At 42.5% G+C, this 113,999-nt stretch overlaps 2 protein-coding genes and 1 pseudogene across 8 annotated transcripts; 1 reads left to right on the plus strand and 2 right to left on the minus strand.

Annotated features, from left to right (window-relative positions):
• The first annotated feature begins 33,930 nt into the window (after window positions 1–33,930).
• Window positions 33,931–52,027, plus strand: LOC110521928 (homeobox protein Dlx4a). Its single transcript, XM_021599902.2, has 3 exons — window positions 33,931–34,490; window positions 37,696–37,892; window positions 51,369–52,027. Exons 1-3 carry the CDS (start codon window positions 34,154–34,156, stop codon window positions 51,618–51,620), a joined length of 786 nt encoding a protein of 261 aa, XP_021455577.2. The 5' UTR covers window positions 33,931–34,153; the 3' UTR covers window positions 51,621–52,027.
• A 12,724-nt stretch (window positions 52,028–64,751) lies between these two features.
• LOC110521929 lies at window positions 64,752–75,293 on the minus strand (annotated as a pseudogene).
• Window positions 75,294–79,640: 4,347 nt separating this feature from the next.
• LOC110521930 (26S proteasome non-ATPase regulatory subunit 11) lies at window positions 79,641–103,164 on the minus strand. 7 transcript variants are annotated; one of them, XR_005040925.1, is made up of 11 exons: window positions 103,050–103,164; window positions 92,914–93,015; window positions 84,341–84,591; window positions 84,015–84,072; window positions 83,569–83,763; window positions 83,026–83,167; window positions 82,705–82,828; window positions 82,364–82,489; window positions 81,230–81,281; window positions 80,763–80,956; window positions 79,641–80,571 (listed from the first exon to the last, which is right to left on the minus strand). XR_005040925.1 is itself a non-coding variant. In XM_021599903.2 (11 exons), the coding sequence occupies exons 1-10, from the start codon at window positions 103,138–103,140 to the stop codon at window positions 80,814–80,816; spliced, it is 1,218 nt and encodes a 405-aa protein (XP_021455578.1). In that variant the 5' UTR covers window positions 103,141–103,164; the 3' UTR covers window positions 79,641–80,571. The 7 variants fall into 7 exon arrangements, 5 of the variants coding, with proteins under 5 accessions (XP_021455578.1, XP_036824955.1, XP_036824956.1 ...); XR_005040926.1 differs by having other exon boundaries at window positions 80,741–80,956; XM_021599903.2 differs by having other exon boundaries at window positions 80,814–80,956; window positions 84,407–84,591.
• Between the last annotated feature and the right edge of the window lie 10,835 nt (window positions 103,165–113,999).

Genomic DNA, 113,999 nt, shown 5'->3' on the forward strand with positions numbered 1-113,999 from the left:
GATCGTGATATTCCTCCGGCACCCCTGTCAAATCACCAGGCTCCTCCTGTGAAGAAGAGACAGAGGAAACAGGAGGGATAGCAGACATTAAACATTTCACATGACAAGAGACGTTCCAGGAGAGGATAGAATTACTAGACCAATTAATGGAAGGATTATGACAAACTAGCCAGGGATGGCCCAAAACAACAGGTGTAAAAGGTGAACGAAAAATTAAAAAAGAAATGGTTTCGCTATGATTACCAGAAACAGTGAGGGTTAAAGGTAGCGTCTCACGCTGAATCCTGGGGAGAGGACTACCATCCAGGGCGAACAAGGCCGTGGACTCCCTTAACTGTCTGAGAGGAATGTCATGTTCCCGAGCCCAGGTCTCGTCCATAAAACAGCCCTCCGCCCCAGAGTCTATTAAGGCACTGCAGGAAGCTGACGAACCGGTCCAGCGTAGATGGACCGACAAGGTAGTGCAGAATCTTGAAGGAGAGACAGGAGTAGTAGCGCTCACCAGTAGCCCTCCGCTTACTGATGAGCTCTGGCTTTTACTGGACATGAAGTGACAAAATGACCAGTGACAAAATGGTGATTCTCCGTTCCCTCTCCTTAGTCGAGATGCGGATACCTCCCAGCTGCATAGGCTCAGCTCCCGAGCCGGCAGAGGAAGATGGTAGTGATGCGGAGAGGGGGGCAACGGAGAACGCGAGCTCCTTTCCACGAGCTCGGTGACGAAGATCAACCCGTCGCTCAATGCGAATAGCGAGTTCAATCAAGGAATCCACGCTGGAAGGAACCTCCCGGGAGAGAATCTCATCCTTTACCTCTGCGCGGAGACCCTCCAGAAGACGAGCGAGCAAAGCCGGCTCGTTCCAGCCACTGGAGGCAGCAAGAGTGCGAAACTCAATAGAGTAGTCTGTTATGGATCGATTGCCTTGACATAGGGAAGACAGGGCCCTGGAAGCCTCCTCCCCAAAAACAGATCGATCAAAAACCCGTATCATCTCCTCCTTAAAGTCCTGATACTGGTTAGTACACTCAGCCCTTGCCTCCCAGATTGCCGTGCCCCACTCACGAGCCCGTCCAGTAAGGAGAGATATGACGTAGGCGACACGAGCAGTGCTCCTGGCGTAAGTGTTGGGCTGGAGAGAAAACACAATATCACACTGGGTGAGGAACGAGCGGCATTCAGTGGGCTCCCCAGAGTAACACGGCGGGTTATTGATTCTGGGCTCCGGAGATTCGAAAGCCCTGGAAGTGGCCGGTGGATCGAGGCGGAGACGGTGAACCTGTTCTGTGAGGTTGGAGACTTGGGTGGCCAGGGTCTCAACGGCATGTCGAGCAGCAGACAATTCCTGCTCGTGTCTGCCTAGCATCGCTCCCTGGATCTCGACGGCTGAGTGGAGAGGATCCGAAGTCGCTGGGTCCATTCTTGGTCGGATTCTTCTGTCAGGTGCGTGAATGAGGACCCAAAAGCGAATTAACAAACAGAGTTTCTTTAATGATGAACACACGTGGGCTCAGATGGACAGGTAGATTCCGACAGGACAGGACAAGGTTGCAGCAAACACGATGATAGTCTGGTTCAGGCATGAGACACACAAACAAGAATCCGACAAAGACAGGAGCAGAAACAGAGAGAGATATAGGGACCTAATCAGAGGGAAAAAGGGAACAGGTGGGAAAAGGGGTGAATGAGGTAGTCAGAGAAGACAAGGAACAGCTGGGGGAAAGAGGGACAGAAACGGTAACCTAGTACGACCAGCAGAGGGAGACAGGGTGAAAGGAAAGGACAGAAAGACACAACATGACAATACATGACAAATACAGGTTGACATGATTACAAATCCTACAGTAAATGTTTGATACTATATGCATTAATTCCATGAACTGGGAAATATATCGATATCAAATTCCAATTCAATTCCAAAGATGAAATGTTTTCCCAATTCCAATTCAATTCCTACTCTAAAAGTCAAAACAGTTTAATTCCAATTCAATTCCAATTCCATAACCTGAAGACTTAAAAACAAATCTAATTTAATTCAACGTAAATTCTCTACTTCCTGCGGGAATTCAAGAATAGAAATGTCAAATTAAATTGGAATTGACCCCAACCCTGCATCAGGCTATCCTCCAATAGCAAATGCTGACTAGTGCTGTGTTCACTAGTCGGAAGTAGAAAACGTTTACATTTTTAACTGGTTGTAGTTATACACATGTCACATTCAATCAGTTAGTCGGAAATGTACAAGTTTCCTAGTTTGATGGATTTGTTGAATTTCTAAGACAAAATATAAATGAACGAGGGTGCTCCAGCTGGTGACGCCTCCACATACAATTTAAGAAAGCAATCAAGGATAACAAAATAAAGCTTGAAAGCATATTTCCATTGTAGTCCTTTTGGAGAGAGGCTGCTGGCTGGTGAACATTAGATCAATGTTCACCAGCCACAGTCAGCCCAGAACTTCCTTGATTTACAATTTATTTAAAAACACATGTTGTATTTCACAATGATTTTGCATTGTGAGTGGTGAAACTGTCTAAATACACCTGTCATTGCTTTTTAGCCCTGATCAAGTTTGAAGGGGATTTCTTAGGATACTCCTCTAACGATACGATGCATGCCCTTGGAGAGCATAAAACCTCATGACCAATTATAGTTCAACCGAGCTTTACCAGCCAAGGTGTTATGGTGGTGATGTCTATGCTCTCGGGCCAATTAGTCACCATGGCAAACAACGATTTGTTTAGTGCTTGTGTTAAATGGTGAAAGCGACACCATTGATGGGAAGAGCATCTAACTGTGCTGCCCTTGTGACCCTGTTCCTCCGTACCGCTTCAGGTGTTTCTGGCCGTGGGCTTCATCAAAGGGCTTGCCCCTGTGTGTGTGTGTGTGTGTGTGTGTGTGTGGGGGGGGGTGTGGGGGGGTGTGCGTGCGTGTGTGTGTGTGTGTCTGAGTGTGTGTGCATCTACAGTATGTAAGTGTGTGTGGTGGGGTTAGGCTGTGTTAAAATCAGCTCCAGGGAGTTAGTTGGTGAGTTGGTTGGGGGCAGAGTTAGGCGCTGCCTGCCTGCTTGGGGATTGGCCAGGTCGGTCGGCTGACTAGACCGACAGACAGACAGATTTTCTCCTGCTGTCTGACGGCTACCAAGCCTAGCGACTTCAAAGACAACCAAGCAATTTGGGCTCGCCTCATCTTTGAACCTCACCTGATTGAGGCGTTCCCTTACAACCTTCCCCTAACCTCCCCCCCATCTCCCTTCCCCCAACATCCCAATCTCCTGGGCTGACATCTGGGAGCAGGCACTGGCAAGCCTGGGTAATGCCTGGCGGTGGGTACTGACAAGAGGAGTGGTGGCAGGCCCTACCCTCCAACCAGGCGGAATCTTAGGCGCTTAAGACCAGTTAACCCTTGAGAACAGACTCATTTTCAGTATAGGGAGGCACACAATATCAAAACGTTTTTCAAACAAAAACAAGCGTTTCTTGTTGAACAATAAGAAGGTCTCCGGTTCAGAATGTTACATTCCGTTTTGTGTCTACTGAACATGACCCAGGATGTTTGATTGGCTGTGAGGGATGATGGGAAATTCCCTATTGCTTAAAAAGCTGAGTGGATACGGACAGCGTGTTGAATTTCATTGTGTTGCTGGTACACAGAGTGCTATGTGAGAACTGACACAGGAGTGGTAGTGTTTAACAACATAGTGGTGTGTAAGGTCATTGCTCAGCTCAGTTTTCTCTAATTCAAGTTTCAGTACTATGTGCTCATAGAAGCTTTCCTAACGTTATCGGTCATAGAAGCTAACCTTATTGGATCTAGCTGGGCACAAGTATAGACACATTTATTTAAAATACTTTCTGCTGTGAATTGCTGACTTTAATTATTGAAACATTTCACAAAGACTGGAATATGAACATGATTTTTGATTTAATAATCATGATTTCCTTGGTTTAATAATCATATGTGGAGGAGGCAATAACGTTCAGACATATATTATTTGCTCTTAAAGGGCCAATCTGCAGTTCAAACAATAACAAACAATAACAGAGCAAACACCCCACCACTATTTTGGTAAACAGCTGGGGGATGGGGCTGACATTGTTTACAAACAGTGGAGTAAAACATGTTTATTATGGGTTCTGATGCGGTAGGACAGATGAACTAAGCTTGTCAGTTATTAGATATATTCTTCAAAAATCATTGATTTCATTCATCAGAGATTTGCCCTTTACAATGGCCCTGAGCTGAGTGATTGATGACAGTGATTAGTGCTTTCTTATTATTAACGTTGTTCTTCATTGGCTAAGACGGAATTTATCATCTCCCACCAGGAACGGAGAGAAGGAGAGAGAGACAGAGAAAGAAAGAGAGAGAAAATAAGATCTATCCTCCCTGGTTTTACTCTGTACTGTTGCTTTTGGCTGAATGTCTTTGACTCTGGTCGATTGAGGAGGGATTTGTATTCTTTCTCCTCCTTAAAGTAAAGGGGAGGGACTATAGTTTAGAAACAAAAAGAGGGTTGGGATAGAAAAAGAGACAGGACATTTATCATTAGACTCTCTGTGTTGGAATAAGTAGGTTACACACACATACACCGACTCCCAACCTCCTGTCCTATATTTTACACACTGTGTGTATTTTGTCTGTGGACTATATTGTTAGGACTAGCTGCTCAATAAAGGCAAGGATTGTTCTTTTTAAAGATGGTTGACAAGCATAGGACGTTGTGTGACTGCAGGTTAACATTATCCCCTAAATCTTGGGAGAAGTGAACAACGCACGCACGCACACACACACACACACACACACACACACACACACACACACACACACACACACACACACACACACACACACACACACGTTCGCTCGGCTCAGGAATGTTTTCTCGCTCTCCAGACCAATTAGGCCAAAGTGGGTGCGTCTTCAGGCAACCAAGAGGAGGCTTAGTCCCGATGAGGCATCCCTTTGCACCAAAATACTCAGAGATTAGTTTGACAAAAGACTAAGGTGCATTTCCACACCTGTGCCGAAGGGGAACCTAATCCTTCAGCCTTTACAGCACTCTGTAGATACCTAGTAAACACATAGACACGCACCCACCCACATACACACACACCACTTTTAACAACCCACACCAGCTAACTGAGAATGCTACTCAACTGATCAGATCTGTGAGTTTCTCTGTCCGTTCTCCCACCAAACCTCAATTAATATATCATTTACAGTGCCTTTAGAAAGTATTCACACAACTTGACTTTTTCCACATTTTGTTGTGTTACAGCCTGAATTTAAATGGATTCAATTGAGATTGTTTGTCACTGGCCTACACACAATACCCTATAATGTCAAAGTGGAATTGTGTTTTTAGAAATGTTTACAAATTCATTAAAAATGGAAAGTTGAAATATCTTGAGTCAATAAGTATTTAACCCCTTTGTTATGACAAGCCTAAATAACTTCAGGAGTAAAATGTGCTTAACAAGTCACATAATCAGTTGTATGTTTTCACTCTCCTTATGCAATAATAGCGTTTAACATTATTTTTGAATGACTACCTCATCTCTGTATACCACAAATACAATTATCTGTAAGGTTCCTCAGTCGAGCAATGAATTTCAAACACAGATTCAACCACAAAGACCAGGGAGGTTTTACAATTCCTCGCAAAGAATGTCATCTATTGATAATTGTAAAAAAATATATATAAAAAACAGACATTGAATGTTCTTTTGAGCATGGTGAAGTTATTAATTACACTTTGAATGGTGTCCACCCAGTCACTACAAAGATACAGGCCTTCTTCCTTATTCTGTTGCTGGAGAGGAAGGAAACTCCTCAGGGATTTCACCATGAGGCCAATGTTGACTTTAAAACAGTTACAGAGTTTAATGGCTGAGATAGGGGAAATCTGAGGATAGATCAACATCATTGTAGTTACTCCACAATGTTAAACTCAATGACAGAGTGAAAAGAAGAAAGCCTGTATAGAATAAAAACGTTATCTCCTGAAGACAAAGTGTTATTATAGGGGCAAATCCAACACAGCACATTACTGAGTACCATTCTTGTATGCTTGTCATTGGCAAGGACTAGGGAGTTTTCCTCTAGGAAAAATTATAGAGGAAAACCAGGTTCAGTCTGCTTTCCAACAGACACTGGGAGAAAATTTCACTTTTCAGCAGGACAATAACCTAAAACACAAGGAAAAATATACACTGGAGTTTCTTACCAAGATGAGTGGCCTAGTTACAGCTTTGACTTAAATTGGCTTGAAAATCTATGGCTTGAAGACTTGAAAATGGCTGTCTAGCAATTATCAACAACTTGACAGAGCTTGAAGAATTTTTTAAATAATAATGTGCAAATATTGTACAATACAGGTGTGCAAAGCTCTTAGAGACTTACCCACGAAAGACTCACAGCTGTAATCACTGCCAAAGGTGACTCTAACATGCATTAACTCTAACATGCATTAATGGGTGTGAATACTTCCGTAAATTAGATATTTCTGTATTTCCTTATCAATACATTTGCGAATATCGTTAAAAGCATGTTTCACTGTTATTATGGGGTATTGTGTGTCCATGGGTGAGAAAAATATATATTTATTCCATTTTGAATTCAGGCTGTAGAACAACAAAATGTGCAATAACTCATAGGGTATGAAGGGGTATGACTACTTTCATACCCTTTGATTACAACTAGGACAAATGTGTCAAAACAGAAACTGTACTTATATGAAGGTGACATAACATCAAAGAGAGAGTGAAGAGACCAAAGCTGTGTAACGTTATTCACCCTATGTGACCCAGCCTTGAAGGCCAGTGTAAGAAGCTCTTCTTGCCCCTAACCACAGATATGGGGTCAGTTTACTTCAGCCCACTGCAAGTCTACACATCTTGGAGCTAGTATATGAAACTGACCTTAAATCAGCAAAGGTTGGCAAATTCAACCAAAACAGCCCCCATTCAATTTTGTTCCCCCTTCATTTTAGAAAGACACCGAAACACAATGTTTCTACCAAAAGTCATGGGATATACAGTGGCTTACGAACGTATTCATCCCCCTTGGCATTTTTCCTATTTTGTTGCCTTACAACCTGGAATTAAAATAGATTTTGGGGGGTTTGTATCATTTGATTTACACAACACTTTGAAGATGCAATAGTTTTTTTATTGTGAAACAAACAAGGGAAAAAAAGAAAACTTGAACGTGCATAACTATTCACCCACTCAAAATCAATACTTGGTAGGGCCACCTGTTGCAGCAATTACAGCTGCAAGCTTGGCACATCTAGCCACTGGGATTTTTGCCCATTCTTCAACGTAAAACTGCTCCAACTCCTTCAAGTTGGATTGGTTCCACTGGTGTACTGCAATCTTTAAGTCATACCACTTATTCTCAATTGGATTGAGGTCTAAGCTTTGACTAGGTCATTCCAAGACATTTAAATGTTTCCCCTTAAACCACTCGAGTGTTGCTTTAGCAGTATGCTTAGGGTCATTGTCCTGCTGGAAGGTGAACCTCCATCTCTGGAATCTCAAATCTCTGGAAGATTGAAACAGGCTTCCCTCAAGAATTTCCATGTACAGTATTTAGCGCCATCCATCATTCCTTCATTTCTGACAAGTTTCCCAGTCCCTGCAGATGGAAAACATCCTCACAACATGATTCTGCCACCACCATGCTTCACTGTGGGGATGGTACTCTTGGGGTGATGAGAGGTGTTGGGTTTGCACCAGACATGGCATTTTCCATAATGGCCAAAAAGCTCAATTTTAGTCTCATCTGACCAGAGTACCTTCTTCCATATGTTTGGGGAGTCTCCCACATGCCTTTTGGCGAACACCAAACGTGTTTGCTTATTTTTTTCTTTAAGCAAAGACCTTTTTTCTGGCCACTCTTCCGCAAAGCCCAGTTCTGTGGAGAGTATGGCTTAAAGTGGTCCTATGGACCAATACTCCAATCTCCGCTGTGGAGCTTTGCAGATCCTTCAGGGTTATCTTTGGTCTCTTTGTTACCTCTCTGATTAATTCCCTCCTTGCCTGGTCTGTGAGTTTTTGTGGGCAGCCCTCTCTTGGCTGGTTTGATGTGGTGCCGTATAATTTATATTTTTTAATAATGGATTTAATGGTGCTCCGTGGGATGTTCAAAGTTTCTGATATTTTTTATTACCCAACCCTGATCTGTACTTCTCCACAACTTTGCCCCTGACCTGTTTGGAGAGCTCCTTGGTCTTCATGGTGCCGCTTGCTTGGTGGTGCCCCTTTCTTAGTGGTGTTGCAGACTCTGGGGCCTTTCAGAAATGGTGTATATATACTGAGATCATGTGACACTTAGGTTGCACACAGGTGGACTTTATTTAACTAATTATGTGACTTCGGAAGGTAATTGGTTGCACCAGATCTTATTTGGGGGCTTTATAGCAACGGGGGTGAATACAGTGCCTTGCGAAAGTATTCGGCCCCCTTGAACTTTGCGACCTTTTGCCACATTTCAGGCTTCAAACATAAAGATATAAAACTGTATTTTTTTGTGAAGAATCAACAACAAGTGGGACACAATCATGAAGTGGAACGACATTTATTGGATATTTCAAACTTTTTTAACAAATCAAAAACTGAAAAATTGGGCGTGCAAAATTATTCAGCCCCCTTAAGTTAATACTTTGTAGCGCCACCTTTTGCTGCGATTACAGCTGTAAGTCGCTTGGGGTATGTCTCTATCAGTTTTGCACATCGAGAGACTGACATTTTTTCCCATTCCTCCTTGCAAAACAGCTCGAGCTCAGTGAGGTTGGATGGAGAGCATTTGTGAACAGCAGTTTTCAGTTCTTTCCACAGATTCTCGATTGGATTCAGGTCTGGACTTTGACTTGGCCATTCTAACACCTTGATATGTTTATTTTTGAACCATTCCATTGTAGATTTTGCTTTATGTTTTGGATCATTGTCTTGTTGGAAGACAAATCTCCGTCCCAGTCTCAGGTCTTTTGCAGACTCCATCAGGTTTTCTTCCAGAATGGTCCTGTATTTGGCTCCATCCATCTTCCCATCAATTTTAACCATCTTCCCTGTTCCTGCTGAAGAAAAGCAGGCCCAAACCATGATGCTGCCACCACCATGTTTGACAGTGGGGATGGTGTGTTCAGCTGTGTTGCTTTTACGCTAAACATAACGTTTTGCATTGTTGCCAAAAAGTTACATTTTGGTTTCATCTGACCAGAGCACCTTCTTCCACATGTTTGGTGTGTCTCCCATGTGGCTTGTGGCAAACTTTAAACAACACTTTTTATGGATATCTTTAAGAAATGGCTTTCTTCTTGCCACTCTTCCATAAAGGCCAGATTTGTGCAATATTCAACTGATTGTTGTCCTATGGACAGAGTCTCCCACCTCAGCTGTAGATCTCTGCAGTTCATCCAGAGTGATCATGGGCCTCTTGGCTGCATCTCTGATCAGTCTTCTCCTTGTATGAGCTGAAAGTTTAGAGGGACGGCCAGGTCTTGGTAGATTTGCAGTGGTCTGATACTCCTTCCATTTCAATATTATCGCTTGCACAGTGCTCCTTGGGATGTTTAAAGCTTGGGAAATCTTTTTGTATCCAAATCCGGCTTTCAACTTCTTCACAACAGTATCTTGGACCTGCCTGGTGTGTTCCTTGTTCTTCATGATGCTCTCTGCGCTTTTAACGGACCTCTGAGACTATCACAGTGCAGGTGCATTTATACGGAGACTTGATTACACACAGGTGGATTGTATTTATCATCATTAGTCATTTAGGTCAACATTGGATCATTCAGAGATCCTCACTGAACTTCTGGAGAGAGTTTGCTGCACTGAAAGTAAAGGGGGTGAATAATTTTGCACGCCCAATTTTTCAGTTTTTGATTTGTTAAAAAAGTTTGAAATATCCAATAAATGTCGTTCCACTTCATGATTGTGTCCCACTTGTTGTTGATTCTTCACAAAAAAATACAGTTTTATATCTTTATGTTTGAAGCCTGAAATGTGGCAAAAGGTCGCAAAGTTCAAGGGGGCCGAATACTTTCGCAAAGCACTGTACATATGCATGCACCACTTTTCCCTTCTTTTAAACCTTTTTTTGAAGCTATTTAGTTATTTATTTCATTTCACTTCACCAATTTGGACTATTTTGTGTATGTCCATTACGTGAAATCCAAATAAACATCCATTGAAATTACAGGTTGTAATGCAACAAATAGGAAAAATGCCTAACGGGGATGAATACTTTTGCAAGGCACTGTATAGTGAGCTCTGAAATTATTGACACCCTTGACAAAGATGGGCAATAATGACTATAAAATATATAACTCAAATACTGAGCTATATTGTATGCAAAACAAATGATTTACTGTATTATTTTATACTAATACAATTGCTTCGAGTCAAATATGCATGGCTACTACAGCATTCTGTCCAAATTTGCAATTTTTGGTTCCAATCGCCGTGTCTTTGTGCGACGCAGACTAGGTTATCTCCACATGTGTGGTTCCCACCGTGAAGCATGGAGGAGGAGGTGTGATGTTGTGGGGGTGTTTTGAGGGTGACACTGTCAGTCAAGGCAAACTTAACCAGCATGGCTACAACAGTATTCTGCAGAGATACGCCATCCCGTCTGGTTTGCGCTTAATGGGACTATCATTTGTTTTTCAACAGGACAATGACCCAACACACTGCTAGGCTGTATAAAGGCTATTTGACCAAGACGAAGAGTAATGGAGTGCTGCATCAGATGACCTGACTTCCACAATCACCTGACCTCAACCCAATTGAGATGGTTTGGGATGAGTTGGACCGCACAGTGAAGGAAAAGCAGCCAACAAGTGCTCAGCATATATGGGAACTCCTTCAAGACTTTTGGAAATGCATTCCAGGTGAAGCTGATTGAGATAATGCCAAGAGTGTGCAAAGCTGTCATCAAGGCAAAGGGTGGCTACTTTGAAGAATCTCAAATATAAAATATATTTTCATTAGTTTAACATTTGTTTGGTTACTACATCATTCCATATGTGTTATTTCATAGTTTTGATGTATTCACTATTATTCTACATTGCAGAAAATAGTTTAAAAAATAAACAAAAACTCTGGAATGATGAGTAGGTTTGACTAAAACTTTTGACTGGTACTGTACTTATATACAGTATATATTTTATATAACATTTTTTTTGTCTGTTTTGCATGTTATTTTGGCATTAATATGTGTCACATATCAGTTTGCAAACAATGTAAAAAATTTAAAAAAAGTAATTGAGTTAATAAAGCCTCATGCAAACATGGTTTATTTTTTGTTTTCTTGAGTAAGGCAGGTACAAAATGCAGGTGTTACATCCTAGCTCAGTGCTTTCTGTGGTGGTAGGCGCAACCAGCGTAAGGGTTGGTAATGTTCTCTAGCTGAGCCGTGATTTGCTCAGTGTTCTGTCACTCATGGGGACACTACGCCGCCACAAAAATTTACAAGGGGGAGCTCAAGCATTTAAGCTACTTGGGTGCTGCTATGGCTTTACATTAGAAGTTCCCATCCAAGAAGGCTCACAGTTATTGGCCACAGATAAAATTACGTAAAATCACGTTATATCTACCGTAGCTTTGATTGAACTGATCATGTCAAATCAAATCAAATAAAAAAAAAATCAACATCATACTTTCAAAATCTTAGCTAGCAAGCAAGACAAGCAGTCATCATCATGAATCAAGTCGACAGTCTACTAGCAAATAATTTTCAATCCTTGTCATATGATGAGAAATTATAGATAAAACTCATTGGTGCTCATCGACCATTGGACATAAACATTACACAACATGATTGAAATCACAAATTCAACAATGAGTGTGTCATGGCGTTGGCCTGGGGGGTAGGTTTATGACAGTCATAAATACCTCTTCCCCCCTTTTTCCTCTCTCTACCCTACTGGGGTTACATTTGCAAAACCCTTGGTTAACATAGAGTTTCTGGGAACATCAGAAGGTGGGGGAAAATTAACTATATTCTGGTAATCTGACCAATGGAACATATGCGGTGGTACTTAATGAATGTGATGTCAGTTCGGTTGTCATCTGAGACATTCTCATCAATGACAAGATGACATAAACTCTACAGTGGAAAGTCTACACATCAGAGTTATCTGATTCACATGAAATTGTTAAATTTACATATTTGAATATGAAATTATTCGTGATGGGATGAAATGTGAATTTAGCTTCTAAAATGTGAGGTTTGGGTTTTCATAAGAGAGGGCTCTGCTCAATCAGTGGCCCGCCCCTGTGAAGGGACATGGGATATAAAACTTTTCAAACACGCCCTCCTCTCCCTTCCTATATAAAGCCCTTGACGACAATATAACCTCCTGTTCCGAGGATGTAGGACGACGGTCCGATGTCAGAATGGTTCAGATAATAACTACAGAATGAGAGTCAGAGTATCCCGTCTACCACACAACGACGTTACTACAATGTATTCAATTGACAACCAGAGACATTCTTCAAAGGACTCGGTTGGGCAACACGGCCTTCCATCTACCACCAACCTACCGAAGCGCAGCTCATAGTAAATATTTTTTGCATTTTCCTTTTCCAAATGGCCGGTAATTTAGAATGCATAAGATACTGTATTTACGATAGCACAACTTCTGCCTTTGTTCCTCAGTCTTCCCGCTCCTTCACTCAAACCCAGACCCTTTTCTTTTGTGTAACAAGCTGTCATATCTGTTCCACCCACTGGGGACGTTTTCCTTTATGACGTAATTTCTAATGAAGTTATGATTTAATTATGTGTATGTGTAATTCTGTGTGATTAGTTAGGTATTTAAGAAATAAATGATTAAACCCAATTTTGTATTGCTGATTCAAATTGTTAGCCAGGGTTTGTGCAGATAACCAATAATTTAAAACTATTCAGATGAGACTGATTTAAGATGACAATTAATATTGACTGCTATTGATGTAAAATATTACTAGGTCTTTAAGAGATTATTCGGAAGATAACAGCTCTATAAATATTATTTTGTGGAGCCCGACTCTCTAGTTAATTACATTTACATGATTAGCTCAATCAGGTAATATTAATTACGGAGAAATGATTTTATAGAATAGCATGTCATATCACTTAATCCGGCATAGCCAAAGACACGACAAGTGGTTTAGAAGGAATCAGTTGCTAACTGCAAGAGTTGCAAAGCAATCACTAACCTGCTATTCAGTGGCGTGTGTGTGTGGTCTGGGTTTAAGGGTCTCTTTTCCAAGCTTAAAAAAATATAACATTCACAAGCAACACCATGGGCTGGAAAAGGTTGAGTACATTGGCCATGCTGTCAATCCAGCATGACTTCTGCCGCTTTCCAAACAACTGGAAACTCGGAACTGTGAAATCTCAGACTTTCAGTGAGTTCAAGACACCTGGAAAGTTTGATAAAACCGAGCTCCAATCGGGAAAATACGTTTTGAAGGATCATCCAACTCGGAATTCCACGTCGGGAACTCGGGCCTCTTTCTAGAGATCCGACCTGAAGATCACTGACATCATGATTCGACCTTGTTTTTTCTTGGTTCCCAGTTGTCTTGAAAGCACCATAAATCCAGAGAATGCTAGACTTTGATAACAAAGTTTAATGACAAATATTTTCCACAAGAATGACCACCGTTTCACCTTCCTGTTCAAGTGAGCGCAGCACAATGAGGTGAGTCCAAAAATGTATTGTATGCTGCTACATAAATGATGTAATATGCCAGGGAGATATGTATACTGTAGCTAAGAAAGTAATACTAAGTGTATGTTGTGTAGTAAGCTGTTAGTAGCCCATGTGCCTCACCTTAATAATTGTGTCCCTTTCTCCCTCATGACTTAGCCTGCTGTTCTCATTTAGTGGTATACATGTAGCCCATTTTAGGGAAATATCATCTTTGAATATTGTAAGAGCTTTCATTGTCTGCTTATATGCCCCCTTTATGTATCCTACATTTCTGAATTGGTGTACAGAGAGAATACTGTAACAACGGCCCATGTTCTGAAATCTGTCGCTGTACATTTCAAAAGTGCTGACAAATAGTTATATTGACTACGTTAGTCCTAGCTTGCACATTAAAGTCTTAATCGAAATTAAGGATTGCCTCTTATTCGCTCATCGTTCCCTTATGTCATAGTTTGTACATCTCAATTGTCAGTAGAAACCACATTTGTTTAAGCAAGTCAGCTATATCAGCTATGTGTTTTAAAAGGGAAGCACATGAAGCTGAATGAACTGTTTTGCTGCCAGACAATGCTCCGCTGATAGCCAGGTGTAGCGGTGGTAAGGATTGACTCTATGGTGCTGAAAAGAAAGCTATACTGTTGGGACAGCTTTATGTAGGCCTTAACAGTTTGTGGGCAACCCCACCAAGATTTACATGCTATAATCACCACTGGAATAGTTCCAGTGTTGGATAGCCATAGCCAGCTAGCTAACATAGCATCCCTCTCTGTTTAAGCAAGGTGGTTAAGTAGGCTAAACTAGCTAGCTGAATTTGAAGCTAAATAAGTAAGTGAAAGTGAAAAATAATATATTAGGAAATACAGCTAGTTCGCTCTCTCTCTCTCTCTGTCAAGGCTCAGGAGAAGACCAAGATGCAGACAGTTTCGCAGTAACAAAAGTGTATTGCTCAAACTTGGGGGCAGGCAAACGACAGGTCAAAGGCAGGCAGAGGTCAGTAGTCCAGAGCAAAAAGTCCAAAAGGTACAGAACGGCAGGTAGGCTCAGGGTCAGGGCAGGCAGAATGGTCAAAACCGGGAAAGCTAGAAAACAGGAACTAGAGACAGCCAGGAGCATGGGAAAAAACGCTGGTAGGCTTGATGAAACAAAACAAACTGTCAACAGACAAACAGAGAACACAGGTACAAGTACACTGGGGATAATGGGGAAGATGGACAACACCTAGAGGGGGATGGAGACAAGCACAAAGACAAGTGAAACATATCATGGTGTAACACTCTCTTAATTTGTTCATGTTCAACTATTGTCTTTCTATCTCTTTGAATCAACTACTCAACACATTTTATGCACTGCATTGCTAGCTAGCTGTATCTTATTATTTCAGTGCTAGGTTAATTCTCTGATCCTTTAATTGGTGGACAACATATCAGTTCATCCTGATTCATCCTGATAGGTTGGAGGAAGTCCTCCGGAAGTTGTCATAATTAATGTGTAAGTATATGGAAGTGGGTGAGAATCATGAGCTATTTTGTATTGTCAATTTTTTTTGTTGTAATTATTTTGTAAGTCAATGTACCCAGAGGAGGACAGAAGCTGGCTGTCCTCCGGCTACACCATGGTGCTACCTACAGAGTTCTGCTGAGGCTAGTGTAGATCTTCATTGCAAAACAGTGTGTTTTAACCAATTATTTGGTGAGGTGAATATATTTAGTATAGTTTTATCTAAAAGGGACCATTTTTTAAAATGTTTCACCATTTTTTTTCTTCTGAAATGTATGGGGAAGATGGTCCTTTCCTTCCTCCTCTGAGGAGCCTCCACTGGTGTTGTAACTGTTACCAAATAATGACATTAACATATATTGCTAAGAATGGTGACACTTCTAACAGGTCTCAAACCCAGGCCACCAGCACCAATGACAAACACCCTAACCACTGTCCCGATAAATCAAATCCAAATCAAATCAAATCAAATTTTATTTGTCACATACACATGGTTAGCAGATGTTAATGCGAGTGTAGTTCCGACAATGCAGTAATAACCAACAAGTAATCTAACTAACAATTCCAAAACTACTGTCTTATACACAGTGTAAGGGGATAAAGAATATATACATAAGGATATATGAATGAGTGATGGTACAGAGCAGCATAGGCAGGATACAGTAGATGGTATCGAGTACAGTATATACATGAGGTGAGTATGTAAACAAAGTGGCATAGTTAAAGTGGCTAGTGATACATGTATTACATAAGGATGCAGTCGATGATATAGAGTACAGTATATACGTATGCATATGAGATGAATAATGTAGGGTAAGTAACATTATATAAGGTAGCATTGTTTAAAGTGGCTAGTGATATATTTACATCATTTCCCATCAATTCCCATTATTAAAGTGGCTGGAGTTGAGTCAGTGTCAGTGTCAGTGTGTTGGCAGCAGCCACTCAATGTTAGTGGTGGCTGTTTAACAGTCTGATGGCCTTGAGATAGAAGCTGTTTTTCAGTCTCTCTGTCCCAGCTTTGATGGACCTGTACTGACCTCGCCTTCTGGATGATAGCGGGGTGAACAGGCAGTGGCTTGGGTGGTTGATGTCCTTGATGATCTTTATGGCCTTCCTGTAACATCGGGTGGTGTAGGTGTACTGGAGGGCAGGTAGTTTGCCCCCGGTGATGCGTTGTGCAGACCTCACTACCCTCTGGAGAGCCTTACGGTTGTGGGCGGAGCAGTTGCCGTACCAGGCGGTGATACAGCCCGCCAGGATGCTCTCGATTGTGCATCTGTAGAAGTTTGTGAGTGCTTTTGGTGACAAACCAAATTTCTTCAGCCTCCTGAGGTTGAAGAGGCGCTGCTGCGCCTTCTTCACGATGCTGTCTGTGTGAGTGGACCAATTCAGTTTGTCTGTGATGTGTATTCCCGAGGAACTTAAAACTTGCTACCCTCTCCACTACTGTTCCATCGATGTGGATAGGGGGGTGTTCCCTCTGCTGTTTCCTGAAGTCCACAATCATCTCCTTAGTTTTGTTGACGTTGAGTGTGAGGTTATTTTCCTGACACCACACTCCGAGGGCCCTCACCTCCTCCCTGTAGGCCGTCTCGTCGTTGTTGGTAATCAAGCCTACCACTGTTGTGTCGTCCGCAAACTTGATGATTGAGTTGGAGGCGTGCGTGGCCACGCAGTCGTGGGTGAACAGGGAGTACAGGAGAGGGCTCAGAACGCACCCTTGTGGGGCCCCAGTGTTGAGGATCAGCGGGGTGGAGATGTTGTTGCCTACCCTCACCACCTGGGGGCGGCCCGTCAGGAAGTCCAGTACCCAGTTGCACAGGGCGGGGTCGAGACCCAGGGTCTCGAGCTTGATGACGAGCTTGGAGGGTACTATGGTGTTGAATGCCGAGCTATAGTCGATGAACAGCATTCTCACATAGGTATTCCTCTTGTCCAGATGGGTTAGCGCAGTGTGCAGTGTGGTTGAGATTGCATCGTCTGTGGACCTATTTGGGCGGTAAGCAAATTGGAGTGGGTCTAGGGTGTCGGGTAGGGTGGAGGTGATATGGTCCTTGACTAGTCTCTCAAAGCACTTCATGATGACGGAAGTGAGTGCTACGGGGCGGTAGTCGTTTAGCTCAGTTACCTTAGCTTTCTTGGGAACAGGAACAATGGTGGCCCTCTTGAAGCGTGTGGGAACAGCAGACTGGTATAGGGATTGATTGATAACGGATATCTCTAAGGCATGTGCTTATTGGGTCAGTATAGTTAGGCCCTGTCCAGAACAAACCCTAACCCCTCCTCCCTAGGCACTTGTGTAGATCTGAAACAACTTGATAGGTGCAGGCAATAAGGTGAGTGCGCTCCATAGTACATCTCAGCTCTGTTAAAAGTACATTCAAGAAAATCCTTGTGATTCAGGAGTATCATTAAAACAGGTTAATATGCCACCAACATTTTGTTTTGTGTATGTTGGTGGGACATTGATGGAATATTCTCCTAACCCACAGAAAACTGGACACATTAATGTTTTTGCCACGTTCCCAGCATACAAGTCTGGAACATTCACATTTTATGTTCTGAGAATATGGCAACCATGTTCTGTGTATTTTTGGTGGGATGTTAATGGAATATTCTCCTAAAAGGTGCTACATGGCCAATCAGACATCTGCTTTGGTCGTGTAGCATTTACGTTGGTACAGCCTCTGCAGCAGTCAGGGCATTCATACTCCTTGCGCTTCACAGAGCAGCTCAGAGCTGTTGAGCAGAGCTGTTGTGAAGGAAGTTGAGTTTGTGTTTGTACAGGTACTCCCTCCCCCACCTACTGTCAACCAATCATGTCAATGACATGTCATGTCAATATATGGAGACATTGTTAAAAATATGTGAGGCACATGGCAATGCGGTATGGAACTCAATTTGGCCTCTGCATGCTTCCGGAGGCTTCGCATTTGGATCAAGCATAAATTGGCTTTTACACTCCAAAAACCAGATACATTAATGTTCTTGTAACATTCCCACGAAATGTGTCTAAAATATTTATATCTTGTATTCTGAGAACATGCCAACCATGATCTGTGTATGTTTGGTGGGACGTTGATGGAATAGTCTCCTAACCCACGGAAAACTTGACACATAATGTTTACGTTATGTTGCCATGAAACGTGTCTAGAACATTAATATCTAATGTTCTGAGAACATGGCAACCATGTTCTGTGTATGTCTGGTGAGACGTTGATGGAATATTCTCCTAACCAACAAAAAACTGGAAACAAATGGTTTTGCCACGTTCCCATAAAACATTCTGAGAACATGGTAACCATGTTCTGGGTAAGTTCTATTTGACATTAAAGGAATGGTCTCTTGGAAACATTTATTTTACTTCACAGGAATATTCATATGAAAACATTAGTTAATGACCTAATGAGACTCTGAAGGGAAAGTTGTGGGAATGTTTGCTTTTGGGTAGGATGATAATTTGGCTGATATTAACTGTGTGTGGTTGGCATTGATTAAGGACTGTTAGGGATTGGGGCATGGCCAGCAGGAGCTTTACAGAACTTGTGAGGGTGACTTCAGGTTACTTAGAAGTTATTTAGAGTGTAGATAGGTCATATGACTAAGAAGCGTTGGTTGTGAGGGACATAGCATAGCTCCACACACATATACATTTAGATCCCTGGTCTATTGATGGAAAGTTAAAGGGGTGCAGAGGAGGTGGAGCTGATCAATTATGGTGCACAAAGACCACTACAGTCAATCCCCAGCCACCATAAACAATCACATACAGCAAGCTTTACCATCCTATGGTGCCTCTTGTTTGCTTTATAGACATTGGGATTACAGCACAGTTTCCCAGATTAAGGCATGAGTCACTCCAGCATGAGCGCTAATTCTTCATTTCAGGTGTCACATGGGCTGGCAAGCCATGGTTGTTAGCCAAATAAATAAACTCAGCAAAAGAAGAAACGTCCCTTTTTCAGGACCCTGTCTTTCAAAGATAATTCATAAAAGTCCAAATAACTTCACAGATCTTCATTGTAAAGGGTTTAAACACAGTTTTCCATGCTTGTACAATTAATCATAAACAATTAATGAACATGCACATGTGGAACGGTCGTTAAAGACACTAACATCTTACAGACGGTAGGGAATTAAAATCACAGTTATGAAAACTTAGGACACGAAAGAGGTCTTTCTAAGGACTCTGAAAACACCAGTAGAAAGATGCCCAGGGTCCCTGCTCCTCTGCGTGAACGTGCCTTAGGTATGCTACAAGGAGGCATGAGGACTGCAGATGTGGCCAGGACAATAAATTGCAATGTCCGTACTGTGAGACGTCTAAGACAGTGCTACAGGGAGACAGGACGGACAGCTGATCGTCTTTGCAGTGGCAGACACGTGGTCACGGATCATTACATCCGAACATCACACAATCAAATCAAATCAAATCAAATTTATTTATATAGCCCTTCGTACATCAGCTGATATCTCAAAGTGCTGTACAGAAACCCAGCCGAAAACCCCAAACAGCAAGCAATGCAGGTGTAGAAGCACGGTGGCTAGGAAAAACTCCCTAGAAAGGCCAAAACCTAGGAAGAAACCTAGAGAGGAACCAGGCTATGTGGGGTGGCCAGTCCTCTTCTGGCTGTGCCGGGTGGAGATTATAACAGAACATGGCCAAGATGTTCAAATGTTCATAAATGACCAGCATGGTCCAATAATAATAAGGCAGAATAGTTGAAACTGGAGCAGCAGCACAGTCAGGTGGACTGGGGACAGCAAGGAGTCATCATGTCAGGTATTCCTGGGGGGGGGGGGGAACGCCCACCCAGACAGGATGACCACATCAGTGACTCAACCCACTCAGGTGACGCACTCCCTCCAGGGACGGCATGAGAGATCCCCAGTAAAGCCAGTGACTCAGCCCCTGTAATAGGGTTAGAGGCAGAGAATCCCAGTGGAAAGAGGGGAACCGGCCAGGCAGAGACAGCAAGGGTGGTTCGTTGCTCCAGAGCCTTTCCGTTCACCCTCCCACTCCTGGGCCAGACTACACTCAATCATATGACCCACTGAAGAGATGAGTCTTCAGTAGAGACTTAAAGGTTGAGACCGAGTTTGCGTCTCTGACATGGGTAGGCAGACCGTTCCATAAAAATGGAGCTCTATAGGAGAAAGCCCTGCCTCCAGCTGTTTGCTTAAAAATTATAGGGACAATTAGGAGGCCTGCGTCTTGTGACCGTAGCGTACGTGTAGGTATGTACGGCAGGACCAAATCAGAGAGATAGGTAGGAGCAAGCCCATGTAATGCTTTGTAGGTTAGCAGTAAGAGGTTCCAGAAAGAGGGCCAATTATCTACAAATTCTATATTTTGGGAGGGGCAGAAAACAGTTTTCAACCAGCGATTGAGTTGTGAGACTCTGCTCTAGAGCTCATCACTCCCCCTAACTGGGAGGGGGCCAGAGACAATTACTCGATGCCGACACATCTTTCTAGCTGATTTACACGCAGAAGCTATGTTGCGCTTGGTGATCTCTGACTGTTTCATCCTAACATCGTTGGTGCTGACGTGGATAACAATATCTCTATACTCTCTACACTCGCCAGTTTTAGCTTTAGCCAGCACCATCTTCAGATTAGCCTTAACGTCGTTAGCCCTGCCACCCGGTAAACAGTGTATGATCGCTGGATGATTCGTTTTAAGTCTAATACTGCGGGTAATGGAGTCGCCAATGACTAGAGTTTTCAATTTGTCAGAGCTAATGGTGGGAAGCTTCGGCGTCTCAGACCCCGTAACGGGAGGAGTAGAGACCAGAGAAGACTCGGCCTCTGACTCCGACCCGCTGCTTAATGGGGAAAACCGGTTGAAAGTTTCTGTCGGCTGAATGAGCGACACCGGTTGAGCGTTCCTACAGCATTTCCTTCCAGAAACCGTGAGAAAGTTGTCCGGCTGCGGGGACTGTGCCAGGGGATTTATACTACTATCTGTACTTACTGGTTGCACAGACGCTGTTCATCCTTTCCTACACTGAAATTACCCTTGCCTAGCGATTGCGTCTGAAGCTGGGCTTGTAGCACAGCTATCCTCGCCGTAAGGCGAGTACAGCGACTGCAATTAGAAGGCATCATGTTAATGTTACTACTTAGCTTCGGCTGTTGGAGGTCCTGACGAACCGTGTCCAGATAAAGCGTCCGGAGTGAAAAAGTTGAGTAGGAAAAAACAAAAGTATAAACGGTAATTAAAAAGTAAAAACCGTAAATTTGTCAGGTAGCAAAACAGGTTGGCAACAAAACGCACAGCAACTCAAAAACAAGTCTGCAAGTCGTGACCGGAAATGACGTCCAATGATATTGGATGATACCACCCACCCACCAATAACATGGATCACACAATAACACGGATCATTACATCCGAACATCACACCTGCGGGACAGGTTTGTTTTAGTTAGTGATTACTGTCTTATTTCACTGTAGAGCCTCCAGCCCAGCTCAATATGCCTTAGCTAGCCCTTCTGTTCCACCCCCACACATGAGGTGACCTCACCTGGCTTAAATGGTGCCTCTAGAGACAAAACCACTCTCACAGTCAGTCAATGCCTTGGTTTGTGCCTTGAATCTATTTTTCTGCGCCTTCGAAATCTCTTCCGAACACACACGGCGACAAGTTCTTATAGCCTTTAGCCGTACCCTTATCCTACTCCTCCTCTGTTCCTCTGGTGATGTAGAGGTTAACTCAGGCTGTGCAGCCCCTAGCTCCACTCCCATTACCCAGGCGCTCTCATTTGTTGACTTTTGTAACTGTAAAAGCCTTGATTTCATGCATGTTAACATTAGAAGCCTCCTCCCTAATTTTGTTTTATTCACTGCTTTAGCACACTCTGCCAACCCGGATGTCCTAGCCATGTCTGACTCCTGGCTTAGGAAGGCCACCAAAAACCCTGAAATTTCCATCCCCAACTATAACATTTTCCGACAAGATAGAACTGCCCAAAGGGGGCGGAGTTGCAATCTACTGCAGAGATAGCCTGCAGAGTTCCGTCATACTATCCAGGTCTGTGCCCAAACAATTCTAGCTTCTACTTTTAAAAATCCACCTTTCCAGAAACAAGTCTCTCACTGTTGCCGCTTGTTATAGACCCCCTTCAGCCCCCAGCTGTGCCCTGAACACCATATGTGAATTGATTGCCCCCCCATCTATCTTCAGAGTTCGTACTGTTAGGTGACCTAAACTGGAACATGCTTAACACCCCGGCCGTCCTACAATCTAAGCTAGACGCCCGCAATCTCATACAAATGATCAATGAACCTACCAGGTACAACCCTTAATCCGTAACCATGGGCACCCTCTTAGATATCATCCTGACCAACTTGCCCTCTAAATACACCTCTGCTGTCTTCAACCAGGATCTCAGCGATCATTGCCTCATTGCCTGCGTGCGTAATGGGTCAAACGACCACCCCTCATCACTGTCAAACGCTCCCTAAAACCCTTCAGCGAGCAGGCCTTTCTAATAGACCTCGCCCAGGTATCCTGGAAGGATATTGACCTCATCCCGTCAGTGAAGGGTGCCTGGTTGCTCTTTAAAAGTGCTTTCCTAACTATCTTAAATAAGCATGCCCCATTCAAAAAATGTAGAACTAAGAACATATATAGCCCTTGGTTCACCCCAGACTTGACTGCCCTTGACCAGCACAAAAACATCCTGTGGCGTTCTGCATTAGCATCGAATAGCCCGCGCGATATGCAACTTTTCAGGGAAGTCAGGAATCAATATACTCAGTCAATTAGGAAAGCTAAGGCTAGCTTTTTCAAACAGAAATTTGCATCCTGTAGTTTAGTTCAATAAAGTTTTGGGACACTGTAAAGTCCATGGAGAATAAGAGCACCTCCTCCCAGCTGCCCACTGCACTGAGGATAGGAAACACTGTCACCACCGATAAATCTATGATAATCCCTCATTTCAATAAGCATTTTTCTATGGCTGGCCATGCTTTCCACCTGGCTACCCCTACCCCGGCCAACATCTCAGCACCCCCTGAAGCAACTTGTCCAAGCACCCCCCTCCCTCCCGCTTCTCCTTCACCCAAATCCAGATAGCTGATGTTCTGAAAGAGCTGTCTAGACAATCTGGACCCTCTCTCTCTAAGATTATCTGCCGACATTGTTTCAAACCCTATTACTAGCCTATTTAGCCTCTTTTTCGTATCGTCTGAGATCCCCAAAGATTGGAAAGCTGCCGCAGTCATCCCCCTCTTCAAAGGAGGGGGCACCCTAGACCCAAACTGTTTTAGACGTATATCCATCCTGCCCTGCCTTTCTTAAATATTCGAAAGCCAAGTTAGCAAACAGATCTCCGACCATCTTGAATCCCACCGTACCTTCTCCACTATGCAATCTGGTCACGGGTGCACCTCAGCCACGCTCAAGGTCCTAAACGATATCATAACGCCATCAATAATAGACAGTACTGTGCAGCCATATTCATAAACCTGGCCAAGGCGTTTGACTCTGTCAATCACTGCATTCTTATTGGCAGATTCAATAGCCTTGATATAACTGCTTCGCCTGGTTCACCAACTACTTCTTCAGAGTTCATAGAGATAAGAGTTCATCAAATCGGAGGGCCTGTTGTCCGGACCTTTGACATTCTCTATGGGGGTGCCACAGGGTTCAATTCTCGGGCCGACTCTCTTCTCTGTATATATCAATGATGTCGCTCTTGCTGCTGATGATTCTCTGATCCACCTCTTCACAGACAACACCATTCTGTATACATCTGGTCCTTCTTTGGACACTGTGCTAATAAAACGATCTGCTAATAAAACGAGCTTCAATACTCCTTCCGAGGCCTCCAAAGGCTTTTAAATGCAAGTAAAACTAAGTGCATGATCTTCAACCGATTGCTGCATCACTACTCTAGATGGTTCTGACTTAGAATATGTGGACAACTACAAATACCTAGGTGTCTGGTAATACTGTAAACTCTCCTGCCAGACTCACATTAAGCATCTCCAATCCAAAATTAAATCTAGAATCGGCTTCCAATTTCGCAACAAAACCTACTTCACTCATGCTGCCAAACATACCCTCGTAAAACTGACTATCCTACCGATACTTGACTTTTAGAGTCACTGAAAGCCTTGTATAGGCAACTACAATATTTTTAACTGTTAACAATACTCTTTCTAGTAATAAATCTGGCTTTAGACCTAAATACAGTACTATTACGGCCACTCTACGTGTTGTAAATGATATTACTAATGACCTATATAATAGAAGCTGTCGTCAATAGGACTGGGACTGGATGCCTGTCGTTGGTTTCATGACTATCTAAAGGATAGAAGTCAGGCTGTTAGAGTCGACGGCATCCAGTCAGAGCCATTGGAGTTGGTTAAGGGGTCCCACAAGGTTCTATGCTTGGTCCATTACTGTTCACTCTACATAAACAATATCGGTGATGAGATAAGAAAGTGTCAAATTCATATAAATGCTGATGACACTGTCATGTACTCTATCGCTTCAACGGCTGACCAAGCATTATCACTATTGGAGACAGATTTTAAGATATTACAAGGGTCTTTTATACAGCTGAAACTTGTTTTAAATATAAAGAAAACACATTTTATGATTTTTAATAGGTTCAAAAAGTTGGTTGAAAATACACTTGCACTTACGAGCTTAGATGGTTCTCTAATTAATCAGGTCTATGCATATAAATACTTAGGGATATGGTTGGATGATAAACTGTCTTTTAAAATGAATATTGATGAACTTTGTAAACGGCTAAAAATCAAGCTAGGCTTTCTCTATAGAAACAGGACATGCTTGTCCTTTTCAAATAGAAGATAAATTGTGTAAGCTACTTTTATGTCTGTTATAGATTATGGTGATATTATTTACATGCATGCTACTGCATCAACACCTAAATCGCTGGATGCTACTTATCATTGCGCACTTAGGTTTATTACGGGTGCTAGCTACAGAACTCACCACTGTGTTTAATGAAGTCCACAATAAATTACATGGAGAGACAGCACACCAAAAGCATGGCTTAAATAGGCAAATCCATTGATTAATGAAGACTAATTGCTGATGCTTTTGGTTGCCTGTGGTGTGACTCACACACCTCAGTCACTCTAACTGATGCACAGGCACACTTTCAATGTTCTTATTTTGCCCACTTGATCTGTCAGCATGGGGTTTAAAAAACACAACAACAACAAAAACACGAAATGCCTGTAAAGTAGAAACTGCATGAGAAAAATCAACATTTGTGGTCCCTACAGGTGTAGCCATAATAAAACATAATCTGTACCAGGAGCCCTCATTCTGTAACACCATTGTGGTTATGGCCAGGCTGTGGCTGATTACTCTATATGGCACAAGTATTAGTCTCATGTTACATTTGCCTTGGTAGAGAGGAGCCCTGAGGAGCTCCAATGTTTCTTCTATTTTATTCAACTTCATTATCAATTGCATCGAACAAAGCTAATTGGCCACCAGCGAACTAAACCATGTAGAATAACCCTTTTTCTAAAACAGAGATTAATTCCATCCCAGAATAGACCTGAGATTGGGTCCAAACCTTAAACCGAAAGGAAATTATATCCAGGTCTACATTTTCAGACTGACTCCAATTGTGTATGAAGACAGATTTTATATACTGTAAAGTGTAGCTCTTTCCTTGTATCATATATCATTGTATCTCTGTGCACACACACACACACACACACACACACACACACATGTGGGAGCGGAGACGCCAAGCAGTCTGGGCTGAGTTGAGAAGTATTGTTATTAACTTTTTTTCTCCAGTGTGAATAAAAGCCACAGTAAGGGCACATCCCTGCTCCATAGCTGCAGGGCCTGGCTTTGTTCTCCTCCATAATGCACACATAATTACAGTCTTAACGAGAGGCTGAGTCTCCCCTGCTCACTCTCTTTCTCTCTCTCTCATCTGTCCCTCACCTTGCACAGCTATGACAAGTGTCCACGACTCCACCTAGCTACCTACACATGCCCCAAAACAATTGCTTGGTACCAGGTCACCAGTTTGGTAACCCTGCTATCACTTGCTCCCAGCAATGTCCATCCCTCTATCGTTAGAGCATTTTTGCCCTTTCATCCCTCAATCTGTATCCTTTCATCGGAAATACCTCTCAATTTAATTTCACTCTCATCAATCTCTCCAATCCTCATCAATACCTCTGTTAGGTATTTGCACTAACTGTAAGTCGCTCTGGATAAGAGCGTCTGTTAAATGACTAAAATGTAAATGTATATAAGAAAGGACATCGTTTTCATACTGTTGAGCTGAGGAAAGTTGGTAGTAGCTTTCATCCCAGAGTCAAGGTGATGTGTGCATCATCAGCAACATGAGTGTAGAGATATTATATACCAGATAATGATATGACCCTTGGGGAACAGCTAAACAGAAAATAGGCCTAGAACTGAACCCTGTGGGACACCACAGTCTTGAATCTACATCCTGAACTTACAAGCCTGTCAACCAAAGGGTGATATCTATTCCATGCTCTTAGGGAGTACAAGACAAATCACCTTTAATACATTTTGTTTGTTGCCCTGTGGCAAATTACATTCTAATATTCACAATGCCAGTGAATAGCATATGGTGTTAGATTCTTGAGTTTGTGCATGGTGATTGATGACTTGTGGTTGATGTATACTGGGCCACACTGAGTCAAGAGGGGTGGTATACTAATGCAGAGGCATGGCCTTACAGAATCTGTGGAGGCCCTGCAAAACAAAATAAGAATACTGTTTTAATGAGTAGACATGAAGACAGCTTAGTGAGAAAATGTCCATGTAGATTCAGTCAATCCCCACTGGCCTTAAATTTGAGGCTGATGAACAGACTGACACACAAGATGTGTCACAATGTGTGAACCCATGATTTCAACTCAAACACATAGTGGACTAATATATCATGACTCATGACATTTCTATTTTACATTGTGCATCTATCCATGCTAGACTTCAAGATTAGCATGATGTGGTGATAGAAATGCTACTACGGGGGGTTCAAGGTTTAGGGGTGACATACAAATCAACACATTGAACCCCCCCCCCCCCAAAAAGGACATTTTACAGCCAAACATTATATTATAAATGTGATATTAATTACTGATTATTTTCTCAACGCTATTGGCACAGTGAGCATGGTCCCAGTGTAGTTCAATTAACCTTCCGGCTTGTCTTCGATAAAAACCCACGAGCTGGCAACATAGAGGTAAAATGACATGGTTCATGCGAGGGGGAGGGCGTGTCCGGCGATTACTGAGGTGAAATCAGAGCACGAATGTTGATGCGAGATGAAAGTGCAGGAATCGATCATTCTCGACACGTCATTTTTTGGCGTAATAACACCGGTCCTTCGGCAGAAGACAACAAACATGAACTTCTGAAGTCGAGAGAGGCATTACTGTAGGCTTTTTCTTGGAACTCAGCACAGGGATAAAAGTACAATGTGAATTTCACAATGGAACCTGTTACGACGTCTTATCTTCAGAAGACCAATATTTATCGTTCAGACTAATTATTTTCAGTAGGCTATATAGACCTAGCTTTTTTGCAATAGCCTATACAAAGACTGCATACAAACTAATAGTACATTTACTAAGATCAATTAGCCTAAATTTGGCCTATGCAATTTAAAACAACAGGGCATCATGTCCATAGAACAAACATATTCTTGATTTGTGCAGCAATCCAAGTAAACACTAAATTACACTACTTTAAGGTGCATGTAGCCTATTGAGTTAGGCTTTCCATTGGGTTCCAATTCTATTATAGGCTACAAATTGACATTTGGTGAATCTAAATGTGCAAACGTGTTGGCTCATTGCATGGTAACGTGGTTACATTGTTGGCCCCTTGCCAGCCAAGTGGATATTGCGATTTGTTTTCACTTCAAAGTGCTTTAGTTTGTTAAACTCCAAATCTATATTGCATGAAGAAACAACCAGTCATTCATCACAAACTTTGTGAATATCTGGGTTTTCATAATGCAGAAAGACTGCATTTAATCAGTGAATGCCACTCATTTTATTACAGCTCACCTGTCATATTTGTTTTCTTTACTAAAGTAAAGGTTTATTATTGTTAAAGGTACTGCATAGGTTTAAAAATAATTGTTTTAGCTAGAGATAGCACTTGTATAGCCTAAGAAAGTAGAAGAAATGTGCAGAAACTAGTTTTGAATGCATTTTATTTAAGGGAAACAATAACACTCTTGAACTTTTTTGGCAAAATAGTGATAGTCTTATGATGACATATATTTTGTGAAGTGCACCAGTCCCTCCTGCAGCAAAGCACGCCCACAACATGATGCTGCCCACCCCCTTGCTTCACGGTTGGGATGGTGTTCTTCGACTTGCAAGCCTGCCCCTTTTTCCTCCAAACATAACGATTGACAAACAGTTATATTTTTGTTTCATCAGACCAGAGGACATTTCTCCAAAAAGTACCATCTTTGTCCCCATGTGCAATTGCAAACTGTAGTCTGGCTTTAATGCGGTTTTGGAGCAGTGGCATCTTCCTTGCTGAGCAGCCTTTCAGGTTATGTGAATATAGGACTCAATTTACTGTGGATATAGATACTTTTGTACTTGTTTCTTCCAGCATCTTCACAAGGTCCTTTGCTGTTGTTCCGAGATTGATTTTCACTTTTTGCACCAAAGTACGTTCATCTCTAGGAGACAGAACACGTCTCCTTCCTGAGCGGTATGATGGCTGTGTGGTCCCATGGTGTTTATACTTGCGTACTATTGTTTGTACAGAGGAACGTGGTACCTTCAGGCGTTTGGAAATTGTTCCCAAGGATGACCCAGGCTTGTGGAGGTCTACAATTTTTTTCTGAGGTCTTGGCTGATTTATTTTGATTTGCCCATGATGTAAAGAAAAGAGGCACTGAGTTTGAAGATAGTGCTTGAAATACATCCACAGGTACACATCCAATTCACTCAAATTATGCCAATTAGACTATCAGAAGCTTCTAAAGCCATTCTGTAAACAATTTTAGAAAAAATGACTTGTGTCATGCACAAAGTAGATGTCCTAACCGACTTGCCAAAAGTATAGTTTGTTAACAAGAAATTTGTGGAGTGGTTGAAAAATGAGTTTTAATGATTCCAACCTAAGTGTATGTAAACTTCCGACTTCAACTGTGTATACTGTACAATGAGGAATTCAACAAACAAAATACTAGTCTTCTTCCATTTTTTTAATCATTGCCCAAACCCACAAGGTGTATAAACAACAACAATAAATAACAATAAAATAATATAATAGATACAAAACATAAACGTGAAGAACATAAATCAATCAACTCTAATTAGCATATGAGGAAGTGTTTGTGCAAGTGTGTGTGCATGGCCTTTGCAGATGTATTTCTCACATATGCAGCACATAGTATTTGTTTTACAGTCCTTCTTTGGTGTGCAGAATTGGCATCTCCTCCTCTTGCCTGCCCCAGCTGCAATCTCAGGTGGATCAGGACAAGATTCAGCCCCCAGAAAATCTTTCACAAGCGCTGCAGAGGCTGATGTGCGGGGGAGGCACTCCCTTCTTTGAATGTGTGGGGTTACAAGTGCCTTTCCCAGCTGCTCCAGGAACACCCTCCTCTTGTTTCGCTTATCAGGCATCCAGGTAGGGTTGATCTTCGTGATCTCCATATCACGAAGGAATTGTATGAGGACACATCAATTATGTTATGGAAGATGACTAGGGGCCAGCGGGCAGTCATCCACCTACAGCTGTAAGTTCCAATCACCTTGTCCAGGTTGTCCACGCCTCCTTTGTTGTGGTTGTAGTCCAGGATGATGGCTGGTTTCCTGTCCTCACGATCACTGATCTCAGCCGTGTTTTGTGCAGTGTGCTCAGGAGGACCACATTCTTGTTCCTCCTGGATATCTGAAAAAATCTGATCTGCGACCTGTTGGGCACTGAAACGTGCACTCATGGCCTCAGCAAAGAGAGAACTGGGGGGACTGTCATCTGCAGCACCTTTACAGCCTCTGACTGCATTCCCCATTAGTAAACAATGCTTTCAAGAAAATTGTATTTTGTCTGAAATGCTGTTTATTTTGTCTGAAATGGTTTTTATTTTGTCTGTGAGTCATGTGTGGAGTCATGGAGGGTAAATGCTTCACATGCACAAGAAGGTTTTAGTTTTGTCTGAGTTCAATCAGTAGCACACATAATCTCAATTTCTCATAGTGTGTGTGTGTGTGTGTGTGTGTGTGTGTGTGTGTGTGTGTGTGTGTGTGTTTCTGTTTTTTGTGGTGTGTAAATTATTTTATAACTGCTGGGTCAAAAATGACCCTAAGACAGTCTTTGTGCCCTGGTGGTGTACAGCTTTCATGGAAATATGAACAAAGGTGATGTTTCACTTTTTCTAATGTTGGGGTCATTCTCGGAAAAGTCATCACATTTCAAGTTGAAAAAATATAATTTAATTTGCTGTTAAAATTAGTGGAGGGCAATTTTTTACGATTAAGAAAACACAAGGGTTAAGCCTACTCTGCATTTGTATCCTCCTAAAACAGGTGTGTTATCATGCATTTTCATGTATTTCCTGCAATAAACAGATTGTCATGATCATTGGTTGAATTAATGGACCAAGGAGCAGCGTGCATAGAGTTCCACATGTTTATTAGATGAAACTCACAGAAAACAATAAAGCGCAAAACGAAACGTGAAACTAATGTAGTGCTCGCAGGCAACTAGACATAGACAAGATCCCACAAAAACCCAGTGGGAAAAGGCTGCCTAAATACACCGCTCAAAAAAATAAAGGGAACACTTAAACAACACAATGTAACTCCAAGTCAATCACACTTCTGTGAAATCAAACTGTCCACTTAGGAAGCAACACTGATTGACAATACATTTCACATGCTGTTGTGCAAATGGAATAGACAACAGGTGGAAATTATAGGCAATTAGCAAGACACCCCCAATAAAGGAGTGGTTCTGCAGGTGATGACCACAGACCACTTCTCAGTTCCTATGCTTCCTGGCTGATGTTTTGGTCACTTTTGAATGCTGGCGGTGCTTTCACTCTAGTGGTAGCATGAGACGGAGTCTACAACCCACACAAGTGGCTCAGGTAGTGCAGCTCATCCAGGATGGCACATCAATGCAAGCTGTGGCAAGAAGGTTTGCTGTGTCTGTCAGCGTAGTGTCCAGAGCATGGAGGCGCTACCAGGAGACAGGCCAGTACATCAGGAGATGTGGAGGAGGCCGTAGGAGGGCAACAACCCAGCAGCAGGACCGCTACCTCTGCCTTTGTGCAAGGAAGGAGGAGCAGGCGGAGCACCGCCAGAGCCCTGCAAAATGACCTCCAGCAGGCCACAAATGTGCATGTGTCTGCTCAAACGGTCAGAAACAGACTCCATGAGGGTGGTATGAGGGCCCGACGTCCACAGGTGGGGGTTGAGCTTAAAGCCCAACACCGTGCAGGACGTTTGGCATTTGCCAGAGAACACCAAGATCGGCAAATTCGCCACTGGCGCCCTGTGCTCTTCACAGATGAAAGCAGGTTCACACTGAGCACATGTGACAGACGTGACAGTCTGGAGACGCCGTGGAGAACGTTCTGCTGCCAGCAACGTCCTCCAGCATGACCGGTTTGGCGGTGGGTTAGTCATGGTGTGGGGTGGCATTTCTTTGGGGGGCCGCACAGCCCTCCATGTGCTCGCCAGAGGTAGCCTGACTGCCATTAGGTACCGAGATGAGATCCTCAGACCCCTTGTGAGACCATATGCAGGCCCTGGGTTCCTCCTAATGCAAGACAATGCTAGACCTCATGTGGCTGGAGTGTGTCAGCAGTTCCTGCAAGAGGAAGGCATTGATGCTATGGACTGGCCCGCCCGTTCCCCAGACCTGAATCCAATTGAGCACATCTGGGACATCATGTCTCGCTCCATCCACCAACCACAGACTGTCCAGGAGTTGGCGGATGCTTTAGTCCATGTCTGGGAGGAGATCCCTCAGGAGACCATCCACCACCTCATCAGGAGCATGCCCAGGTATTGTAGGGAGGTCATACAGGCACGTGAAGGCCACACACACTACTGAGCCTCATTTTGACTTGTTTTAAGGACATTACATCAAAGTTGGATCAGCCTGTAGTGTGGTTTTCCACTTTAATTTTGAGTGTGACTCCAAATCCAGACCTCCATAGGTTGATAAACTATGTAAAGAATTTAATAAGAATATTTCATTTATTCAGATCTAGGATGTGTTCCCTTTATTTTTTTGAGCAGTGTATGATCCCCAATCAGAGACTACGATAGACAGTTGCCTCTGATTGGGAACCATACCAGGCCATCATAGAAATGAAAAAAACTAGACTACCCACCCTAGTCACACCCTGACCTAACCAAAATATAGAATAAAAATGATCTCTAAAGTCAGGGCGTGACACAAATAGTGAAAATGATTGTGTTACACAAATATGAATATGGCAAACCAATTGATATGCCAACATTCGTTATAGACTAAATGTTTCAATATTATTTGAAAGAAATATAAGCCATCATTATGGGATAGGCCTATTTATTTCCACCGAATAGCAGGCGTTGGAACATGATTACATAGTCTACAATATGAGGATGAATGGTCTACCATAACGACTACAGTATTATTTTTATTTTCTTATTACTGTGTAGGCTAGTGTAGTGTAGGCTAGTGTAGGCTAATAGTCAGGCTATCAAAATGATTCAGGGAGTCTCTGTCCTGAAACGTTAGCTTCTGCGCGTTGCTCAATTGTTACCAAAAGCAGCATAGGCTAGAGCTCTGGCATAGGCTATGTTCCTACACGTTGACAGCACCTGTGTCATTTAGACTTGTGACTGAATTACATAAAGTGACAACTCTAAATGTGCCATTTAGGCCTAATGATTTAGAGCGTTCATCACGGACAAGGTTGATAGATAGGGGCAGCCTCTCTTCCTTCTTCAGAAACTATCAGTAATTACAACTTGTCCTCTCACCAAGCACAACCTCCTAAAGAATGGTTTCCCATTTGTTGCATTTTTGTTTAAAAAACATGAATCTTGTATGTTGTGCGTTATACATGTGCTGGGAAATAATATATGTGTGTGTGTGTGTGCGTGTGCGTATTTGATGTTTTATCTTGATGTGCATCTGAGCGTTTTGATTAAGTCACATTTATAGCCACTGTGTTGAGCTTCTGTGCCCTCCCTTGAGTCTAGGTATGCATAGGCTAAATCACGCATTGGCGCCAGGTGTAAATTAAATGTATAGGCTTATCATGTAGCTATGTGTATTGCGTATTAATTAGGCAGGTATACATATATAATAATTGATTATCCTTTGGTCTAATTTGCGCGCAAAAGGTTTGTCCTTACGTAAAAACATCGCTGGCAAAGTTGTCAAGTTTGTTGACAATCTTTGCAAACGCTAAAAGGCTACATAACAAAATCTAAACATACTTGACATTAGATTAGCCTAGTTAATATCTGTTACAGTAGGCCTATCTTCTCATTTAGCATACATTGTTTCCAAATTCTGCTGCATTGAAATGTCATTACTGCCCAAACTGGAAGACGGACTTCTTGTAGTTTATATTAATCTTGTATGGTTTGGCCTCCGGGCAGGATGACATGATTAGCCACCGCAACCAATGAGCAGGCGCGCTCGTGTATGCCAAGCGAGGTAGCAACAAGTTTAAACCATATGCACAAAGTGTTCAGAGAAACAGTGAAGGTTTTCCTCTTCTCTTTTTTAGAGACGATAAAATAAAGGGACTGCATAATTTAGAATCTGGAGACAAACGGAAGGATTTAGGAAATAACGTCGTCACCTTAGCTTCGTGCTCTTGGTGTTTTTGTTAGGTAGCCTAACTTCCCTTCTCAGTGGATATGCATCGGTCCCATCTGTAGCACTCTATGGTGCCCTTAACTGCGCCTCGAGTTTATGGAACTCCGCTCAATGATGACAATGAGTTCATTGTCGGACAGTCTGGTTTCTTCTGATCCCTCAAAATCGGCCTTTCTGGAGTTCGGACACGGCTATCCCGGGCACCAGCAGCATCCCCCCGGCTTATCCCACAACATCTATCCAGTGCACGACTTGCATCCCGTCGGACCCTCGCAGCACGACAGCTCCTTTTCTTCCAGCGCGTCATCCTATGGCCGCACGCTAGCCTACCCCTACCACAGCACTGTAAACGCACACCACCCAAGTACCTACCTGCCATACCAGCACAGTAGCCACAACAACGGTCTGGGACGCACGAGAATAGAGGAAACAGGTACGTTTTAAAAACATCGGTGTTGACATTATGGAGTTTATTCAATGTTTGTTGCCATTTTCAAGATGTAGTTACAGTGGCGAAGGCTATACGGACGCGAGGGACTTCAAAATTAGAATTGGGCACTTATATAGCCTACCTAAACCCTATCAGAAGTCTACAAATAAACCACTAATGAAATATAGGGAATGCATAACATATAGCAGGCAGCGTTACGGAAACAGTGTTCTGACCTAAAGTTATTAATTAATAGGATAGTAATTTGTAATGCAAAACGCCCTTGTTCCCATGTCACATATGTAGTCTATAACACCTGAGCACGTTTGAAAATATTTTATTTTTAAGAGTCAATAGTTTACAGGCTACTGAACTTCAAGATACATGCATGGATAAAGCAAGGGACTGTTCTCGTCTCAAATTGAAATGAGAATCCATTTTCATAAGATTTCACATTACCTAGGGCTAATGTGTAGCCTATTTCACCATTTTAATTAATAGTCTAATCTGATATTAGGACAGACCTAAGGGTAGGCTACTACTGGTCAGTTTGCATTTATATTATTGGGCCGCGATACAGGTCGGTTGATTGCCACAATAATTAGCCTACTCTGGGTGATGATACAGGTCACATGCAGCCGACATGGGAGGGAAAAACCGAGCCACTAAACATTTTATCCTGTGGTCTCCCACAAAGCACAGGGCCCAAACAAAACATGTAATCTGAAAACCATTTACCTTTGATGACGTTATTGCTTCTGTGATCCTACATTACTTAATTGATATGTTAAAATACAGATAGCCGCATAGGACTAATGAAAGAGTTACATCATTTTACCTCGTTTTAAAAAAAAATCAAAACGTTAAACAAAATACATACAGCATTAATTCCAAGTAGTCTAATGTCAATGATCAAAATAACCCTGTCTCCAGGCCTATACATAAAATCAAGTTGTTTAGAATGGCTAGTCCTATTTGAAGTATGAAGCTGTTTGGGACTAAAAACTCGAAGACATTCAGATAGGAATCAACCTCTCAACAACAACAAAAAAATATGATGAGTGAGCTCGCTTAGCAGCCTATTTATATTTACACAACATCAAAAACCTGTGCAGTAATTGGCAGGGAATGTCATCCATCTATCGTCGACTGACTGTGACATCTCCACTGCACTGTTGTCTATTGCCATGTTCATCAACTCTATCCAGGTAAGTCAGTTAAGAACAAATGCTTATTTACAATAAAGGCCTACCGGGGAGTAGTGGTTTAACTGCCTTGTTCAGGGGCAGAATGGCAGATTTTGACCTTGTCAGCTCGGGGATTCGATTCAGCAAACTTTCGGTTATTGGTCTAACGATCTAACCACTCGGCTACCTGCCGCCCCAATGCAATCTCACAGGCATTTCGTGTGTTGGCCATGTTAGAAAGTCAATAAGTTTTTAAGGCCCCAGACATTATAAACATTGCAGTCCTCTTGAACATTAACAGATTCATTATGTTATTCTTAGTTCTGATTAAAAGCTGGTCATTGTTCTGAACAATGTATTATAATTATTTTTATGATGATAATATAACCATGTAATGATTAGTTTAATTCCTACCAATGACAATATAATGGCCCAATAATAATAAAGGAAACTATTGCAACAAATGTTATATCAACATTGATTACCATTTGTATGTTGCAATTATTTTTTGGAATGCATAGTTTTAGTTTTAGTGATTTTAAAGGTGCTACACGGGATTTTTATTTTTGCATTGTAATTTCAAAAAATATCCATAACATATCTGTTGCTAATAGTGGAATATTAGTGTTTCACAGTATTACTTACTCCCCAGTGTTGTGATTGGCTGTGATATTCGCCCATTGATTTCTCGCGCTAGAGTGGCATCTATTGTCAAACTAGGAAAGCTGTTCTGACTTTGTGGCTGTGTTATCTAGTGGAAATCGCTCTGTTATTTCCTGTTTGCTCAAATTCCACACTGTTCGCTCAATTTCACTGAATAGTGTAGGGAATCAGTGTACATCTAAATCTCTGTGAAATATATTTTCAATAACAACAAATGTAGTTTATACAGCTGTTTGAAGCTGGTGGGCCAAAACAAAAGAACAGTTTCTGCATAGTCACAAAGCAAATTGGCCAGTTTTACCTATATTGTTGGCTTTTCAGTGTAACATTTCTAGTGTTGATTCAGGTGTTAAATCAACACTCTGCCATCCTGCCATCTTCCGACCACAGGTCCATCTACCTTAGCCATTGGGCTACCTACCTCCTACCTAAATTCTCTGCAATTATTGTTCAACTTAGCAAATCAAATCTAAATCTTCCGCCCCTGTAAAACAAAAAGTTAAGTATTTATTTGATTTATTTCACCTTTATTTAACCAGGTAGGCTAGTTCAGAACAAGTTCTCATTTGCAACTGCGACCTGGCCAAGATAAAGCAAAGCAGTTCGACACATACAACAACACAGAGTTGTTGTTGGAATAAACAAACATACAATCAATAATAGTAGAAAAATCTATATACAGTATGTGCAAATGAGGTAGGATAAGAGTGGTAAGGCAATAAATAGGCTATGGTGGCAAATGAATTACAATATAGCAATTAAACACTGGAATGGTAGAATGTGCAGAAGATGAATGTGCAACTTGAGATACAGGGGTGCAAAGGAGCAAGGTAAAAAAAAAAATACAGTATGGGGATGTGGTAGATTGGATGGGCTATTTACAGATGAGCTATGTACAGGTGCCGTGATCTGTAGATGAAGTAGATGAAAGATTAACCTCCTCTCACTATTTCACTGGTTGTATTATAAGGATGGATTCATACAGTGTCATGTTACTATGAATGTCTTGTGGGGCCTAACGCAGCTGTTTCCCTAAGCACTAGTCGGTATCTGCACTCTTCATAACAATGGGAATAATGGGGAGCAATATGCAGTCATTATATTCCTCATGCTCAATTATCTCTTTTGCCACATGAGATAGAAAAGAAAAGTTGAGCTCTTGCCCATTGAGGGCAAATTAAATGGCATAACTTAAACATGTATTATTCATTAAATGTATGATTATTATGATGATCATTATTATTATTATTGCTGTTGTTGTTGTTGTTAATATTGTTATTATTATTTCCAAATGTCTGACCTCAATGGGACTTCCTGGTGAAATAAAATAAAACCTTTCCTTCTTCATCCTTTTGAAGAGCTTGAGAAGCCAACCACGGTGATCGAGAACGGAGAAATTAGACTGAACGGAAAAGGGAAGAAGATCCGAAAACCTCGGACCATCTACTCAAGCTTACAACTGCAAGCGCTCAACCAGAGATTCCAGCAAACCCAATACCTTGCGCTACCTGAGCGAGCCAATCTGGCAGCAAAATTGGGACTAACTCAAATGCAGGTACATATTTCTGTATTTTGGGCCAATTTAATTAGTCTATTTCAGTTATTTTTACTGATTTAACTGTTCCATGAGGTGTTTATTACAAGAGGCTCTATTTACAATTTTGGTGTCAGTCTCTTTTTAAACATGGTCTGTATAGGTCTCAATAGTTTGAATGGAATAAATGGGCAAGCATTACACAAACGGTTCACAAAGTGAACAATTCCTATGGCCTGTTGTTTACTCGAGTCGGGCAAAATGTTCCTTCTTTGTAAGCATCTCATCTCTCAAGGTGGTGAGAGGTTTAGTCAAAATGATGTGCATGCCCATTCTCAACGCCTTCTCTTTGCATCTAGGCTACAACACTATATGCATAAGTGCTTGATTAGATACTGTTAAGGCCAAATGTCTCATTAAAAATGAGAATGGAGCCTAATGTTATGGAGTTGTGTAATTTAAGGCTTTGAGAATTTCCACTCTAAGTAGTTAAAGTTTTCCGATGCTGTATTATTTAACATATAGGAGAAAACACTGGAACATTATGTTCCTAGGTATCACCCTCCATTAGTTTGATGTCCTGCCATGTTCATGGAGGTGTTAGCCTACTCTCTCTGCCTGTAACTGATATTGTTTCCCCTCCTCAGAGGGAGGCACACACTTTCATGTATATTTGAATGCAACATGGCTGGAATGGCAGGTCCCCGTTGGTAGCGAGGCAGCAGAAGTGCAGGGTGTATCACTGTCCTGTATTACCGCTACTTGTCTTACTACTGTGTTATCTATCTCCTACTATTACTTACTTACTCATCTGGGCCTGTATTCACTATGGGCCAGTTTCCTGGACACATGAAGCATTGTCCTGGACTAAAAAAACTGTTTCAATGGTGATTCTCCATTGAGCATGCTTTTCAGTCCAGGTCTAGGCTTAATCTGTGTCTGGGAAACTGTCCCAAGTCTCCAGAGTAGGATTGCTGATCTAGGATACATTTAGCCTTTTAGATCATAATAAATATGATTATGGACAGGGGGAACCTGATTATAGATCAGCACTCCAATACTCTTGAGACGCTTTATGGATACGGGCCCTGAGCTCTCATTCCTTGAGGATTTTAGAGGTAACACTCCAGTCTCAGTCATCTCCTTTAGCCTATATAGCTCTTGGTTCAGTTTAAAGCCCTCAGTCTCTCAGCCAATGGGTTCCTTTTTGTAACTAACTCCTTACTTCTCACTAAGCACTGTCTGTCTGGCAAGGGAAGAGGAAGGGACAGGGGGGAACGACCGCGGCCATTTTGTCTGTCAGTAGGAATAGAGGAAGAGAGCTTAGCAAGTTATCGCGTCACATTTTGTATAAATATTGTCCCAGGAAGTTTTTGGGTTCCCGAAATGAGAGAAAAATTACAGCAAAGAAAGTACAGACTTTGGTAGGGCTACATTCTTTTTAATTTGGGAGAGTTTACTGCTTTCAACCAGGTAATAATTCTATATTTCTTGAAATCTAGAGATCTCCCTTACTATGTTTGCCTGGGGATTTAAAAAATACTTAATGGCTAATCCAAAGAGAGTATGATGAGAATGCTGCTTTTCTTCAATTGGAGTAAAGATTGTTTTTGGCGTATTGACGGATATGAAATGCAGTAATTTATCCTCTGCGGTAAGAGACCATTCTGAACCTGTAGAGTCCGTGATGTGCTGCTAAGAGAGAGCCTTAGTAATTCCATGTAAGTGCCACACGACAGATATCTGAGAAAGCGTAAAGAGGTGAATTTTTGCAAGATGAGCACTTTTTTACCATACTTTTTCAAATATAGTTGGAGTTGTACACATATATCTGAAAGTTGCATTTAATTGGGACTTTAGAGACATGATATGTCTAGTATATAAATGTCATGCACACGGCCATGGCGCCAGGCCGCCAAAACAGAGAATCAATGGCCTCCTTTTCTCTCACAAAGTTGTACCCCTCTACCCCCACTGCCCCTCCCTACGCTCATCTGTAAAACTGCACTTACCAACTTTCTCCTTTTTTCTAAGAACATTTTTTCCAAACATTCGCTCTTTCATTCCTTCTTCATATCTATTCAACACCCTCTTTCTCTCTCCTAAAAAAACTGGCACCTTTGCAAAATTATCCTACAGTGCCTTGCGAAAGTATTTGCCCCCCTTGAACTTTGCGACCTTTTGCCACATTTCAGGCTTCAAACATAAAGATTTAAAACTGTATTTTTTCGTGAAGAATCAACAACAAGTGGGACACAATCATGAAGTGGAACGACATTTATTGGATATTTCAAACTTTTTTAACAAATCAAAAACTGAAAAATTGGGCGTGCAAAATTATTCAGCCCCCTTAAGTTAATACTTTGTAGCGCCACATTTTGCTGCAAGTACAGCTGTAAGTCGCTTGGGGTATGTCTCTATCAGTTTTGCACATCGAGACTGAAATTTGATCCCATTCCTCCTTGCAAAACAGCTCGAGCTCAGTGAGGTTGGATGGAGAGCATTTGTGAACAGCAGTTTTCAGTTCTTTCCACAGATTCTCGATTGGATTCAGGTCTGGACTTTGACTTGGCCATTCTAACACCTGGATATGTTTATTTTTGAACCATTCCATTGTAGATTTTGCTTTATGATGCTGCCACCACCATGTTTGACAGTGGGGATGGTGTGTTCAGCTGTGTTGCTTTTACACCAAACATAAAGTTTTGCATTGTTGCCAAAAAGTTCAATTTTGGTTTCATCTGACCAGAGCACCTTCTTCCACATGTTTGGTGTGTCTCCCAGGTGGCTTGTGGCAAACTTTAAACGACACTTTTTATGGATATCTTTAAGAAATGGCTTTCTTCTTGCCACTCTTCCATAAAGGCCAGATTTGTGCAATATACGACTGATTGTTGTCCTATGGACAGAGTCTCCCACCCGCTGTAGATCTCTGCAGTTCATCCAGAGTGATCATGGGCCTCTTGGCTGCATCTCTGATCAGTCTTCTCCTTGTATGAGCTGAAAGTTTAGAGGGACGGCCAGGTCTTGGTAGATTTGCAGTGGTCTGATACTCCTTCCATTTCAATATTATCGCTTGCACAGTGCTCCTTGGGATGTTTAAAGCTTGGGAAATGTTTTTGTATCCAAATCCGGCTTTAAACTTCTTCACAACAGTATCTCGGACCTGCCTGGTGTGTTCCTTGTTCTTCATGATGCTCTCTGCGCTTTTAACGGACCTCTGAGACTATCACAGTGCAGGTGCATTTATACGGAGACTTGATTACACACAGGTGGATTGTATTTATCATCATTAGTCATTTAGGTCAACATTGGATCATTCAGAGATCCTCACTGAACTTCTGGAGAGAGTTTGCTGCACTGAAAGTAAAGGGGGCTGAATAATTTTGCACGCCCAATTTTTCAGTTTTTGAAATTGTTAAAAAAGTTTGAAATATCCAATAAATGTCGTTCCACTTCATGATTGTGTCCCACTTGTTGTTGATTCTTCACAAAAAAATACAGTTTTATATCTTTATGTTTGAAGCCTTAAATGTGGCAAAAGGTCGCAAAGTTCAAGGGGGCCGAATACTTTCGCACGGCACTGTATATACACTGAGTATACAAAACATTAAGAAAACCTGCTCTGTGTATCAAGAATGGTCCACCACCCAAAGGACATACAGCAAACTTGTCACAACTGTGGAAAGGATTGGAGTCAACATGGACCAGCATCCCTGTCGAAAGCTTCTGACACCTTGTAGAGTCCATTCCCCGACGAATTGAGGCCATTCTGAGGTCGAAAGGAGGGCAACGCAATATTAGCAAGGTGTTCCTAATGTTTGGTATACTCTCAGTGTACGTATATGCTAAATATGAAGAAGCACTTCTCGAAACCTCTCTGATATGGGGCGGCAGGTAGCCTAGTGGTTAGTAACCAAAAGGTTGCTGGATCGAATCCCCGAGCTGACAAGGTAAAAATCTGCTGTTCTGCCCCTGAACAAGGCAGTTAACCCACTGTTCCCTGGTAGGTTGTCATTGTAAATAAGAATTTGTTCTTAACTGACTTGCCTAGTTAAATAAAAATAAAAATATTATGTTACCTGGGAGGAGGCAGGAATTATTGATAAGGTCATATTGATAAGGGAGCTAGATATATTGGAATCACTCATGTATTCTGGCCTTCCATGAGCAGCAACCACCTGGCAGATTATGCATAGTCTTTTTTTGCACCAGAAACACTCACCACCACTCGCCAGTCACCACACATTTAACTAAGGAGAGTGGTTTCCCCAAATTGTACGGTACACACATTGGTATTTAGTTGGATATGTGGGACAGGATTTTCCTGGCATGATTTCTTAATTACCAAACAATTACCAAACATTTCAGACTGAAAGCCCTTGTCAGCTGAGTGTTGCTGTTGAAATCTAAAACCAATATTTCCAATTATTATAGGAAAAGCTACTTACATTAGCATGCTGTTGATTGACATTAGGGTCAAATTAATTCATAAATATATGTTCGATGCAATTCGGCATTAAAGGGGTAATCAGCAGTTGCTATATCACTTTTGGACTAAATTAATGATATGTACCCATTGATTCTTGAAGAATATAACTCATAAAGACCTCATGAACTTAGTTAAACAGTCCTACCCATAAGAACCCAAAATATAAGCTTGTTTTCCTCCAGTGGTTTATGTGAGACTTGGTTTTTGTTACATCTGCAAGAACTGTTAATTATATTGCTGGCATGGAATGTGATACACCGTTTTAATTAATATACCCATTTAGTCAGTGTTAAAATACACTGGAGTGTGTTTAAAAAATTTTTGGAATCATGTAGTAACCAAAAAATTGTTAAACAAATGAAATATATTTTATATTTGAGATTCTTCAAAGTAGCCACACTTTGCCTTGATGACAGCTTTGCACACGCTTGCCATTCTCTCATCCAGCTTCATGAGGTAGTCACCTGGAATGCATTTCAATTAACAGGGCTGCCTTGTTAATTTGTGGAATTTCTTTCATTCTTAATATGTTTGAGCCAATCAGTTTGTTGTGACTAGGTAGGGGTGGTATACAGAAGATAGCCATGGTAAAAGCCTTGGTAAAAGACCAAGTCCATATTATGGAAGGAACAGCTCAAATAAGCAAAGAGAAACAACAGTCCATCATTACTTTAAGACATGAAGGTCAGTCAATTCTGAAAATTTCAAGAACTTTGAAAGATTCTTAAAGTGCAGTTGCAAATGATGAAACTGGCTCTCATGATGATCGCCACAGGAAAGGAAGACCCAAAGTTACCTCTGCTGCAGAGCATAAGTTCATTAGAGTTACCAGCCTCAGAAATTGCATCCCAAATAAATGTTGAGTTAAATGAGTTCAATTATTATTATTATTATTATTTGTATTTATTTTTTCACCAGGTAAGCTAGTTGAGAACAAGTTCTCATTTACAACTGGCCAAGATAAAGCAAAGTAACAGACACATCTCAACATCAACTGTTCAGCGGAGACAGCATGAATCAGGCCTTCATGGTTGAATTGCTGAAAAGAAACCACTTACTAAAGGACACCAATAAGAGACTTGCTTGGGCCAAATCTGTCCTTTGGTCTGATGAGTCCAAATTTGAGATTTTTGGTTACAACGGCTGTGTCTGTGAAACACAGAGTAGGTGAACAGATTATTTCCGTATGTGTGGTTCCCACCGTGAAGAGGAGAGGAGGAGGTGTGCTGGTGTGGGGATGATTTGCTGGTGACACTGTCTGTGATTATTGAGAATTCAAGGCACACTTAACCAGCATGGCTACCACAGCATTCTGCAGCAATACACCATCCCATCTGGTTTGCGCTTAGTGGGACTATCACTTGTTTTTCAAAAGGACAATAACCCAACACACCTCCAGGGCTATTTGACCAAGAAAGAGAGTGATGGTGTGCTGCATCAGATGACCTGGCCTCCACAATCCCCCGACCTCAACCCAATTGAGATGGTTTGGGATGAGCTGGACCGCAGAGTAAAGGAAAAGCAGCCAACAAATGATCAGCATATGTGGAAACTCCTTCGAGACTGTTGGAAAAGCATTCCAGGTGAAGCTGGTTGAGAGAATGCCAAGAGTGTGCAAAGCTGTCATCAAGGGTGGCTACTTTGAAGAATCTTAAATCTAAAATATATATAACACTTTTTCGGTTACTACATGATGTGTTATTTCATAGTTTTGATGTCTTCACTATTATTCTACAATGTAGAACATTTAAAAAAATAAAGAAAAACCCTGGAATGAGTTGATAGGTAATGTATTTCTTTGGACTTGACTCAAGTCTTGACCACGTTCTACTTGGGACTCGACTTGAGACTCTGACCTTATGACTTGAGACTTTCTTGTGACTCGTTTAATAGTGACTTGGTCCAATCTGAAAGTTTGTAAAGACTGCCGCATTCGGAAAGTATTCAGACCCTTTGACTTTTTCCACATTTTGTTACATTACAACCTTATTCTAAAATGGATTAAATCGTTTTTTCCCCTCATAAATCTACACACAATACACCATGATGGGGCCTCCCTAGTGGCGCAGTGTTGCAGTGGTCTAAGGCACTGCATCACAGTGCTAGCTGTGCCACTAGAGATTCTGGGTTCGAGTCAAGGCTCTGTCGCAGCCGGCCGCAACCGGAAGACCCATGGGGCGGCGCACAATAAGCCCAGGGTCGTCCAGGTTAGGGGAGGGTTTGGCTGGCAGGGATGTCCTTGTCCCATCGTGAAATAGCGACTCCTGTGGTGCGCCGGGCACAGTACATGCTGACACGGTCGCCAGGTGTACGGTGTTTCCTCCGACACATTGGTGCGACTGGCTTCTGGGTCAAGTGGGCATTGTGTCAAAGAAGCAGTGCGGCTTTGTTGGGTTGTGTTTCGGAGGATGCACGGCTCTCGACCTTTGCCTCTCCCGAGTCCGTATGGAAATTGCAGCGATGAGACAAGACTGTAACTACCAAAATTGGAGAGAAAAAGGAGTACAATACCCCATGATGACATGGGGTATTTTTTTTTAATTTTGCAAATGATTAACAAATAATAAATAAACAACATAAGTATTTGCAAAAGTATTCATCCCCCTTGGTGTTTTTCATATTTTGTTGCATTACAACCTGTAATTTAAATGGATGTTTATTTGGATTTCATGTAATGGACAAACACGAGTGAAATTAAATAAATAACTTGCTTCAAATCTTTTTTTTTTTAAGAATGGAAAAGTGGTGCATGCATATGTATTCACCCCCGTTGCTATGAAGCCCCCAAATAAGATCTGGTGCAACCAATTTCCTTCAGAAGTCACATAATTTGTTAAATAAAGTCCACCTATGTGCAATCTAAGTGTCACATGATCTCAGTATATATACACCTGTTCTGAAAGGCCCCAGAGTCTGCAACACCACCAAGCAAGCGGCACCACCAAGCAAGCGGCACCATGAAGACCAAGGAGCTCTCCAAACAGGTCAGGGACAAAGTTGTGGGGAAGTCTAGATCAGGGTTGAGTTATAAAAACATATCAGAAACTTTGAACATCCCACGGAGCACCATTAAATCCATTATTAAAAAATGGAAAGAATATGGCACCACAACAAACCTGCCAAGAGAGCCCACCAAAACTCACGGACCAGGCAAAGAGGGCATTAATCAGAGAAGCAACAAAGAGACCAAAGATAACCCTGAAGGAACTACAAAGCTCCACAGCGGAGATTGGAGTATCGGTCCATAGGACCACTTTAAGCCGTACTCTCCACAGAGTTGGGCTTTACGGAAGAGTGGCCAGAAAAAAAGCCATTGCTTAAAGAAAAAAATAAGCAATGTCGGAGAGTCCCCAAGCATATGGAAGAACCGTACTCTGGTCAAATGAGATTACAATTGAGCTTTATGGCCTTCAAGGACAACGCTATGTCTAGCACAAACCCAACACGTGTCATCACCTGAGAACACCATCCCCACAGTGAAACATGGTGGTGGCAGCATCATGCTGTGGGGATGTTTTTCATCAGCAGGGACTGGGAAACTGGTCAGAGTTGAAGGAATGAGGGAAATTCTGGAGGGAAACCTTTTTCAGTCTTCCAGAGATTTGTAGACTGGGACCGAGGTTCACCTTCCAGTAGGACAATGACCCAAGCATACTGCTAAAGCAGCACTCGAGTGGTTTAAGGGGAAACATTTAAATATCTTGGAATGGCCTAGTCAAATCCCAGACCTCCATTCAATTGAGAATCTGTGGTATGACTTGAAGATTTCAGTACACCAGTGTAACCCATCCAACTTGAAGGAGCTGGAGCAGTTTTGCCTTGTAGAATGGGCAAAAATCCCCATGGCTAGATGTGCCAAGCTTATAGAGACATACCACAAGAGGCTTGCTGCAAAAAGTGGCTCTACAAAGTATTGACTTTGGGGATGCATGCTCAAGTTTTCTGTTTTTTTTTATTTTATTCCTTGTTTGTTTCACAATAAAAAATATTTTGAATCTTGAAAGAGGTAGGCATGTTGTGTAAATCAAATAATTACCACCCCCCCCCAAAAAATATATTTTAATTCCAGGTTGTAAGGCAACAAAATAGGAAAAATGCCAAGGGGGTGAATAGTTTCGCAAGCCACTGTATACAGACCCTTTACTCAGTACTTTGTTGAAACACCTTTGGCAGTGATTTCAACCTTGAGTCTACTTGCGTATGACGCTACAAGCTTGGCACACCCGTATTTTGGGAGTTTCTGTCATTCTTCTCTGCAGATCCTCTCACGCTCTGTCAGGTTGGATGGGGTGCGTTGCTGCACGGCTATTTTCAGGTCTCTCCAGAGATGTTCGATCGGGTTCAAGTCCGGGCTCTGGCTGGGCCACTCAATGACATTCAGAGTCTTGTCCAGAAGCCACTCCTACATTGCCTTGGCTGTGTGCTTAGGGTCGATGTCCTGTCTGAGGTCCGGAGCACTCTCGAGCAGGCTTTCATCAGGGATCTCTCTGTACTTTGTGCCGTTTATATTTCCCTCAATCCTTACTAGTCTCCCAGTCCCTGCCGCTGAAAAACATTCCCACAGCATGATGCTGCTGCCACCACCATGCTTCACCGTAGGGATGGTGCCAGGTTTTCTCCAGACGTGATGCTTGGCATTCAGGCCAAAGAGTTCAACTTTGGTTATTTCTCATGGTCTGAGAGTCCTTTTCCTTTAGGTGCCTTTAGAGTTGCTTCCGTCTAGCCACTCTAACATAAGGCCTGATTGTTGGAGTGTTGCAGAGATGGTTGTCCTTCTGTAAGGTTCTCCCAGTGACCGCCAGGATTTTCATCACCTCCCTGACCAAGGCCCTTCTCCCCAGATTGCTCAGTGTGGCCGTGCGGCCAGCTCTAGGAAGAGTCTTGATGGTTCCTGTCACGCCCTGGCTTTAGTATTCTGTGTTTTCTTTATTATGTTGGTTAGGCCAGGGTGTGACATGGGTGATTTATGTGTCTTGTTTTTCCATGGGGTTTTGTAGTCTGTGGGGTTGTGTTCAGTTGAGTGTTCTAGGTAAGTCTATGGTTGCCTGGAGTGGTTTTCAATCAGAGGCAGGTGTTTATCGTTGTCTCTGATTGGGAACCATATTTAGGCAGCCATATTCTTTAGGTATCTTGTGGGTGATTGTTCCTGTCTCTGTGTTTTGCACCAGTTAGTACTGTTTCGTTTTTTCCACGTTTTCTTATTTTGTATAGTGTTCACGGTTTCATCTTTTATTAAAGATGTTTATAAATAACCTCGCTGCATTTTGGTCCTCCTCTCCTTCCCAGGAAGATTGCAGTTACAGAATCACCCACCACAACAGGACCAAGCGGCGTGGTGACAGGCAGCGGCAGCAGGAGCAGCGCAAGGAGGAATGGACATGGGATGATGTGTTGGACGGCAAGGGTTGCTACACTTGGGAGGAGATCCTGGCGGGAAAGGATCGCCTCCCATGGGTACAGGTGGAGGCAGCTAGGAGAGCAGAGGCAGCCGGAGAGAGGAGCCGGCGATACGAGGGAACACGGCTGGCAAGGAAGCCCGAGAGTCAGCCCCAAAAATTTCTTGGGTGGCACACAGGAAGTATGGCGAAGCCAGGTAGGAGACCTGCGGCAACTTCCTGTGCTTACCGGGGGGCTAGAGAGACCGGGCAGGCACCTTGTTATGCTGTGGAGCGGTGTCCCCAGTGCGGGTGCATAGCCCGGTGCGGTACATACCAGCTCCTCGTATCGGCCGGGCTAGAGTGGGCATCGAGCCAGGTGCCATGAAGCCGGCTCTACGCATCTGGTCTCCAGTGCGTCTCCTTGGGCCGGCGTACATGGCACCAGCCTTACGCATGGTGTCTCCGGATCGCCTGCACAGCCCAGTGCGGGCTATTCCACCTCGCCGCACTGGCAGGGCAACCGGGAGCATTCAACCAGGTAAGGTTGGGCAGGCTCGGTGCTCAAGAGCTCCAGTGCGCCTGCACGGTCCGGTCTATCCAGTACCACCTCCACGCACCAGCCCTCCGGTGGCAGCTCCCCGCACCAGGCTTTCTGTGCGTGTCCTTGGCCCAGTACCACCAGTGCTGACACCACGTACCAGGCCTGCAGTGCGCCTCGCCTGTCCAGCGCTGTCAGAGCCTTCCTCCTCTCCAGCGTCGCCTGAGCTGCTCGTCTGCCCAGCGCCGCCTGAGCTGCCCGTCTGTCATGAGCCGCCAGAGTCTCCTGTCTGTCATGAGCCGCCAGAGTCTCCCGTCTGTCATTAGCCGCCAGAGTCTCCCGTCTGTCATGAGCCGCCAGAGTCTCCCGTCTGTCATGAGCCGCCAGAGTCTCCCGTCTGTCATGAGCTGCCAGAGTCTCCCGTCTGTCATGAGCCGCCAGAGTCTCCCGTCTGTCATGAGCCGCCAGAGTCTCCTGTCTGTCATGAGCCGCCAGAGTCTCCCGTCTGTCATGAGCCGCCAGAGTCTCCCGTCTGTCATGAGCCGCCAGAGTCTCCTGTCTGTCATGAGCCGCCAGAGTCTCCCGTCTGTCATGACCTGCCAGTCTCCCGTCTGTCATGAGCCGCCAGAGTCTCCTGTCTGTCATGAGCCGCCAGAGTCTCCCTTCTGTCATGAGCCGCCAGAGTCTCCCGTCTGCAAAGAGCCGCCAGAGTCTCCCGTCTGTCATGAGCCGCCAGAGTCTCCCGTGGAGCATGGAGCAGCCAGAGCCGCCAGTCAGCATGGAGCAGCCAGAGCCGCCAGTCAGCCAGGATCCTCCAGAGCCGCCAGTCAGCCAGGATCCTCCAGAGCCGCCAGTCAGCCAGGATCTTCCAGAGCCGCCAGTCAGCCAGGATCTTCCAGAGCCGCCAGTCAGCCAAGATCTTCCAGAGCCGCCAGTCAGCCAGGATCTTCCAGAGCCGCCAGTCAGCCAGGAGCCGCCAGTCAGCCAGGATCCGCCAGAGCCGCCATTCAGCCAAGAGCCGAAATTCAGCCAGGATCCGCCAGAGCCGCCATTCAGCCAGGATCCGCCAGAGCCATCAACCTGCCTGAGCTATCTCTTAGTCCTGGGCTACCTATCAGTCCTGAGCTACCTATCAGTCTTCAGCTAGCCCTCAGTCTTGAGCTACCCCTCAGTCTTGAGCTACCCCTCAGTCTTGAGCTACCCCTCAGTCCCGAACTACCCCTCAGTCCAGAGCTACCCCTCAGTCCCGAACTACCTCAGTCCCGAGCTGTCCCTCAGTCCATAGCTGCCCCTCAGTCCAGTGGGGCCCTTTGTTAAGGTTACTAGGCCAAGGTCGGCAGTGAGGGTCGCCACTCAAGGGACCTAAGTAAACCAGGATCTTCCTAAGACTAAGACTGTGATGGAGTGGGGTCCACGTCCCGCGCCGCCACCGTGGACAGACGCCCACCGAGACCCTCCCCTATGGGTTTAGGTTTGCGGCCGGGAGTCCGCACCTTCGGGGGGGGGGGGGGGGGGTACTGTCACGCCCTGGCCTTAGTCTTCTGTGTTTTCTTTATTATGTTGGTTAGGCCAGAGTGTGACATGGGTGATTTATGTGTCTTGTTTTGTCTACGGGTTTTGTAGTCTATGGGGTTGTGTTCAGTTGAGTGTTCTAGGTAAGTCTATGGTTGCCTGGAGTGGTTCTCAATCAGAGGCAGGTGTTTATCGTTGTCTCTGATTGGAAACCATATTTAGGCAGCCATATTCTTTAGGTATCTTGTGGGTGATTGTTCCTGTCTCTGTGTATTGCACCAGTTAGAACTGTTTCGGTTTTTCCACGTTTTCTTATTTTGTATAGTGTTCACGTTTTCATCTTTCATTAAAGATGTTTATAAATAACCACGCTACATTTTGGTCCTCCTCTCCTTCCCAGGAAGATTGCCGTTACAGTTCCAAACGTATTCAATTTAAGAATGATGGCGGCCACTGTGTTCTTGGGAACCTTCAATGCTGCAGACATTTTTTGGTACCCTTCCCCAGATCTGTGACTTGACACAATCCTGTCTCGGAGCTCTACGGACAATTCCATCGACCTCATGACTTGGTTTTTGCTCTGACATGAACTGTTACCTGTTGGACCTTATATAGACAGGTGTGTCCCTTTCCAAATAATGTCCAATCAATAGAATTTACCACAGGTGGACTCCAATCATGTTGTAGAAACTTCTCAAGCATGATCAATGGAAACAGGATGCACCTGAGCTCAATTTCGAGTCTCATAGCAAAGGGTCTGAATACTTATATATTTATGTAAATGTAATATTTTTTGCAAAAATGTATAAAAACATGTTTTTTCTTTGTCATTATGGTGTGTGTGTGTGGGTTGATGAGGGAAAAACAATTTAATATGTTTTAGAATAAGGCTGTAATGTAACCAAATTTGGAACATTTGAAGGGGTCTGAGTACTTTCCCGATTGCACTGTAAATGTAATTAATTCAAGACATCACAACAGTATTTCTGTCATTGGCGTGTTTGGGGTGACACTCTTGGGCAGCCCTTGCGAAATGTGAGCTATCTGAGCCGTGTTTTCCACTCATCTCCACAATCAATTGCAATTCATAATTAGATTTTACCAGAGATGCTTTTACCACGCTGTGGGTGTTGCGGTTACATAAACGTCTCACCAGGCTCTCTCCATATCAAAATATCTCTATAAATTCTCTGCATTGTTCGTAGAATGGGGAAAACACCCTTAAAGGAATGCCAAACGTATTGCTTGCCTGGTCTGTAGTGCGGTTTACAGTTCATTCTCCTGGCAACCTGAACTCACCCACCAGCTTTATTTTGTCATTCTTGTGAATGTTCTGTTTTTAGTCCAACGTATTGGTTTCAAATGGAAAATATTTATATTATTCCTTTTCGCTAACAATGCAGTCAAAGCCTACAGTTATAATTTGAATAATGTAATGCTCTATTTGCCAGTATGCTGGCAACATGCAAAGGTACATAACAATATTATCAAATAACAATTATATTAACAACAATGAGGCTATTATAATAATAGCCTAATTGCAGGCTTAATATACTAAATTGTATTTATTGTTGCAGGTTAAGATATGGTTCCAGAACAAACGCTCCAAGTACAAGAAGATCATGAAGCATGGCCCGGGCGGACCGGAGGGAGAACACCTGCACCCTGGGTCATCTGGGTCTCCGTGTTCCCCGGGGATGCCGCCACTTTGGGACGTTTCCATGGCAAATAAGGGGACGCCTGCGCAATCCGGTGGATACATGAACAATTTCGGACACTGGTACCCAAGCCACCACCAGGATTGTATGCCGAGAACTCAAATTATGTGATGGGATGTGGACAATGGGATGGAATTCTATCCGCTCTCCTTAACTGACTTTACTCAATCTCAACATTTAGATTCGTGTTTTGTCTCCTCTTGTACATGAACCGTGTAGCATATCCCCTTTTAAATGTAGCTTCAAGCCACAGCTATCACATTAGAGTCTTAATTTTTGAAACGGACGTTTAAAGGTCTTTTGCTTGAATTTCATCCGAGGTTTTGCCTACAATTTCATGGACATGAAGAAATGACTGCACGGATTTTGCCTTGGGGGCTTATGTGGATCTGGAATTTGAATGCAGTTCAGTTTCAAATAAAGCCTCAGTGGTCAACTATGCACTGCAATAATATCTATTTTTACGAAATGAGCAATCCGAAGATTTCAGAAGTTTGAGCATGAAAATGCCTAACCCTAACATCGTCATATATATATATATATATATATATATATATATATATATATAATCGAATTTATGTATTTGCATCAAATATTTAAATCATATATATATATATATATATATATATATGACGATGTTAGGGTTAGGCATTTTCATAAATATATATATATATATATATATATATATATATATATATATATATATATATATATATATATATATATATATTTATGTATTTGCATCAAATATTTAAATCATATATATATATATATGATTTAAATATTTGATGCAAATACATAAATTCGATTAGGCATGAGTTTATAATTATTACTATTATTATTATTATTAGTAGTAGTATTTGTAGTAGCCTATTATTATTATTAAAGTAAATATAAAAAAAATACGCAAAAAAACGGACATCTATGGCGCAATGAAAACTAACAAGGGGTCATGTATTTTACCCTAAAACATTTGAACAAGCAAAAGAGGGTATTATTTTAATGTTGACAATGATTTTATAAAATGGGCATGTCAATTAAAGGTAATTTGGATATAGCTTGTTAAATAAAACTTTCATTCCAACAGTATAATTACCAGCAATTTGCAGGCAACAAAATATTCTTCTCCAAAACTGAAAGTCCATAGGAACTAATAGGAAAAGAACGAGGAGCATCCATCGGCTGTTGCGGGTCTACAAGGCAACGGAATCGTCATTAACCCAAATTACTTGCAGGCGTAGGCTAATTGTAGCCTATCAGCAGTCCGGCACAAATAGCTGAAAAACGAGAGGCAAAAGACATGATAGCGCCCATGAGAGTGCTATCATGAGGGTGCAAACAAACCAACTGTTGTGATTTTTTTAGTATAGGACTAACTATTGAGCACAAAGGTGGCAAAATATGTCCAAGAGTGGTGTGGCGATAAAAACAATTATGGGGCCCGTAGTATTTCTTGATCTTGTAATCTATCCACGTAAAAGTCAATGCCTTATACTGTATACATGATTCACTTCTTGTAAAAAAGGTTTAATATGGGCTGTGATGGGACCAGAGTTTTTCTAATCAGGTCACGTGGGTTTTAAAAAAACTCCTGGGAAAACTGGGTTTGGTGAGGATAAAAACCCTGTCAACTGCAGCAACCTTGTACTTGCTCATGTCTGAATTGTGTTTTAAAAGGACAGGAGGGTTCCTTTACACGTACACACAGAGAAAGCAACATGATTGGACAATAAAACACACAGGGCTGAGCTTTCTTTAAGCAGATTTGCATCGTGTAGTCCTGCCCTATGCAACTGTAGGCTGAATAAAACATGTACTCACAGTCTTTCAGCTATTGTGTTTATTGATTAATTCCAGTTAATAATTTTGGACTGAAAATCCTAAATTGCCTAGTCAGTCCAAGTTTGAATATAAACCACATTTGATCAATTCACATTTTCTCACAACCAAATGGGCTATAAATAAGCCTACACAACGTTACCTCTTCGTTAACATTGGCTAGAGGGAGGCTAGACAATGCAGCTACTGTTGTTAGTAGCCTACAGTTGATCAGACTGAAAAATTGTCTCGTTACCAGGCAATACAGCGTGTACGATGGCTAATGTTTAGGTGTATAGGCTGTTACATTTATGTAATAGTCTTTGCTTGTGTATGTCGGGAGTGTTGTGTTATTATGCTTGCTAAATAAATACCAGCCAGAGGAAAGTGAAGAGCGCACCTTGAGCTTTGTCCAGCCCGCGCTACCTGCGATTTCCGTGAATCTGATTGGTCAAGACAAGCAAAGAACCCGCAGCAGCATTCGGATGGAAGGACAGAAAGGACAGAAATTGTGTGGGAGTTGACAAATAAGGCAAATCGGTCTAAATAACAGCACTTTGCCCCTCTTTTTAAAACTTTGCTTCAATATATTTTATTGAAGAAAATTAACGTTAAATTAAAAAAAAAGTTAAATAAAAGTTAAATTAAGTAAAAAAGTGGTTGTAAAATGTGTTGTAAAACTCTTTTCTTATAGCCCGGCGGTTGTCAATGTGCGGTTGGATTATTTTGCCCAAATGGCTACTCAGGGCTAAATATGCTAACTACGTTATATTGTGTTGACCACAATATTACAACTGCGACCTACCTTGGTCTGAAGGTAGGCTTTGGCACGTGCTACCGGAGTTATCGGAAGCTCTTAGTTCCCAGCGGGGAATTTTACTTGAACGCAGTAGCGGTGCGTGGGTAAAATCACTGGGGAAGCCAGGGAAAAAAGCCATATTACAATTGATGTATTATGATAATTGCGTTGTTTTCTCTATAACCAATTAGTTAATTCATATGCATTACGAACGTGATATACAGGCCTAAAGGCCGAGACAATAAGAAGACACAGTGGCAGAATAAATTCAATCACACGTTTGATTCATCACAAAACCGGGGATCAAGTCCATAAAGCACATTGCATGACCTACAGAATGGTAAAGCAAGTTAATGTTTCCAACATTTTCGGACCACTAAACAACTATTGATTTACACTGAAAATAAATCTAAACCCAACATGCAACAATTTCAAAGATTTTACTGTTCATAAGGAAATCAATTAATTTAAATAAATTCATTCGGCCCTAATCTATGGATTTCAAATGTCTGGGAATAGATACAGATATGCATCTGTTGGTCACAGATATCTTTTTAAAAAAAAGGTAGGGGCGTGGATCAGAAAACCTGTCTTCGCATAGAGTTGATCGTGGCCTGTGGAATATTGTCCCACTCCTCTTCAATGGCTGTGCGAAGTTGCTGGATATTGACGGGAACTGGAACACGCTGTTGTACACATAAATCCAGAGCATCCCAAACATTTGTATTTTATTTTTTTATTTTACCTTTATTTAACTAGGCAAGTCAGTTAAGAACAAATTCTTATTTTCAATGATGGCCTAGGAACAATGGGTTAACTGCCTGTTCAGGGGCAGAACGACAGACTTGCAACCTTCCGGTTGCTAGTCCAACACTCTAACCAGTAGGCTACCCTGCCGCCCCAATGGGTGACATGTCTGGTGAGTATGAAGGCCATGGAAGAACTGGGACAGGAATTGTGTATATATCCTTGCGATATGGGGCCATGCATTGTTCTGCTGAAACATGAGATGATGGCGGCGGATGAATGGCAAGAGCATTCAAATTGCCGTCGATAAAATGCAATTGCGTTTGTTGTCTGTAGCTTATACCTGCCCATACCATAACCCCACCGCCACCATGGGGCACTCTGTTCACAACGTTAACATCAGCAAAAAGCTTACCCACACAACACCCTACACGTAGTCTGTGGTTGTGATGCTGGTTGGACATACTGACAAATTCTCTAAAACAATGTTGGAGATGGTTTATGGTAGAGTAATGGACATTCAACTCTCTGGCAACAGCTCTGGTGGACATTCCTGCAGTCAGCATGCCAATTGCACGCTCCCTCAAAACTTTAGACATCTGTGGCGTTGTGTTGTGTGACAAAACTGCACATTTTAGTGAACTTGTATTGTCCCTAGCACAAGGCGCACCTGTGTAATAAGCATGCTTTTTAATCAGCGTCTTGATATGCCACACCTGTCAGGTGGATGAATTATCTTGGCAAAGGAGAAATGCCCACTAACAGGGATGTAAACAAAAAAAAACATTTTAGAGAAATAAGCTTTTTGTGCGTATGGAACATAATTTGGGATCTTTTATTCCAGTTTATGAAACATGGGACCAACACTTCCCATGTTGCGTTTATATTTTTGTTCAGTATAGAACCATAGAGAGTTACCGCAATTCACAAAGAAAACAAAACTGCCTCCATTATTTCAGCACCATTTCAACTTCAAAATTTCAACATCATCAAATCACCTACGCTTAGTGTTATACAGTGACAACTAAAAGATACCAAAAACAATTTAGTCTAAATATGATGTGGCTGTCTATGTTTCTGATTTTTATGTGTGTGTGTGTGTGTGTGTGTGTGTGTGTGTGTGTGTGTGTGTGTGTGTGTGTGTGTGTGTGTGTGTGTGTGTGTGTGTGCGTGCGTGCGTGCGTGCGTGCGTGTGCGTGGGTGTGTGCGTGGGTACGTGCGTGTGCAAGTAGAAAAACATGTTGACTCACCCTACTTGTAGAGAAACTCCAATGCCATCCTCATCTCTTTCATGTGGATGAAACAGACTATCACTGTCATACAGTACATACTTTTATTTTTTGTTTTCTTAAGTTTCCTGGCTAAAATGCTTGCTCGTTAACCTAACTTACTTTCATGGGCAATGTTAGCTAGTTAACATGAGCCTTCTACTGTTCATCTAGTTACATATTGAACTTCCATCCTCACAGGCCAGGGACACAATGTATGGATTAATGGCTGGATCAGAATCACTGGCTGGTATGGAGAATTAAGTAAAACTACAAGTCCAAATCCCTTTCTCCATCCATGGCTAATTTAGGAAAGGGACTATTTCTGCTAGCTAGCCACTGGAGGACAACAACACAATGAGATGCAACAATTCAAGATGTTTCTGTCAATGACGTATGCTCTCGATGCGATGATGGGAGTGACGCCAAATCCAAATGGGCTTCCCTTGACACTGGACCCATCACAGTTGAGCTCACTTTAGCTTAACACTGATTGGCTATTCTTTTAGACTTTTTTTATCAAGGGGAGGCCAAATGCTTGGTGGCTTCCCTTGCATTCAATGCTGCGAGCGGCAACAGTGTCATAATCTTGTGGACCAGACAGCATCAGATAGATGGCCGACACATGCAGAGACAGAGGGGCGCTGTTTCGCATGCTCGGATGCATTCTCCGGTGAGATACATTTAGCCTCTTGAGAATTGAAGTAAAATTATTAAACACAGAGAGGAAAGAGTTTTTTCCTATTTTTGCTTGGTAAATGTTTTGGGGAAGCCTGGCTTCTTTTGCCATCCATGAATACACACTACTGCAACACTCCAAGTTGGAATTACAAGTGGGAAACTTAAAGAAAATGTTGTTACCCGAGTTGACGAGTTGTGACATTTCACCACTGACCTTTTACCTTTTCAACCAAAAGATGACAAATACGTTTTTGACAATTACAACGTAATCAATAAGTAAAATATAGATAGTTTGTCCATTATGTCAAAGTTAAGCAAGTTATCTAACTTAGTTATAAGCAATGTTAGCTAGCTTATCAAGCTAAAATCTTATTGGTTGAAGAATTGTTCCGACTTCAAAGGCACGTGAACACATTCATGTAGACTTAGCTACCATTTCCCAGTTCCCCATTTCCCACGAGCACATGAAGCAACACTTTATCCATAATCGGTAGATGGTTTCGGCCTATATTAATTCTGCATCATTTACAAAGCAGTGCGCAAGAAACAAACCTATTCAAAACAGAATTGACCCCCCTTCCCAAATCAAACATGGGTGCTAATGTTGTCTCCTCGTTTTGCATGCACATGCTTCCACTTCTTCCTGTCTGTTGCAGCCAATCATAGGTGGCAGCATAACACGCATGTTTAGCAGGGCTCATTAGCTAATGGGGGGGATACCTAGTCAGTTGCACAACCGAAAGCATTAAACCAAAACACGGCTTTTGCATTTAACCCAACCCCTCTGAATCGACTTCCATGTTATCAGCACCCGGGGAGTAGTTGTTGTTGGGGGTTAACTGTCTTGCTCAGAGGCAGAACAGCAGACTTTTCCACCTGGCCAGCTCGGGGATTGAAACCAGCGACCTTTCAGTTACTGGCCCAATGCTCTTAACCTCTAGAGATACAGGTGTGTGAACCACAGACACAGGTGTGCACGCAAAGCAAGACAATTCTGTCCTAATTATTTTGGAAATGTCTACGTACAGTATATGGATAGACCTATAATTTCCAACCTCGGAAAAGTGTCCTAAACAGGTAGGCCTACATCACAGGTACAGTCATTTCAGCACGAGTTATCTCGACCACATCTATAATTAAATAACGAATAAGAGGTCTACGTTTAGGGTTTGTGGAAGGAGAGGTAGTGGTCAGAGCAAGGTGGCAGAATAAATATGCAAATGTTATGGAACCAACCCAACCTTAGGTGCAATGCATCCCCATCTACAATTAGTAACACCCCAAGCAAGTGGCAGAAAAGTGTCCCTGTTGCAAACATCAACACTGAGAATAAGCTGTCTCTCATGCCTTTTCCATCCCATCTTTGTTTGTATGTTTCTTTCCCCATATGAAAACGACAGTGGTGAGTGATGTTTGTGGTTGGAGTGAAACCATATCCCTTCCCTGACATCTGTAAGCTGGGATGTTGCTTCTCAGTTCTCACCCAACCACCAAATCCACCTCCAGATACCCCCCCCCCCCCCTTGCAATAAGAGAGAATAAGAGTGGGAATATGGATTCTAGCATCTATCTTGTGTAAGTGACAATTAGCATTGCCCTCACTGGTTCCCAATAAAACTGTAGACGTGGACCGTGGCTGCACCTACTACACCGAGAATACAAAACATTAAGGACACTTAACAACAAGGACCTTGGGTCCCAAATGAGGACCCAGCCGAGAAGAGATCAACATCCGACGAGCTTCTCCTTCACGTCTCTATGGATTAAAATGATTTTTTTTTCCATGACACAGATCGACCAAGTGAATCCAGGTGAAAGCTATGATCCATCATTGATGTCACTTAAATCCATTTAAATCAGTGTAGATGAAGGGGAGGAGAAGGATTTTTAAGCCTTGAGACAATTGAGACATCGATTGTGTATGTGTGCCATTTAGAGGGTGAATGGGCAAGACAAAATATTTAAGAGCCTTTGGAACGGGGTATGGTAGGTGCCAGGCACACCAGTTTGTGTCAAGAACTGCAACGCTGCTGGGCTTGTCATGCTCAACAGTTTCCCGTGTGTATCAAGAATGGTCTACCACCCGAAGGACATCCAACCAACTTGGCACAACTGTGGGAAGCATTGGAGTCAACATGGGCCAGCATCCCTGTGGAACACTTTCGACACCTTGTAGAGTCCATGTCCCAACAAATTGAGGCTGTTCTGAGAGCAAAAGGGGGTGCAACTCAATATTAGGAAGGTGTTCCTAATGTTTGGTAAACTCAGTGTACTTACTTTGTTTGTTTGTTTTTCAAATGTGGTGGATTCTGATCGATCATGTCCGACTTCGTTTACGATTCAGTTACCATGACAATGTTGAATGTGCTAAGTTGCTTGGTGGGATAAAACCCCAATGCTACCCCCTCGACCCCACACACCAGACATATAATCAACTCATATCTCCTCAGGCTTAAGGCATCCAGTCAGCCTGCTGAGTGAGGCATGAGAGACCAGAGGCCCACACACAGAGCCAGGGAGCGCTCCTCCTACTAACGACAACATTCATAATGTTCTTCCCCTAGAGTCATTGGTAAAGGGGTGGCAGGTAGCCTAGTGGTTAGAGCGTTGGGCCAGTAAGGTTGCTAGATTGAATCCCCAAGCTGACAAAGTAAAAACATCTGTCATTCTGCCCCTGAACAAGGCAGTTAACCCATCATTGTAAATAAGAATGTGTTCTTAACTGACTTGCCTAGTTAAATAAAGGATAAAAAATAATCTTGTTTATGTACTGTGGATGAAAATAAGCATTTCCTCACACAGATGAACAGAGGTAAAGCACATCACATTGGTCTCGTTGCTTGACTGGTTTAGGTGAGTGAGCTGAGAGATGGGGGACTATGACCTGAGGCGGGGAAGGAAACAGCAGCCCAATCTTCCACGACACAGCTACAAACTTTCCTTCCGCTTTTGAGTTTTCCCGTTGTGCTTGCGACAGGTGATGTCATCACCTTGTCTTTCCGCATCTTCAGAGTTACCGGCGGCTGCTGAGAGGCATTTTTCTTTGTCTTGTTAAAGATTTGAAAGGTCTTTAACAATAAGATAAGCGCAAATGCTTCTATAAACAGAAACCAAAAATTCAGCCCAGCCCCAAAAGACATAGGTCTACTTCCTAATTTCACGCCATCATATAAATGTGTCAATCCTTCATAACAGAAGAAAAAGCATGAAGGAACATATATGATAGTAAGGACAGTGCTGGATCAGGGTGACATACATATTATCTTTAACTATTTCATTTCATTTTGGTGTTGTTGATGTTTGTCAAAGAGCACAGTGACATCATGGAAAAAATTACCTTGAATTGAAGGACCTAAAAGGTATTTACATTCATCAAACCCTGTGACACCATCTTGTGCCATTCAAGTGAAAACCAATCCAGTCCAAGTAGGGCTAGATCGGCACAAATTTCCAGCATAAAGGTAAAGTAACTTCTATAGCGAGTTTTATATGCTTCAAACTGAAAAGTAATTCCAGCTCTTGAATAATACAAGGAAAATGAAAGCAGGAGTGATTGTCAGGATTTTAAATATTGTATTCAACAATGCAAATTTAGATTTTCACACATATACCTCTAATATGTTTTCTAATTTTTTTAGATAGTAATGTATTTGTTATCCCTCTAATTTTCCAGACTTAATTATTTTCTTATCCCCACAACAGCAGTACAGTCAGAGATGTACTAAAAAAAAATGTTTTTCATCACTACAGCAATACAGTCAGTGCTGTTCTAAATTATTTTATTTTCATCACCACTGCAATACAGTCAGTGCTGTACTAAATTATTTTTTGGTTCAGCAGTGTCATATTGGGATGCACCTCTCATAGACCATAATTTACAGTGCTTTGCGAAAGTATTCGGCCCCCTTGAACTTTATGACCTTTTGCCACATTTCAGGCTTCAAACATAAAGATATAAAACTGTATTTTTTTGTGAAGAATCAACAATAAGTGGGACACAATCATGAAGTGGAACGACATTTATTGGATATTTCAAACTTTTTTAACAAATCAAAAACTGAAAAATTGGGCGTGCAAAATTATTCAGCCCCTTTACTTTCAGTGCAGCAAATTCTCTCCATAAGTTCAGTGAGGATCTCTGAATGATCCAATGTTGACCTAAATGACTAATGATGATAAATACAATCCACCTGTGTGTAATCAAGTCTCCGTATAAATGCACCTGCACTGTGATAGTCTCAGAGGTCCGTTAAAAGCGCAGAGAGCATCATGAAGAACAAGGAACACACCAGGCAGGTCCGAGATACTGTTGTGAAGAAGTTTAAAGCCGGATTTGGATACAAAAAGATTTCCCAAGCTTTAAACATCCCAAGGAGCACTGTGCAAGCGATAATATTGAAATAGAAGTAGTATCAGACCACTGCAAATCTACCAAGACCTGGCCGTCCCTCTAAACTTTCAGCTCATACAAGGAGAAGACTGATCAGAGATGCAGCCAAGAGGCCCATGATCACTCTGGATGAACTGCAGAGATCTACAGCTGAGGTGGGAGACTCTGTGGGAGGTGGGAGACTCTGATATCCATAAAAAGTGTTGTTTAAAGTTTGCCACAAGCCACCTGGGAGACACACCAAACATGTGGAAGAAGGTGCTCTGGTCAGATGAAACCAAAATTGAACTTTTTTGGCAACAATGCAAAACGTTATGTTTAGCGTAAAAGCAACACAGCTGAACACACCATCCCCACTGTCCAACATGGTGGTGGCAGCATCATGGTTTGGGCCTGCTTTTCTTCAGCAGGGACAGGGAAAATGGTTAAAATTGATGGGAAGATGGATGGAGCCAAATACAGGACCATTCTGGAAGAAAACCTGATGGAGTCTGCAAAAGACCTGAGACTGGGACGGAGATTTGTCTTCCAACAAGACAATGATCCAAAACATAAAGCAAAATCTACAATGGAATGGTTCAAAAATAAACATATCCAGGTGTTAGAATGGCCAAGTCAAAGTCCAGACCTGAATCCAATCGAGAATCTGTGGAAAGAACTGAAAATTGCTGTTCACAAATGCTCTCCATCCAATCTCACTGAGCTCGAGCTGTTTTGCAAGGAGGAATTGGAAAAAATGTCAGTCTCTCGATGTGCAAAACTGATAGAGACATACCCCAAGCGACTTACAGCTGTAATCGCAGCAAAAGGTGGCGCTACAAAGTATTAACTTAAGGGGGCTGAATAATTTTGCACGCCCAATTTTTCAGTTTTTGAAATGTTAAAAAAGTTTGAAATATCAAATAAATGTCATTCCACTTCATGATTGTGTCCCACTTGTTGTTGATTCTTCACAAAAAAATACAGTTTTATATCTTTATGTTTGAAGCCTGAAATGTGGCAAAAGGTCGCAAAGTTCAAGGGGGCCGAATACTTTCGCAAGGCACTGTAAGTGTTCAAGTAACTGTTCAGCTAAAATAGTGTAAACATTACATTTGACATGATCCCTTAGTACTGACTAACCCCACCTGGATTTTAAACTCACAACCTCTGGATTTGGGGAATTCTGTAGAATTCTCAGAAGTCCCCTACATATCCATAACCTATAATACATTTCTGCTCTTAGCAACAGGAGTGTCATCTGCACTGCTATTTTAGTTATCAGTTAATCTGACTATTCTCTCATCATTGATATAATTAACTTCTTTCAGCAATTTCAGGGTTTTCTGTATAGTTGTCTAATGTTGGTGGGGTATATTATTCTGTTTTAATGTTACTCCTGAATAACTATGATACATATAATCGTTTTTTGTGTGTATTTGTAACAAAGCTGAGTTTTACTTTGAAGTCCAGAGTGTAGGAATACAGGTGAAATCAGCTATTGACACACATGGTGGCATAGCAGAAAGATCAGAATGCCATGAACCAAGAGTTTAGATCCCAGGTGAGGACATGTTGAATAATAATTATTGTATAATTAAACATTCACAATATAATTATGTATGTCAATATCACGTTTAAGGTAAGACCCAGGTGCAGACAGTGTCGAAAGAACAAAAGTTTATTATTCCAACAGGGGTAGGCAAAAGGACAGTTCAGGGACAGGCAAAATGACAGGTTAAAGGGCAGGCAGAGGTCAGTAATCCAGATAGGCGGGGCAAAGGTACAGGGCAGCAGGCAAGCTCAGGGTCAGGGCAAGAAAACAGGAGCAAAAGCAGACAGGAGCAAGGGGGAACAACGCTGGTAGGCTTGACAAACAATACGAACTGGCAACAGACAGAGAACGCAGATATAAATACACAGGGGATAGTGGGCGACACCTGTAAATATAATTAGGTGAAACAGGTCAGGGTGTGACAGCCAAAGTGTGTCTAATATGTCAGTTGAAAACACTGTGACTGCGTGACGTTCCGGAGACATCCTAACCACAAATTTCTGTTTGCAGGGCATCACCTGTGAAATCTCGTAAAAAATATCCACATGTGAAACTTCATATAAAATATCATCACGTGAAGTGTTCCAAAACCACATGGTTTCACATTATTTCACTTGAAATTTCAGATGAAAAATAAAATGTTGCATGTGCAAAACTTGAAATCACATCATTTTTCTGTAAGTGAGTGCTGTAACAGTGGGGCAAAAAAGCATTTAGTCAGCCACCAATTGTGCAAGTTCTCCTACTTAAAAAGATGAGAGAGGCCTGTAATTTTCATCATAGGTACACTTCAACTATGACAGACAAAATGAGATCAAAAAATCCAGAAAATCACATTGTAGGATTTCTAATGAATTTATTTGCCAATTATGGTGGAAAATAAGTATTTGGTCAATAACAAAAGTTTATCTCAATATTTTGTTATATACCCTTTGTTGGCAATGACAGAGGTCAAACGTTTTATGTAAGTCTTCACCACGTTTTCACATACTGTTACTGGTATTTTGGCCCATTCCTCCATGCAGATCTCCTCTAGAGCAGTGATGTTTTGGGGCTGTTGCTGGGCAACACGGACTTTCAACTACCTCCAAAGATTTTCTATGGGGTTGAGATCTGGAGACTGGCTAGGCCACTCCAGGAGCTTGAAATGCTTCTTACGAAGCCACTCCTTCGTTGCCCGGGCAGTGTGTTTGGGATCATTGTCATGCTGAAAGACCCAGCCACGTTTCATCTCCAATGCCCTTGCTGATGGTAGGCTTTGTTACTTTGGTCCCAGCTCTCTGCAGGTCATTCACTAGGTCCCCCCGTGTGGTTCTGGGATTTTTGCTCACCGTTCTTGTGATCATTTTGACCCCACGGGGTGAGATCTTGCGTGGAGCCCCAGATCGAGGGAGATTATCAGTGGTCTTGTATGTCTACCATTTCCTAATAATTGCTCCCACAGTTGATTTCTTCAAACCAAGCTGCTTACCTATTGCAGATTCAGTCTTCCCAGCCTGGTGTAGGTCTACAATTTTGTTTCTGGTGTCCTTTGACAGCTCTTTGGTCTTGGCCATAGTGGAGTTTGGAGTGTGACTGTTTGAGGTTGTGGACAGGCGTCTTTTATACTGATGATGACAAGTTCAAACAGGTGCCATTAATACTGGTACCGAGTGGAGGACAGAGGAGCCTCTTAAAGAAGAAGTTACAGGTCTGTGAGAGCCAGAAATCTTGCTTGTTTGTAGGTGACCAAATACTTATTTTCCACCATAATTTGCAAATAAATTCATAAAAAAATCCTACAATGTGAGTTTCTGGATTTTTTTCCCTCATTTTGTCTGTCATAGTTGAAGTGTACCTATGATTAAAATTACAGGCCTCTCTCATCTCAGTGGGAGAACTTGCACAATTGGTGGCTGACTAAATACTTTTTTGCCCCACTGTAAATGCCATTTATGCAGCAGACACAGTCTACACATTTTGGTATGTGACCTCGGTGAGAATCAAACACACAATTCTGGTGTTGCTAGTACCATGCTTTAATAAACTGAGCCACATACAGGACTTCTGCAAACACATAAGTACAGTACTGCAAATTACAATACATGACTACAATACAGATGGAAGACGTATAATTGCCATCCCCATGAGTGTACCACCCTCCATCTGGCTATAGAGGAGGCATGCAATGATTCCAATCCAGACCAATTTAGACCGAAAGGTTTTTCCCAAGGTACATGAATAATGAGGATATTTACTGCCATTTCGATCAAAACCTATGGCCAAATGCTCAAGACAGGCTTGATGCAAACTAGTGTCTGCTAAAGATTGTTTCTTTCATTTCTTGCATTTGATTACATTGTGAAAGATGTCTTCAATGATCACACTTTTGATCACACAAGGGATAGAAATTATGGAAATGTGATATCCAGTCAATTTTCATGGGTAGTGCAAGTGTATAGCCTAATGTAAAACAGTGTAATGTACTGTAATTTACAGTACTGTAGCATACTACATTCAAAGGACAATTTTGAATCATGTATCTTACATGTTTTGGTATTGGGTTAAATGGTTGTTAAAATAAATAACTCAATTGAGAATATATCATTATGTTGTGTTTTTGTGATTAAACCAATGTACTAATTTTATTTCACAGTAAACGTATATTTTGGATATATGGTTGTGTGGTGACAGATGTTTACAAACCAAATTAATGCACTATGAAAGGTTTTGAATGTAAGATTGGCTGTGTTGCAAGTGTTTTTGTGCTAAAGTTTCAAATATTCACCACATACTTGTGAAAGTAGTACCAAAGTGATAATTAAAAAAAATATATAACGTGATTCTATCTCAATAGAGATAAAGCTCTAAGCGCCTATATATTTATTGGTCTGGACTGTTAATATATAATTTATTCCATTCCATTTTGTCCTTACAACCGTTTCATTGGATAATTTGTATAAAGAAGTCTATGGAAACAAGATTTTAATGTTATCTCAAGGGGTTATTTACATCTGTGTGTGTGCATGTGTGTGTAAATATTACATCATTTCAATTGGTGTAAATATAATTAATAAAAATAAAAACTTTATTATTCACACAAAAGACTAACTATAAAATATGTGTTTCTCAGGCACCAAAGTGTCACAATTAGATTTTTTAAGTTCTCACATTGAAGTTCTATTAACATATCAATAGAGTATAAAATAGGCTACATTATAAATAACAACCTGAGTTTATGGCTTTTACCAAAAATCTATTGCAAATGCAAAGTACCAAATACACATTTTTATTTCCTATAGTTCTCTGCAACTTCCAAGAGATGTTTTGTTTTGAACCATTGTGTAATAAAATGTTGTATGGCTCAATATGTGAATTGAGCCTTAATTACATCTATATAAATGCAAGAAATGGTAAGTATAATTTATGAATGTATGAAAATGGTACACACCACTTCCATGTATCTGTGGGTGTTTCATATTGTGAAGAAACAAAGGGTGTTGAATGCACTGACAGTATATATTTGAATAGCTGTAGATCAAAGAATATGTTCATTTAATGGTCCCACAGTGGTCCCACAGTGGGCCTCTATAAAGGAAAGTGCCACCAAATAGGCTGCTATTCCATCCATTCTCATATCAAATCTCTCCAACAGAGTGAAATGAGCCACTGATAATATTAGCAACTCGTCACTCTAAACATCCATCTAAACAGAACATGGATTTGTCCATTCTTTTTGTATACAGTTCCTCTGTTTTGAATCCAAAAGGAACAACAGAGACAATAAGTCCTTGTGCATGTTTCCCAACTTGTCTGTGAACTTCAGCCCTCTGTTTTGGCACACACCCTCTAGGCTTTATTTCCAATAAATGGCCATGTTGTTGGACCACAGCTTGTTCCGATACGTTTTGTATTAGTACACCGCCCCCATATTCTTTGGTAGTGTTGTGTGCTGAAGAACCAGTCCTGAGTGCTGTGAACGTGACTGTGAGGTCTGTTGATACCAGTGATGAGTGTAGTCCTCCACATAACATAGAGAGGAGCTGAGGGAGGGCTGGGGAGCCTGCTCTCTAGTTGCAGGGTCTGTGGGTATACTACTGTCCCAAATGGCCAGGGACGGGGGTGAATTGCAGGACATAGAGTCACTGGCTCCTGGGCTGTGGTCCAGTGGAACTTCCCCGTATGTGTACAGCTTCTTGAATTTGGAACGCCGATTCTGGAACCAGATCTTGACCTGGAAGAAAATATATTTGAGCTACAGGTTGTTTGGGATGTTTGTACCAGAAAATGTGAAGGTATGAGTTAAAAATGTATTATCTAGCAAAGTGTTGTAATTTCATATTGACACCCTATGCCTTATTAGAATAGAATATACCTAATTATATTGCATTAAAATTTGGAATCCAGATGCAAACTTAGATCCATAAATGAAGCTATCAATTATCAGATATGAAAACAAACAGGAAGAGGTTAATAAACCCGGTGGTTTGACATATAATATAAACAATACTGTTTTTTTTATCGCTTTGGTAAAAAATGTACAAGTATGTGGTGAATTGTAAGATACATGTTTCAAATGTGTACTTTGAATGTAGTATGCTCCAGTACTGTAAATAACAGTACATGACACTGTTTCCACATTAAGCTATACACTTGCACTACCCATTAAAATTGACTAAAGATCAAATTTCCATCATTTCTATCCCATGTGTGATCAAAGGTATGATGATTGAAGACATCTTCACAATGTAATCAAATGAAAGAAATTAAAGAAATACGTTTTAGCAGACACTAGTTTTTGCATTAAGCCTGTCTTGAGCATTTGGCCATAGTTTCTCATCGAATTTGCAGTAATTATCCTATTCATGTACCTGGGGAAAAACCTTTTGTCATGGCAAACTTCATTTTGGATACATGTTTATTGTATAGGGAATGCATTTCTTTCTTGTTTTGGACTTTCTGGATTATTTATGCATTGGTATTGTATTGATATTGTATTACTGCACTGTAGGAGCTAGAAACACAAGCATTTCATTCAACTGCTGTAACATTAGCTAATCTGTGTACATGACCAATACACTTTGATTTGTTACATACAGTGCAGTGCATCTCTGATCATATTTTTTTTTAACTTACTGTGAAGTAAAATCATAGTCATCATCATAGTAGTACATAGTAGTATCATATTTTTTATGTTTATACTTTACAGACATACTTTTTAATATGTAATTCTCAAAATCTGTAGTAGACAAACCAGTTTACGTGTACAATCTATAGCAGGGGTGTCAAACTCAAATACCCAGTGGGCCAAAATGTAAAACCTGAACAAAGTCACGGGCCAACATTGAACAAATTAACCTTTTAATATGGACCCAAACAAGTTTTGCTTTAACATTGAATATGGAACAAGCAGCGCTTATTACCATACAATATATAATTTAATAGTGGAGACATGCAAAATCGAATTTCAAATGAAAAAACACATCAATGGCATTAATTTATTAAATAAATAAAATTTAAATAAAAATTGTATGCCTCTTTTCTATTTGCAGCCTTCTGATTTAAATACCAAAATAAACTTTTTCCACTGGCTAATAATTTTACAAATAAAATGATAATAAATCAATCAACCATTCAAGCCCATGCCTTGTAGCAAGAAAAAGTGCATAAAGAAAACATTAAATATTGCACACTGGTCTAATCTGATGTGCCCAAGCCAGATACCTGGCATCTCTTCTTGGATGCTAGTTCATCAATGTCTGGGCTCAAGCTCTGAGCTGAAGAAATCCTCAGTATCGAGCGAAGATGTTCATCAGTCAGACGTCTCCTGTGAGTTGTTTTGGTCATCTTCATCGAGGAGAAAAGTTGCTCGCATAGATAAGTGCTGCCGAACATGGAGAGCATCTGAGCAGCTTGGGTGCGGAGCTGAGGCATTGTGTCAGGGATGAACCGTGGAAACTGTGCGGCGCCCACAGCATCATACTTTGACTTCAGCGTGTCGTTGCACTGGAGTTCAATCAGCTCCATTTGGATGTTGGTTGGTGCATTTTCCACATCAACTGCGAAGGGATTACTAAGCAGTTCAAACTTGCATTTCTGGGCATCGAAGTCGGCAAATCGCCGGCTAAACTCAGCGGCGAGAACACAGAGTTTTTCAGCAAACTGTGCGCATGGGAACACGGCGGTAGAGATCTATGCTTTTATGGATTGGCAGCAGGGAAAATGGCAAGGGTTTCCTTGCAGCATCTGATTCTCCCACAGGCAGTTTAGTTTTGAAGGCCCTCACTGCAGCGTACATGTCTGTGATGATGCGCCCCCGCCCCTGAAGCTGCAGGTTCAGCGCATCGAGATGGCTCGAGATGTCACAGAGAAAGGCCAGCTCACACAGGAACTTTTGCTCCCGGAGCTCTGCTGTATCCTTCCCTTTGGTTTCCAGGAATTGACATATTTCCTCACGCAGCTCGAAACATCTGTTCAGTACTTTTCCTCTGCTTAGCCATCTCACCTCTGTGTGATACAACCACACTGCGTATTCCGAACCACACTCCTCCAGAAAAGATTTAAACTGGCGGTGATTTAGACCTTTGGCTCTTATAAAGTTAACTACCTGTGTTACTGTGGTCATAACATGTTCCATCTTTAGGGCTTTGGCACACAGTGCTTCCTGATGTATGATGCAGTGGTAAACAGTTAGCTCACTTGCACAGTTCTCTTCCCGCATCTTCTCCCGAACCATGCCCACCAGTCCATTCTTTTTACCGCACATCGCTGGCGCACCATCTGTCGTTAATCCAACGAGTTTATCCCACGGCAGCTTTATTTCAGTTACACATTTGGAAACCTCCTCAAAGATTTCCTTTCCTGTGGTTGTGCCATGCATTGATTTGAATCCTAATAGCTCCTCCGTAACACACAGATTTGAGTCCACTCCACGGATGAAGACTGACAGCTGAGCAGTATCAGATGCGTCGCAGCTCTCATCCACAGCGAGGGAGAACGCAACAAAATCTTTTCCCTTTTCCATCCGCTGGTCATACAGATTGGTGGCAAGATCACATGTGCGATCAGCTACTGTGTTCCTGCTCAGGCTCACGTTTGAAAATGCTTGTTTTTTCTCTGGGCATACGAGGTCACAAACCTTCATCATGCACTTTTTCATGAACTCTCCCTCATTAAAGGGCCGGGCTGATTTTGCGATCTCTGCTGCCACTATATAACTAGCCTTTACAGCAGCCTCGCTTTGTGATGTGGCTTTTTTAAACATATTCTGTTGTGAAACCAAACTTATTTTCATCTCCTCTACTTTCTGGCTCCTTTGAGTCATGTCCAGGTCCTTGTATTTGTCATGGTGTTTCGTTTCATAGTGTCGTCTAATGTTGTACTCCTTACTTACAGCCACGTTGACTTCACAAACAAGACAAACAGGTTTGTCTTTTACATATGTAAACAGATATTCTGCCTCCCACTTGTCCAGAAAGCTCCTGTTTTCTGCCTTTCTTTTCGCAATTTTTGGGAAGGGTTAGCTCGCTGACAGTTGTAGCGTCTATGTTGCTATGACTACTGTCACAGAGGAGAGAGCGTTTCTGGGTCCTGTCCTGATTGGCGCGCGAAAACAGCAGAGCATTATGGGATTCGTAGTATTAGTGGTGAATGCGCTGTATAATACCGGCGGGCCAGCTCTAGTAGTAATTTGGTATTGTCTCACGGGCCAGAGTTTGACACCCATGATCTATAGGTTTACCAAATGTTTAAATGATCATCAATTAAGAACAGTCAGATTAAGTAATAGTAACATGTTTTAACAAAAGAAAAGTGAATCATATCAAAAGTAATGTGAGTATTGCATTGTGAAAGGAAATTACTTTATATGAACATGTATTTCTAGATGAAACACTGTTTAAGTTAGGCTCCCGAGTGGCGCAGTGGTCTAAGGCACTGCATCTCTAGTGCAAGTCCCTACAGTCCCTGGTTTGAATCCAGGCTGTATCACATCCGGGTGTGATTGGGAGTCCCATAGAGCGGTGCACAATTGGCCCAGCATCGTTTGGATTTGGCTGGCGTCATTGTAAATAAGAATTTGTTCTTAACTGACTTGCCTACTTAAATAAAGGTTTTAAAAAACAACATTTAATTAAGTTTGGTGAAAAAGTGACTATGATTTTGCATGTTGTATTAAGTCAATTGAACATGTGCTAAGAGTTTAAAACAACTTCCTTTTTGATCATCTGTTTTGTACAAAGAGTTGCGAAAATGTACCAAATACTTTTAAAAATTAAAAGCGATAAAAACCTATAACGTCTCAGATGATTCACTAAGTGTAGAATTACAGTATGCAAAAAGATGCCAGCATAGTTCATGGTTTTATTAGACAAAAGAACATAAATCGTAGAGATATTTAATCTCTCAACAGCGTGTCATAACAGTGGTATGTGGCTTCCTCACCTGTGTTTGTGTCACGCCGAGATGAGCCGCTAGTTCGGCTCTCTCAGGAAGAGACAAATACTGAGCTCCCTGAAAGCGATGTTGCAACGCAGCGAGCTGGTAACTAGAATATATGGTGCGAGGTTTTCTGATTTTTCTAGGCTTTCCGTTGACCATTCTCACCTCAGGCTCTGGTTCCTCTTTCGCTAAAAAAATGAAAAATGACAACAGAGCATTAGTAGGCTAAAGGACTTGAGGGGCTCATACATTTACACTAGACTACAGAGGGCTTCAACAGTAGACTATAGGCCTATGCCTACAGAAAAAAAGTATTATGATAACAGATTAATTAATTCATGATATATTTCATAAGTAAACATCATTAAAAAAAATATGATTATGCCTTACATTGTTTTTACCAGTTCTGAAATAGGCTTTACTCAATAGCCTAAACAGGGTTTGGTGCACAAAATGTCTCTGTCCAAGATATTACAATGCCCCTCACACTATTATGGGAGATAATGAGAGAAGATGATTGGTGCATCGAGTATATAGGCTATTTAACCTTCATGTATTGTTTGTGGTGTTTTCACATGGAGTGATCAAGTCAAAACTCTAAGACAGGCTATTGAGCCAAAAAGTAATGTGTGCCAGACTGACATGTCGTGACACCTCATGTTGATGCATGTGGCTTTGGGCTTAGCCCCGGGCCAATTTCAAAGAGAAAGATTCTTCCTGGAATGTCAATGCTACCAGCTAAACGGTATGTTATAGGGCCTGGATACCTAAACATTGTTAACACTAAAATGACCAATGATAACGCAAACACAATAGTAGTTCTCTCTCAAATGTGAAGGTTTCAGCTGCTTTGCAAAACCAATTTTGGAAAAAATAAGGAAGTCTTTTGCGTTTATAGAATAGGCTACATTTTCATTTTCCTTCTAGGCCATATGAACAATTGATATTATTTAAGAGCTTAATAGCATAGTGTGTTATTGCAAAACAATCAAAGTAGACTAGGCCCAATGGGTAATTTGAATTTTAGGATAAAAATGATATAATACACTATTCCCTGGGAGCTCATCTTAAAGGTAAAGAACAGTCAAAATCATGTATTTCATGAAATGTAATGATATTTGGATGAAACCAGATCAAAGTATGATGACCAATGTATGAAAAGTATGACTGTTGCTTCTACATAAAGTTACTGGTCCCCTCCCCCATGTCAAACAATTGGATTCAGGAGGCGGGATTATTAAAGTGATAGGGTATCATCACCTTAATTTTCTATTACCTAATTTAAGTAAGTACCACCTTGTAACCAACATCGGAGAAGGCGTGGTTGCAAATGGGCCTGTGTAACAGTATAGCTTCCATCCCTCTACTCGCCCCTACCTGGGCTCAAACCAGGGACCCTCTGCACACATCAACAATAGCCACCCTTGAATTATCGTTACCCATCGCTCCACAAAAGACACAGCCCTTGCAGAGCAAGGGGAACAACTACTTCAAGGTCCCAGAGCGAGTGAAGTCACTGATTTAAACGCTATTAGCGCGCACCCCGCTAACCATTTCACATTGGTTTACACTCAGGCAATTTTTTGACCTCCTCCTTTTCCGCAGCAACCAGTGATCCGGGTCAACAGCATCAATGTAACAGTTTTGCTTCCGTCCCTCTCCTCGCCCGTACCTGGGCTCAAAACAGGGACCCTCTGCACACATCAACAACAGCCAGCCTCGAAGCATCATTACCCATCGCTCCACAAAAGCTGTGGCCCTTGCAGAGCAAGGGGAACAACTACACAACTACTTCAAGGTCTCAGAACGAGAGACGTCACCGATTGAAACTCTATTAGCGCGCACCCCGCTAACATTTTACATTGGCTACACATGGTTTATATAGCTAGATAGCTACTTTACTGTGCCAACATTTGGTGGTAGGGTATCAGCAAATATAATTACAAGTTTGCCATATTCATCTATGGCAATGTTAACATTTTAATCTGTGTCTGGTGTTAGCTAACTACTGGCTAGCTAAATCTTCAGCCATAATGGAACAAAAGGGAGGGAAGGGTCGTTCAAAACTCTGACGCAGTTGTCAAGTCAAGACATTCGTTAGTGCTGCTGTGAACCGCTTCACAAGAGACATGCCAAACGGGAAATGTATAAAACATTTTTGACATCATTGATGCAATTTCAATGTTTGAGTTGCTTTGTATATCACCAAAGTTGCTTGAGAGCTCATATATGCTCCCCGCCCACTCGCCTGTCTTTTCAAACTTCCTAGTGGTTAGCTATGAGCTAATTTTGAGCATTTCTATCCAAAACTAATATTATGGGTAATATTTTAGTCACTCAAAATGCTATTTTACATGGGAATTAGAATGACTGTTTGGTACCTTTAAGACTTTTTTATTTTATATTTTACAAAAATACAAAATGGGGTAGGATTTAGCTCATTTTCTTTTAATTAAAAGTTGTCGTCACATATCACAAGTTGTTAGCTTTGCAGCCTAGAAAGCAGAATAGCAAAAAAATATGTTTCTGCATAGCTTATCCTTGCAGATTTTTTGTATCACGTGAAGTAAATGTGATAACATGTGAAACAAGTAAAAGCAACACGTGATAACATGAAAGTACACACGTGAAAACATTTCAGCACATATGAAAACATATTATATGAAATAAATCTGACAATATGGGGAGGCAAAATTTCAACATGTTATTCCATGCTACATGTGACAACATTTGAAAGTTTTTCACATGTGAAGTGAAAACATTATTCTCCTCACATGTAAAAATGCGAACTCTATATTGAATACATGTGAATTTTTTTCACATTTGAACATCTGACCTCAAGTGTCATAATACATAATACATCTCTGCATTTAGCAAACGACTGCCTTCTGAACTGCTATAATTTAATCTGACTATTCTTTCATCATTGATTTCATGTATTTATCTCAACATTTTAAGGGTTTTCTGTATAGTTGTCTAATGTTGGTGGGGCATATTATTATATTTTAATGTTATTCCTGAATCACTGATAAATATAATAGTTTTTCTTGAGTGTATTATACAAAACTGAGATTTACTTTGAAGTCCAGTGTAGGCATACAGGTGAAATCAGTAATTTACACAGACATGGTGGCATAGTAGAAAGTTCTGAATGCCATGAACCAAGAGGTCTTGAGTTCATATCCCACATGAGGACATGTTGAATAATAATTACTGTATAAATAAACATGCACAATTTAATCATATATGTAAAATAATGTAGGTAGGCCAAAATATCAATAGTAGGCTATGCTAATTTATACTATTTTCGAAACATTTGAACTCCCCCCAAATTAATGCCCAACACCAATATTAGGCTGACCAAATGTAAATTCGATTAATATCATGTGGCATAAAGGTTGGTCCTCGTCGATAAGAGATAGCCTACGCATTTGGGATGGTTAATTTAACATGGGCCACATTGACACTATTAATAAACATAACTTCGAGACAACTCTTTATTCACCAAAAATGGCAACGCGTCTCATGCGTAAATCTTACCGATATCTTGGAGATGTGACTGTATGTCTCGGGTATAATGAGCGTATTGCTTATGGGGATAAGGGTATTCCGATTTTGCAATGTAGGCCCCCGATACCCCAATCCCATGGAGATTGTAATGGTGATGATACGAGGATGGTTTCATTGGTTGCGAGTAGGACTGGCCGTGGCTGGGGTAGTAGCCGTGGTGGCTGTGCATCGTCTGGCCGCTGTAGAACCCCATGTCCATGGGAGAAGACTTTGGCAGCGTCGGGAAATCATTGGACAGCTCACTGTGGCGTGGAGATCAGACGACAGGCTCGATGCCGCCTTCTCAGAAGTAGTTCCATTCATCCTGCACCGCCCTCCTTCACTCTCCTAATAAAAACCTCCAGAAAGTGTGGAGACTTGTAAGAAATGCGCAGTAAGTTGAAATAGAAGTTTGAAAAGAAAACATAAACTCCCAAAATAAAACCAAAACAATAGGCCTATTGTGGAGCATCGAACTCCTCAGAGCCCATCCAAAGTCCCTCGGCGAGACTGCACTGCACTGTGGCGGCAACTGAACTCAACTGAACTCAAATTTACAGAGCGAGGGGAGTGGATGCTTCATTCCCATTGGTTCCAAACAGCCTCTGCTTCGTTTACCCTGAGGGATAAACTCGAAAATTTCCAGAACCTCCCCCGGCCAGAACCACAGACCTTTCTGAAAGTAGGATTGGATGTGTTTATTACATGTTTAGTCTGTCTGCAACAAGGATTTGCACCATTCTTCAGTGGAGTTGTGTATACAAACAAAAAGACGTAGCCTATATATATGTGTTTTACCTTTATTTAACTAGGCAAGTCAGTTAAGAACAAATTAATTATTTCAATGACGGCCTAGCAACAGTGGGTTAACTCCCTTGCTCGGGCAGAAACGACATATTTTCACCTTGTCAGCTCAGGGATTCTAGCTTGCAACCTTTCGATTACAAATCCAACGCTCTAACCACCAGGCTACCTGCCGCCCCTATATGCATAGGTTTGGTCCTATGCTATTTATTCATGGGCTTTTAGATCAATTTGATAGACTAAATCCTCTTTAGGTTGGCTCGTGACTTGCCCTAAAGGCCTTTCCCTAGGTGTGGCAGCCCTAGAATTGTGTCATCACTAGTTACCACAATCAATAAGTAATAAACCCCGCCTATTTCTATCATTTATCTTCTTAAAATCTGATTTTAAACCTACCCGTAACCTTAACCATACTGCTAACCTTATGCCTAACGCTTTTTGTTTTCATTCATATTTACGAAAGCCTATAGCCAATTTTGACTTTGTGACTGTGGTAACTAGTGGAAACCCAAGACGTGGCCGGCCATTCCATGCACATCCTCCAAAATGACACCAAGGTTTGGATAAATCAAGGTAACGTGTGTGTAATTCGACTTCGCTGATTATCAGATATGCAGCAAATGACTCATACAAAACGCAATTAACTCATATACCCTATAGATAAGTGAAAGTGAAACCAAGTGAAACTCTCATGAAGGTGTGTAAAACAAGAAACATCAACTTTCGCTTACCTCTTTTAACTTCCATGGTTGAACGTTTTTAACTTTTGTCTATTAGCAGTGGACCATGTTCTACAGAGCCCATTGGGGATCGTGATAGGGGGTTAAAACAGCCAGGCTAATCAGTTTCCTCGGGTTTTTCCATTCCCTGTTTTTTATTTATTTGTTCTCTCTATTTTATTATCCATTCCCTCTGTTTTTTATTCCTTAAATCGTTAGTTTTTGTTCATATAAATTACTCCTGAACTCCTTGTGGATTTATGTAGCCTCTCTCCCTATCATGGTCTCATAGACTAGACATAACATAGTAACTTTAAATCTGGTACATTCAAATTAGTGTGATATGTGACATTTGGTATGGAGTTTGAATCTCATCACAGACAATTTTAGCTAATGAGCAACTTCAACTACTTACTAGTTTTTAGCTACTTTGCATGTTAGCTAACCTTTCCCTAACTCTAACTTTAACCCTTTAACTTAAATCCTAAAATTAACCCTAACCCATAGCCTAGTTAGCCAGCTAGCTAACATTAGTCACCTAGCTAGAATTCGTAACATATCATGCATTTTGTAAGTTCGTAAGATATAATATACGAATTGTAATTCATAACGTAAATGGGTGATGGAATCCAAAAATGTATACATACCATACGAAACATACCATACATACCATACTAAATCTCAGATTTGCATACAGAATAATACAAAATGCCCTGAAACCAGCTTGGATCTCTAAATAGAAATCTACATAAATATGCATGTATAGGTCTTGTAGCTATCATCCGCTAGTATATAGACTTTTCCTTTTGAAAGACTATCTGTAACTATTCTAAGCCTAACCACCTCCGAGGCCTGAGCCCTAAGCCTAACCTCTCTGACCCACATGCCTAATCCTAACCACTCCAGAGGCCTGAGCTCTAACCTCTCTGACCCACATGCCTAATCCTAACCACTCCTGAGGCCTGAGCCCTAACCTCTCTGGCCCCTGTGCCGAACCCTAACCACCCCAGAGACCTGAGTCCCAACCATAACCTTTCTGGCCAATAAAACCCAACCATAACCACCCCAGAGACCTGCTTCCTAACCTTAACCTCTCTGGCCTCCATACCTAACCCCAACCATTCCCGAGGCCTGAGTCCTAACCCTAAACCTCCTTGGTTCTCATGCCTAACCCTAACCCCTAGGGAGATCCAGTCCCTTTTCCCACCATGATAAGTTTAATTGACACTTTTACCTACAACTATAAAAAATATTTGTCTACAAATTATTTTGAATATACCCCCCTATTTTCTTATGGCAAAATACATCCCGTTTTGTTCAATGTATATGAGATCATCCTCAACAGCTAACATCACTTTTTGTGAATTTTGAAGAATTTATGTAGGCCAATAATATAAAACATAAATCACATAAAAGCCTCATAATTCATGAAGGTCATGTTAACTGACTACTATTATCGGGGGGAGGGGGGGGGGGGGGGGGGGGGGGGGACGTATTATGCGCGAAATGGGGGCGGAAAGCCTTTATGCGCATATATTGATATAGCCTATAACCATCACATCTAAGTAAACTTGGGAGTCACGCGATGATATGGTGTGTTGTCCTCCCACTATGACTCGTGAAAACATGCAGTTTGTTAGGCTACAGATGAAATAAATTGATTAACTTCAGAGTGGTGAACGTGCACGGTGATGCGTTTTATGCCGGTTTCCAATAAATATCTCGTGTGACATGAGGATCGATGCTTGACTGCCGTTTGACAAATACAAATACTCTCGCTATTATCCATAATAATCTCATGTCGACTAGCCTACCCGCACAGGCACTGTTTCTGTCAGTTGTTGGCTGGAGCGCACGTGCCAAGACCAGAGTAGACACATTTTATATTTAACACAAGCCACTGATAGCTATTTGCTTTGTTGCAATTACAATATGTTCAATTGGACATTTGCCAGGCTAGGGTATAGATAGCTAAAAAAAACTCCTCCGAAATACAGATTTAAGGTCATGAAGCAGAATTCCTGCCTAAGGATGAGAGCACATCATTACACCAAATTTGCATTCTGAGTGATTTTGCATGGCCGTTTCTATTATTTGCCCTTATGATTCAGAGGCATATAAAATCTCTATGGCATATGGAAATAAGCTATTGAATGGTCAGTGGTCATCACCATTTGAAGCATGTAATTAAATATAATTACAATTTTGGCTGCAATATGTTATAGGCCAAGTGGGACCATCATGGTAGCCTAAAGAGAAGAGGGAACTAATAAAACATGAGGGAATGCATAAACCTTGGAAGCTAATAAAGAGAGGGAACGAATAAAAAAACAGAGGGAAATAATTTAAAAAAAGAAGGAATGGATTAGCCTGGCTGTCTATTTTTCTCCACCAAGACCCCTAAGTGGCTCCATAAAGGTTAATTAGGTGAGATATAAAATGCAGTCTTATTAATGATTAGATTAGACCATTTTTGAAGTTGGAAAACATCTGACAAACTGATTGGAGTGAAATGTTCCTTGAATAAGCATGTAGCCTGTTATTTCATAATACTTTTGTCAGACAGACAGTAGACACACCAATTACAATGTGAACATGGCTCAAGCAGAGCATGAAGGATTTATAAGACATATATATTACCAAATTAGTAAATTTAAAGAGATTATTTTCCCCTTTCATCTATGACCCAACTAGAAAACAATTTCACTTGTGAAAATTCTAATCCAAAAGCGCTCCCTGGTGTCTGATAAGTGTAGCTACATAATGACATTAATTTGTAACTTGTGCACCTTTTGGTGTCTGTCCCAGATTACACTGTTCCCTATATGACTTACCACTTTAGGGCTCTGGTCAAAAGTAGTATACCATATAGGGAACAGGGTGTCATGTGGGACAGACACCAAAAGGTGCACAGGTTACACCTGCACTGGGCTATGTTAAGATGCCCTAGCTGGGTAAAGTGGTTTGGTGAATAGACCCAGGACTCATTGCAGCTCTGACTGTTCAATCATCTTTTGCCTATGTTTGAGTTGTCTAAAATTGAATAAAATGTAACAATTAATTTACCCTGATAAATGTAGCACATATGCTGAACCTGAATGCAAGATAAAACTCTATATACAGACACGATAGATTTGAAAACAAATCAAGGTATTTGATTATTGTAATAGGCAAAAACAAGGCAAAGTCCATCTAGTTTAGGTCCTTCAAACAGAAAATTAAGCTGTGACACTCAATATATTTATTAGCACTTGTCTTTTGTCTCATGGGAAATGGTTGACTAGTAGTCCTTGCAAAAAGTAGTCCCCAAACCTTACAGCTTTTAACTGTAAGCCCCATTTAATACATGAGGAATAAACAACCAACTCACTCCCTGTCAGCCAGTCACAACACATACAACCAGGTCAATCACCACCACTCCCAAAAGCACAGAGGGCTTATTTTATTCTCGTTTAGTGTAATAAAAAAAAAAAAAAAGGGATGGGCGAGGTGTTAGCATGGCAGGCCTGACAGAGACACACCTGGCAACATTATGTACAAACTGGAATTGGAGGCAGGGAAAGGAAACAATTACACCTGGATTAAAATACTATTAGAGATCATATCAGGTACTTTATATGTTCTCGATTAAGCTAACCTGTTGAAATGGAACAAATAGAAAAGTCCCAAAAAGGAAAACCACACCCTCCTGGCACCCCATGCAGGATAAAACAAACACTCAGTGCTTGAACGATTTTCAAACAATATATTAACCCAGGTCTGGGAACTATAAAACGGTGTGGCGATGACTATGTCCTTTTCCTGTGGTGTGTTCGCAGGGACAGTGGTCCGTTTCTTCTGTCCACTCTGGCACAAAGCCAGCAGACCCAGATTGCCATCTGTGTGTGTTGGGGGGGGGGTGAAGGCAAGAAAACATATGGGTTGGCCAGGGGTTGTTTGGCAACAGAACTGAACCTTAAGGCAATGTAAGCCCACCAATTACACTCTTTCAGAGATCTTTCATACATGTTATGTATATGCTTGTTTCTTTATTGTTCATTTTTTACAAGATTCCCTGATGGTCGGCAAAGAGGGGAGGAGGGGGATGCCGAGGAACATAGAAACCTGTGATGGAGATGCCAGTAGTTGTAATGTCTGTTTTTTTTATTTTAAATGTACCCAGACTGAATTGAAGAGGGGTGGGGGTGGGGGGGCAGCCTAGCCCTGTCAGTTTGTGGGTTGGTCGGTTGGTTTATTTGCTTGCTGGGTTGTTTGAGTCCGAACACCGCCCCCTCTCCCCGGAGTGCTTCACAAACTTGCCGGACAAGCTCTGTGCTGGGGTACAGGTGGTCTCCTCTTTGGAAAGAGACAAAAGGGAAAATATATTAACTAGCAGGCTGGTGCAGCAGATTTAGGGACACAGATCAAGCCTAGTCATGGACTAAATAGCATACTCAATTGAACGTGGTTAATCTGTGTTCGGGAAACCGTCCCATAATTTCCAAAGCAGGGCTGTCATACATACCTATGACACATATTCAACATACATTTATTCTATAGGACTCCAATTCTGCTAGCGGCTCAGGGGACTGGCTGACCTATGTGAGCTTCTTGGCTTTGTTGTAGAGTGAGTCCACCACTTTGCGCATGTTCTGAATGGTCTCCAGGGCCGCCTCATATGTTGTGTCTACTGCAGGCTCATCGAAGATGATCAGCACACCCTCGCCTTGGTCCAAAATACCTAGAGAAGGAGGTGGAGGGATGGTGTCAAGTAGGTACAGAGTAAAGGCAAAAAAAAAACTCAGACCTAAAAAAAAAAGTGATCGTCTTCCTTTAACTTGAAGTTAATTATTACATTTTCCCAACAACTATGGGACTAAAATGACGTGAGGAGGACATCTGGATTTAAACTCCCCTATGTATTTATTTGGGAAGTAAAGCTAAAGGTTTTAATTTGGCTCTATGCTCCAGGATAGCTTCACTGTCCACATGTTTCATTATCATAGACACCTACCGTGAAATTTTGTGTCAAGAATCATCTGTGACAATTTCCTCTCGACATCTCCCTGTGTAGAAGTGAAGAAACCAAATCAACACAGCTTTACATTACTGCTTCAGTCAACATTAGAGCAAATGTTTAAGGAAACAAACAAACGGGCATGGCAAAATAACAAAAATAAGTGAAAGATGTGCTGACACCATTTAATGTCCTAGTCGTGGAATAAGCCATGACTTAGTTTAGAGAGTTTTATGAGGGTGGAAATGTGTTCTGTGGGGAGACAGAACACCACTTGTCAGTGGTCTGGAACACAAGCTCAACAAAGCAAAACAAATAGACAAAATTCTACAAATATTACTTTTATAAACACAGCAATTTGACTTTATACTTTACAAGACAAAATATCCAAGCTGAACAAAGCTAAACAAATACTAGCCTTTTACAAATAGCCTTGCTATGAATTCCCTGCCAGTAACCTATCAGCATCTCACAACCCTTTCAAGCTGCCCACTCCACTTCCCATAACCCTAGTGGTACAATAAACTGGCCTCTCAATGTGTGACCTGGGTTGCTAAGGGGTACATTGTTAGTGGGCAGGACACATGACAGCTCTTCTGACTGTACAGGCCAGTGTCTGTTCACTCCTCTGAGGGGACTTGTGGGAAGGAGTGCGTGCAGAACTGAGTTGGTATTGTTGTAACTTGTGTTTACTATTTACTGTTGGTAGTAGATAATGATAATTGTTTGCATATAGTCTTGATCTATACAGTCCTTTATATTTATACAGTCCTTACCAGTACTCTTGCTGTGCTAATAGTGTACAGCCTATTCATTACTGCTTATATCCTGTATTACAGAACCACATCCTTCCAACATCTATTCCCTGTCTGCTGTGAGTGTGTACAGCAATAAAGTTCCCTTGTGTGTAACTGAGGTTGCCTCATTCCCCTCTTACCGGGGAAGGTGCTAGCGGGTCACAGATCAGCCCAAACCGAGTCGCTCTTTTTCAAGCCTACTACTTTTAAAAACAAAGAAATTCAGATTTTACAGACTTAACAAATTCTTAAAGAATTTTACAAGAACAAAAGCCTAGTCTTGGACTGGAAAGCATGCGCCCACCCTCCACAAATTGCTCAGCTGTAAGCTCACCTGTACCCTGGAGAAAGGCTCGATGACACGGATGAGGTTCTGTTCAAGCAGGTTGTCATAGAGCGTGGTCAAGTGTGTGCTTATGATGAAGTCTTCTCTCAACTCACCTCTGTACTCTGTCAGGGCCTGGAGAGAGGGGGGATAGAGGTAAGAAGTGGGGAAAATAGAAGTGAGAAAGGTGAGAAAGTAAAGATTTAGCAAAAGAGGGGGATAGAAAGAGAGGAAGAGCAAAACAGGTGTTAAGGAACCTACAATATGGGATAAACAATGCAAGGGATAAAAACAGCAAATTAAGAAAATGCATCACTGTTATTCAGATCACTCAACATGCTCTTTCTTACCTTTTCAAAATCGTCCAGCGACCGGTTATTGCTGGCCTGCACCACGCATTTCAGAGAGTCTGTTTGTCTCCCGGCGTGCCGCAGGGCTAGCGTTCCACTGACGAGACCCTGGACCTCCTCAGGACTACAACAAGACAACAGGTTACTCATTCAAGACATCAACTTTCCTCTTAAGCTCTTATCCACACATAACCAACTCCATAACCAACTGTTGTGCTGCATATTTACTAAAATTCCAAAGTTATATCATAAGTAAGTATAGTGATTACACACTGATCATCATTACATACAACATATAGAGTTGAGCGTTCAGCTGCTTACAGGTTGAGCATGATTTTGCAGAGCAGCATGTATTTGAGAGCGGTGATCGCTCTGGGATGGTCGATGGAGTCATAGCCTTCGAAGGACTCGTAGAAGTAAGAGTAGGCAGTCTTCCAGTCCTTCTCTGCTGCGTGGATGATCCCTGTAAGGGTGGAGGGGTGAGGAGGCTATCAACCTGCTCAAATCTGGACCTCAAGTCCTGTTGCAATGCTGATTGTCATGCTTGCTCTCTAATCAGGGATTGATTTAGACCCAGGACACCAGCTGAGCGCAATGAGGTAAACATGAAAATCTGCATGGCCACCTCTGTACAACTAGAAAAAGTCAACCTGCAGCTGTGTCTAGTTAGGACCCGGGCCTTTATGCTTGGCGGATGTGGAAGAGCTGATGCCCTACCACTTTAAAATGATTTAAATATAAATTATAACATGTTTAATAAATCACTGAATATATTTTTAAACTGCAGAGGCCACTCCTACACAGTGGACATTAGAATTAACTAGTGGCGGGTGTTGTAGGGGAGGCGAATGGAGAGTAGCGGACCTGACTGCATGTCCAGGGCGGCCTGTAGCTTGGGCGGGCAGTAAATGCCGTTGGCGGTGGTGCGTGCAGAAGTAAGGGCAGCTCGGGCCTTTGGCAGGTTGCTGAGGCCGTGGTACGTCTTACTCTCCAGCAGCTGTACCTCCACCAGCAGGGCCTTGTCATCCATTTTCTTCAGTTCCTGGAGTAGCTGGGTGCCTGTGGGAGAGAGGGATGGAAGGAGGGAGGGATGGAGAGAAAGGGAGAGACATGAATGAATACACCAAGCCAGAGTTGGCAGATATGAAGGGCATTTTTTAAAGTACTTTAATTGGGACTGGTCAACTGAAGTGTATAAAACAGAGTTAACATGTATCTGATGTGCACTTATTAGGAATACCAACTGTAATCATATTCTGCTCTTTTTGTTGTGATTAATATTTTTGTTTCAGTACAAACAAAAAACACACCTAGATGAAGCGCCTCTTGATACCGCTTTGTGTCAAAATACAGAGAGATGAGACGAGCCTAGAGAGAGAGAGAGAAAGTCAAGGATACCACCACCTCTGAAATCATCTAACATAACCACAAGAGGTCCATTTTAAGAATGAACAATTTTAGAATTTTCTATTGGAATTTCAACTCAATTCCCAAATTGACAGAATTGAAATGTGTCATCAAGATCCACCAATGGCCCTTGAAGCAAGAACTGCAGCGCTACATAGAGCGAAATAGACTCAAGAACCCCAAGACGGGCTTAATTTCCATCCACTGTAAACCATTTAGTGAGGCGAACCAAACCCATCATGTCAGTGCTCCCGCTCAGCTCTCTTCCAGTGGGGTCCCCTCTTCCACTCCTCACCTCCAGGGCCTGTCTGAGGAATGTTTTATTCTCAGCCATGGCCCACTCGATGCACTCCAGACACAGCTCCACCTCCTGGCCTGTAGCTGCCTCCATGTCCAGAAACAGGTCCAGCAGCGAGCGCACCAGCCGCTTGCTGATGGAATTCAGAAATGGCCGCACATACTTCAGGAGACCGCCCAGCTCTGAGGGACCCAGACAGCAGTTTTGGAGGGGATCAGTTAAAGCAAACCAAGGTGAGGAACAGAAACACTAATGTTGATCACAATGACTAGGTATTTGGGATACAAGGTGATTTGTAGATCAGTAATTCTGGGCAGTCCGCATGCAATGTAATCAAATCTCAAACTTACGCACAGTCAAGGAGAAACTTGTCACCGTCACTCAACATTATAGAAAAAGTTAATTTCCACAGCTTCGTGATTTGTTTCCTATCCATACTGAAAATCATGACAACTAGTCAGTATAAGTGTTGCACGTTATACCCAGGGACGAAAATCTGATATCAACTTGAGGGGACAATTACATTAAATTCTCACCAAAAGTAGTGCTGTAACACATAGCTTACATTGTAATATGTTAAATGCATATTGAGGAACCATAATCACTACTACTGGATAATTGATAGGTAGTTAACTGAAGGGTTGTCCAAATGTTTAAATCATTATAATACTACTACTACATATAATAGTTATAGCAGTGTACCTTATCAGACCACTATGTTTGCAGGTGTTTGTATTTACAACCAGCAATACCAAGAAAGGCCAGTAGGTGGTAATGGTACTGTACACTGTTTATGGGTGCAGTTTTCGTAAATACTGTACAATGAGCATGGTGTGATCTCATCTAAAATAATCTCCATTGAGAACCATCAAAGTTGGTCTCAGTATTGAATTGACATTTGACTTTTTCTGATACATTTATATAGTCATTAAATATGTGCCACTGACCTGAATCTACTACAACAGCTTTACAAGAACAAAAAGCCCCAAATAAGTACAGTTCTAAAAGCGAAATAACTACTAACCCAAATAAATCAACCAAAATATCATTCAAAAATACTTATTTATTGTTCAGTCAGTGTCAACTCTTCAAACAAAAGCTATGGACAAGTATGTCACAAAATAAGCCATTTTAAATAAAATAACAAAATAAATAGTAAGTGTACGGCCATGTACGAAAAACTACTAAACAAAAGAACAAATTTACTATATACCAGGGGTTCTCAAACAGGGGTATGTAGACCCCTAGGGGTCCCTGGTGTAACTGCAAGGGGTCTGTGAAATAAAAAAGTATAATGAACATATTCAGTACCACAAGGTTTCCAGTAACTTTACATATAATATAGAGGGGGTGGGGGTCCATGAGGACTGCTCAAAACCTTGCCTCAAAATATGGTTGAGAACCACTGCTATACACACACTACTGAACCAAACATATATTTGTCGGTTTCAATGGATCCAACAAATTGCTGGCAAACAATTTCCCGCGAGACTGTCCAGCCTATACATTGTACATTACAGACAACTATGCCATTCAGTCTCTCTTGGCCCAAGCTAGCCCATACCCAAGTCTTCATCCTGCGGAGTGCACTGAATCTCCTCTTAGTCTCACATGAAGACATTGGCACCACAAACAAAATTCTGACCAGCACCTCAACTTGGTGAAACAACCCCCCGCACCTCCATTGGAAGCCTCCTTGAGGACCTCTGCTGCCTCCCCACTGCTGCTACAGAGTTATTTGTTGCGAAAGAGAGGCAACTGCACTGAAAGATAATCTATGTTCAGCTCAGGGTACTGATCTAGAGACTCATCCAACTCCCCCTCTTTCCACCTTTTGCAGGACATTTAGACTGTCCTGGTCAAAATGGTCACCAAACTGAACCTCCACACCATCCAACACTTAAAAAAAATTCTGCCCTATAGTGGTCCACTGCTTTTCCAGCAAATCGTCTTGTCTCAATGGATTCAATCAATGTTGTTGCTTTCTCATACAGTGCAAGGTAGCTTTCGTAATTTCTCTTGCCTCTAAGAGATGACAGCACACACACTCGACTGCAGCCTGCATACCAGAGACAGTCTGAGTTTTCTGCAGTGAAATGTTAAAGGATTCAAGCTCTCCAAGAACAGCAGAGGCAAGTGTGAGGCCTAAGTCTTGCCTATGCTGAAGTGCTCAAATAATCCACTGGCAGTTGAAGCTGTCTTGGATGCAGTTTTTGCCATCTCCTCTAGGCTGCTTAGTACCCGCTCATAATGCCATAGCACAGCTCTATTAGCAGTATTCCACACAGCCCACCTTGTTGGACATAGAGGTTTTAGGGTGGTCAGATGTGCATCGTCAGGCATGGCAATTGATTCAAATATGCCCTTAAACTTTCCTGACTGGCCATAGAGGACACCTAACTGATTGACCCAAGTAAGGGAATCCCGGATCAGTGGGGAGGCTGAGCAGCCAGCCTGTGTAATCAGATTTACACAGTGTGCTCCACAATGCACATAGAGGGCTAATGGTTGCTGCCTCCTCACAGTTGCCTGTGCACCTGTGTATTTTCCTGCCATGTTTGAGGCACCAACTCTGCTCACGTAAGCCAGACATGGGCAAATTGAGCCTCAACAACACATCAGTTGCTACTTTCACAATGCTCTCGCCTGTTGTCTCCGACACCCTGTATAACCCAATAAACTCCTATTTAGGGATAAGGTCATGGTCAACATAACGCAGGCAGACACTCTCCTGTTCAGCACCAGAGACATCTTGAGTAGCGTCAACAATTACTGAAAATTGTACAATCGGAAGAGACCTAATCTCAGCTGCAATGCCTCGAATGACTATTGGCCATGATGTTCAGAATTTCCTTCTGTGCTTTGGGGCCTGTGTACATTGCGGTACGCTCTGTTAACCACTTCAGTAAAATGGGATCGTCCCCTAAGTTTCAAAAGCTGGTATAAATTCCCACTGTCATCTGTGTGGCCTCTAAAGGCTTGTCCCAGTCTTGCCACATGCTGCACCGAACTAACCATTTTCATCAAGCAATTCATGCCTTGCGTCCTCCTGCCGTTTACCCCACGCGCTGGATAACAGGGCACGATTGGATTTAGCTGGTGTGCTGTTACAGTTACAAAGTTGCAGTGGGTTAGGCAGTTTAGATGTGCTGTGAATTTTACAATGGATTTTCTCCAGTTCCTAAATCCTGCACTAATGAAGGCAGCATCTGCTTTTTGGCCAAAATATGGCTGGCTTGAAAACCCTTGGCTACAGTGAAAACACTCCTTTTATTGATGGATTATAAGGTAGCCAGGGGAAATCGCGAAACCATTTCTCTTGAAACGTCAACACTCACTTTGGCAAGAGTTTGCGGTTCTATAAATTGTGGGTGTGGCTGATATGGTTTTGTGCCATCACTGAGGTAACTGAACAATGCTGTGACACTTTCCCCTATACTGGTGCTGCTGGCAACAAGGTTGACACATGGTCCTGCCGTGGCTGTGACACTGTCCTCTGAAGTCTCTCTCCCTGGCTCTTTCCCTTTCACCACCTTCACTGACTCACAGTCTGTCTCCTAGAAAATAAATAAGGTGTTTTCCATACCACCGGTACCCAAAACTACAGCAATACCATTGCCTTAAACAAATTAGTTCAGTCACCAGTTTAAGTTGAGTGGGGGTATCCATGGCATTGTCCAATTATGTCCCTATTTTACAAGTCTAAAAAAAGAGAACCTTTCATAATGTTGCCAAACAAAGACTCAAACTTACCAGAGATGGCCGCCTCGCTTCACGTTCCTAGGAAACTATGCAGTTTAGTTTTTTTATTTCTTTAGTTGTTATTTCTTACATTGGTACCCCAGGTCATCGTGGGTTTCATTACATACAGTCGAGAAGAACTACTGAACATAAGAGCAGCGACAATTCACCATCAGTACGACCAAGAATATCACTTTCGCGAAGCGGATCCTGTGTTCTGCCTTTCACCCCGGACAACGGAATGGATCCCAGCCGGCGACCCAAAAAAACGACATCGTTAAAGATGGAAACGGAGCGGTCTTCTGGTCAGACTCCGGAGACGGGCACATCGTGCATCACTCCCTAGCATTCTTCTCGCCAATGTCCAGTCTCTTGACAACAAGGTTCATGAAATCCGAGCAAGGGTAGCATTCCAGAGGGACATCAGAGACTGTAACGTTCTTTGCTTCACGGAAACATGGCTCACTGGAGAGATGCTATCGGAGTCGGTGCAGCCAGCTGGTTTCTCCACGCATCGCGCAGACAGAAACAAACATCTTTCTGGTAAGAAGAGGGGCGGGGGCATATGCTTCATGGTTAACGTGACGTGGTGTGATCATAACAACATACAGGTACTCAAGTCCTTCTGTTCACCTGATTTAGAATTCCTCACAATTAAATGTCGACTGCATTATCTACCAAGGGAATTCTCTTCGATTATAATCACAGCCGTATATATTCCCCCCCAAGCAGACACATCGATGGCTCTGAACAAACTTTATTTAACTCTGTGCAAACTGGAATCCATTTATCCGGAGGCTGCAGTCATTGTAGCTGGGGATTTTAACAAGGCTAATCTGAAAACAAGACTCCCTAAATTTTATCAGCATATCGATTGCACAACCAGGGCTGGAAAAACCTTGGATCACTGCTATTCTAACTTCCGCGACGCATATAAGGCCCTGCCCCGCCCTCCTTTCGGAAAAGCTGACCACCACTCCATTTTGTTGATCCCTGCCTACAGACAGAAACTAAAACAAGCTCCCGCGCTGAGGTCTGTTCAACGCTGGTCCGACCAATCTGACTCCACACTCCAAGACTGCTTCCATCACGTGGACTGGGATATGTTTCGTATTGCGTCAGACAACAACATTGACGAATACGCTGATTCGGTGAGCGAGTTCATTAGAACGTGCGTTGAAGATGTCGTTCCCATAGCAACAATTAAAACATTCCCAAACCAGAAACCATTGATTGATGGCAGCATTCGCGCGAAACTGAAAGCCCGAACCACTGCTTTTAATCAGGGCTGGTGACCGAAAACATGACCGAATACAAACCGTGTAACTATTCCCTCCGCAAGGCAATCAAACAAGCTAAGCGTCAGTATAGAGACAAAGTAGAATCTCAATTCAACGGTTCAGACACAAGAGGTATGTGGCAGGGTCTAAAGTCAATCACGGATTACAAAAAGAAAACCGGCCCCGTCACGGACCAGGATGTCTTGCTCCCAGGCAGACTAAATAACTTTTTTGCCCGCTTTGAGGACAATACAGTGCCACTGACACGGCCCGCAACTAAAACATGCGGACTCTCCTTCACTGCAGCCGACGTGAGGAAAACATTTAAACGTGTCAACCCTCGCAAGGCTGCAGGCCCAGACGGCATCCCCAGCCGCGCCCTCAGAGCATGCGCAGACCAGCTGGCTGGTGTGTTTACGGACATATTCAATCAATCCCTATCCCAGTCTGTTGTTCCCACATGCTTCAAGAGGGCCACCATTGTTCCTGTTCCCAAGAAAGCTAAGGTAACTGAGCTAAACGACTACCGCCCCGTAGCACTCACTTCCGTTATCATGAAGTGCTTTGAGAGACTAGTCAAGGACCACATCACCTCCACCCTACCCCCTAGACCCACTCCAATTTGCTTACCGCCCAAATAGGTCCACAGACGATGCAATCTCAACCACACTGCACACTGCCCTAACCCATCTGGACAAGAGGAATACCTATGTGAGAATGCTGTTCATCGACTACAGCTCGGCATTCAACACCATAGTGCCCTCCAAGCTCGTCATCAAGCTTGAGACCCTGGGTCTCGACCCCGCCCTGTGCAACTGGGTACTGGACTTCCTGACGGGCCACCCCCAGGTGGTGAGGGTAGGCAACAACATCTCCACCACGCAGATCCTCAACACTGGGGCCCCACAAGGGTGCGTTTTGAGTCCTCTCCTGTACTCCCTGTTCACCCACGCCTCCAACTCAATCATCAAGTTTGCGGACGACACAACAGTGGTAGGCTTGATTACCAACAACGACGAGACGGCCTACAGGGAGGAGGTGAGGGCCCTCGGAGTGTGGTGTCAGGAAAATAACCTCACGCTCAACGTCAACAAAACTAAGGAGATGATTGTGGACTTCAGGAAACAGCAGAGGGAACACCCCCCTATCCACATCGATGGAACAGTAGTGGAGAGGATAGTAAGTTTTAAGTTCCTCGGCGTACACATCACAGAGAAACTGAATTGGTCCACCCACACAGACAGCATCGTGAAGAAGGCGCAGCAGCGCCTCTTCAACCTCAGGAGACTTGTCACCAAAAGCACTCACAAACTTCTACAGATGCACAATCGAGAGCATCCTGTCGGGCTGTATCACCGCCTGGTACGGCAACTGCTCCGCCCACAACCGTAAGGCTCTCCAGAGGGTAGTGAAGTCTGCACAACGCATCCCCGGGGGCAAACTACCTGCCCTCCAGGACACCTACACCACCCGATGTCACAGGAAGGCCATGAAGATCATCAAGGACATCAACCACCCGAGCCACTGCCTGTTCACCCCGCTATCATCCAGAAGGCGAGGTCAGTACAGGTGCATCAAAGCTGGGACCGAGAGACTGAAAAACAGCTTCTATCTCAAGGCCATCAGACTGTTAAACAGCCACCATTAACATTGAGTGGCTGCTGCCAACACACTGACTCAACTCCAGCCACTTTAATAATGGGAATTGATGGGAAATGATGTAAAATATATCACTAGCCACTTTAAACAATGCTACCTAATATAATGTTTACATACCCTACATTATTAATCTCATATGTATATACTGTACTCTATATCATCTACTGCATCTTTATGTAATACATGTATCACTAGCCACTTTAACTATGCCACTTTGTTTACATACTCATCTCATGTGTATATACTGCACTCAATACCATCTACTGTAGCTTGCCTATGCCGCTCTGTACCATCACTCATTCATATATCTTTATGTACATATTCTTTATCCCCTTACACTTGTGTCTATAAGGTAGTAGTTTTGGAATTGTTAGCTAGATTACTTGTTTGTTATTACTGCATTGTCGGAACTAGAAGCACAAGCATTTCGCTACACTCGCATTAACATCTGCTAACCATGTGTATGTGACAAATAAAATTTGATTTGACTCCCTGTCTCTGCCAGTCTGTCCCTGCCTATCTGTCCCCAGTTCTGCTGTCTATGTGCCATCTGTTGCCCGCTCTGCCTAATGACATCATTATGAAACATTTACATGTCACATTTCTCTTATGAACATTTTATCAACTAGTCTTTGAGATATTAGGCTACTAGGGTTCTTACTTTGCATTGTGGTATACTGAAAAATGCTCTGATTTCCGTCTTTGCTGGCGACACACAGTGTGCAGTTTATTTACAGTAGGAGACAGATGATAGAATTTCGCAATAATTTGAAATGTAGGCGCTATTAAGTGTCTATAATCAGCACAAGTGCTTTCATGGCATATTACTGAAATAAATAGTTATGTTGACAGTAATTTATTGGGTGGGACAAATCATGGCGCGTCCACCCCATCCCCCCTGGGATTGCCGCCTATGGGTATACCGGTACCATGGTACCAAAACATCATGATACCATTTAAGAATACTGTAGTACTGTTTCATTTGACACTACTGACTTTTTCATCCCTATCGATCTAAAGAACCTGCTGGTGTCCGTTATAAAATGTTTATAAAAAAGTCAGCTTTGTTAATAAATTCAATTTCATACGCTTATCACGTGGCAGCTGTCAACCAGCACCATCCCCTAGACCCTACCAGCCCTCTCACCTGCTTCTCTCCTCCCGCTTTTCACTCACGTCGATTCCCCCATCAGTTTTTTTAAATATAATTTTGCTGTGATAGCGAGCAGAGATGCAGACCCAGATGAGTCTTCTGTTACATTTGACATGCAGATCATTATGCATGTATATCCCATGATATTGGTGGCACCTTAATTGGGGAGGACGGGCTCGTGAAAATGTCTGGAGCCATTCCATTTGCGCCGTTCCAGCCATTATTATGAGCCATCCTCCCTTCAGCAGCCTCCACCAATGTGTATTCCTTCCTCCCATTGTTCCTGCCAAATCACAGGTAGGCCTTTGCAAATATTAGCAAAATCAGCCATTCTATGCAGTATTACATTATATACTGAACTGTGTGAAGTTAAATTCAATGTGTTGTATTGAGTAGAAGTCTGAATTTCAGGGACAGGTTTTTGGAGAACGTTTCAAAAACGTAAACAAGCGTCTGGGGACGGGGCGAACAGGATGCTAGGCCACAGATTTTCTTCCACCATGGTATCGCGATACTACTCGGTATAGTGATACTTGGCCTGGTATCGTATTGTTTGCAAAATGTTGGTATCGTGACAAGCCTAGTCAGCATCATTCTCTAGTAGAGGTGATATGTGAGTCTGCACTTATCCACCTGAAATCGGAGGGGATGAGGGAGGGAGGATGTGTCACCTGCAGCCTGGCCCGTCTTCGCCAGCAGACCACCCAGCTCCAGGATGCTCTGCTCTTTGACACAGACGGCCTCCTCGTCGCTCTCCTGGATGTCCCGCTTTACTGGAAAAAAACAATAGAAGAATACTTGTTGACATTGGCAGCACAACCTTTTACACGTAGACCTAGCGTAATAGATGGCAAAATCTAGGCTATATGTGAGAAAAAATGTGCAAACTATAATACATGCCATAATCAGTTGTCAAATCAGTGTGAATGCTCACTTATAAGTCACTGCTTTCAGTTGACAGCCAGCTGGGGGAAATGATCCCTGGGTCCAACATTGGACACAGTTCGCTAGCAGTCAATGTAACAAAGGCTGAGCCACTATCTGTTGAGCTTCTGCTGTCAATAAATCTGATTTAGCTGGCTCTACTTACCAACATAAATGTGTAGCTAGTTAGCTAACATTACTGAAATTACACCGAGGTAAAGACAGTTTCAGGTTGGATATTCAACAGATTGAGGTTTGAAAGTGTGACAATAGCTTTCAAACCACTTGAGCCACAGACTCCAAATAAGTGTCATGATGTTGGAAAAATTGTGCACAACATTGGACAGGTCTTATTTTCACAATTTGGACATTCATTCGCTTTCCAACGCTAATAAACATGTGGAAATGTGAACAGGATTTTTAATTCCTAATTGAATTAGTACAAAGTACAAACTTTTTACATTCAAATTTCAAAAGCTCCTTGGTCATGTGACCTACTGACCTCAACCAAGGTTCAGAATGTAAACTCAGTGGGCCTACCCATTGCACGCCCTTTAGTTAGTGTTACGAATCCCTTTTGGCCCGACAGTCTAGGGGGGGGATGGTAATGAGACGCGTAACATAACTCATGCAAATTATAATTGTGACAAAGTAAAAGTGTGAACGAAATAACCAGGACAACTGAAATCTACCGTCAAACTCAAGGTTTATTTATAAACACACGGTAATGGGGGGGAGCAGGAAAAGGGGCTGAGCTGGACCCAAGGAAAGAAACAATAAGTATTCAAAACACCCCTAAGCTAGACTAGCCTACTTTAACAGCTAACTAACTAACCAAAAATACAGTGGGTGGTCCGCCCAGTTCTAACTAGTGTATTTAACAAAGTTCACCTACGGGTAGTGTATGCCCATGGGCAACTTGTCTTGGTTTCCCCTTTTCCCACCAGCAATCAAATACAAACACCATAACCAAAAACAATACTCACAGGTGATGACAAAGTGCTATGGAGGTGCTCAAACAAAAGGAGAGGTCCAAGACACAAAGAGAGAGTGAAACACAGAGCTCTACATACATGGCATTTACAGAGAGATTGAGCTCTAGAGCAAACAAATGATGGGGTTTTTAAACCATGGGGAAGGAACTGTGATAGGGTAGGAAACAGGAGGAGGTGTGTCTTCTGATTGGTGGTTGATTGTTGACTGATTGGGGAGTGATGATTTTCACCTGTGATGGGAGAAGGAGAGAAAAGAACACAGGATACACACACACAGGATACCTGTATCCGTAACAGTTAGTCCTTTCCCCCTGCCCTACCATGCCCACAGCAGAGTTTTGTTATTGGATCACAGCCCTCACCGGTGGCTGGCAATGTTAATGATCCTTCCGCAGGTTCACCTACGGAAACCTTGTTACGACTTTTACAAATTCCCTAACCCCCTAACCCCCGGTACGTCTTTAAACGTTAATAACTAAAATTATAAGTCCAATGTTTTTTTGTAGCGCAATGGCACACCAAGACCTGCATATCCATGCAACCAAAGTTGATTTTGCATCAAATGTAATATCGGATAATCGTGTTAGAAGGTAATAAAAAAAAGTCCTGGTGGGAGGGGGAAAGGACAAACTAAAGGGTGTGCAATGTGTAGGCCCACTGAGTGTACATTCTGAACCTTGTTTGAGGTCAGGTGCTATTGAAGCTATTGAAATTCTAAAGCTTACAAAACTCATGTGAGATGAAAATGGACAAACAAAATGGTCTGCAATATAGAAGGGTAGTCAGTGTACATTTGAGCTATTGAGCTATTGATATTGGAAACATCGAAAATGAATGTAAAGTCATGTGAGATGAAAATGAACAAACAAAAGGTTGTGCTACATATCAGGCTACACAGTGGATATTCTGAGTCGTTTGAGGGTTGTAGGCCATAAGACTAAGGAGCTATTGAAAGTTGAATCTTTTACAATTCTCGTAAAATCTCATGAGATGCAAATGGACAAACACAAAAGGTGTGCAATATGTAGGCCCACTGAGTGTACATTATGAACCTTGTTTGGGGTGTGCAGATCACGTCACGAAGGCGCTATTGCGCTATGTGCGCCTATGCCATCGGGTTAGCTAGAACCAGTTTTGAAAGTTTTAGAAGTAATGGTTAAAGAGCTATTGAAATTTGAAAAATTTGATTTGTCATCATGTTGACAAAAAAGGCATTAGTCAGATAGCTATCACATTCGCTAACATTTAGCTAGATTGGTAAATTAAAAAATATTTAGCTAGCTAGATGATTCCAATCTTAACGTATACGTTCAGCTACAGTAGAAGGTTGGAAATGCCTTTTGTTTAGATTAACACAGCTGAGCTGGTGCAAGATATGGCTTGGAAAACGTACCTCAATCAAGGGATATATATGGAATTGTACTCCGAATTGTTCCATTATCCCACCTACTACATGAGAAGATTGAACGACTGCTAAACCAAAGTTTGTTCTCATGCTAGCAAACAGTAGCCACGAAAAAGTGCATTTTAGCCTATTCTTTGATTGAAATACCGGTCTATGTAGCGCGAGAGCTTCTGATACAGCTCAAACAGCTTTGATAAGCCCAATTATTTTGCAACAATTCTAAAGGCAATTTGTGTAATTTTTTAATATATAGGCCACGATTACAAATAGCACATTTTCTCTCTCAACTGGTAATTGAAGTACGCTTCCCTGTCACCATTCAAGTGCATGGCAACTAGGCAGGCTTCAGTGCGTCACACAGCACTTTGCAATGAGCTGGAGGCAGTACGCATTTCAAAATCATGCTTAATTGTTTGAAACCAGAACGTTTCATTAGATATGAGGCATGTTTTACCTTGCTTCAAAGTAGCCTAGCCAAAATCCAACCAAATGTGCAGGCAATCATTTTATAAAGACTTCCATATGCCTTTGAAACCAGTAGCCTTTTTCTTTCATGTTCTATTGGTTTTCAAATCAACTTACTTTCATTGTCCAGCAGCAAAGGCCAGTGGTATAAAATACTTTAAAGTACTAAAGTTGTTTTTTGGGGTATCTTTACTATTTATATTTGACTACTTTTACTTCACTACACTCCTAAAGAAAATGTAAATTTTCCCTGACACCCAAAAGTACTAGTTACAGTGCCTTGCGAAAGTATTCGGCCCCCTTGAACTTTGCGACCTTTTGCCACATTTCAGGCTTCAAACATAAAGATATAAAACTGTATTTTTTTGTGAAGAATCAACAACAAGTGGGACACAATCATGAAGTGGAACGACATTAATTGGATATTTAAAACTTTTTTAACAAATCAAAAACGGAAGAATTGGGCGTGCAAAATTATTCAGCCCCTTTACTTTCAGTGCAGGAAACTCTCTCCAGAAGATCAGTGAGGATCTCTGAATGATCCAATGTTGACCTAAATGACTAATGATGATAAATACAATCCACCTGTGTGTAATCAAGTCTCCGTATAAATGCACCTGCACTGTGATAGTCTCAGAGGTCCGTTAAAAGCGCAGAGAGCATCATGAAGAACAAGGAACACACCAGGCAGGTCCGAGATACTGTTGTGAAGAAGTTTAAAGCCGGATTTGGATACAAAAATATTTCCCAAGCTTTAAACATCCCAAGGAGCACTGTGCAAGCGATAATATTGAAATGGAAGGTGTATCAGACCACTGCAAATCTACCAAGACCTGGCCGTCCCTCTAAACTTTCAGCTCATACAAGGAGAAGACTGATCAGAGATGCAGCCAAGAGGCCCATGATCACTCTGGATGAACTGCAGAGATCTACAGCTGAGGTGGGAGACTCTGTGGGAGGTGGGAGACTCTGATATCCATAAAAAGTGTTGTTTAAAGTTTGCCACAAGCCACCTGGGAGACACACCAAACATGTGGAAGAAGGTGCTCTGGTCAGATGAAACCAAAATTGAACTTTTTGGCAACAATGCAAAACGTTATGTTTGGCGTAAAAGCAACACAGCTCATCACCCTGAACACACCATCCCCACTGTCAAACATGGTGGTGGCAGCATCATGGTTTGGGCCTGCTTTTCTTCAGCAGGGACAGGGAAGATGGTTAAAATTGATGGGAAGATGGATGGAGCCAAATACAGGACCATTCTGAAAGAAAACCTGATGGATTCTGCAAAAGACCTGAGACTGGGACGGAGATTTGTCTTCCAACAAGACAATGATCCAAAACATAAAGCAAAATCTACAATGGAATGGTTCAAAAATAAACATATCCAGGTGTTAGAATGGCCAAGTCAAAGTCCAGACCTGAATCCAATCGAGAATCTGTGGAAAGAACTGAAAATTGCTGTTCACAAATGCTCTCCATCCAATCTCACTGAGCTCGAGCTGTTTTGCAAGGAGGAATTGGAAAAAATGTCAGTCTCTCGATGTGCAAAACTGATAGAGACATACCCCAAGCGACTTACAGCTGTAATCGCAGCAAAAGGTGGCGCTACAAAGTATTAACTTAAGGGGGCTGAATAATTTTGCACGCCCAATTTTTCAGTTTTTGAAATGTTAAAAAAGTTTGAAATATCAAATAAATGTCATTCCACTTCATGATTGTGTCCCACTTGTTGTTGATTCTTCACAAAAAAATACAGTTTTATATCTTTATGTTTGAAGCCTGAAATGTGGCAAAAGGTCGCAAAGTTCAAGGGGGCCGAATACTTTCGCAAGGCACTGTATTTCTTGTCAAGTTTCAGCCTTGGAAAATATTTGTTTGTAAGTTCGATTCAAGCATTTAGCGAATGATGATAATATTGTTATTGATAGAGTTGCTTACATATCAATGTTGGTTGATTGCATTTACTCACACAAATTGCAATGCCTTTAATGTATGTCGTTAGCTGTATTACTTTGCTCGTGCGTCATGCAAACATGTAAAATATACAATACTGTAGTTTTGTTACTGTTTCTAGTGTAATATGCTTTGTTATTCTACATAGATGGTTGTACATTATTAGAGTAATGAAAGGAGTTAGCCAATTACCATATGAGTAACAATTAGCTATATGGTTTGGCATCATGCCAGATGCATGGTACCTTAGCACGTGCTTTGTATTTATGCAACTTCAAATGTATAATGTACAGCTACAGTATGTCGGTGTGAATTGAATACTAAAGTATATTATTTTCTGTATTTTGCAGTTTCAAACGTTTTCAATATATTAATTCAAGAAAAGTCACGCCTTTTGAGTTTTATTGAAGACTTAGTTGTAAGCTGTCTTGATTTGCATGAGAACGCAACTCAAGTTACTTGTAGTTGCTTAGTGTAGGCCTAGACTATAGGATATATCTGAGCCTACATTTCTTCACACAGGAAAACGTTGGCCATTTATAAACACATTTCATGCAATTCTACAACACTTAACTGGAAAAATGTGTAATATGACATCCATCTAACTTGGAAACAAATTACTGTCCAAAAACAAACAAAAGTGGCACTGACAAGGATATGGCCAAAGTTCTCCGCTGGTACATTAAATTAAGTTGAGAATTTTGATAACTAAAAGACAGATTGGAGACACTGACTTTTTCCATATTTTGCTACGTTACAGGCTTATTCTCAAATTGATTAAATTGTCGCCCCCCCTCAAATCAACACACAATACTCCACAATGACAAAGCAAAAACGGGTTTTCATAAATGTTTGAAAAAACTAAAACAAAACTGAAATATCACAATTACATAGGTATTCAGAACCCTTTACTCAGTTGAGGCACCTTTAGCTGCGATTACAGCCTCGAGTCTTCTTGGGTATGACACTACAAGCTTGGCACACCTACATTTGGGGAGTTTCTCCCATGGGCTCCAGAGTGGAGCAGCAGTCTAAGGCACTGCAACTCAGTGCTTGAGGCATCACTACCAGCCGTGATTGGGAGTCCCATAGGGCGGCACACAATTGGCCCAGGTTAGTGTTTGGCCGGGGTAGGCCGTTATTGCAAATAAGAATTTGTTCATAACTGACTTGCATAGTTAAAAAGGTTACAGTTGAAGTCGGAAGTTTACAATTCCTGACATTTAATCCAAGTAAAAAAGAACCTGTCTCAATTAAGTCAGTTCGGATCACCACCTTATTTTAAGACCGTGAAATGTCAGAATAATAGTATTGAGAATTATTTCTTTCAGCTTTTATTTCTTTCATCACATTCCCAGTGGATCAGAAGTTTACATGCACTCAATTAGTATTTGGTAGCATTGCCTTTAAATTGTTTAACTTGGGTCAAATGTTTCAGGAAGCCTTCGACAAGCTTCCCACAATAAGTTGGGTGAATTTTGTCCCATTCCTCCTGACAGAGCTGGTGTAACTGAGTCAGGTTTGTAGGCCTCCTTGCTCGCACACGCTTTTTCAGTTCTGCCCACAAATTTTCTAAAGGACTGAGGTCAGGGCTTTGTGATGGCCACTCCAATACCTTGACTTTGTTGTCCTTAGCCATTTGCAACAACTTTGGAAGTATGCTTGGATCATTCTCTATTTGGAAGACCCATTTGCAACCAAGCTTTAACTTCCTGACTGATGTCTTGAGATGTTGCTTTAATATATCCACCAAATTTTCCTACCTCATGATGCAATCTATTTTGTGACGTGCACCAGTCCCTCCTGCAGCAAAGCACCCCCACAACATGATGCTACCACCCCCCGTGCTTCACGGTTGGGATGGTGTTTTTCAGCTTGCAAGCCCCCCCTTTTTCCTCCAAATATAACGATGGTCATTATGGCCAAAGAGTTCTATTTTTGTTTCATCAGACCAGAGGACATTTCTTAAAAAAGTACAATCTTTGTCCCCATGAGCAGTTGCAAACCGTAGTCTGGCTTTTTTAATGGCGGTTTTGGAGCAGTGGCTTCTTCCTTGCTGAGCGGCCTTTCAGGTTATGTTGATATAGGACTCGTTTTACTGTGGATATAGATACTTTTGTACCCGTTTCCTCCAGCATCTTCACAAGGTCCTTTGCTGTTGTTCTGGGATTGATTTGCACTTTTCGCACCAAAGTACGTTCATCTCTAGTAGACAGAACGTGTGTTCTTCCTGAGCGGTATGACGGCTGCGTGGTCCCATGGTGTTTATACTTGCGTGCCATTGTTTGTCCAGGTGAACGTGGTACCTTCAGGCATTTGGAAATTACTTCCAAGGATGAACCAGACTTGTGGAGGTCTACAATTTTTTTCTGAGGTCTTGGCTGATTTATTTTGATTTTCCCATGACGTCAAGCAAAGAGGCACTGAGTTTGAAGGTAGGCCTTGAAATACATCCACAGGTACACCTCCAATTGACTCAAATGGTCAATTAGCCTATCAGAAGCTTCTAAATCCATGACATCATTTTCTGGAATTTTCCAAGCTGTTTAAAGGCACAATCAATTTAGTGTATGTAAACTTCTGACCCACTGGAATTATGATAGTTAATTTTAAGTGAAATAATCTGTCTATACTCCAGATTTGACGCTTGACATTCAGGCCAAATAGTTCAATATTGGTTTCATCAGAGCAGAGAATCTTGTTTTTCATGGGCTGAAAGTCCTTTAGGTACCTTTTGGCAAACTCCAAGCGGGCTGTCATGTGCCTTTTACTGAGGAGTGGCTTCCGTCTGGCCACTGATTGGTGGAGTGCTGTAGAGAAGGTTGTCCTTCTTGGAGCTTCTCCCATCTCCACAGAAGAACTGTGGAGCTCTGTCACCTTCCTGACCAAGGCCCTTCTCCCCCGATTGCGCAGTTTGGCTAGCTCTAGGAAGGCACTGTCCTTCCAAACTTCTTCCATTTAAGAATGATTGAGGCCACTGTGTTCTTGGGGATGCTCAATGCTGCAGAAATGTTTTGGTACCCTTCCCCAGATCTTTGCCTTGACACAACCCTGTCTCAGAGGTCTGCGAACAATTCCTTTGACCTCATGGCTTGGATTTTGCTCTGACATGCAATATAAACTGTGGGACCTTATATAGACAGGTGTGTGCCTTTCCAAATCATGTCCAATCAATTTAATTTACCACTCCAATCAAGTTGTAGAAACATCAATGATCAATGGAAACAGGATGCACCTGAGCTCAATTTCAAGCCTCATAGCAAAGGGTCTGAATACTTATGTAAATAAAGGTATGTTTTTGTATTTGTTAAAAATGTGCAAAAATTTCCAAAAACCTGTTATTGCTTTGTAATTATGGGGTATTGTGTGTAGCTATTTAATTTATTGTGTGTACATTCATTTAATGAACGGTATAATATGGCTTTAAGGTAACAAAATGTGGAAAAAGAGAAGGGGTCTGAATACTTTCTGAATGCACTGTACATGGCTGTCTCTGGGAAATGTTGTCATCCAAATTTGAAATATAATGATATTGAATATCCACCTACTTGAGCCCCAACACTTTGTATATTGGTCATTCTCCAGTCTGAAGGTACAAACTCTGCCTTCATGGCAGGCCCAGGGGGAGCAAATAAAGTAACTGCCCTATAGGCCTACCACTGGCCAATCGGATGGCTCAGCTAACCAGGTTTGCAGTAACATAGCAGGCATTAAAGAAAGCTACAACAGAGTTGATACTGTGAGATTTCAAAAGCATGACTAGAGAGATTGTCAACAAATACTGCTAAGAGTGAGTTCATGTTTAAGTTTTTACTAAGCACTGTCAACACTTTCGATTCAACACTTTTATAAGCCATAAAATGTGCATTCTCCCTACTTCCATTTGCACTACAACCAGCACTGCAGCTGCAATGAATGAGTATGAAAGTGTCTCGATAAGCCCCTAATAATAATGCAAGCCTAAGTATTTTTTAATATCAAGGAATATTTTACTGTCTCTGGTCATAGGAGTAACAACATTAATTTGTGCGAGTAACATGAATTTGTGCGGTGCGACTCGAGTTTAGCCATCAGCAGGAAGACAGTGACCCTTTTTGGTCAGTGTCAATGGAGAGCGGAAGGATGTTGAGGCGGACCATCACTCTGTTTCCCTCTCCCGGCGCTGAGACTGACCATCAGAAACAGGCACCATCAGCCCAGTAAAATAGAAAAAAAGGTCATTACTTAAATGTATGCTCACTCAGCTGTGCATCAGGAGAAATACAACTGATCTATTGCCAGTGTGATCATATAGCCTACCTCGATTATTATTATTATTTTTTAACTGTTCTGAGAAAAATAACAGGGCAATTCAAGTAAAGCCAATATGCGGTGATAAGGTATAGGTCCTATAGCCTACTGCACATAGTTAAGCAAAAACCATGGTAGAAAATAGAGATTCCTAATTGGGTAGATGTATATTTATATAAAAACGGTACATACTCAACTTATTACTACAGTGCTGTTTTAATAGGTTAATTTTGCATAAGCTCACGTTTTTTAAAGAAGTAATGTTAAAAAAAAATCTGAGCGGTAAATCTCGGCTTGAAATTTGACTCAGAAAGTGATCTTGAGGTTGGTGACCACTAGCCCACGGGGTCTGTGTAGCAGGCGTCCGTCCCTATTCTCACCACAAATCCCGGTCTGGTCTGTTGAGTCTGCTTCGCAAGCGTTCCCGAAAGTCCCGCGATGTTGCGTCGATGGGTATACGGTTGGAATCACTTCTGTCTGTGTCGGAATCTTCTACCATTTAGTATTATTAGTATTATTACCATTCACTATTAATTATATACGCAAGCAAAATAGTTAGCCAACTGCACAGCATGCTAGCTACCGGTGTCACTGCTGCTGACTCACAGCCCGGTACGTCATTGAGCTAAAGTACGGTAGCTAGCAAGCTACTAAGTTACTAGCTAAGTTAGCTAGCTAACTTCTCTAACCCATGGACAGGGACTCTTTTAGCGATAATCTACACGTCCAAGACACGTGGATACTACAAGTTATGTTATAGCTATATACTTACCTATCGAATGTAAAATATCGATAGATGCATTCCGGTTTGAACTGAGAAGAGACTGGGCTCTTTGAAACTCAGCCACTGCCGGGGCTGCCATCTTGCCTCCTCTCAAGACGGCTTGTTTCCGGTCTGTCAATCAACATTCCTCTTCTTTTCCCTTGAAGTTATAAATGGCGGTTGCCGCCACCTACTGGACTGGAGTATGTAGCCTGTGTTTCACAGACAGAGAAGGAACCGTGCCTAGTGCCCACTAATGTTGTCTTCTAGGGTAGCAGACTGGTTTCACGAGGCTAGTTATCTCCCTAAAATAAAATACAAATGTAACCTCTCAACACAGGTTCTCCTCGATCTGGGCTATGGACAACTCCCTGCATGTGTAAAGCATAGGAACCACCCCTGTTTCCCAGTGGACCCTTAGTGAGGTTTATTTTATTGAGAATTTCGGTTGAGAGGTTAGGTTTAAATGTTATATATTTTATTGTATTTTACTGTGCATTTGTGTTGTAAGGTTACCACCTGTAGATGAAAAGCAATGAGTGAAGTCGTGGGAGGTGCATCTGTGACAGCCGAAAGGCCAACCCTGTTGTGGTTTTCCTACAGCAAGGCTCAGATCAACATGACAGTGTCAACATGCCATTGTTTATATATATTTTTATTTATAATGTCTAAATAAACATGTTTCTTAACTCCAATATCAAATGGTGACCTGTCATTCAGAGCAGGTGGGGCATTTAGCTTGAGCCCCACCTATTTTGCATGTTCTTTTTGGCATTCGTATCAAATCAAATTTTATTGGTCACGTACACATGGTTAGCAGATGTTATTGCGAGTGTAGCGAAATAGTTGTGCTCCTAGTTCCGACAGTGCAGTAATATCTAACAAGTAATCTAACAATTCCACAACAACTACCTAATACACACAAATCTAAGTTAAGGGATGGAATAAGAATATACACTACCGTTCAAAAGTTTGGGGTCACTTCGAAATGTCCTTGTTTTTGAAAGAAAATATCATTCTTTGTCCATTAAAATAACATAAAATTGATCAGAAATACATTGTTAATGTTGTAAGTGACTATTGTAGCTGGAAATGGCAGATTTTTTATGGAATACCTATATAGGCACATCAGCAACCATCACTCCTGTGTTCCAATGGCACGTTGTGTTAGCTAATCCAAGTTTATAATTTTAAAAGGATAATTGATCATTAGAAAACCCTTTTGCAATTATGTTAGCACAGCTGAAATGTGTTGTTCTGATTAAAGAAACAATAAAACTGGCCTTATTCAGACTAGTTGAATATCTGGAGCATCAGCATTTGTGGGTTCAATTACAGGCTCAAAATGGTCAGAAACAAAGCACTTTCTTCTTAAACTCATCAGTCTATTCTTGTTCTGGGAAATGAAGGCTATTCCATGTGAGAAATTGCCAAGAAACTGAAGATATCGTACAATGCTGTCTACTACTCCCTTCACAGAACAGCGCAAACTGTCTCTAATCAGAATAGAAAGAGGAGTGGGAGGCCCCGGTGCACAACTGAGCAAGAGGACAAGTACATTAGAGTGTCTAGTTTGAGTATCCAAAAATGGATATGGTATAAAGTAAATTGGCTAGTATTCCTAGTGTTGATTTTTCAGTGTAACATTTATAGTGTTGATTCAGGTGTTAAATTAACTCTATAACTGTTAAATGAACATTCATTGGTGTAAAATAACCTGTGTTGGTGTTAATAACCAGTGTTAAACCAAAACCACGCCCATCATAATGAAATTTCCCCGCACAATTTTTTTAATTGTTTGTTTCAACATCTATGTTTTTGCATCTTCATTAATTGATTCATTACTTGTATCTTACTCAAATACAAATAACATAATTTGGTTTATTAATCCAATCTGTTACTTGGACTTGTTGCACCCTTTACTGAAATGGTTGTTCGAGGAAGGTCCTATATATAGGGGCAGTACTCAGTGACAGCACTTCCTGAAACAGGAGGTAAAAAATATATAACATAGTTTCACAAAATTAACATTCAATGTATCAAAATATATGTTCATTACAGTAATAAACATACACATACAATATTAAATTAGGATGAAAAACAAACATAATTTGGAAATACTGAAACTATAAAAACGGTTTCAAGTCAGACTCCTCATTAAGGCCAAGAGGAGACAATATATTAGGCATGTGGATCCAGAAAGATTCCCTTTGAAGAAGTTTCCTCTCAATGTCCTCTCCCCTACGTGACATCTTGACCATTTCTATTCCAATGTATCTCAGAGAACTAATAGGATGTCCACCTTGTACAAAATGAGCAGCAACCAGATTTTTTGTCTCACCTGTCCGTATAGTGCTGCGGTGCTCACTGATCCGTGTCTTAAGGCTTCTACGGGTTTTACCTATGTAAGACAGACCACAAGGACATTTCAACATGTAAATAACATAGGTGGACATGCAGGTAATCAGGCCCTTGATCTGAAATCTTTGTCATGTGCGGGGGTGGATAAATGTAAGTGAAGCTGCATTGATACAAAAATAATTACTTTCACACTACTTGAAGAAAACAAAATTGGTTTTGCAAAAGCAACAACAAGAACAACAACAAACAACAAATGGGGAACAATATACACAACAACAGAGCATAAAACATTGCACATTGCTGATGTCCATGGAGTAAGATTGGGAAAATGACAATTGCTGTTTATGCTTACTCTGCGTTCATAACCAAGTGGGAGGTGGGAATTTACCAGTTGTGAAGTCATAAATACCAGTTGGATGCATTCACGTGCTTTTGAACTTGTTGAGAAACACAGATTCGCTAATGGCTAACATCTGCTTAAACCATGAATTAAAAGTACAGCTATCAAGCTTGTAAACAAATTATAGTATTCAAAAACCATATTAATAGATAGCTTTTTATAAATAATGCTTTGTTGTTGCATATAACTGTCGAAAATGCTGTTATCGAGGTAATTTCCTTAGGTGATGTCAGAGGTCAGCATGTGGAATAAGTGGGAGCTCAAGATGATGACGACGAATTTCCCACTAGTAATTACCAGTTCAAGTGGAATTTTCCCAGTCATATGTGGTAAAGTTCACTTCCCACTTGTTCATGAATGCAGTATTTGTGTACAGTAGTAGATTATTCATGTTGCTAACGCCCTCGACTGGGGCATTAGCCTAGATGTCACCTCATCTGAAACCGAAATGACATTTTCTTTCACTGATGGCCAAGAATAACATTCTGAAAGCCATGCCCCTACTAAGCCACGCCTCCAGTCTTCTGATCTGACCAGGTGGATTGTAGCCAGGGATGGGCACAAATTACAATTATGTGTCATGTATTGTCATATTATGTCTTGTTCCTGTTCTTTCTCTTCACTCCGTCTCCCTCTGCTGGTCGTATTAGGTTACCTTCTCTTCCCCTCCTTCCCCCAGCTGCTCCTCATCTTCTCTAACTACCTCGTTCACCCTTTCCCACCTGTTCCCTTTTTTCCCTCTGATTAGGTCTCTATTTCTCTCTCTGTTCCTGCTTCTGTCTTTGTCAGATTCTCGTTTGAGTTTCTCATGCCAGAACCAAACTATCGTCTTGTTTGCTTCAACCTTGTCCTGTCCTGTCGGAATCTGCCTGTTCATTTGAGGCTACGTGTGATCAGGTACCTCTGTCCTCTACAACCCAGCTATTCTCCTCTGCTGCTAGAAGGGGACTCTAACCCAGCTATTCTCCTCTGCTGCTAGAAGGGGAACTCTCTGTGATATTCAGAAGGACTTTATGTTTCATTTGTCGCCCTCTCTGCGGGTTGTTTATTTTGCCTTCATATACATTTGAAGAGGATCTATGTCTTACCTGTGTTTTGACATTAAAGGACTCTGTTTTTGTTAAACCGCTTTTGGGTCCTCACTCACGTGCATAACAGAAGAATCTGACCAAGAATGGACCCAGCGACTTCGGATTCTCCCCACTCAGCCGTCGAGATCCAGGGAGCGATGCTAGGCAGACACGAGCAGGAATTGTCTGCTGCTCAACATGCCGTTGAGACCCTGGCCGCCCAAGTCTGCAACCTCACAGAACAGATTCACCATCTCCGCCTCGATCCACCGGCCACTTCCAGGGCTTTCGAATCTCCGGAGCCCAGAATCAATAACCCGCCGTGTTACTCTGGGGAGCCCACTGAATGCCGCTCGTTCCTCACCCAGTGTGATATTGTGTTTTCTCTCCAGCCCAACACTTACTCCAGGAGCACAGCTCGTATCGCCTACGTCATATCTCTCCTTACTGGACGGGCTCGTGAGTGGGGCACGGCAATCTGGGAGGCGAGGGCTGAGTGTACTAACCTGTATCAGGACTTTAAGGAGGAGATGATACAGGTTTTTGATCGTTCTGTTTTTGGGGAGGAGGCTTCCAGGGTCCTGTCTTCCCTATGTCAAGGTAATCGATCCATAACAGATTACTCTGTTGAGTTTCGCACTCTTGCTGCCTCCAGTGACTGGAACGAGCCGGCTTTGCTCGCTCGTTTTCTGGAGGGTCTCCGCGCGGAGGTAAAGGATGAGATTCTCTCCCGGGAGGTTCCTTCCAGCGTGGATTCCTTGATTGAACTCGCTATTCGCATAGAGCGACGGGTTGATCTTCGTCACCGAGCTCGTGGAAAGGAGCTCGCGTTCACCGTTGCCCCCCTCTCCGCATCACTACCATCTTCCTCCGCCGGCTCGGGTGCTGAGCCTATGCAGCTGGGGGGTATCCACATCTCAACTAAGGAGAGGGAACAGAGAATCACCAATCGCCTCTGTCTCTATTGCGGTTCCGCTGGTCATTTTGTCACTTCATGTCCAGTAAAAGCCAGAGCTCATCAGTAAGCGGAGGGCTACTGGTGAGCGCTTCTACTCTGGTCTCTCCTTCAAGATCCTGCACTACCTTGTCGGTCCATCTACGCTGGACCGGTTCGTCAGCTTCCTGCAGTGCTTTGATAGACTCTGGGGCGGAGGGCTGTTTTATGGACGAGACCTGGGCTCGGGAACATGACATTCCTCTCAGACAGTTAAGGAAGCCCACGGCCTTGTTCGCTTTGGATGGTAGTCCTCTCCCCAGGATTCAGCGTGAGACGCTACCTAATTTTTCGTTCACCTTTTACACCTGTTGTTTTGGGCCATCCCTGGCTAGTTTGTCATAATCCTTCTATTAATTGGTCTAGTAATTCTATCCTCTCCTGGAACGTCTCTTGTCATGTGAAATGTTTAATGTCTGCTATCCCTCCTGTTTCCTCTGTCTCTTCTTCACAGGAGGAGCCTGGTGATTTGACAGGGGTGCCGGAGGAATATCACGATCTGCGCACGGTGTTCAGTCGGTCCAGGGCCACCTCTCTTCCTCCACACCGGTCGTATGATTGTAGTATTGATCTCCTTCCGGGAACCACTCCCCCCCGGGGTAGACTATACTCTCTGTCGGCTCCCGAACGTAAGGCGCTCGAAGATTATTTGTCTGTAGCTCTTGACGCCGGTACCATAGTCCCCTCCTCCTCTCCCGCCGGAGCGGGGTTTTTTTTTGTTAAGAAGAAGGACGGGTCCCTGCGCCCCTGCATAGATTATCGAGGGCTGAATGACATAACAGTGAAGAATCGTTATCCGCTTCCTCTTATGTCTTCAGCCTTCGAGATCCTGCAGGGAGCCAGGTTTTTCACTAAGTTGGACCTTCGTAACGCTTACCATCTCGTGCGCATCAGGGAGGGGGACGAGTGGAAGACGGCGTTTAACACTCCGTTAGGGCACTTTGAATACCGGGTTCTTCCTTTCGGCCTCGCTAACGCTCCAGCTGTCTTTCAGGCATTAGTCAATGACGTCCTGAGAGACATGCTGAACATCTTTGTTTTCGTTTACCTTGACGATATCCTGATTTTTTTCACCGTCACTCCAGATTCATGTTCAGCACGTTCGACGTGTCCTCCAGCGCCTTTTAGAGAATTGTCTTTTTGTGAAGGCTGAGAAGTGCACTTTTCATGCCTCCTCCGTCACATTTCTCGGTTCTGTTATTTCCGCTGAAGGCATTAAGATGGATCCCGCTAAGGTCCAAGCTGTCATTGATTGGCCCGTCCCTAAGTCACGCGTCGAGCTGCAGCGCTTTCTCGGCTTCGCGAATTTCTATCGTCGTTTCATCCGTAATTTCGGTCAGGTGGCAGCTCCTCTCACAGCCCTTACTTCTGTCAAGACGTGCTTTAAGTGGTCCGTTTCCGCCCAGGGGGCTTTTGATCTCCTCAAGAATCGTTTTACATCCGCACCTATCCTTGTTACACCTGACGTCTCTAGACAGTTCGTTGTCGAGGTTGACGCGTCAGAGGTGGGCGTGGGAGCCATTCTTTCTCAGCGCTCCCTCTCTGACGACAAGGTCCACCCTTGCGCGTATTTTTCTCATCGCCTGTCGCCGTCGGAACGTAACTATGATGTGGGAAACCGCAAACTGCTCGCCATCCGCTTAGCCCTAGGCGAATGGCGACAGTGGTTGGAGGGGGCGACCGTTCCTTTTGTCGTTTGGACTGACCATAGGAACCTTGAGTACATCCGTTCTGCCAAACGACTTAATGCGCGTCAGGCTCGTTGGGCGCTGTTTTTCGCTCGTTTCGAGTTTGTGATTTCTTATCGTCCGGGCTCTAAGAACACCAAGCCTGATGCTTTATCTCGTCTCTTCAGTTCTTCAGTAGCCTCCACTGACCCCGAGGGGATTCTCCCTGAGGGGCGTGTTGTCGGGTTGACTGTCTGGGGAATTGAGAGGCAGGTAAAGCAAGCACTCACTCACACTCCGTCGCCGCGCGCCTGTCCTAGGAACCTTCTTTTCGTTCCCGTTCCTACTCGTCTGGCCGTTCTTCAGTGGGCTCACTCTGCCAAGTTAGCCGGCCACCCCAGCGTTCGGGGTACGCTTGCTTCCATTCGCCAGCGTTTTTGGTGGCCCACCCGGGAGCATGACACGCGTCGTTTCGTGGCTGCTTGTTCGGTCTGCGCGCAGACTAAGTCCGGTAACTCCCCTCCTGCCGGCCGTCTCAGACCGCTTCCCATTCCCTCTCGACCGTGGTCTCACATCGCCTTAGATTTTATCACCGGACTGCCTTCGTCAGCGGGGAAGACTGTTATTCTTACGGTTGTCGATAGGTTCTCTAAGGCGGCTCATTTTATTCCCCTCGCTAAGCTCCCTTCGGCTAAAGAAACGGCACAAATCATCATCGAGAATGTTTTCAGAATTCATGGCCTTCCGTCAGACGTCGTTTCGGACAGGGGTCCGCAATTCACGTCTCAATTTTGGAGGGAGTTTTGCCGTTTGATTGGGGCTTCCGTCAGTCTCTCTTCCGGCTTTCACCCCCAGTCTAACGGTCAAGCAGAACGGGCCAATCAGACTATTGGTCGCATCTTACGCAGTCTTTCTTTTCGTAACCCTGCGTCTTGGTCAGAACAGCTCCCCTGGGCAGAATACGCCCACAACTCGCTTCCTTCGTCTGCGACTGGACTATCTCCTTTTCAGAGTAGCCTCGGGTACCAGCCTCCGCTGTTCTCGTCTCAGTTCGCCGAGTCCAGCGTCCCCTCCGCTCAGGCTTTTGTCCAACGTTGCGAGCGCACCTGGAAGAGGGTCAGGTCTGCACTTTGCTGTTATAGAGCGCAGACTGTGAGAGCCGCTAATAAGCGTAGAACTAAGAGTCCTAGATATTGTCGCGGTCAGAGAGTTTGGCTCTCCACTCAGAACCTTCCCCTTAAGACAGCTTCTCGCAAGTTGACCCCGCGGTTCATTGGTCCGTTCCGTATTTCTCAGATCATTAATCCTGTCGCAGTGCGACTTCTTCTTCCGCGATATCTTTGTCGCGTCCACCCGGTCTTCCATGTCTCCTGTGTTAAGCCCGTTCTTCGCGCCCCCGCTCGTCTTCCACCCCCCCCCCATCCTTGTCGAGGGCGCACCTATCTACAGGGTCCGTAAGATTTTGGACATGCGTCCTCGGGGCCGTGGGCATCAGTACCTAGTGGATTGGGAGGGGTACGGTCCTGAGGAAAGGAGTTGGGTTCCCTCTCGGGACGTGCTGGACCGTTCGCTGATCGATGATTTCCTCCGTTGCCGCCAGGTTTCCTCCTCGAGTGCGCCAGGAGGCGCTCGGTGAGTGGGGGGGTACTGTCATGTATTGTCATATTATGTCTTGTTCCTGTTCTTTCTCTTCACTCCGTCTCCCTCTGCTGGTCGTATTAGGTTACCTTCTCTTCCCCTCCTTCCCCCAGCTGCTCCTCATCTTCTCTAACTACCTCGTTCACCCTTTTCCCACCTGTTCCCTTTTTTCCCTCTGATTAGGTCTCTATTTCTCTCTCTGTTCCTGCTTCTGTCTTTGTCAGATTCTCGTTTGAGTTTCTCATGCCAGAACCAAACTATCGTCTTGTTTGCTTCAACCTTGTCCTGTCCTGTCGGAATCTGCCTGTTCATTTGAGGCTACGTGTGATCAGGTACCTCTGTCCTCTACAACCCAGCTATTCTCCTCTGCTGCTAGAAGGGGACTCTAACCCAGCTATTCTCCTCTGCTGCTAGAAGGGGAACTCTCTGTGATATTCAGAAGGACTTTATGTTTCATTTGTCGCCCTCTCTGCGGGTTGTTTATTTTGCCTTCACATACATTTGAAGAGGATCTATGTCTTACCTGTGTTTTGACATTAAAGGACTCTGTTTTTGTTAAACCGCTTTTGGGTCCTCACTCACGTGCATAACAGAAGAATCTGACCAAGAATGGACCCAGCGACTTCGGATTCTCCCCACTCAGCCGTCGAGATCCAGGGAGCGATGCTAGGCAGACACGAGCAGGAATTGTCTGCTGCTCAACATGCCGTTGAGACCCTGGCCGCCCAAGTCTGCAACCTCACAGAACAGATTCACCATCTCCGCCTCGATCCACCGGCCACTTCCAGGGCTTTCGAATCTCCGGAGCCCAGAATCAATAACCCGCCGTGTTACTCTGGGGAGCCCACTGAATGCCGCTCGTTCCTCACCCAGTGTGATATTGTGTTTTCTCTCCAGCCCAACACTTACTCCAGGAGCACAGCTCGTATCGCCTACGTCATATCTCTCCTTACTGGACGGGCTCGTGAGTGGGGCACGGCAATCTGGGAGGCGAGGGCTGAGTGTACTAACCTGTATCAGGACTTTAAGGAGGAGATGATACAGGTTTTTGATCGTTCTGTTTTTAGGGAGGAGGCTTCCAGGGTCCTGTCTTCCCTATGTCAAGGTAATCGATCCATAACAGATTACTCTGTTGAGTTTCGCACTCTTGCTGCCTCCAGTGACTGGAACGAGCCGGCTTTGCTCGCTCGTTTTCTGGAGGGTCTCCGCGCGGAGGTAAAGGATGAGATTCTCTCCCGGGAGGTTCCTTCCAGCGTGGATTCCTTGATTGAACTCGCTATTCGCATAGAGCGACGGGTTGATCTTCGTCACCGAGCTCGTGGAAAGGAGCTCGCGTTCACCGTTGCCCCCCTCTCCGCATCACTACCATCTTCCTCCGCCGGCTCGGGTGCTGAGCCTATGCAGCTGGGGGGTATCCACATCTCAACTAAGGAGAGGGAACAGAGAATCACCAATCGCCTCTGTCTCTATTGCGGTTCCGCTGGTCATTTTGTCACTTCATGTCCAGTAAAAGCCAGAGCTCATCAGTAAGCGGAGGGCTACTGGTGAGCGCTTCTACTCTGGTCTCTCCTTCAAGATCCTGCACTACCTTGTCGGTCCATCTACGCTGGACCGGTTCGTCAGCTTCCTGCAGTGCTTTGATAGACTCTGGGGCGGAGGGCTGTTTTATGGACGAGACCTGGGCTCGGGAACATGACATTCCTCTCAGACAGTTAAGGAAGCCCACGGCCTTGTTCGCTTTGGATGGTAGTCCTCTCCCCAGGATTCAGCGTGAGACGCTACCTAATTTTTCGTTCACCTTTTACACCTGTTGTTTTGGGCCATCCCTGGCTAGTTTGTCATAATCCTTCTATTAATTGGTCTAGTAATTCTATCCTCTCCTGGAACGTCTCTTGTCATGTGAAATGTTTAATGTCTGCTATCCCTCCTGTTTCCTCTGTCTCTTCTTCACAGGAGGAGCCTGGTGATTTGACAGGGGTGCCGGAGGAATATCACGATCTGCGCACGGTGTTCAGTCGGTCCAGGGCCACCTCTCTTCCTCCACACCGGTCGTATGATTGTAGTATTGATCTCCTTCCGGGAACCACTCCCCCCCGGGGTAGACTATACTCTCTGTCGGCTCCCGAACGTAAGGCGCTCGAAGATTATTTGTCTGTAGCTCTTGACGCCGGTACCATAGTCCCCCCCTCCTCTCCCGCCGGAGCGGGGTTTTTTTTTGTTAAGAAGAAGGACGGGTCCCTGCGCCCCTGCATAGATTATCGAGGGCTGAATGACATAACAGTGAAGAATCGTTATCCGCTTCCTCTAATGTCTTCAGCCTTCGAGATCCTGCAGGGAGCCAGGTTTTTCACTAAGTTGGACCTTCGTAACGCTTACCATCTCGTGCGCATCAGGGAGGGGGACGAGTGGAAGACGGCGTTTAACACTCCGTTAGGGCACTTTGAATACCGGGTTCTTCCTTTCGGCCTCGCTAACGCTCCAGCTGTCTTTCAGGCATTAGTCAATGACGTCCTGAGAGACATGCTGAACATCTTTGTTTTCGTTTACCTTGACGATATCCTGATTTTTTTCACCGTCACTCCAGATTCATGTTCAGCACGTTCGACGTGTCCTCCAGCGCCTTTTAGAGAATTGTCTTTTTGTGAAGGCTGAGAAGTGCACTTTTCATGCCTCCTCCGTCACATTTCTCGGTTCTGTTATTTCCGCTGAAGGCATTAAGATGGATCCCGCTAAGGTCCAAGCTGTCATTGATTGGCCCGTCCCTAAGTCACGCGTCGAGCTGCAGCGCTTTCTCGGCTTCGCGAATTTCTATCGTCGTTTCATCCGTAA

This window comes from Oncorhynchus mykiss, chromosome 30 (genome assembly GCF_013265735.2).
Source record: "Oncorhynchus mykiss isolate Arlee chromosome 30, USDA_OmykA_1.1, whole genome shotgun sequence".
Taxonomy (NCBI): Eukaryota; Metazoa; Chordata; class Actinopteri; order Salmoniformes; family Salmonidae; genus Oncorhynchus; species Oncorhynchus mykiss.

Bases quoted from the DNA above. Each gene is read 5' to 3' on its own strand.
- LOC110521928 (XM_021599902.2), top strand. From the start codon at position 34,154: ATGGAACTCCGCTCAATGATGACAATGAGTTCATTGTCGGACAGTCTG. The intron at 34,491-37,695 runs GTACGTTTTAAA...ATCCTTTTGAAG, and splicing joins CACGAGAATAGAGGAAACAG to AGCTTGAGAAGCCAACCACG. The intron at 37,893-51,368 runs GTACATATTTCT...TTATTGTTGCAG, and splicing joins TGGGACTAACTCAAATGCAG to GTTAAGATATGGTTCCAGAA.
- LOC110521930 (XM_036969060.1), bottom strand. From the start codon at position 103,140: ATGGCAGCCCCGGCAGTGGCTGAGTTTCAAAGAGCCCAGTCTCTTCTC. The intron at 83,764-84,014 runs GTGTGTTTTTTG...TCTCTCCCACAG, and splicing joins TCAAGAGGCGCTTCATCTAG to GCACCCAGCTACTCCAGGAA. The intron at 82,829-83,025 runs GTAAGCAGCTGA...GTCTTGTTGTAG, and splicing joins TGCAAAATCATGCTCAACCT to TCCTGAGGAGGTCCAGGGTC.